This window comes from Prionailurus bengalensis, chromosome B3, assembly GCF_016509475.1.
Source record: "Prionailurus bengalensis isolate Pbe53 chromosome B3, Fcat_Pben_1.1_paternal_pri, whole genome shotgun sequence".
NCBI classification, from domain to species: domain Eukaryota; kingdom Metazoa; phylum Chordata; class Mammalia; order Carnivora; family Felidae; genus Prionailurus; species Prionailurus bengalensis.
Window position 1 is genome coordinate 65,354,499 of NC_057355.1, and position 144,179 is coordinate 65,498,677.

The window sequence follows — 144,179 nt, forward strand, 5'->3', positions numbered from 1 at the left end:
AGTTTGGTGACAGTGTGGAATACCATTAGTGAGATTTCTTTTGGTGACAGACAGATGTAAATGTATCCGTCTAATTCTCTACTCTCAGGTCTCTTTCTGCAGATGGATGTTAATAATTAGCAGTTGTGTCTCCTCCCTCTTTATCAAATTGGATTCTCCATAAATTCATCATTTCCTTTTTATTTTCTCAAAGTAGCAGCAGCTCTGACAGCCTGCCTTTGTTCTTGTGTTTATAAATAATTTATAACACAGAAATATCTCTTCTTAGTCTTAAAACATAAACTAATGGAATAACACAACACACTGGCCCAAACCACCGTCTCCGTGGGAAGAAAGAAAACCTCAGGGTGGGGTGAAGAGCTTCATTCTTAACAAAGGGAAAGTTAAGATCATATGGAAAAAAAACCATTTATCCAGCTGAATGTAGTTTTTTTGGTTTTAATATTTCCACCCCCTCCAGATTCTAGCCATGTATAGGAGTTCTAGACAGCAGAGGCAAATTCTTTTGTGATTTCCTTTCCAAAGAGTATATGTACCTTGTTCGAATTCCCAAACACACAATGCATTGTATTGAGCTATACGGAAAGGAGACAATTATTCATTTAAAACATCCACAGATGCTAAAAACATACCATGGTACATTTATTCCACAACTTTATGCTCATAAGCCATGCACAATCTTCAAACACCAAATTACAGGGATTTGGTCCAAATTAGCAATAAAATACAATGTGTTTGCCCTCTACTGGGTAGTAATGACTGTGTAGTTTTCCGTACATACCCAGTGGCCTTGTAGACAGCTTCATAACTGTTCCATGTAGTCACTAACACAGTGTTATAAACAAATATGGCTAGGATTTGTGCTAATTAAGGTAAATAGAATAATGTTGAATCCGTTTTTCTAAGCTGAGATCTCCAGCGGAGGTGGTTTAAAATTTTTCTTCTATTGCTCTAAGCTTGCACATCACATCATAGGAGATAGTTTATAAGTCATCATTTGATATCCTGGAAATATATTCAGCTTGTAGATAAATAACCCGCCTAACAATGCTAATGCAGAATGTCTGGCATGTAATTTAGATAGGAATCTGAACACCTCCTTACATCAGCTGTTAAGATTTTGCACTGAAGCAGAAATAACGTCTTATCTTCCATCTGGAAATGGGACATAGACTAGTGACACAAGTTATTTACAGAGTTACTGCAAAACAAGAGTGGTAACAGAGTAACTACAAAGCAACTCCCTGGGTTACTGCTGCAATATAATGCCAGATAAAGAATCATGCCAAGGTAAATAAATTGGGAGATACCCGATTTTATAGAGCATTAGTGTAACTTGCGTTCCTACTGGGGTGGAGCTTTTCCTCGCATGTTGATTTCTAAAGCTCCTTTCCAGGTCCCAGCTGACCCTGCAGAGCAGCAAAAATGTACCTAGAACTCTTACGCTATTTCTACCTCTCAGGAAAGTGGTGGAAGAAACCATGTCCAGGGCTAGGGTTGAGGCCTCAGTACAGTCCTGAAAGACAAACATACCTTTAGATTTAAATGGATTGAAGGAGGGGACTGGGTTTGACTGGAGAGGAATTTGGCTGGTATTTCAGGTCAGGCCTTCTCTCATGGTCCCAATTGTCTTGCTCTTGGCAAATGATTTATTTTTCTCTTAAAAATAGGGTGGGATTAATATCCTGACTTTGGAATGTTTTCTCCCCGGAAACAGCAGCCAGCATTATTGGTTGGAGTGATTCAGGAATGAAGCATTAAGGGTTTAAGGGTTGGGCTTTTATTTTTTGTCATTGAGGTACTGGGGGACAAAATAATTACTGGCTTGTACCACAGCCCAACAATTAAGAATAAATGAAATCCTCTCTTTGGCTTAAAAACATTTCTACATGAGTACTGGGGCTCCTCCCCCTCCCAGTGGCCCACCCACAGGATATTTTCTGGGCTCTGTCTTTATGTCTCGGGTCCTTCTGGGGCAGGGATATAGCAGTCTATCTCAGAGAAAAAAAAATTTTTTATTCAAAGCACACAATATGAAATGCCCTAGAGTTTCTCTCTCTCTCTCTCTCTCTCTCTCTCTCTCTCTCTCTCTCTCTCTCTCTTTGTCCCTTTGGAAATTGACAGAAGTAACTCGACAGTGTATGTGTGGGGGTGGGATTGGGGACGGATAGAGAAGGAGGATGAGAGCATTGCCCACTATGGGGTAGAGATTTCACAAGAGGAAAATGCAATTTTGACTTCAGAAGACGACAGTTTGCTGCAGTTGAGAGAACTGAAGGGAAGAAGGAGAAAATCCCACAGAACTCAGTTAATAGATGATAATCAATTTAATAAGGGTCTGATAGGATCAGAGCATCTTCCAAATTTCTGGAATTTTCCTGTCTACTGTGTCATAACACAAAAGGCAGGGCATTTGTTTTTCCATTCGGGTCCTTGTCATCTTGCTAATTCTGTACTTAGCTAAATGGCTGAAGATGTTTTGGTTTGTAAAGCAATTCTTGTTCCCAGCTGCATTAAACTGCTATTATTAATTACCTCCTTTGGCCTAACATTATGCCTTTATAACACATGTATTGTCAGGCTCCGTGCGATTATTGGAAGGCTATGCCATACACAAAGGCATTAAGCTTAAAACAATAGAGGCTGCTTATTTGATAGTAGAAGATGTCAGGTGGAGACAAGCACAGTTGGCTAGAACTGACTTGAAGCTCGTCATAAGGAAATGAGGGGCGAGGTGATCACAGCACAGCATTAACTGTGTGTGAGAGACACACAATTCTACATGGCAGCTTCCATCATGCATTTCCCATGGAAGAAGGGGGGAAATGGGCTCTGGGTAAATGATGGGTGAATACAGAATCAATTGTAGTATATGACAAGACACTTTCTCTCTTTGTTTAATATATAAATCAGGAGCACTTATGAACTGATATTAATTAAAATAATGTATTTGCTTTCTTTCAACAGTAATGTCAGCCTTGTTAAAAAACGGAACACTAAATCTTCATTAGACTTTCAATATTAAAAAACTTGCATGAAATATGAATTAACATTTAACTTGTTGCTAGTTAGATTAAAGGGGAGAGAATGCAGTAGGCATTTAGCATTTTGGACGAAAGCAGAATCGGCTTTCCCAAACCCAGGAATAAGTTGGTCTCCAGAGGCCACACTGATGAGGGAATCATCCATCATTACCTTCTAACAGGAGTGACTGCAGCCCAAATGGAATTACTGAATGCTCTCGCATCCATGGAATTAAGTTCATATTGAAAGGCTAATGCATGGCGAATCAACAAAATGTCTGAACATGAAAATTCAGCTTACGAAGGTCCCTAGAGTTCTGTTGATACATATTTGGGAACATGAGCAAAACAGCCTTCGTTGTAGAAGGAAGCATATATACATTCCACTTTTCTAGAATCTTTCCACACAAAATTATGAAAAGCTTAAAGTGGTATTTACTTAGCTATGTTAAATTTTGGAAATGTGTGACTATGGGGGGTGAGGGGGAACAGGTGGGTAAAAGCCTTTTTGTTTGTTCTATTCAGATAGATGGATATTTGATGACTTCTGATCTTCATTGCACTGGTGGCCTGAAATTAGAACAGATGTATTTGGAATGACCAGGCTGAGACCTCATATTGCATTCAAAAATACATTATGAAACTTCAGTGATCTTATTGGCAATGTGTTGTCTTAGGTGCAAGCTGCTCGTAAATGCACTTGCTTATAAAACAAACCATCGATCTTATAATTACGTTCCACCTGGATTTATATGTTTGGAAAATGTGATTGAATTTTAGACCGCTCTCTGGGGGTGGCATGTGCATGCATGGAGAAACCACAAGGTGGTGGTATGGTGTCACCATATTTTTTTAAGAACAACAAGAAAAGGGGGTTTGTTTAATGAGCTTGCACTCACAAGCCGGCTCATCTAGTGAACTGTGACTTTTCAAATACCAACCTATTAATGTCAAAGGCAATACTGAAGGGAACAGTTCTGTTTGATTTAAAAAATACAGACAATGTGAAGTCCACTATGGCCCAGTATCTATCACCTATGGGGCTCCATTCATGCCTAATGCTTTATTCAAGCTAAGACCTAGTTTTTATATATCAGATTAATACATATCTACAGCTTTGCACCTTTCTAGTTTGATTTTTTTATCATCAGGGCTCACCGGGGCCATTTTCATTCCCTTACTATAGCATCTGCAAGCAGGTGGATTAGAGATAACTCTCATTGTGCTTTGTTTTTCTCCCGACACTGTCATTAATCATTCCTTAAGCCACACTTCAACTTCTAGTAATCAGGACTGGCTGTTCCTGAGCTGCACAAGAATTGCCTCTCACAGTGTAATACGGAATTGGAAGCGAATGGCTGAGGCCAGACGCCTCTTCTGCATTCCCCATCTATCTCATCATTTAGGTATTTATCCATCTCGGGCTTGTACAGAGAGCACCTCTCTCCTTCCCATGAGGATGCAGATTGCAACAGAGGATCAGATTTGTTACCAGGCTTTGGGCTTTGATTGTCCTCTTATAAGTTCGGGATTAAAGTGAAATTTCCCACAGGGCTATGCAGGATTTGCTAGCATTTAACTGTTTAACCTGGCTGTTTGTGAATGAGAATCCTGTGGTCAACTATTCCGTAGAGAATATTATGGTAAGCCGAGCCTGAGTGGTACACATTCCGGTGTGTGCCTGTAAAGACGGGCGCAGTTGATTCCAATTAACTTCGTACCTGATATCAGTTGTTATCATGTACACAGAGAACAGTGATCCTAAGGCAAAAAACGAGCTGAAGCGTTCATTCCCTTTTATGAAATATAGATGTCAGTTTTAAATAAATGCAAACCTGATCACTCAAAATTATGATTTCCACTTGTGCTTTTTAGACTGATTAGAGAATTAATCAGTCTTGCATTGGGTTGTTTTCTATTTTGTGTAGATGTTTTATGTTCTCTAATTTGTTTACCAGTTCTAACCTAACAACAATTTGATTCCTTATTCAACATGCCTTTGAATGCGACCAAAACAGAAACAGAGTTGTGAATTTATTTATTTCACAGTGATAAATCTGTACTTAGAATGTCTTAGGTTAGATGTGGAACTTAAACAGAGCTTCCTAATTCTTTGTTATTCCTGAAGAGGAAAATTCTTCTCATCTGCTTTTCATTCCCCAAAGGCAAGCAATGTGGAACCGGGGGAAGGATTATTCAAGATCAAGTCCATATTATCTACTTTTGTTGTGTTTTTTAGATTTGTGTCTACTTAAGGGTAGGCTTTAAAAGAAGTCAAAATCATTGTGTTACCTAGTGTTAAGGGAGTTGTATGCCCACCCACTGCAGTCATTCTATTTAATGTGAATATGTTTTTTTAAGTGCTGAAAAGGATAGTGCTCGTTTTTTTGTGCCTCATCAAAAGAAACAGAACAAGGAGGCAACAGAAGTATGGAATTTAGCAAACCATTTAAAGCTTATAGTGAAACCCATCGTTTGCAAGAAAACCAATCAAATTTTTAAATCTTTATTCTTCCACAAATCCTTCATCCTATTTTTTTACCTTAATTTTGCTATGTTAAAGAAAAGTGAAATACACAGTTAAGCAGAAATAACTCAAAAACCCTACATTAAAAAAAATTCACAATAGATTGAAACATTTAAAACAAAAACAGTTTCAAGCATCTCACTGGAAATCCTTTTGTAATGGCTGGTGTAGGTGGCAAATTGATCATTTTGGGGGAGTAGTGGAATGGGAGCTACAGTCTGTAGACTAATTTATTTGTTCTGCTGCGTTTGAGTCAGACACCCTCTTAGTAGGGAACAGCTTTCAAAGCAGTTCTGATGGACACTGATCTTGAGCCTGGTAGGAGCTTTGCTTGGGGTTATAAAACAAGAACACTGCAGGGTTTGGTACTAAATATCCTTAACTCCATTTACTATATCCCATAGAATTAAGGAGGCACTGAGTCAGGAGTACATGGGGGGAAAGTTCTCTGTCTGTCTCTCTCGTAAATGCAAGGGAAATCTCCAGATTCACATGAGTAATTTTCAGCTGTGTATTATGCTCCTGAAGTAACCTCTTCATTCCCATTGTTTCAGTGTGAAATCATTTCCTCGGGAGATAATTAGAGTTGCTCCATTTATTACATTAAATGATTAGCATGCACTCGAAATGATCCAGTGTGTTTTCCTTTATTGCTGATGACTCTTAAATATGGGCCTCTATTCGTAATGGATAAATTAACGTTGTCTTGGCTCTTTGTAGCCGACTGTGTAGCCAAACAAGAGAGACTTTCTTTTTCAAACACAGGCCAGGTGTGCAGTGGCTGAAGTCTAGCTCTGAAGAGATTCTATTCATATGGATGTCCCACCTGGTTCAACAAAGAGCTCGGTAACACTGCTTAAAGGTTTCTCTCTCAACCCCCTTAGTAAAAATGCTTTTAATGACAGTACTTTATCTGGCATTACTCATCATATGTGTGTGGAGTAAGTAAGTTTAACATAAAGTGACCCAAGATCACATTTCAAAAAAGTACCTCACAGGAAAGGCACGTACATTATCTGAGTACGCAATATGCCCTATGCATGGAAAAAATGATATTTTAAGAATTGCCAAATATAGAGTTCCTTTGGACGCAAGCGCTGCTTGCTCACTTTGAACCAGCCTGGTTGTGTAGCTGACAGTCCTCTAAAAAATCCACTGGAAAGTTTGGAGTAAGTCGGCACTGCATGTTAAATAGGCATCATTGCCTAATTAGAGGAGTGGGAAAGAAATTGGTGCATCTTGTAGTTAATTCATATATTCAAAATTTCACCAAATGATAATAACTGGGAAAATTTAAGCATGATGTTAGAAAAATGTATACTAGTATTTAGCTAAAAGATGTAGACATGCACAGATGTAAGGACTAACCATGATGAGGATTTAACCAGTTTCATATTTATCCACTCTGTCTAAATATGTGTTGATGTTTAATAATTTTCATCATGACACAATTTTACATAAAAGGAAAAATAATTTCAAAGGAAATGATTTAAACAATCCCTTCAAATTTTAAATAGTTTTTATATATTTTGAGGATGAGATTATTTCTTCCTCCACCTAGACATGACTCAAAACTCTGTTGTTTTGTCTTTATGGATTTGTTCATGTATTTATTGTGTTCTAATAGCATTGTTATTTTCAAGAAAACACCATGTTACCGTGGGAGGTTTATAATGCTTGGCAACAGCTGGAGAATTAAAAAAAGAAAGAGGAAAAGAGGCGTGGGATGTGAGATCAGGACTAGGTACTTTTACATTTTGGCAACAGTGATCCCTTTGCCCCAAATGGAGTGAGGCCATTTGGATTTTCACACCCTGGTTTCTCAGATATAGTGAACAGAAGAATAAGTTACCAGAAATCAGGTATTCCCTTAGCAAGTGTGAAGGGGAATTTAATACTTCTCTCATATAATTCGTTTACTACTCCTCTCTTATAATTCATATCCCTGGAATGATCACATAAATTCTCTGTAAACAGTAGCTAGCATTTTACTATCACACAGCCAGATAAAAAGCACTTGTGGAAAAGTTCTTTGTACCTGAACTGTGATCTTCAGAGCGGAGGCCTCTCAGTACTCAGATAGTGGATCTTCACTGCTTACATTCCACATTGTTTACCTGAACCGTTCTCCTACTAACATTTACTCCAATGGGGCACATCATTGTAGGAGAGGAGAGAGTTTTCCAGATCATCTAGACATTTGTTTAATGTATAAAGTGACCAAGATTTCCAGACATGCAGGGATTTGTCTGGACACATGGAGTGGTAATGTTAGGTCTTCCATTAGCCCCTGACTCTGTGTTCAGTGCTCTTTCTACTTCCACAGCAAAACAGAATGCAACGGAAAAATCTCTGAAATGCATCCGCTAGGTTCTATTACTGGTGGGGAATGTTATGTACAAATAGGGAATTGGGAGCCAATTGCAGTATGATTAGGCATGATCCTTATTGATGAATGTTGCTGCTGAGTATGATTTTAATTCTTTGCAACACAGATTTCATTTAAATTATTTTAAATGGATAATGGCCAAATTGTATTAACCTTTAGCTCACCAGACCAAAGGATCTTTGGAAAATGGCAAATCTGATTACTATAAAAGTGTTGGCAGTCTATTTATAGTAAACCTATTTTTAATTTCTTTGAGAACTTTTGAGAGCCCTGTCAATGTTTGGCATTCTGAATTGGAGGAGACATATTATCTTAAAAGAATACTATAATGTTGTGTAGCTCTGACAGGAGAATTCTCAGGGTAAGGATGCTTGAAAGTCTTTATCAGTGTCCTTATAGGAGAAATGATCCACCTGCAAATGATGGAGATGGAGGGTAGGTTTAAATTGCACTTCTTTGTATAACTTTGTGAATTTCTTTTTAGGGTATGTCTCTTTCAAAAGATGAAGTTATAACAGTACTAATACTAGTGGTTTGGAAGGTTACAATGGCTGAACACCATCTCTCTCAAACATTTATTCCATTTAAACAAAAATACCTGATAGCATTTCCATTATTCACGAGAAATCACACAATATAATGGTTTCTAGCACTCCTTTTGTAATAGCTTATTTAAATACTTGGGACTGCAATTCAGATTTCCACTTTGTTCAGACTTCATAGAAATACTTTATTCAACTGATCACATTTTTATTCTTTATTGTACTCTAAATCGTCTTTGATTTCTTAGAACACCAGAAATAAAAATCAAGTCTGTAGTCATATAAAATAAAAAATTCTTCCCCATGCATTTACTTAAAGACAAAGTAAAAACAAAACCAAAACCAAACAAAAACAAAGTAGCAAATACAAAAAACAAAAACAAAAACAAAACCAAAAAAACACTTCCCTACCAATAATTTAACAACAATTAAAGTGTATTATGCAAAAGGACAGCTATGTTCTATGGATTGTTTTATATTTTAGAAATTTGGTATTTTATGAAAGTACACTTTTGTTAGGTGGAAATTTTATTTCTCTCAGCAGTCTTCGTAATCTTCGATTTTGTGAAGACAACCAGAAACCTCAGTTGATGCTTTTCGTGATTGATGGCATCAGATTGAAGCTAACCCCACCCCCCTAAAATAAATCTCATTAACATACATGAAATCACAAAAACTGGCTAAAGTCTTAACTTGTAATAAGCTGTGTTTTCGCAGTGTTTTAAATTTAAAGAAGAAGAATGAGTGTAGTCATTACAGTTGCCATATCAGGGTGGCATGACTTTTCCGTATAGAAACTTTATCCCAGAATGTATAGTCTAGAACAAGCTTTATAGCACTTCAGGGCACCTGTAGAGATAAAAGAGAAATCAAGCTAAAAAACTCGATGGCAACATACTGTATATTAAGTTTATTTCAAAAATGCTTTTAATTTTGCCTTTATGCAAATAAGAGAAAGTCTGTTAAAATGAATCCACGGAACAAGAGAGATTCATTTACCACAATGAAGGTGACATAAGCCGTCAAGGGAAAGGAATTCAGACTCCGGGGCTGGTGCATTTTGCTTTTTTTTATGTGAGTCCCTCCCAGGTGAAAATGAAGCACCCATGGTAGCATATGGGATATTTGACTTTATTATGATAATGCTGCAGGCCCTAAAGGAAAGATTCATGGAAACGTACCAGTGTGTGTCTTGATATAATAGAAGTAAAAGACTCCACTGCTACAATACGTAATTTAACTATGCAAATACGGACTTAGGTGTGCAATGATTTATCCATTTGCAATAGCTTGAAATTCTGTGAGAGGATTTTTAAAGACTTTATTGTCTGAAAATGAGTATTTATAACGCTTTAAAGACAGTGGTTGTTACTTAACAGCTAGCTGTAATGTTTGGAATCAATAAAGAATGAAATGAAAAAACATATTTAGAAAAACTTCCAAGTGGGTTTCGGATAGATTCTGTGAAGTCATGCATCAAATTACTTGAATTGATATAGCTCCTTTTAGAGTATGATACCCACATATATATTTCTCATATGTATGTATGTATATATACCTAAAACCTATATAGTTTGCGTTTTATTCAAATATCCCTAATAACAGTTAAGGTAGTCACCTATTTATTGTTCACTTTTCTTTACTCCCAGGAAATGAAAATATTTCTCTTAAGATCATGTGAAAATGTTTTTATATATTGAAACAGAAACATCAAAATTCATTAAGAACAAAGCTCTGGCATATTAATCTGTCTGCCAGTTCCCAGCCTAGTGTGAATTCATCTGCTTGTAAGTCTTGAAAGTAGATATCAAAATAGAAATGCTCAGTAATGATTTCAGTAGTATTAACCAGTTTGTCTTTTATTAAAGCACAATGCTTGATAATCCTGTGATATCTGTGATCTGAGTAAACTGATCAGTAAATTAGAAAAGCAGGTTTCCTTCGCAGATTTTATCCTAAATCTGTATGAAGAAGCATCCATTACTTGCAAAGTTTCAAATGTTATTTGATTTACACGCACTTGAAAGAAAGATTTCCCCTTGAAACGAGGACAAAATGTCCAAAGGCATGGTAAATATATAGTTTCTTAATTGCAAAGCCAAAATAGATTACACACAGCCTTGCAAAAATCTAAGACATCTGCTTTGTTTGAGGCAAGAAGAAAGACATCTGGGGGCTTGAATGTTTCTTTGTGACCTGCTGCAGTGTAAGTAACCTTGTAGTTAACTAGGCATTTAGTCAGGTCCCAGAAAGATCATTGCCTGGGCTCTGCCTCAGAGGCTGATGGGGACCCAGGCCAAAGCTGAAATGTCATGCCCAAAAGATCACTGAAGCCAGGCAGTCAGGGTGGACATGTCATAACTGGGGCAGTGTAATAGCAGCCATCAACCATTTATCTCTCTGGCAATCATAAACCTACACACATGAAATAATCGATGGGGCAGAAAAAAATTTAAAACCTCAAAATAAGAATGTCAGCACCTAATCTTTTAGAATCATTTTGTTTTCCGACTAATTTGTAATTCTATGATTATTTTCAAATCTCCTTAAATATCCGGGTCTTCTGTCATACAGGGAACCTCTGGTGATTTCACATGGCATTGATGGAATAAATTCACATTAAAAAATTTCAATTATGGGCTTCGGCAATTACGTTTGACTTCTCTAACTGCAAAGAAGCCACAATAAAGTAACTCTTCTGCTGCTTGGTTATATTCCTGGGTAATGTTATGTATGTTCAGTCTAGCACAAAGTGGTTTATTTGTTCAAAGCTGCTTCCTTGATGTTTGGGTTTGCTTGTTCATCAGCCAGAATGAGCACCCTTTTCCTGGTGTTCCCATCCCTGTGTGACTTGGTAACGGAGTCCAGATGCAGTATGAGTTTTTGTGCTGCTTGACAAAAAAAAAAAAAAAAAAAAAAAGAAAAAGAAAAGAAACCCCCAAAACTGCCTGAGAGTTGTTGATAAATCTTTCCATTGGAATTATACTTGTCTAAGTGGCAGAGATACAAGATTCACTTTTTATTCAGTATTTGAATGCACGGACGGCACATTTAATTGCTCCCCATAGGCAGGAATTTGGCAGAGAGAAAGCAGCGTGTTTTAATCGGTCTGTCTAGCTATATTTTAAAACACCCCTTACCACAGTGTCTGCATATTTGTGTTGGCATTAACAGAACAAAAATGTGTATTGGACTTGAAAGGTGTTTTGATGGTAGGTAAACACGTTTATTTTTCACCTGATTCTGTTTTCTGTACTTACCATGCCAAAAAGGCAGCCCGGAGGGTGGTGCTTGCGTTAGGGCAAATTAGGAACTGAGGTTTTTATTTCTCAAGTGCTGCCTTTAGAATGCAGATACAGGGTTAATTTAATTAAACTACAAAATGCCCAATGGTGGAGTTTAGAAAACAGACCCAAGAGTGGAAAGGAGAGGTTTTTGTACTTAAATAGCAAAGCAACTGCAAATGAACCAATGAATAATCAGATGCTTTCCTTTAAAAATATTCTCTTCCTTGATTAAAAGAGTGATTCTTTATATGTTCATCATTACTGTTTATGAAAAGTACTAATACAACATGTGGCTGATTCTCCAGTGTATGGAAACAGTATAAGTAGCTGGACTACACATTTTTGTAAGCACCACAGTATTGAAATTCAGTGTGGATTTATGCACAAAATCAAGAATAGTTAAATTGGAAAACTTTTTGTATTCCGTTGGTGTAGCACTTTTTCCTGATGTTTCTCTTACATCGTAGAAGGATCTCTTTCACTGTAACATGTCTGGGTATTCAAATATCTTACTTTTGACCTCTTTCACATTTTAAATTGTTTCTGCTTTTCTCAAAATAGCATCTCACACTTGTATACAGAACTTTATTGCAAAAGCTCCTTCTCATGCTTGTCTTGTTTTGAAATAACACGGATTGTAGAGGCAGGCAAACTGAGTTATGATAAAGTCCCCTTCTCCTTACTTGTTCTAGCTCTTAGACACGCTTAACTCCCCCCGTATCCAGCCTTTTCCCAATGACCTTATTTTGCCACTTGCCTCCCAGATTAAAAAACAATCCCAGATTATTTGGTTTATATTCAAGGCAATTGTTGTCTCCTTCCCCGAAATGACATAGCATTTGTTAGGTTGCATCAAGTTTTTAAAACATTAGTAGTATGTAATAGCAGAAACAAAGTTTTCTGCTTTGTCAGGAAATTATGTACCAAAATAAAAATAAGTACTAACAGCCTGCTGTGTGATGAGATGCTGGAAACAAGTAAAATTGAGGCTGCTGTCTTGACAGTTTGAGAGAGCAGATTCTTGAGGAAGGGGGGGAGAGAAAAGAATTTTTCTATAAATTTAAAGAATTTCTCCCAATTATGTCTCTGTAAAGAATACTTTTCTAATGTTTGAGAGCAGTATCCTCTATTACCACACTTATTATAGCGAAATGTAGAATGCATGAGTGGTGGGTGTTTTGTTGTGACATCTGAACTATTTGTAAATATTGTTCACAGCTTTCTTAGCATATTTTAGCGAGGCAACATTTCAGGAAAGTATAATTTATTGCACATGATATAGATGGTGAGTTTCCCAACCCATTTGCTGTAGATGTGTTTGCACAAAAGAAAACTGACACTAGGCATATTAGATTAAAGTAGCAAATTTCTGTCTGTTGGTTTGGAGTCCTGTGGTGGTCGCTCTGCTTTTATAAAAAACATCAGTGAGGCCAAGAGATCGGCTTTACTTGATGTGAGGTCCCAAATAATGTAGTGCTAATGTGGTTGGGGGAAGAGTACATTTTTCTCTATTATTTTACTATGTTTGCTCGTATGTACGTATGTATGCATGCATGCATTTTCGCCCAAGCAGTCTCCTGTGATTGTGGCATACAGTCTCAACTCCACTTTGCATGGTATTTTCTTCTTTCAGTTCCCAGTGTGAAAAAAAAATACATATACAGCCTTTGCCTCTGATACCTTGTTTGAAATGCTTTGTCTCATTATTTTAAATTTTCCTCAAAGAGAGAGAAAGGTTTTAGAGGAAGTGTTAAGATGGTTTCTTTTTCTCTCTCTTCCCTGCCCATTTTAAGTGACAATGGACACAAATTCTACTTTAGCTGGCTTGATTGTTTGTTTTTTAGGGTGTCATTTTTTTGGGGGGGGGAGGGGAGAAAAATAGGCTTGGGACTATTTTGAAAAACTGTTTTGTTTTCAGAAAAGAAGCGAATTATTTGGGAACTAAAGCTTGTTTGTTTTTTTTTTTTTTTAATTTTTTTTTTTCAACATTTATTTATTTTTGGGACAGAGAGAGACAGAGCATGAACGGGGGAGGGGCAGAGAGAGAGGGAGACACAGAATCGGAAACAGGCTCCAGGCTCTGAGCCATCAGCCCAGAGCCCGATGCGGGGCTCGAACTCACGGACCGCGAGATTGTGACCTGGCTGAAGTCGGACGCTTAACCGACTGCGCCACCCAGGCGCCCCAAGCTTGTTTGTTTTGAATAAAGGAAGCCTTGGCAAACTTGATCCCTGTCCTCTCCTTTTCTCTTCCTCCTTCTCTTTGTAGAGTGGAGAGTTACCAGCTCAAGTTCACATGAAAAGCCAAAATTATTGAGTGCCTACTATGTTCCGGACCTGTAACAGTAACCTCAAGGTAGCTCTGTGAGGTAGGGGGTGGGGAGAGTCCCCATTTTACAGGGGTGGAAACTGAGACTTAAAGAGTGAAAATAACTTGTCGAAGAGCACGCAGCTGGTGAGAGGCATGTCAGGACATGAATCTCAGGTCCAGCTTCACAACTGATGCCCTTTGCCCTCTACCGTAATGCCTTTAAAGTAAAGGTAAATGTGGCATTTATTTTTATGGTAGAGCAGTTATCAACCATGGCTGTGAATAAGAATCATCTCTGTGGAATGTTCAAGAAAATTCAAATGCTTGGTTTCCACTCCTGAAAATCTCATTCTGTCGTTCTGGGGTAGAGAAACTGGCCTCTGTGTTTTTGGAAACACCACAGGTTTCTGATGCTCACCATTAAGAGCCACTGGCATAGAGTGTCCCTCCCTTTCTTCCAGATAGTAACAAGACAGTTCTGAGAAGATAGAGAAGACACTGGTGTCAGGTTGGCACCAGATGCAGTATTTGTTGTTTTTTTTATGTAGCTGATGTGCTGTTCCATCTAAGTTTCCGTTCTTTTTCATTCCTTCTCTGGGATAGATAATCCAGAAGGGCCACTGATAAATTCTGGTAGAATGGCTGTTAGTGTTGTTTTTAGAGGCGTTTTGTCCGTTAAGGATAACAACCACCACAAGCAAAATGGTGACCTGTGGGTTGAGGGCATGTACCGGGTCCCCCATTACAGAAGTAACTCAGCTGAGATACCTGTTTAATTTGTATCATTCTTAGAGGTTCCAAGAGTCCATACCTGATTCTCAGAGGCATCAATATCAGTCTCAGGGCCCCAGGGTGTGAAAGCCTTGTTTGCTTATTAGTAAATTCAAATTTGCTATTCAGCTCACCAATTTCATATAATATTAAAACGAAGACCAACTAGAGCCCCTCTTCAAACTGACTAGAAGTCTGTGTTTGGCTTACGGTGTGTATGCCTTACTAAATCATACACAGTTTGAATAGCACTATTCATGCCCTGTTTACACCTGCTTCTGGCATTGAACCATCATAAATGCTATAGTGTACCTCTGCAATGAATTTTCTGCAAATAGGCTAAAATACTTCTTTTCTACAATCTTTCAGCTAATGGTTTGTGCCAATAAATTGACTACCGTGTAGAAACCAGCAGGATATGAAAATGTTCAGCTTATGGCTTACTAAAACTGGAAAAATGACACATATTGCTGATTTCATTTACCTGAGCACACCTCCCAAGTCTCACAAACCATTTGCAGGCGTTTTGCCATCAATGAATATAACTGATCTCACGAGGATTACCTGAATAGCAATGCAGAAAAACATCTTTAGGGAAATCTGATCTTAGCCCCAAAGTCTATTTACCAAGCAATATTGAAATTAAGTTAAAATGGAAGTATTTTTCAAAAGTCAATAGCCCAATGGTCCTATTCCTAGTCTGATATATGTGTTTTCTGGCTTATATAATAAAATCTGCTCTTTTATAAAAGATTCCTGGTATTTTCAAATGACATGCCTGTGCACATCCTAAACACATATCTTAGTTAAAAACACTGTTCATTGAGTTTGTACAATGAAAATGTTCCATCTTACTCTTTAGCTCTTTTTGCTGGTGACTCACCCCCTACCTGCCCAGAAACAAAGGTGCAAATGCTGAAGCAGCCGAGATATATCTATCTCTGTAACAGAGAAGCAGGTGATGGCTGATGGTACCAGCAGAATCTCTGCCTTGGCTGAACCCAGCAAAGACCCAGTGATTCATGGATGACTTACAAACATTCCCTCTTGCTTTCTAAGTGAAAACATACATCGAAAGAGACCCTTGGTTTATATATAAAGTATAAGCAGCAAAGGTGTGCTGTCTTAATTTTCAGTCTAACCCTCAAGACATCCTCCATGGCATCAGTATTAAAGCAGGAACCAGGACTACATTTTCCTACTCGATAATAAGCGATGGAAGTTGCATGGGGTCGAGTCTCTAGGAAATCCCCTCTTTCTTTGAAAAAATGTCATTGGTAAGATAGGAGATTGGCACCACAATGAGCAAAATATAGTGCGGGCTGATACGCATTGTCAGGTAGAATTTGGTTTGAGACACTGACTTTTGTCTGCGTGGTGTCTCCGTTCCAAAGATGGAAGATGCAGAATTGCAAGTTTCCAATCTCTGGTTAATGTGGTCTATACAACTGAATAATGTATAAGGAGATGTTCCTTTGATAATGTCACAATTATTCATTGTACAGCCATAAACTCAAATATTCACATTAACAGCTAGGTATTATTTTTCTTCTCTGAAATTAAGTGAGCGGCATCAGTGGTCATAAATGAGAGCATTCATCAAAGGCGGAGCCATGGCAGAGGATTAAGCGAATGCTGATGAAGTGTCCAGATTCCCATAACTTGGAATGGAGCTGCATTCAGCATTCCTTTATTATCCATCTGCCACATAACAAAAAGTCTCCTATATTTAATGCAGGTTTGCCCTAGGCCACGTAATAGGATTAGGAATAATTTCTACAAATTTACAAAAACAAATCACATGGGAAGGCTTAGAATTTGCTAATAATTTCTCCATAGCTGGGAGATCAAAGGGTTGTAAGAGTCCCTAGCCAGGCGGTAGTTTGACCCTGGCCAGGCTTTTTTAATGAAAGGGTTAATCTTCTCCGAGGTGACCATAGAGGAGCAGATAGTGTGACCAAAGGCAGATTCAGGCCCCCAAAAAACAAGGAAGAAAATGGTCTGAAGAGTACAACAGCAAGAAAACATTTACAGAATCACACTACATTTTCTGGTTTGAAAAAATGAAACTGCAGAATGTCATTGAAAGAGGCGAGACAAAGGAAGAGGGCTGGCTGAGAAGCAAACCCAGGAAAGATCAAAACCCCTCACCATTGCCTTGAAGAAAAAAAAAAAAGAAATCAGGCTGCTTGCTTCTCCTTTTAAAGGTCTGACTGCTTTGTGGTCAGGTGAGGGCTCCCATCTCTTGCCAGCTCCCACTGTTCCTGTTGGTCTGGGAGGAGCAGCAGACGCCCACCTGGCTGGTCCACCAGCACAGGAAGCCGTGGGCCTTGCAAGGTGGTGCCATGTCAGTTGCACCACTTTATAGGAGGCACATTGGGACAGAAAATCATGAATTCTTATAAGGACTCTCCCCATTCTTAAAGGGAAATGAAAGGGAACAAAGGCACATTAAAAATGATGAGGGCAGCTAGGAGGAATGGCATTGATTCAGTGTCTTCCAAGTTGTAATTCTGATGAGTGGCAACCTGTAGCCAAAATCTCCTATCCTGCCTTTTATTCATCATTGACTGTAACAATGTAGCTGGGGCTTGCAGGTGTCTAGAGCCCCATCTGCTCTGTAGCCTAGCAATGGTTAAGGGGGTCCCATTCCTAGCAGCATGACTTGTTTTCAAGACATCCTGCACGGACTGCTGTGCTACTTGCTGAATGGAGGGGTTAAATATAGAATCTGTCTGATGTTTAAGAGATGGTAACCAATTTCATAGTCTCTCTGAAGGGTGAGGTAGCCCTCTGATGGGGGTGAGAGGTTTCTGTTACTAAGCCTTGTAATCTGGGAGTTGATCCAGTGAGAGGAAGATCAAAGTTGTCTGCTCACCCACTTCTATTACCTGTTGGTCTGTGGAGACTGAGGTAAAATCCTTGTTAGAGAGCTCACTAAGAGATTGCCTTGAGAGAAAAGGAAGGGGGTTGATTGAGAAGATAGTCAAAATGATGGATTTCAAAATGAGGGAAATTTGGTTTTGGGTTATTCCTTTGTTTTCCCTCCAAGCTTCTGATAAGAAGCTGGCTAAAGATAGATCCAGCTCCTCCTGTCTGAAAAGAGGTTGGAACGCATCAACTTTTTTCCTCCAGGGCCCTATGTTTCTCTCACTCCTTTCCTTAGAGTTGAGAAAAACTGATTATGGATTCTGTCTGGGCTTCACTGTTGTTGGTAGGGGATAAATGTCAAGATGGACTTCCAAAAACTTAATATCCTGCCTGCCAGTTTCTTGCAGTGTCACGTTTCTTTGTATTGGCAGTATGGAAGAATGCTTGGTTCTTTTCGTAGAAATAGCTGGTCTGAGACTTAAAAAAAAAATAGACTATCTTGGCACTCCCAGATGTATTGACTTATGAGATGTAAGGAGTCCCAAGGTCATAGCTAGTCAACACTTAAATAACAAGCTGAGGAGTCGAATTTAGGTTCATTCTTGGTTTGTCTTTTACTTGATGAGTGCTTTGCATGTATTGGGTGCTGTCCTAAGTGCTCTACATGTATTGACTCTTTTAATCCCCCCCATCATCGTCTGATGGAAGAATATGTATTACTTGTACCTTTTAGATGAGGAAACTGATTCTTAGACAAGTTAGCTAGTTTACTTAAGAGATGCGAGGGATCTTGGAGGTAACTGAGTTTTGTTTTTATTTTATTTTTCAGATGATTAAATAAGAGTCTCTGAGGCAGTAATTGACTTAAATTAGGTCACACAGTTAATCGCACAGTTAATCTCTTGGGCAAGAGAACCTAGGTTCCCGACCACCTACCTGTGCAGAATCCTTTCCATGAGAATGTACTGTTTCCCTGCAGAACCCCAACTAGGAAGCTCTGCCCTTCTCTCTTAACAGGGATTTCCATCACTTTCTTTAAGCACAACAGACAAATTCATTCAGTCAGCAGTCGTTAAAAACCCACCGACGATACAAGCACTGTTAGATTTGGGGGATGTGAAGATGAACAGAATACAGTCTCTCTCTACCCTTGAAACACTGTCTACAGGGGGACAGATGTAAAGAGAGAGAGTGGTAAACTGGCAAGGAATGCTATCTGTGGAGGTCTGTATCCAGTGTGCTATGACAGCTGCAAGGAAGAAGACAGAACTCTTTTTGTTCTTCCAAGTTTTCATTTAAGTTCAAGTTATTTAACATATAGTGTGATGTTGGTTTCAGGAGTAGAATTTTGTGATTCATCACTTACATACAACACCCAGTGCTCATCCCAAAAAGTGCCCTCCTTAATGCCCGGCACCCGTTTAGCCCATCCCCTACCTACCTCCCCACAAACAGCCCTCAGTTTGTTCTCTATTGTTAGGAGTCTCTGATGGTTTGTTTCTCTCTCTGTTTTTATCCATTTTTTCCTTCTCTTTTCCTATGTTCATCTGTTTTGTTTCTTAAATTCCACGTACGAGTGAAAGCATATGATATTTGTCTTTCTATGAGTAACTTATTTCACTTAGCATAATACACTCTAGTTTCATCCACATTACTGCAAACGGCGAGATTTCATTCTTTTTTATGGCTGGGTAATGTTCCATTTGTGTGTGTGTGTATACATATATATGTGTGTATATATATGTGTATATATGTGTGTATACACACACACACACCAACTCTTCTTTATCCATTCATCAGTTGATGAACATTTGGGCTCTTTCTGTAATTTGACTATTGTTGTTGCTACTGCTATAAACATTGGGGTGAATGTGCCCCTTCAAATAAGTATTTTTGTATCCTTTGGGTAAATACCTAGTAGTGCAGTTGTGGGTCATAAAGTAGTTTTATTTTTAACTTTTTGAGGAACCTCCATACTGTTTTCCAGAGTGGCTGCACCAGTATGCATTTCCACCAACAGTGTAAGAGGTTCTCCTTTCTCTGCATCCTTGCCAACATGTTGTTTCCTGAGTTGTTAATTTTAGCCATTCTGACAGGTGTGAGGTGACATCTCACTGTAGTTTTGATTTGTATTTCCCTGATGATCAGTGATTTTGAGCATCTTTTCATGTGTCTATTAGTCATCTGTATGTCTTCTTTGGAAAAGTGTTTATTCATGTCTTCCCATTTCTTAACTGGGTTTTTTTGGGTGTTGAATTTGATAAGTTCTTTATAGATTTTGGATACTAACCCTTTATCAGGTATGTCATTTGTAAATGACATTCTGTAGGTTACCTTTTAGTTTTATTGATTGTTTCCTTTGCTGTGCAGAAGCTTTTTATCTTGATGAGGTCCCAATTGTTCATTTTTACTTTTGTTTCCCTTGCCTCTGGCAATGTCTGTAGTAAGAAGTTGGTATGGCTGAGGTAAAGAGGTTGCTGCCTGGGTTCTCCTTTAGGCTTTTAATGGTTTCTTATATCACATTTAGGTCTTTCATCCATTTTGAGTTTATTTTTGTGTATGGGGTAAGAAAGTGGTCCAATACATGTTGCTGTCCAGTTTTCTCAAAACCATTTGTTGAAGAGACTCTTTTTTCCCATTGATATTCTTTCCTGCTTTGTTGAAGATTAGTTGACCATATGTTTGTGGGTCCATTTCTGGGTTCTCTATTTTGTTCCATTGATCTATCTATGTATCTGTTTTTGTGCCAGTACCATACTGTCTTGATAATAACAGCTTTGTTAATATATCTTGAAGTCTGGAATTGTGGTACCTTTCACTTTGCCTTAGAAGACAGAACTCTTCATAGTATAAAATCAGGGATCACTTCATGGAGGTACTTACATTTGAAGTTTGATGTTGCTAAGAGTGAATAAGATTTTATCAGGTGAACCAGGAGAAAGAAGATATTTGAAGAACAGAATGGATGAAATCATGGAAGTGTTAGAATGAATGACCGACTGAAGAACTGAATTAAGATTCGAATAAATATAATAGACCATACTGTCAGTTAATGCTGTGAAAGTGTGAACTGGGGCCAGAGTGTCTGAACTGTGGCAGTGAGAAAGACAGCAAGAGAATAGATCTGAGAGATAAGAAATAAGATTGGCAGGAGCGGGTAACATGGGAGGCGAAGAAGAGGGACTCCCTGGTTTCTTTCTCTGGTGACAAGGAAAATGGTAGTATTTTTGACTAAAATAAGACATAGATCTAGCAGAGTTGTTAGAGAAGATAGGTCTACTTTGAAAAGTATAATTTAAGTGTCTCTTGGACACCCAAGGCACACTTGTCCACCTGACTGTTGGAAATATGGGTCTAGAACTCAAGGGAGACAGTTGAGTGGGAGATAAAGATGTGGGCATGTTCAGCATGTAGGTGGGAAATGAAGCCATGAAATAGATGAGATCTTTTCAAGGAGAGTATATGGGATGATAAGAGGGCAAAGTCCCAGTGCTTCAGGAGCAAGCAGAGTATGAGAAACTGGCACACAAAACAGTGAGGGAGCATTTGGCAGAGGAGCAGGGAAATAACCAGACAAAAAGGTTTATGGCATAGAAGGAAAGGAGGGGGAGGGTCAATATAGAGGGAATGGTCAGCGGTGTCAAGGAAATTAAAGACTAGAAAGTAGCCATTGGGTGTACCAAATATTAAGAATGGGGATTGGATAAGAACAATTTTAGAGACATGATTGTATGAGCTCTGTGAGTGAATAAATCATTGGGAGGAAAGATGGAGAGTGGAGTTTGATATGAAAGGAAGGCAAGAGAGAAGGCATTCTCAAGGTCTAGGTAAAGGACCAAGGGCATAATAAACCGGTATAAATATATGGTCATGGGAGGAGCCAGAAGAGAGGATTGGGTTGAAGACGTGGAACAAGTTCCCAGGGAAGGATTTGAGACTCAATGGAATCAAAAACACATGTAGTCAGGTGGCCTCAGTCATGACTCCACCTCAACAGGCATATGAATAGAGGTGACATCTTTCCTTTAAACTATCTCTCTGGAGCCAGTGATTTACCTGCGGGTTTGTGGAGCTTCCCGGCGGCTGTCTGGGAAGATTGGAATGACAGGGTTGCAGTATGGGATGGGGAGGGGATTGTTTAGAAGTCATATTAAAGGGGAAACATGTTCTGATGGTTGAGGGTAGGGATGGGAAGAGCGACTGAATAAAAATCACGTTTTAGCTATAAGGTAAGAGAAAAGAAAGAGACTTCTCTCCATAGTGACAGAAGGAGTCTGACATAAACCTAACCTAGCAACAGGGCCTCAGAGCTAAATGCAGTCTTGGTGGCGGTGTTACAGCTATCATGAAATTTTTGTAATCCATTGCCCCATCAGGTATGTGTAAACTGTTGGATGAAAGGGATGTGTGTGCTTGTTGAAAGAGCTCTTTCTCAAAATACCAGAATATTTTGAGACCAGCCATTTAGCCCCCTTCTGGAGCTATCAGTACACAGAAAAATTGTCCTCCCTCTCCCTTGTTTTTGCCAATACCAGAGGAACAATGGTGTGACTTCTCCTCTGTCTTTTGTTGGATACTGAGAGTACAGGATTCCATTCTGATGGATGGCAGGGCAGCAGTTGCAGGTTGCCTGGTGGCAGAAATGGCAAGGCCTGTCTGATAGAAAAAAAAAAAGCGCTGTTTCACAGAGATCTGGAACACTCTTGGAGATGAAGCTCCAAACCACCACCATGCAGAAGCAAAGAGGGTGTCCTCATTCCGTTTTATGAAAGTTACAACTGGCTGCTCAGCAGGAATCAGTATGCAGGCATTGGTGACTGTGGGTGGTGGCAGTGTTTGTGGTGGCTGTGGTGGCTTCATTGGAGGAGCTAACAATAGGGTGCCAGTTTTCATTATATCAGTCAGAACTCCAGGTTTGGTTTACCAGGGCCAATCCATGAAAACACCAAGAAGAAGCATTGTGCTTCTCAAGCTGTGCAGTGGAGTATTTAAAATCAACATAGTCCTGGGGCACCTGGGTGGCTCAGGCAGTTACGTGTCTTGACTCTAGATCTTGACTCAAGTCATGATCTCATAGTTTGTGAGTTTGAGTCCTGTGTCCACGCAGAGCCTGCTTGGAATTCTTTTTCCTCCTCTCTCCGCCCCTAGTCTTGCTCGTTCTCTCTCTCAGAATAAATAAATAAAACTAAAAAAAAATCACCATAGTCTTGAATTCCAGTTACAGCTCTCCCAAGTACTAGGGCAAGTTACTGAACTTCCCTAAACCCCAGTTTCTCATTTGAAACTACCTCTTCAGGCAGTTCAGACACTTACTTTAAATCTGTCAGATAATGTAGGTACTGTAAAAGCAGTTGCAATAAAGCCCTTCCTAACCAGTAGCTCACTGGAAGTTGTAGCATTTGACCTGAATGAATGGAGGTTGGTGATCTTGAGATCTGAATGTTAATGGCTACTTGATGTCATAGGTTGGAGGAACTTGGACACTGTAATTGAATTGTTTCCCATCTTTCCACTTAAGCATAGTAAGCAGGTTTATTCAAAGTTAAGAAGAAAGGAGATATGTTGATTACATTAGAAGGCTGCTGAGCTTTCAAAAACAAAGGGATTTCTGAATTTGTACTCTGAATCTGTAGCATAGCTTGTTCAGGTACATATTCTCCCCTCTCTTCCATGTTCTCTGATTTCATTAATTCTGTCTTCAAGCTATTCTTCAATATTATCAAGGAAGATACAGATATATCTATTTCCTACTGACTCTGTTACTTATTTTAACTCTATTGATCTATACAATTTCATAGAAGTAGAAAAGATAGCAATCTTGGTTGATTCATAGCTGTTATTGTGTTTCTTAAAGTGTGTTTTGTGGAGCTCCTCATGGGATGTTAATACGTCATGTGAAATAAGGGCCCTTATTTTATAGACTGGGAGAGCCAGGTTAAAGAGGTTTCATTTCTTTAGTACAAGTTTCCCCAAGACTTATTATGCTCACATGCATTTGGATCTCCCAAACTTACTTGATCCTCAAAATATTTTATTGCAGAACTACTGTAGAAGTTATGTTCCGTGGACCAAGCTTTGGGAAAAGTGTTTCTTGGAAAACATGGGGCAGCCAGGACTTTTGGGATCTGAGATGTTAAAGTGGAAATAGTCCTCTAGAATCTTAGAGCAAGGAGAACAGAAAAAGATAGAAGACTTTAGGGACTAGCTCTTGATATTCTATGCTTTCTCTTCAAGACAATCCCAATCTGTTTCCTTTTAGCACTTAATCAGAACCAGGAAATTTGGGCTGAGAGAATTCAGTGGTAACTCAGGCAAAATTCTTTGCTACTCTTCCATGAATGGTATGGCAGTGCAATACTGTGTAGGTTTTTTTTTTTTTTTTGCCTCTGTTTTTATTCAATGAATGGCATTGATTTCTGGCAACAGCATTGTTTTTTGTGGGGGGGCATTGAAACCACTACCTTTATTTTTTTACTTTTTATTTTTTCAAAACTTTTTTCTTTTTTTTAATTTTCTTTTTTAAATTTATACTCAGATTAGCATATAGTGCAACAATGATTTCAGGAGTAGATTACTTAATGCCCCTTATGCATTTAGCCTATCCCCCCTCCCACAACCCTTCCAGTAACCCTCTATTTGTTCTCCATATTTAAGAGTCTCTTATGTGTTGTCCTCCTCCCTGTTTTTATATTATTTTTGCTTCCCTTCCCTTATGTTCATCTGTTTTGTATCTTAGAGTCCTCATATGAATGAAGTCATATATTTGTCTTTCTCTAATTTTTCTTAGCATAATACCCTTTAGTTCCATCCACATAGTTGCAAATGGCAAGATTTCATTCTTTTTGATTGCCGAGTAATACTCCATTATATGTATATACCACATCTTCTTTATCCATTCATCCATCGATGGATGGACATTTGGGCTCTTTCCATATTTTGGCTGTTGTCGATATTGCTGCTATAAACATTGGGGTGCATGTGTCCCTTCGAAACAGCATACCTGTATCCCTTGGATACACGCCTAGTAGTGCAATTGCTGGGTCATAAGGTAGTTCTATTTTTAATTTTTTGAGGAACCTCCATACTGTTTTCCAGAGTGGTTGCATCAGTTTGCATTCCCACCAGCAGTGCAAAAGAGATCCTCTTTCTCCACATCGCCGCCAACATCTGTTGTTGCCTGAGTTGTTAATGTTAGTCATTCTGACAGGTATGAAGTGGTATCTCATTGTGGTTTTGATTTGTATTTCCCTGATGATGAGTGATGTTGAGCATTTTATTTAAACTCTAGTTAGTTAACATACAGTGCAATATTGGTTTCAGGAATAGAATTCAGTGATTGATCACTTACATACTATACCCAGTGTTCATCATAAAAAGTGCTCTCCTTAGTACCCGTCACCCATCTAGTCCATTTCCTATGTACCTCCCTCCATCAACCTTTAGTATGTTCTCTATCATCAAGAATCTCATGGTTTCTTTACCTTTCTCTTTTTACCCCCCTCCCATATGTTCATCTGTTTTGTTTCTTAAATTCCACATGTGAGTAAAATCATGTGGTATTTGTCTTTCTCTGACTGACTTATTTTGCTTAGCATAATATACTCTAGCTCCATTCATGTTGTTGCAAATGGCAAGATTTCATTCTTTTTGATGGCTGAATAATGGTCCATTGTATGCGTATATTACCACATCTTTATCCATTCATCAGTTTATGGACATTTGGGCTCTCTCCATAGCTTGGCTGTTGGCAACAGAAATTTTTAAAAAATGTTTATTTTAGAGAGAGAGGGAGAGAGAGAGAGAGAGAGAGAGAGAGAAGGAGGGAGGGAGGGAGGACAGGGGAGGGCCAGAGAGACAGGGAGAAGCAAGCTCCATGCTGACAGCAGAGAGCCTAATGAGGGACTCCAGCTCATGAATCATGAGATCATGACCTGAGCTCAACTCAGATGCTTAACTGACTTAACCCAGGTGCCCTGTCAAGAGCAATTTCTATAGCAAATATTCTGAACAGTGATCAAAGCCAGGGAATTGATGTTTTTTATAATAGTAATTAAAACACATCATAAAGTATTGTTATGGATATATTTTTAAAGACTTTTATATAGGATTTGGCTGTTTCATGTGTTATTATTATTATTTTTCTTAGAGAGAGAGGGAGAGAGAGACTGTGAGCAGGGGAGGGGCAGAGGAAGAAGGGAGAGAACCTTAAGCAGGCTCCACATCCATCACACAGCCTGATGTGGGGCTCCATCTCATGACCTTGAGATCATGCACTGAGCCGAAATCAAGAGTTGGATGCTTAACTGACTAAGCTACCCAGGTTTCCTTGTTTCGTGTATTCTTAATGATTATCTCTTAACTAAGGCACAGTGGGAGTTCTCTTTTTTGGGATACATAACCACTATTTTAATTACACTAGATAACCCATGTTATTAACCCTGGTTAATGCTTCTTAACTGGGGATTGGTAGGCATGAAAAATCCTGTATAGCTGTTTAAAAATATATGGATTAGGCCCACACCCATAGATCTCATGGGGCTCCCCAAGTCTGTGTTCTTTACAATGGTCTTGGGGTGATTATGATACATACCTTGAGTTGAGAACCATTGAGATGAATATAATTAACAGAAATGGATAATTTTTCATTTATAAAACAGCATGGTATGCTAGACTTTATACAGTGCTCATTGATGAAAGTACCTATAAGAATGTACATTTTAAAGTAAAAATGATTGGGGCCCCTTGGTGGCTCATGCAGTTAAGCGTCTGTCTCTTGGTTTTGGCTCAGGTCATGATCTCATGGTTGGTGAGTGTGAGCCCTGCATTGGGCTCTTTGCTGACAGCACAGAGCCTGTTTGAGACTCCCTCTTTCTCTACCCCTCTGTCACCATTCCCTGACTGTCTCTCTCTCTTAAATAAACTTAAAAAAAAAAGTAAAAAAAAACCAAAGTAAATATGATTAGCAAACAGCTTTATTTGTGTCTGTGACTCTTATCATCTAAGCTTTTCTTTGGAGGTAAATTTGGTTATGAGTGGTAAAGTGAGAGGAAAGGCAGGAGACTGGTTCATCTTGTAGATTGCTAGGTACTAGACTCTTTTGAGGAAACTTCCATAAGACTGTGGTTTATAGGTACTTTTGATGAAGGGAAATACATGACATTTCAGGGCAAGGAAAATAAAGAGCAGCTGAATCTCTGGGGGAGGCTATATCAAGAGAGATGATAATGAGAAGGATGTAATGGAGCTGAGCTTTCATTTCTTGGCTTGATGTTCACATCAGCTCATTCTACTCAGATCATTGGTATAACTACCAATGATGATATTTTGGATTCGCAAATAACAGAGAAACTTAAACCACGTGGCATTCCCATGAGGACGTTGCTTAAAAAATGACAATGAACGATTTTGCAGAAAATGGGATGTTTGTCAAATTAGAGGATCAAATTCTATTATCCTTCAGTGTGGGAAGGAGGAAATCCTGGTTAACAAATTATTACAACATCTGTAAATCTCCTAAGTAAGCTTTCTAGGATGAAATGATGAAATGATAGCTTATTGTGCAGAAGAGAAGATCCAATTATCCTCATATTAACAATTTTAGCTTTTTTGTTTTTTTTGACCTGCTAGCAAGCTAAGAAATGGTTTTTGAAAGAAAAGGTTGGGATTTCACTAACTGCTTGTGGAATGGATGAGAGGGTGATGTGTCTATGACATCTGTCACCCTCCTGATCTCCTGGGTTGATTCAGAACTGTCCTAGAATGGAATCTGAGGATAAATTGGACATTGTGTGGATTAGGGCATGAGTTTTCTTTGAGTAGCTTGGCTTAAAGTCTAAAATCCTCAATCACACAGCACCTTTGAGAACCTTGGATTCTCAAGAATCAACCACCTTAATCCCTACTTGTTAATCCTTCAGGGAAATTGTGCATGATATTATTACATATTGTGCATGATTTTGTTTTATATATATTCAAACCATAGGAGGATGCACGACCCTATCTAATACCTGTTTTATTTAAAATGGATTATTTGCCCAAACTTCTCTAATTAGAACCTGACTAGAATCTCACATCCCCATCCCTTCCCCACAAAAAACTCAACCCAAATATTACAGTATAATTGAAATTAGATTAAAAAATTAAATGACATTTTGTGAGCTGTTTAAAAGGGTCAGCAATGTGTTTGAGTGCTACGAGATTAACCTTTGCTCATTTGGGAAAATGCAGACTTCAATAGGGATTCTGCGGCTGGGGTTGCACTTGCTAAAAGTTTAAAACAGTAATTTTTTCCTAAGAAAGGTCATCTTGAGCTAAAATGTCAAATAAATTATTTAGATTACTGAATTAGAAAAGTGAGGATCTGACAGGCTGAATTTTTTATGCACATTAGCCACAGCCAGGGTCTCTCTATGCTCTTTTTATTAGGTAAAGTGCACCCCCTTGCCTCTTATTAAAAATCTCTCCATTTAGTCCAATACACTTCCTTTGATAGATGACTGCTGCTTTTGAACATCCAAATACACGAGGCTGCTGAATTCATATGGCCTGTATTCATCTTCTGTGCCTCTAGGCTGGATTCTAGCAAAGAGGCAAACCAGAGTGGGAAGGGGGTTGGCACTGAGAAAAGAACATACATACAAGCTCATATACCAACAATAATTGTGTGTATGTGTACAAAGACATAAGCATGTATATTAACATATATTAAATATACATATTTAAGCAAATAAGCTCAGACTTTAGTAAAACAGAAACCCTTTCCAGGGGTATATAATACGTAGTGTGTTTCTGATAGGGAACATGCAGTATCGTCAGATTGTTCCCACTTAAGAAATAATACCAAAAATTCAAATGGCTTTGTGACCATGTGACCTAATTCTAGAAGCAAGGACACTCTTTGAAGGAACCTCTAGGTGCCACTGCCACCTTGGGGATATGGCAATTTTCTGATTAATGCTTATTTCATAGAGTAGTCTGAGTCTTCCAAAAAAATTTCTTATTGCAGGTAGATGATGCCACCACTAGTTATAAACATGAGGAAATTGAGTTATAGAGCTGTCAAAGTTAGTGATAGGGCTTGGTTACTATCATGGACTTGCAGAGTTGAGTCCTAATGTTGTCTATTGGCTCCTTCTTCCCCAGGATATCTATGGCAAATCTTAAGCAGAGTTTCTTAGTTTTTTTTAAGCAGAGTTCTTTAGAATATTCACTTGAAGGTTTGGTGCCTATAGGTGGAAATGCACCTGGCATTTTCCATGTGTTTACATCTTTTATACATAAAATACAGTATTCTGAATTGTTGTGAGACTTCTAATTTCTACCTCTTATGTTTCATTTATCTGTCTGTACCTGTATCTGTATCTATATCATCTATCTAATTTTCCTTCAGAGTACTGTACTCTCTAGAATAGTTATTTTTCCAAGGGACTTTTCACATGTATTTCAAGAAATTCTTCTTAGGCAACTAAGGACCCTAAGGCTTGGAGAAACTAAATATTGTATAAGACTGGGGTAGAGTTGAGATTAGAACTCAGAATTTATAGGTTCTTGATTCTGAATCTGTGGTAAAATTTTATCCATTCCTTTTCTTCCTCTTCCTTCATCTAAGTTCATTCCCTGCCTCTGCCCCAACCGCCATTTTTTTTCTTTATCTCCTCTTCTTCCTTTTGTCTTTGGCTCTCTATCTACCACTCTCTTATTTGCATCACATTGGTACCCTGTATTTCCAGGTCTTCTTGCAGTTGAACAGAGCTTAATGACTAGTTCTGGCCAATGAAATGTGGGTAGAAATGATGTCTGTCACTTCTAGGTTGAAGAATTGAAAAGCTATCATGCACCCCCCTAGCTATGTCTATTCTTGGCAGTTGTGAAGGAGAACTTGAATCGTGATAAGATTAAAACTTTGAAGTCAAGCATTTGGAGATGCTCTGTAGAGACACCATTATCTGTAATGGACTTTCTATGAGGAAGACATTACCTTTTCTTGGGTTAAGACTTTGATGTTTCAAGGTTATTTATTACCACAGCATAACCTAGTTTATTCTGACTAAAACAGATTAAGGATGATCTTTGTTCAGAATTTTATTTTCAATAAAAATTCATTACAGTTTTTGTTCTTTTGTTCTTCTCTAGACCCTTTATCCTAATTGTTTTCCTTTTATACAGGATCTCTGAATATCAAAGTTCACGTAAGGTGAGCATTCTTTTCCTCTGCCCTTAATGATTTTTCTCTGTACATTCTTAGATAATGCCTATATTTTATCTCTCACCATAGGTAATAAGAAACCAGGAAGTGCTGACTAAAAACAATGTTATGTCCCAATATTTCTTACATGTATTTGAAGAGAAGAGTCCCTGGCAATTTTGGAACTTACAAATGTCCAGTTCTAGAGAAAAAGTTCAAAAAGAAGAAAATCAAAGGGTTTCAAAATGGCTATTTCTTTTCTATCACTGTAAAAATAAAGACATATTGTGTTACCCATGGCCCATTAGATCACTGAAATTTGGAATGCATGACTGTGGTTTTCAATTGATGTTTAATTTGAAAGCATCTGAGAAGTGGTCTAGGACTTGCTGGGCCCTAAATATAATTTTCCAAATATCATCTACATTTTTGGCATTGAAGTTACACTAACTTTAAGAGCTTAAAAAATCGGCTGACTCAATACAAAGAATAGCTCAAATTTTCTCAAGCTTCGATTCTTTGTAGGGGGTAATACCCTCTCAGGGATAATGTATTTCTAAGCAACTTTCTTAAGAAAAGACCTCTGGGACTAAGAATAGTTTTATTTGTGGCCCGAGATTTTGTATGTTCTATTGAGTGCATGTGTACCTAGGTATAATTCTGATTTACCCAGAATTCAGTAGAAGTTGAGGTAAGGGTATGTTATGTCATTTATTCATAGTTCCATCCCCAAACAACATTTACAGAGTATCCCTAGAACAGTAACTTTCAGTAACTCCTGAATTAAGTCCAAACTCCTTTGCCTCTATATTTCTTTATAATTTAATCTCTTTTTGTACAACTACTTTCATTAGTTGCAAGTTCATACACTTGCTCATTCTGAGGCTTTGTTCATCTGTCCCTAACTTGGGGTTCTCTTCCTTCCTTCTTCTCTCTTATTTTGATTCGCTTATTCTTTAAGAGCAAGCTTTTCAATTAAGCTTGCTTTTATTACTAAAGGCAAAAAAATTACTAGTTGCTACCCTTAGGACTGAATTATGCTTTATTTACCTTACCCAATAAATCATAAATCTCATGTGGGAGGCCTACAGAATGAGGATTAAAATGGAATAATTTTTTACAGAGTCCAGGAAATGGAGCCAAATTCTGAAAGCTGAGAGGTGCCACTCATCAAGCAGGATATGTAAGAAAATGAGATAGAATTGATAATGGATAAACCAAAACAAACCAAAACAAAAACAGAAGGTTATATGGGAGATACATAATAGCTTAGAGACCTGTCATATCAAAAACATGGGTCATATGCTAGGTTTTCTGGATATAAAGGACAGATATAATTTTATAGAAATCTAAGAATGCAGGCTCTAATGGATGTGGTCCTGGCTTCAAGAAGGCTACAAGGATCCCAGCAACATAATACTCCATATTTACTCTAGTTTTCCACCACCAGTGTGAATGAACCTGACTTGGGTCTGTGTCTTCCCCTTCCACTTTCAAAAACCTTGTCCTTTCCTTTCCTTCCTTTTCTTTCTTTCTTTCTTTCTTTCTTTCTTTCTTTCTTTCTTTCTTTCTTTCTTTCTTTCTTTCTTTCTTTCCTAATCTCTATATATTTTTTTCTCTTCTCTATAAATTCCGTCAAATTTCAACTGACAAGTGACCCATGAATGGGCCTGTTTCTTTCTCAACTTTTCCCATTACCTACCTGTTTGTTCTATAATTGAAGCTTTAGAGTTCTTGAGTGTTCTGGCTAACCTTTGAATCATGGGTTCCTGGACCAAAGAAGTCTCTGGCCTCATCACCTCTCACTAGAAGTAAATAAAGTAGAGCCACAGGACCCAATACCTTGTTACCTAATGGCTAGAAGTGGGTTGTGAATGGGAAGGTAATCTGATTCTCAGCCTATACACTATTGACACTTTTGTTGGCATTTTCCACATCTCCTAAGGGAAAAGGGAGATAGCCCAGGAATATAACTTTGGGTCACTCAGAAATAAAATAATTTGATGTTATACCAGGATAACATCTTGGAATTGTCTTTGGCCCATTTCTGTGAAAAACTTCTGGAGGCCAGGTCCTGTGAATGAATATATGGGTATAAAACCCAGGTCCTGGAACTATATTCCATTCTTGGCCCTCCTCTGCAAGAGGTTGTAAAGGCTTTGGTTCATTAGGTGCTGGATAAGCCAAAAGGCTAAATATACTTGGTTCAAGTATTGCTTGGCATTCTACTGATTCCACTTCTATGGAGTGCATGTTGTACCCTTGGAGACACAGGCTCTTTAAAGCCTCGACTCCTTGTTGCTGTTGTAAGCAGGTTGAGTATTTGAGGGAGTAGTTACCCCTCTAGCACTTCAGTACATTTAGGCCACATTCAGAAGGTCAAAAATGCTTCTTGTGCTGACTCATCTGGGAATTGAGCTGGTCATAAAATTGTCCAAATGAATTAGAAATCGAGATTTCTAATCTCAATTACAGCACATCCAGATTTTCTAAAAATGTTTCAGGTGTAGTTGCTGGGAGGATGGCCAGATGTGGCATTGTGCCTTGTTGGTAAGAGTGACTCATGTGTACATATATCAGTCAATCATACCAAAATGTGCCCAGGCATCCTGAAAGAGGGCACTTTTCACCCAGAGGAAGTCATCTTGAAAGGGGTCTTATTAATACAGAGAACTAGAGCATCTGGCCCACTCACATGCTTCCATACTGTTCTGTATGCAGGGATGTATTCCTAATGGAATACGATCTGGTTCCCAACCATAGAGTTGAGCCATAACTAGAATGGATGATAAAAGTGTTTGAGCTCAAACAAATGGGGGTGAATGAGGTGATTTACTGAGTTATGTATCCTAGAGAATACTCACCAGAGAGAGTAGAGCCAGAATCCAAAAATGGAGATACAGATAAACAGCAGGTAATGTAAATGAGGAGGAAGATCTGGGCAGCACAGGGCCTAGAGAATGAGCAGCAATCGGTAATGGACAGGCTGAGACCAGTGACTAAGAAGAGGAAGCTGAATATGTGGAAGTTAAATTATTTGCTGGTACATTTTACATTTCACCAGCAGTACTTCTGGGCCGGGGGCAGCTAATTAGAGGGATGTAACTGAGAGACACAGTAGCCCTTTCCCTGTCTCTGAAATCCTGCTCAACTTACAGTCAGCTACATAATTGAGCACTTATTTCATATGTTAGCTCTTTAAGCATTAGTTTTATACTTCACATCATATGCTGCAATCCACTAGGAACATTAGTGGGTTATACCAGGAATGTTTCTTGATTGATTGATGGATAGAGTCCTTTATTTAGAGATATTTTATGTAATCGAGCCACTGTCTATTCATTTTATGTTTGCAAATATTTTTCCAAGTGTGTATTCAACCTGGTTCCTCTATATATCCAAGTTCTGTATCTTATATGTTTTTTTTTTTTGCCTGATTTATCATCCAAATGAATCCACTCTCATCTGTTGCCCACAGTAGGACAATAGGTGATATTTTGGACACTGAATTGCCCATTGGTACACCTTCTAGATTTAGGAGATGGAGAGCAAAATATTAAGGTGACTGCTGGAGAGGAGTTATTTAACCTAGGGTTGTTGCCACAGCACAATGGGGCATTGGGAAACAGTAAAAAAAAAAAAAAGGGGGGCGGGACAGGCAGATGATAAATTTATTCATTATGTTGTATCTTTGAAAGACTGACTCAGACATTTCACTTTAGCCATTAGTGACATGCAGCCAGTACTCAAACCATTTATCAGTTGACAAAAAAGAGCTTCTAATGATTCAAGCCCTGAATAATGATGGGAGAACCTGAAGAGAGGTGGGGAAAGTTCATCTATAATTATGAAAGGGTGTATTTTCCACCCTTTTCCTCCTTCAGCAGTGAGTGAACACCAACATTCTTAGTGTTGGGGCCTCCCTCATTCTGTCCTTTGAAAGGCCCTAAGATGCTCTCCTTAGTTTGGTGTTAACAGTTACCTTAGGTAAAGCCTGATTTTCTATATACAGGCTTTGGAAAAAACGCTTTCCTCATCACAGCCAATGTTTATGATTTCTGGAAACTCATTTTTTTAAGGACTAAATTACCAGACCAGAGCTGAGTATTCCCAGAACTTTGATGGCTAACTGAGGAGGTGAAGTGGCTATTCCCATACTCCAGGAACTGGATTCCAGTAGTTCTAAGAGCAGGACAGGCGCCGATCTTTGGGGGAGATGTTTTCTTGATTCTGTGAGGGGCTTCTTTGGAGAACTCTCTTGTCTTAGCTATGAATCTCTAAGTCATGAACTTGTCATTGACTGTTTTGGACATTGGTTAAAAAAAATCTGAAGGCCAATACTGGGATGTTGACTTCTCAAACAATTTGAAAGAATCTCATGGAACTTGGCGAAGAATTTTTATAGTGAAGGAACTTGGGATTTCTTCTGGTGGACATGGGTACAAGTTATCTGGGACTCAGAGGAAGGGAATATATGGGAAAGGACCTGTTCTGTGTTAGGGAGCAGGGTTCTAAAATATACTGGCAGCTGAGGGACCAGGGAAGAGGATGATCAGTAGGGTATGTTTGTGACCTAATTGTAGATCAGCTCAAAAGGGAATTACATAATTTGAGAAAAAAATTCTCAAGACAAAGACAAGCCTGCAGCCTACTGTTTTGGTATATAATCCTCTTTGCTTATCAGAAGGTAACTATTACCTTTCTCTGTGCATTTCTTATGTGTCATTTCTAATCTTCCCAAGGCAGAGGGATATCCAAGCCTTATAGGGCAAAGGTCATGAAAACAAACTAAAAGGGAAATGTTTTAAATTTTAATATTTTTAATATTTTAAAATGCCCACCATTACACCTTCTTTCCATCAGGGAGAACCCACCATCTCATTTCTATTTCTTAACTCAAACCTCCTTGAAAATCTAATATAAAAATTCACAATTTTTAAAAAGTTTTTCTTGACTTACATCATTCTGATGATTTTTTGACTCCAGTTTCCATGTCAATAGTAATAGCCTCAACCATTTCTATACATCCGTGTTTACTGCAATTAGGCATTAGGCAATGTTCCGAGAGCTTTGCATATATTGACTGATTTAATCTTTAAGCAATTGTATAAAGTACGTAATATGGTTTTCAAATTTTATGCATGAGGAATCTGAGGTCAAGGTTCGTAGCTGAGAAGTGCCAAAGATTTAAACCCAAGCAATTTAGCTCCAAGATCTGTTTTTCGTGTCTTTATGTCTGGGTTCTATCTGTGATCCTTTGATTATGCTTGCATTTTGTTTTCTACTGATTTAGATATTTTCTCATATTTGAAAGTTTTCACAAATAAGCTATATATTGCCATTATAATCTTGAGATCAGGAACCTGTCTAAAGCTCATTTAAGATTCCTTAATCATTATAATTTCTAGCATAAAGTGGCAGCTCAATGTGTATTTTGTCTAACGAGATTACACTTGGTATTTGATTTCACTCAAGAACTTTAACTAAAATTTGAGTATTGCCTATTCTCTGTGATACTGAAGTACCTTGAATCTTACACGTAAAGTGAATAAAGAACATGTTACATAATAGGAGTATCTATTAATTCACGCAACAATTATTTTTTGAGTATCTACAGTGTTTTAGACTTTGAGCAAAGCTTTCATATTACTGAGCTGTCATGAACCTTACAGTCTAGATAAAGAGGTCCTCCTAATAATCTATGAAGGAAAAAGAATTGGGTATGATCAGAGAGTAGAATAAGGGAATTGGTATGGGCTGAGAGAGTCAGGAAAGACTTCCTGGAAGAGATGGTGTTTGAGTTGAGATCTGAAGGAAGAACAGAAGTTAGAATATCCCATGGAGCTCAGGATAAGCCTGAGAACCTCTCTCCATTCAAGTTACACCCCTCTCTCTCTTCTTCTTTTCATTCATCTTGCACCAGTCTTATTAAAGACCATCTTATTAAAGAACCAGGATTCTTCTTTCTCAGATTCTTTTATGTATTCTCTCTGCCTACGATTTTTTTTTAATATATGAAATTTATTGTCAAATTGGTTTCCATACAACACCCAGTGCTCATCCCAAAAGGTACCCTCCTCAATACCCATCACCCACCCTCTCCTCCCTCCCACCCCCCATCAACCCTCAGTTTGTTCTCAGTTTTTAACAGTCTCTTATGCTTTGGCTCTCTCCCACTCTAACCTTTTTTTTTTTTTTCCTTCCCCTCCCCCATGGGTTCCTGTTAAGTTTCTCAGGATCCACATAAGAGTGAAACCATATGGTATCTGTCTTTCTCTGTATGGCTTATTTCACTTAGCATCACACTCTCCAGTTCCATCCACGTTGCTACAAAATCTGCCTACAATTTTTAAAAAATGTTTATTTATTTTTGAGAGAGACAGAGTATGAGCAGGGGAGGGGAAGAGAGAGAGGGGGGTCAAGAGAGAGGGAGACAAAGAATCTGAAGCAGACTCCAGGCTCTGAGCTGTCAGCACAGAGCCTGACACGGGGCTCGAACTCATGAACCTGGCATAACCTGAGCCTAAATTGGACACTTAACAGACTGAGCTACCCAGGTGCTCCTCTCTCTGCCTACAATTAATTTTCCTATGCTTTAATTTCTGTTTCTCTCATTTCAACTCATGTACTTTGGGCATTGATGAACTTTAGGCATTGTTTCCATTGGGATCTCCTGAGAAACAGAACCAGTAGGAGGTAACTATCCCTACCTCTCTGTCTACCTCTACCCATATCTCCCCGTATCTCTGGGTCTGTTGGTATAGATTCCCATGCACATATGTACACACACAAATGCACACACACACACACACACAATTTTTTTTTCAGGAATTGGCTCATGCTGTTGTAAAGGCTGGCAAAACTGAAGCCTACAGGGTAGCCAGCAGGCTGAGAACTCAGCAGGAGTTGATGCTGCAGTCTTAAGACAGAATTTTTTCTCTAGGAAAGCTTACCTTGCTCTTACCACTTTCCAACTGGTTGGATGAGGCACAACCACATAATTGAGAGTAATCCCTTTTACTTACAAGCAACTGATTCTAGATGTTACCCATATCTACAAAATATCTTCACAGCGAAACCTAGATTCTCCTTTGATAAATATGTGGGTACCATAGCTGAGCTAAGTTGATAAATAAAACTAACCATTGCAGGCCTTAATATCTATGTTCAAATAGTTTGTGATAATTGTATGGCTTTCAATTATATTTCTGATCTACCTTCCTCTTAACAGGCTAGATTTTTCTACACTCTCTGCTCTTAGAGATCCGATTCCTCTATTTTGGAGTTCCTATTCATATATTTTAAGAATGTCAATTGAACAGTGTCCTCTATTTTATACTTAAAATCTTCCTTGCTGCTGGGAATATTACCCCAAATTCACTAATACATTAGGTCTGTTTCTTCGGAGAAGAGTCTATAATAACTCCTAGCTCTGACATTTTCCTGAGTTTGAACTGATAGCTTAGTCTGAACCCATTATTTATTCATTCATTTAATCCTACATTTATCAACAATGATTTTTAGTACCAACTTTGTATAAATGCTCTATCCTATATGTTCCAATGCATATATAAAGTTGAATAAGACATCTTTATATTCTTTTTATTCTCTGCATTACTATTTAGCTGACCACAGAAAAACACACTTAGCACCATTCAGCTCACTTTCAAAGCCTTTTCAGTCATCCTACAGTTTATCCCTATTGACTGGGTTTTCTACAACCTGAAAGATATTGTCTGCAAGCATGGGGATTTCATTAGATACTGCCTCATCTAGATTATTTATAAACATGTCTTGACTTTGATCCTTAGGAATTTTCAATGCTTAAATTTATCCGACTGAAGAAGAACTTATTTATCCCTCCCCTTTATAATTTAGGTTAGCTTCTTACTTAACCAAATGTCCCCTTGAGCCCACTATGACCAAGTTTTTACTAGTTTTACATACATACAGAGAATTATTAAGTGACAAGTTGTCACAGTGAACACACCCATGTAACCATCACCCAGTTCAAGAAAACGTTATCAGCACTCTTCAAAAGCCCCCTCATTCCCTATATCCTCATTACCTACTCCTGAAGGTAGAGAAGGTTTCTGATGTCATAATTAATTAGTTTTACTTGTTTTCAACTCTGTATAAACGGAATTATACAGTTTGTGCTATTGTCAGTTTGGTTTCTTTCTCTTAGAATTATTACCTGAGAGATGTAATGTTAGTATATCCATCTTGTTTGGAGTAACAATAGTTGGTTCTTTCACTTCTTTTTTAAAAGTTTATTTATTTTTTTTGAGAGAGCAAGAGAACGAGAGAGAGAGAGAGAGAGAGAGAGAGAGAGAGAGAGAGCGCGCGCACAAGCAGGAGGGGCAGAGAGAGAATCCCAAGCAGGCTCCACCCTGTCTGTGCAGAGCCCGATGCGGGGCTTGAACTCACAAACTACTAGATCATGACCTGAGTGGAAACCAATAGTCAGACATTCAACTGACTGAGCCACCCAGGCACCCTCATTCTTAGTGCCATATAATACTGCACTGTAGACACATACACAATTTATTTGTCCATTCTACTGTTGATAGACATTTGGGTAGATTCCAGTTTTGGCTATTTAGTGATACTGTGGACATTTGGAAATGTCTCTTGATGCATATTTGTATGCATTTCTATTGGGTATATGTCTAAGAGTGGAATTGTTGAGTCATAGGGTGTGTTTATGTTCAGTTTTAGAAGATACTGGCAAACAGTGTTCCAAAGTGATACCACCAATTTATGACCGTTCCTGTTGTTCCATACTCTCATTATCACTTAGTATAGTCAGCTTTAAAATTTTAGCCTTTTATTATTTTGTTTTGAATCTCCTCTCCCTAATAACTAAAGAAGTTGAACACTTTTTATAGATTTACTGGCCGTTTTGTTTCTTTGTAAAGTACCTGTTAAGTCTGTTGCCCATTTTTTTCTGTTGGTTTTTACTTTCCTATCAATTTGTTGGAATTATTCTTATATGTTACATACAAATTCTTTGTCTGATATATGTTGTAAATACTTCCACTCTATGACTTGCCTCTTCAAAATGATGTCTATTCATGAACAGAAATTCTTATTTTTTAATGTAGTCCAATTTATCAGTTTTTCTTTATGATTAGTGTTTTGTGTACTGTTAAAAAACATTTGTCATCCCCAAAATTTACTGTTTTCTTCCAAGAGATGTGTTGTTTTGCTTTCATATTTAAATCTCCCATCTTTTTGGAGTTGGTTTTCATCTATAATAAGAGATGCTTATCTATCTATCTATATTTCTATATGGACATTTAGTTGAGCCAATAACATTTAAAAGATTTATTGTCTTCAGTGTAATCTTTGTCATTAATCAAATGATCACACGGATTTATGTATATGGGTCTCTGTTATGTTCCATTGGTCTGTTTGTATTTCTTTAGGCCAACATTATAATTCTTTAAAAAAAATTTTTTTTTGTAACATTTATTTTTGAGTGACAAACAGAGCATGAGCTAGGGAGGGGCAGAGAGAGAGGGAGACACAAAATCTGAAGTGGGCTGCAGGCTCTGAGCTGTCAGGGCAGAGCTGGACACAGGGCTGGAACTCCCAAACCGCGAGATCATGACCTGAGTCAAAATCAGTGCTTCACCAACTGAGCCACTGAGCCACCTCCCAACATTACAATTCTTAAATTTTTTTTTTTTAATGACAGAGGCAGAGTGTGAGTGGGGGGGTGGGCAGAGAGAAAGGGAGACAATCTGGAGCAGCTTCCAGGCTCTGAGCAAGTTGTCAGCACAGAGTCTGATTGGGGCTTGAACTCACAAACTGTGAGATCATGACCTGAGCCAAAGTCGGTCACTTAACCGGTTGAGCCACCCAGGCGCCCCTACAATTCTTAATTACTGTACTTTTGCAATAATTTTTGATAAATCTTACTATGTCCTTCAGTTTTGATTTTATACTTCTAGATTATTTTATAATTCTTGGTCTTTTGTACATCTGTATACATTTTAGAATACGCATATCAAATTACATGCACACATACATGCACAGAAATCTGTTAGGAGTTCGAGATAATAAAACTCTATAGATAAATTTTAGAAGAATTGACACTCAATATTTAGTCTTTAATTTCCTCAATATGGCATATCTTGTCAATTATTTAGATTTTTGTAAAGTTTTCTTAATAATTCTTGTTCCTGGGGCGCCTGGGTGGCTTGGTCAGTTAAGCGTTCGACTTCGGCTCAGGTCATGATCTTGTTGTGATTTGTGAGTTCGAGCCCTGTGTCGGGCTTGGTGCTGACAACTTGAAGCCTGGAGACTGTTTCCAGATTCTGTGTCTCCCTCTCTTTCTGCCCCTCCCCTGCTCATGCTCTGTCTTTCTCTGTCTCTCAAAAATAAATAAATGTTTAAATAAATTAAAAAAAATAACTCTTATTCCGTTACTGCTATAAGGAAGTGGAATTAATTTTTGCATGTTGACATTGAATTAGAGAGATTACTAAATCCAATTGGGAATTCTAATTGTTTGTAGATTCTTCTGGAATTGTTTGTCATTTCTAAATAGTTATAGTTTTGTTCCTTCCTCTCCATTTATTATATCTTGTTTTGTCTTGCCATATTGACTTCTAGGATTTTTAGTGATTTTTTGGGGACAGAAGTAGTGACAGCACACATTTTCATTTTGTTCCCAATATTAGGAGAGAAACTTTTAATAGTTTGCCATCGTGCTTTTGCTATGTTTTTTGTAGATACTCTTTATAATATTAACAGTTCCTGGAGAGAGGTTCAAGATGACAGTGTTAGGAGATTGTAAATTCACTTCATCCCACAGACCAACAAATCTATACCTACATATGAAACAATCCCCTCTGAAAAGAACCTGAGAACTAGCTGAACAGCTAATCTACGATGAAGTATAAAAGGTCCACATCCAGACTGGTAGAGAGGCAGAAACATGGCATCACCAAAAACTTCATCCCTAGCGCAGGGACCCACAAACAGGGACATCTGACAAATACGGAATTTCCCCATGAGGAACAAGGGGTTTGTGTCCCACATCAGTTACCTCAGTCCTTGGGACATGCACTAGTGGGATGAAACCCCCAAATATCTGGCTTTGAAAACCAGTGGGTTTAGGTCCAAGGAAACCATAGGATCTTAGCAAATGGAGGATATTACTGTCTTAAAGGGCTTTCATCCAGATTTATTTGCCCCAGGACCCAATGCAAAAGCAGCAGTTTGAAAAGAACCTAGGGATTCATTGCTAATCTTAAAACATCTGCCATAGGACATGCTACTGAACTACCAAAGAGTCAACAAAAAAATAAAAAGAGAAATTAAAAAAAATACCTTTTTCTGAAAACTGTAAGACACTGATGAAAGAAACTGAAGACAACACAAATAAATGGAAAGATAAACCATGCTCATGGATTGGAAGAATTAATATTGTTAAAATGTCTATGCTATTAAAAGTAATTTACAGGGGCACCTGGGTGGCTCAGTCTGTTAAGCGTCTATCTGACTTCAGCTCAGGTCATGACATCATTGTTCCGGAGTTCCGCTCTGTGCTGACAGCTTAAAGCCTGGAGCCTGCATCATATTCTGTGTCTCCCTTTCTCTCTGTCCTTCTCCCACTCACCCTCTGTGTCTCTCTTTCTCTCAGAAAAAAAAACAAAACTTAAAAAAAATTAAAAAGTAATTTATAAATTCAATGCAATTCATTTCAAAATACCAATAATATTTTTCACAGGCTAGAACAAATAATCCTACCCCCAAGTAGCCAGAACAGTCTTGAGAAAGAACAAAGCTGGTGGTATCACAATTCCAGATTTCAAGATATACTACAAATCTGTAGTAATAAAAATAGTATGGTACTCGTACTATAGATAGACACAAAGATGGGTGGAACAGGATAGAGAGCCCAGAAATAAACTCATAATTATATGGTTAATTAATCTATGACAAAGGATGTAAGAATATACAACGAGGAAAAGAAAGCCTCTTCAATAAATGGCGCTGGGAAAACTGGGCAGCTATATGCAAAAGAATGAGATTGCACTACTTTCTTACATCATAAACAAAAATAAATTCAAAATGGATTAAAGACCCAAACCATTGATCTCTTAAACCCTTGAACTCCTAAAAGAAAACATAGGCAGTGATATCTAGGATATTGGACTTAGCAACATATTTATGGATATATCCTCCCAGGCAAGGGAAATAAAAGCAAACATAACTCATTGACATTGGCCTTCCTTGTGTTTAAAAATATACATTATAAGGCTTTAATTTTTCCTCTAAGTATTGCTTTGCTTCACACCAAGTTCATTCTGTTAGATAATTTTCTAATTTCTGTTGTGACTTTTATTTTGTCCCTGAATGGTAGAGAAGTAAGTATATTCTTTAATTTTATAAATAATGGAAGATTTAATAGTGACTCATTTCTGCTTTTGATTTCTAGCATTATACCATTCTTGCCTTTTTTTAAATGTTTATTTATTTTGATAGAGAGCGAGCGAGTGTGCACATGAATGCGGGAGGGGCAGAAAGAGAGAGGAAGAGAGAAATCCAAGCAGGCTCCATGCTATCAGCGCAGAGCCCCATGAGGACCTTGATCTCATGAACTGTGAGATTGTGACCTGAGCTGAAATTAAGGGTTGGATGCTTAACTGATTGAGCCACTCAGGCACCCCTCTTTTTCTCTTTCTTAGGTTCCAATTACATGTTTGCTCTATACCCACCCCTACTGCTACCCCTATATCCCATGTGTTTATGTCCTTTCAGTGTTTCCTATATTTGCCATACTTTTTGTTCTCCATGCTACTGGGTTATCTGCTAGTTCATTAGTTGACTCCTTAGCTTTTAAATCTACTTACTGAATTCTTATTTTCATTTATATTTTTCAGTTCTAGAATTTCCATTAGATTATTTTTATAGATTCCAGTTTTCTGGTGAAAATATCTATTTTTGTTACCTATTTTCTTGACTAAATCAGAATTATATATAAAAAAATCCTTGTTTCATAACATTTGGAATACCTATGGGTCTGTTTTTATTATCTGCCTTTTTCCCTCCCTTTATCCTGTTTCTTAGCAGGCTTGGTTATTTTTGATGGAGTGCTGGACATTTTGAATGTGAACTTTTTGACTCTGGATGTTTTCTTTCTCCAGAGTACATTTATCCTATACTCTGGCCGGAAGCAAATATGCAAGCCAGTCATGTGAATCCAATCAGGGACAGATGTACTTCAGGGATAATTTTCAGTCTTTCCAAGGCTTGATTTGACTTGAATGCACACTGACTTCTGGATGTAGTAACTGAGAACTCAGGGTCTTTACTGGGGTTCTATCTCATTGCTGGGTCTTAATATTCTATTTTTTCTCTTGTGCACTGTGAGATTTCCAAAAACTCCACTCTGCTTTTCACTTGTTTTTTTCAGTTTCTTTTTTTTTCAGTTTCTTGTCTATTTGATTAGCAACGCTGGGGGTAGGGAGGGGGTGGGAGAAAGCAAAACTGTGCAAAGTGCTGGGCATACTTCTTTGGGCCTCCCTTATCTCTGGGATTTAGCCCTTTGTAACCCCAATTGTTATCCCAGCCTCATGAAATCTTGTACCATGCAGCGGATCTTCTACCTAATTTCTTTTCCTCTCCCTGGGAAAAGTTTGGCAAGCTCCGTCAGGAGAAAAGAATCATACAGAATATGGGTTCATCTCAGTGAAGTTTTCTTCTCTCAAGGATTCTTGCCCCCTAAGCCCTGTTGCCTTATTAGCTCTCTGACCTTAGTTAGAAGTGAAAGGCTCATGGTCTTTTATTTTATGAACATAACCTTTGCTATTGGATGCTGAAAAACCTGTAGGAAGAGCATACACACTGTGATTATTTAATTCTAATGAAGTCATTCGTAAGTACATATGAAAAAGCACAGATATTGGGATTTGGTCACTGTAGCAATAACTCAAGTGCTTTCTGGATATTTCCTAATTCTCAGTTATAAATGGAAGGAAGGTAAAGAGTATAATTTTCCCTACCATTTACAAAGAAAAATAAGACATAATAAGGCTAATATAGTGATGATTTCATGGTTCTGTAAACAATTTGTTATGAAAAAATTTCTAGCTTTTATGTTTATTTGGAAAGAAGTTAGATAAATTCTAGAAACAGGGTAGGAGATTGCTATGTGAATAAATTAAAAATTAGCAGGGGAGTTTTCTGTCTTCGCATTGGGCTTTTTCATTGCTAAATAGCTTTTAAAAACTTTTTTGCAAGGCAGTGTTTCCTGTAGGGAAACTCTTAGGCATACACATGGAGCCTGACAACAGATGGCCACAGGAAGTACTTTCTGGTCGTGTCACTCTGAGGAAGACTGTACCCTCAGTTGTCATCATGTGACAGGATGGAGTATAAATTTATTATTTTTTTTTCAATATATGAAATCTATTGTCAGATTGGTTTCCATACAACACCCAGTGCTCATCCCAAAAGGTGCCCTCCTCAATACCCATCACCCACCCTCCCCTCCCTCCCACCCCCCCATCAACCCTCAGTTTGTTCTTAGTTTTTAAGAGTCTCTTATGCTTTGGCTCTCTCCCATTCTAACCTCTTTTTTTTTTTTCCTTCCCCTCCCCCATGGGTTTCTGTTAAGTTTCTCAGGATCCACATAAGAGTGAAAACATATGGTATCTGTCTTTCTCTGTATGGCTTATTTCACTTAGCATCTCACTCTCCAGTTCCATTCACGTTGCTACAAAAGGCCATATTTCATTCTTTCTCATTGCCACGTAGTATTCCGTTGTGTATATAAACCACAACTTCTTTATCCATTCATCAGTTGATGGACACTTAGGCTCTTTCCATAATTTGGCTATTGTTGAGAGTGCTGCTATAAACATTGGGGTACAAGTGGCCCTATGCATCAGTACTCCTGTATCCCTTGGGTAAATTCCTAACAGTGCTATTGCTGGGTCATAGGGTAGGTCTATTTTTAATTTTAGGATGGAGTATAAATTTAGAGGGTAAGTCCTGGTGTGCTGATCTCATTGGAGTTTTTGCGAACAATGAAAAAGATAGTGTTGCACACATAGTCTGGGGACAAGAAGCAACTATATAGTTTCATGACACAGCAGATTCTTTCACTCAGGTATTTAAAGTTTCAAGTAATTTCTGAGCTCTGGATCCTTATTTAGAATTTGTTTATGTGTCTATTTCATATAAAAACTTACGAGATCATTACTTCTTTAAACACACTGGGTAAACCAAAATCTCTTCTGCATCCAAATTTCACAATTAAAGCTAAGCTAAACAAAACTTTCTGCCTCCTTCCTGCTGTCCAATGGCTCTTGATGCCCCCTCATTGCAATGAACAGTCCCCATCTGTAATCCTTTTAACCCCTCTTTGGCTTTATTTTACATCCTTATGTGTCTCTGCTAGCCAAGTAGTTTATTTTCCTCCTCCTTTCTGGATTAAAGGGGTTAAGCTGCATGGACTTCTTTAGAACCTAGCTAAGACACTATTCGCAGCCCCAGCCAATAGTACTCAATTATATTTGCATGGGGAAGCCTTTCTCTGTTGCTCCCCCACAACTGAAAGAGCACAAACACAGCACAGGGAGCACCCCTTGGCATTACTATCACCTACTCTGTTTGCTTTTTCTTCTTGTCTAAGCATGACTTTGCTTATACAAGGCTGGCTTTTTCCGCCTGCTCCCTGGATGATTTTGGCCCGTTTTCAACTCTCATTCATTCTGTGGCATTGGGAGTAGTTAGTCATTTGTGCATCAGTGAGAGGAGGGATTTAGTGAATAGGAAGACCATAGACTTTCCTCTTTGGTCCTTCCTTTCTTGACAAAGTAAATCCCACTGAAAAACAGCATTAATAGAGCATGACGGTTTGAAGAATAGAGCCCTAACTGTTGACATTTCTGTTGTCAAGCTAGGTATTATGCTGTGATAAAGAAAAGACACATTTTTTAAAAAGACAGTCTCTGTGGCATTAGGTTTATTAGTGCAATATCATTGTCATTGTCCTCGACTCCCCAATACACTTAAAGGCCTATCAATATTTCCATTAAAAAATCCCATTTGCTGTCATTTAAAAGTAGCCTGGCTATGTCAGATCATTTAAACTGAAATTATAGATCAATTATTTTTAGGTTTATTATTGAATGTCAAGGGTGGTTAAATTCACTGAATTTGTAGGGGTTGAATAGTTGCTGTTCTGAAGGAAAATGGTCAGTATGAAGACAGGATATTATGCAGGACTTAGAAAGAATTTGAGACATTTAACTCACTTTAACATGAATCACTGTTAGCTATCCATGTGTATCAATGAAAGAATAGATTTACTTCTTCATGATTGGGATTAGAAATGACCTAAAATAACCTTAGTTCTTCATTCGAGAAATATGAGACCTAATTGCTAACAAGATACGATAAAAAAGGGGTCAGTCGCCTCTGGCCTCAGGAAAGATGTGGCATCTATTGAGCGCTCAGTATGCCATGTTGAGTTAGGTAATAAGCACGATAACCCAACAAGCTAGGGCTATAGTGTTTTAGAGATGAGGAAACTATGTTTTATAGAGATTTAAACACTTTCCAAGTTAAGCAGGTAATGAGTTGGTATGTTTGGGGCTCTAGGACCCCAAAACCCTGACACACACAGGGTGACTTTTTCAATGAAATCTATTCGGCACCTGGCCATAGTTTTTCTCTTCTGTTGGGAGAAATCTGTATATGTTGAAAGCTGCTTTCTGCTTCTTCATGAAACTGCAATCAGTGTGTAGTTTATGCCAAACATATCTTTTTAGAGTCATTTATTAGATCTAGGCTGGCAAAATTTGAAGTTGGCCTAGAGTTTTTTGTTTTGTTTTGTTTGTTTGTTTGTTTTTTTAGTCTCCTTTACTCATTCATTTGGCTGAAGCACTTTTTTAGTCTTACTAGCAATGCATGTGAGTTTCCCTCACTCACATTCAACCTAAAACAGGTGTTATTACTTTTTTGTATTTTTGCCAGCCTGAGTTATGTACAGTGATGTCTCTTGTTAAAACATTTCCCTCACCACTAGTGAAGTTCAGTGTCTTTTCAGCATATCTTGTAAGTCATTTGGTGGAATTTTAATTTAAAAATTGTTGAAAATTAGGTAGACTATTTGGATATATACTCAGTAAGCCCAGCTATGTCATACCATTATATAGCATTACAGATCTTTTTTGTTGTTGTTGTTTTTGCTTTTTAAAAAAAGTTTATTTATTTTGGGGGGTACAGAGAGAGAGAGAGCAAGCAGGGGAGGGGCAGGAAAAGAGAGGGAGAGAGAGAATCCCAAGCAGGCTCTGCACTGTCAGCACGGAGCCCAACATGGGGCTCGAACTCACGACCACAAGATCTTGACTTGAGAGAAAACAAGAGTCGAAGACTTAACTGACTGAAACACTCAGGCACCCTTAGGATCACAGATCTTGAGAAAAATTGTTCTAGAGAGGCTCCATGTCATGGAGACATGTCAAAAAGTAGGATTCTGTACATTGAGATAAGATTTTTCTCTCTCATCTTAAAAACTACAAGAGGGGATTGCTATGGCTTATCCTCCATTGGTTTTAAAACTTGCTTGTGGTATATGCACAGGGATGATAATTTAAGGATTGGCTATGATAAAACCAGGAAAATAGCTATTCAAGTCAATAATATTACTTTCACAATATTTTTCACTTCACAGTGATACAGTTTGAATGGAATTCAAATCAGTATTCTTTTTTCCATTGAAAAGTATCTTTCTTCATTGAAGGCTACTTTCTTGCTAAATTGAGTATTTTACCTTTGAGTTATTGAAATGTTTTATGTTTTATCTTATAAACAAAGAAAATTCTTTTAATATTCCAATAGAAATAAAATTTATTCTTTTTAAAATATAGGATCTTTAAGCTGATAGCAAATAGGGTTAATTTCAGAGACTATTATTGAAGATATATGGTTTTATCCATATGTGTATCATATAAGCTTTGCTACCATTATATTTTAAGGCTTTATATAAAAATATTTTGTGCTTTTAACACCAGATGTTAATACTGAGAGTCTAGTGGGGAGCGATTCTTTCTTTTTCTTCTTGTTTCAGGTTTAAATGTTTGAGAGAGTGATTTTCTTCATGTAGATTTCATAGTTTCTTAGAAAATAGGGGTTAGATTTGGGGCACCTGGGTGGCTCAGTAGGTTAAGCACCTGATTTCAGCTCAGGTCACAGTCTCACTGGATTTGCCCCCCAGCCCTGTGCTGACAACTCAGAGCCTGGAGCCTGCTTCAGATTCTATGTCTCCCTTTCTCTCTGCCCCTCCCCTGCTTGCACTCTGTCTGTCTCTCTCAAAAATAAACAAACAAACAAAAAAAAAATAGGAGTTAGATTTAAATATCTTTTCTTTTTTTTCTAAATTTAGGGACATTTAAGTTATTATTCCAAAGTATCTACTCTTGCCTTCTTCAGGGTGTTTATGGATTCCTTGAAGAAAAACAACTTACCCTTACTCTAGAAGAAAGTTTAAAAAGATACCTGATATACTGAATACCTGCTGGTTCCCAGGTACTAGTCTAACCATTTTACATAGATTGTCTTATTTAATCCTTACATAGGATACAGGTACTCTTTTTTCACTAATTTTATAGGGCACTCCAGCCTTAGGGAAGTTAAATAGCTTGCTCACTGTCAACAGGAAGTTCAGGGTTCTACCTTTTTAAATTCGTGAGCAACATACTTTTTTTAGGGCAAGTATCAATGTAAACAATTGTTAATTTAAATCTTCATCAAATTATATTCTTTATAACTTTGCTTACCTATTTAGGCTGATCATCATTGATTTTACCTTATACTGAGGCTGCAAAAAGGCACAGAATAGGAGAGGAAACATCAGCTCTGCCATTTTCTCATTGTTCTTTTGTGCCTATATTATTATTTTATTTTCTTCAATCCTTAATTTTTTTTTTTCAGGAGACATTTTAACTGCTTTCATGTTTTGAAGGATAATTTAGTTAGTTTCTTTGTGCTGGCTGCAATAGCAAAATACCATAGTTCTAAAGGCTGGGAAGTCCAAGATCAAGGTACTGGCAGACTTGCTGTCTGGTAAAGCCCTATTTCCTGGTTAGGAAAGCCATCATGGATGGCTGTCTTTTTCTGTGTATTCACATGACAGAGGAGTGAGAGAGCTCTGTGGGATCTCTTTGATAAGGGCAGTAATCTCATTCATGAGGGCTCCACTCTCATCATGTAATCACCTATCAAAGGTCCCACCTCCAAATACCATCACACTGGGGATTAAGTTTCAACAAGAATTTGGGGGGACACAAACATTTAATCTATATAGCTAGTAATGGATAATAATCATAAACATACAAATCCAGCCATAGTAACCTGCTTGGAATTTATTGTAATTGCTGAAAGCAGGCCCATCAGTAAAGACCCCATTCCTAGATCTGCAAGGGAAACAGTACCTTTCCTGCCTCCATATTCTTCTAGGACTCAATGTGATGTGTCCTTGCCTGGTCTCATAAAGACTAAAGGAGAGAATGGTGGAATTCAGTTTATTAAATATTATCTTTAATTTTATAAAATATACAGAAAAATGCATTAGATAGAAATGCAAAATTAATGAATAATTACAAAGCAAAAGCTGGGTAACAAACAGTATGGTCAAAAAATAGAATAATACCAACTTTCTTTCCAGAATCCTTTCAAGATCATATCCTCCCCTTTCCCCTAGAGATAATCATTATCCTGACTTTCACGATAATTGATTCCTTTCTTTTCTCTTTAGTTTTATCACCTCTTTATGCATCTTTAATCAATGTGGCCTAGTTCAGCTTCTTTTTGAACCTTATGTAATGGAATTACACACTATGAAGTCTTCCTTAAATGAAGCTTGCTATGTGTCTTAATTTCTCTAGCATTAAGTTTGTGTGTGTAGCTGAACTTTATTCATAATCAGTATAGTAATAATTTATTTATAATTAGTATAGTATTCCATTGCATATATATTCTATTTGTGCTGCATGGTGTTGTGCTAATTTGGATAAGCTATAAACTGCATTTTTCAGAATTTGTTTCCCTGTGGGGTTCTGAGGTAGAGTTGATAGAAGGAGAATGTGCATGATACTTGGAACACAGAAATAAAGCAACCATTATTTTCTGAAAGTTTGGGTAGTGTTAAAGATATGGTGACAGAGGTGCCCAGAAGATTATAGTTTGTCCACACTCTTCTCTTTGTCCATCTCTTCTTGACTATTGACCCTGTTCACCAACAGATGCCCCCTACCCTCTTGGTTATGGACCTAGAGAGGTGATAGCTACCCAGAGGCAGCAGCTGACTGGAGACATTTCCATGGACTTTCCCTTCGTTCCACTTCAGCCTGGTTTAAGATTACTTGGTTAGTAACTCCTTCTCTGATCCTCCAACTCCCCCTTCTGGGCCATTATTTCCCTAGCTTGTTCCATAGTTGTATAAGATATTTACTACAGTAAATGTCTTTACCCAGATAGAGTTCCCTGAGTGATATGCCATTCATCAGTTATTTCTAGTTTGGGGCTGTTCGGAACAGTGTTGCTTCTTGTAGTTGTATCCTGATCAATTTTATCTGGGTAAGGGTGGATCCAGGATTTTGGGTCTTAAACTCATACAGTTTGGGGGACTTATTTTATTTTTATTCTTAAAAAAATTTTTTAACGTTTATTCATTTTTGAGAGACAGAGAGTGAGCAGAGGAGGGGCAGAGAGAGAGGGAGGCACAGAATCCAAAGCAGCCTCCAGGTTCTGAAGTGTCAGCACAGAGCCGATGCAGGGCTTGATCTCACGAACTGTGAGATCATGACCTGAGCTGAAGTCAGATGCTTCAGTCAGAGCTGAAGTCGGGCACCTCTGGGGGCTCACTTTAACACACACACACTCACTCTCACTCTCTCTCTCTCTCTCTCTCTCTCTCTCTCTCTTTCTCTCTCTCTCTCACCAAAATTTGGTATAAGGACTTGGAGGGGATCCATGCCTTGAGGCTTAAATTTGATTCGCTTCATGGTAAATCTGCTATGTCCATAAGGTATATAACTAGAAGTTGAAGTGTTCAATTTTAAGATATGCAAATATTCACCATTAATAGATAATGCCAAATAGTATTTCAAAGTGGTTGCACCAAGTTGCACTTACACTAACAATGTGTGAGTTTCTATTTTTCCACATTCTTGTTAATGCTTGGTCCTATCAGAATTTTAATTTTTGTTAATCTGATGGCTGGGTTTAGTATCTCACTGTGGTAGTTCACTGATTGTAAGTGAGGTTAAGCCACTTTTCATATTGCCTTAACTTGAGTTCCCCAGAAAGCAGAGCCTAAGGAAAAGGCTTGTGTGCTATTGCTTTGATAGAGGATGTAATCCAAGAGAGCACTATTAAGGGGCCAGGGAGTGAGACAGGAGAAATGGCAAATTCAGGGATACATTTTAAAGTAGGTACTTCTCTTATCAAGTGCAAATGATCATCAGTCTTATTGAACTGTCTTCTGAGAGGCTGTGTAAAGGATTGTTTCTCACAACTATCTGCTTAGTAGAATGGGAGGGAGGAAGAACAGGAGGAAGGGCAAAGAATTCATTCATTGGCTGCTGTCTTCTAGTCAAAGATTGATTACATGGGACATTGAATCTCATACACGTCTGGACTCTACATATATGGGTGTCTGGTGGTCCTAATTATCAACCTTGAAGTTTCTGTGGAAGAGGTGAGAGGTGGATTTGAGGCCAGATGCTGTTGCCTAGTATCTTTATGAAGTTAGTCAGAGTCCCTTCATGGTTGGTAGCCTTGGCACTGGCTGGGGCTGGAACAAGTGTCCAGGGGCCATCGAGACAGGTTTAAGGCCAAGACGATCTGACGTGGTATATATCAGGCACACATATGTTTATTGGCCACCTTAGATTTTTTCTTTTGTGAAGTTTCTGTTTACTTTTTTTTGGCTATTTTTTTTTTTGTTGAATTGTCTTATTCATTTGTAGAAATTCTTTATATATTCTGGACACCAGTCCTTGAGATAGATGCTTTGAAAGTTAACTTCTCCTAATCTCAGCTTTGTCTTTAACATTTTATTGTGTTTCATAAAGAAAAAATCTGAATTTTAAGGTGATCAAATATGTCAATCTTTTCTTTCAGATTAGTACTTTTTGATGTCTTTTTTGAGAAATCCTTCCCAAACTGTGAGGATATAAAAATACTCATTTATATTACCTTTTAAAAGCTTTAGAGTTTTATTATTCACACTTAGAATTTTTTTTTTTGTGCTCACTCTGAGATAGGGATCTTCATAAATGTATGCCATGTTATTAGCATATTTTATTTAAAAAAAGAGGAGTGACTGAATGGCTCAGTTGGTTCAGTACCCAACTCTTGATTTTGGCTCAGGTCATTATTCCAGATTCATGGGGTAGGTTTCTGCGCTGAGCATGGTGCCCTGAGCATGCTTAAGTTTCTCTGTCTCTCTCTCTGCGCTGAGCATGGTGCCCTGAGCATGCTTAAGTTTCTCTCTCTCTCTCTCTCTCTCCCTCCCTCCCTCCCTCCCTCCCTCCCTCCCTCCTTTCCTCTCCCCCTCTCCCTCTCCCTCTCCTTCCCTTTCCCTCTCTCCCTCTCCCCCATCCCTCCCCCCTCCCTCCCTCTGTCCCTCTCTCCCACTTGTACTTTCTCTTTCTAAAAAAGAAAGAAAGAAAAAGAAAGAAAGAAAGAGCAAATTATTTCCTAATGCTCTGGATTAGAAAGAAAGAAAGAGCAAATTATTTCCTAATGCTCTAAAATCAAGTCCCCATACGTGTGTCAAACTGCATTTTGTTTTTACTTTATGCGATTTGTTTATCTCAGTTGTAACAATATGCTAATTACTATATTTAAAAATAACTTCATATCTGGTAGAGCATGTCTTCTCATCTTTTACATCTTCCACAGTATTTTGGTTATTTTATCTGTGAATTTCCATGTAAGTGTTAGAATCAGATTGTTAGTTTCAACAGGAAACCCATTAGGATTTTGATTGTGATTGCTTTGAATTTATTAGTTAATTTGGAGAATTGACAAATTTATAATATTGAGTCTTCTAATATTTAAATATTGAATATTTCTCCATTCATTTAAGTCTTCTTTAATGTTTTTCAATATACTTTATTGTTTTCCTCTTTCCTAAAGGGAAAGGGAAATTCTTGGAAATTTTTGTTACACTATTTCCTAGCTATCTCATATATTTGATATTATTTTAAATGGTATTTTAAATTTTATTTCATATTCTGTTTAAGATATGTGGAAGTATAATTGATTGTTTTTATATTGACCCTATATCCTGACAACTTGTTAAATTCTCTAATTAGTGCTAAGATTTATATGCGTAGGTTTTTGGGTTTACACAGTTATATCATCTGCAAATGAAGACTCCCCACCCCACAACTCCTGCTGCCCCTTGTTGTGCTAGATGGAACTTCTAGACCACTGCTGAAAAAAAAAATGTGGAATTTCATCAAATGCTTTTTCTGTATTTATTAAGATGGCCATATCATTTGTACCTTTAATCTATTAATGTGGTAAGTTACATTAATTGGTTTCTAATATGAAAGCAACCTTACCTTATTTAGATGAACTTCACTTCGTCATGATGTGTTACCCTTCTTATATATGACTATATTCAGTTTGCTTTTATTTTATTTTGGAATTTTGAATCTAGGTTTATGACTGAGGTTGTCTTTTAATTTTCCTTTCTTGTATACTCTTTGACAGGCTTGGTATCAATGTTATATTAGTTTTTCTTAATGAGTTAAAGAGTGGTTCTTCTTTATTCTATGGAATAATTTCTGTAAGTTTAGAATAATTTTTATCCTTGAATTTTTGGTATATCTCAATAGCAAAGTCATTTAGATTTGGAGATTTATTTGCAGGAAAGTTTTTTGATTCAGTCATTTCATGGGTATATGTCAGGATGATATTTTATATCATTGACATTAGATTAGGAATAGGCATAGGCCAACCAGAGTGGACACCTGATTATTCCATGGATGCCAGCTATAAATAAATGATGTTACTTAACTGATGTTCACAAGATGAATATCAGTCCTACCTTTAGATTGAGAGTGAGGGGATGGAGAACTATTTATCATGCGACTGGAAGCCAAAAGAAAGCTGGAGTAGCCATTCTTATATCAGACAAACTAGACTTTAAATTAAAGGCTGTAACAAGAGATGAAGAAGGACATTATATAATAGTTACAGGGTCTATCCATCAGGAAGAGCTAACAATTATAAATGTCTATGCGCCGAATACCGGAGCCCCCAAATATATAAAACAATTACTCATAAACATAAGCAACCTTATTGAGAAGAATGTGGTCATTGCAGGGGACTTTAACACCCCACTTACAGAAATGGATAGATCATCTAGACACACGGTCAATAAAGAAACAAGGGCCCTGAATGACACATTGGATCAGATGGACTTGACAGATGTATTTAGAACTCTGCATCCCAAAGCAACAGAATATACTTTCTTCTCGAGTGCACATGGAACATTCTCCAAGATAGATCATATACTGGGTCACAAAACAGCCCTTCATAAGTTTACAAGAATTGAAATTATACCATGCTTCCTTTCAGACCACAATGCTATGAAGCTTGAAATCAACCACAGAAAAAAGTCTGGAAAACCTCCAAAAGCATGGAGGTTAAAGAACACCCTACTAACGAATGAGTGGGTCAACCAGGCAATTAGAGAAGAAATTAAAAAATATATGGAAACAAACGAAAATGAAAATACAACAATCCAAACGCTTTGGGATGCAGCAAAGGCAGTCCTGAGAGGAAAATACATTGCCATCCAGGCCTATGTCAAGAAACAAGAAAAATCCCAAATACAAAATCTAACAGCACACCTAAAGGAACTAGAAGCAGAACAGCAAAGGCAGCCTAAACCCAGCAGAAGAAGAGAAATAATAAAGATCAGAGCAGAAATAAACAATATAGAATCTAAAAAAACTGTAGAGCAGATCAACGAAACCAAGAGTTGGTTTTTTGAAAAAATAAACAAAATTGACAAACCTCTAGCCAGGCTTCTCAAAAAGAAAAGGGAGATGACCCAAATAGATAAAATCATGAATGAAAATGGAATTATTACAACCAATCCCTCAGAGATACAAACAATTCTCAGGGAATACTATGAAAAATTATATGCCAACAAATTGGACAACCTGGAAGAAATGGACAAATTCCTGAACACCCACACTCTTCCAAAACTCAATCAGGAGGAAATAGAAAGCTTGAACAGACCCATAACCAGCGAAGAAATTGAATCGGTTATCAAAAATCTCCCAACAAATAAGAGTCCAGGACCAGATGGCTTCCCAGGGGAGTTCTACCAGACGTTTAAAGCAGAGATAATACCTATCCTTCTCAAGCTATTCCAAGAAATAGAAAGGGAAGGAAAACTCCCAGACTCATTCTATGAAGCCAGTATTACTTTGATTCCTAAACCAGACAGAGACCCAGTAAAAAAGAGAACTACAGGCCAATATCCCTGATGAATATGGATGCAAAAATTCTCAATAAGATACTAGCAAATCGAATTCAACGGCATATAAAAAGAATTATTCACCATGATCAAGTGGGATTCATTCCTGGGATGCAGGGCTGGTTCAACATTCGCAAATCAATCAACGTGATACATCACATTAACAAAAAAAAAGAGAAGAACCATATGATCCTGTCAATCGATGCAGAAAAGGCCTTCGACAAAATCCAGCACCCTTTCTTAATAAAAACCCTTGAGAAAGTCGGGATAGAAGGAACATACTTAAAGATCATAAAAGCCTTTTATGAAAAGCCCACAGCTAACATCATCCTCAACGGGGAAAAACTGAGAGCTTTTTCCCTGAGATCAGGAACACGACAAGGATGCCCACTCTCACCGCTGCTGTTTAACATAGTGCTGGAAGTTCTAGCATCAGCAATCAGACAACAAAAGGAAATCAAAGGCATCAAAATTGGCAAAGATGAAGTCAAGCTTTCGCTTTTTGCAGATGACATGATATTATACATGGAAAATCCGATAGACTCCACCAAAAGTCTGCTAGAACTGATACATGAATTCAGCAAAGTTGCAGGATACAAAATCAATGTACAGAAATCAGTTGCATTCTTATACACTAACAATGAAGCAACAGAAAGACAAATAAAGAAACTGATCCCATTCACAATTGCACCAAGAAGCATAAAATACCTAGGAATAAATCTAACCAAAGATGTAAAGGATCTGTATGCTGAAAACTATAGAAAGCTTATGAAGGAAATTGAAGAAGATTTAAAGAAATGGAAAGACATTCCCTGCTCATGGATTGGAAAAATAAATATTGTCAAAATGTCAATACTACCCAAAGCTATCTACACATTCAATGCAATCCCAATCAAAATTGCACCAGCATTCTTCTCGAAACTAGAACAAGCAATCCTAAAATTCATATGGAACCACAAAAGGCCCCGAATAGCCAAAGGAATTTTGAAGAAGAAGACCAAAGCAGGAGGCATCACAATCCCAGACTTTAGCCTCTACTACAAAGCTGTCATCATCAAGACAGCATGGTATTGGCACCAAAACAGACACACAGACCAATGGAATAGAATAGAAACCCCAGAACTAGACCCACAAACGTATGGCCAACTCATCTTTGACAAAGCAGGAAAGAACATCCAATGGAAAAAAGACAGTCTCTTTAACAAATGGTGCTGGGAGAACTGGACAGCAACATGCAGAAGGTTGAAACTAGACCACTTTCTCACACCATTCACAAAAATAAACTCAAAATGGATAAAGGACCTAAATGTGAGACAGGAAACCATCAAAACCTTAGAGGAGAAAGCAGGAAAAGACCTCTCTGACCTCAGCCGTAGCAATCTCTTACTCGATACATCCCCAAAGGCAAGGGAATTAAAAGCAAAAGTGAATTACTGGGACCTTATGAAGATAAAAAGCTTCTGCACAGCCAAGGAAACAACCAACAAAACTAAAAGGCAACCAACGGAATGGGAAAAGATATTCGCAAATGACATATCGGACAAAGGGCTAGTATCCAAAATCTATAAAGAGCTCACCAAACTCCACACCCGAAAAACAAATAACCCAGTGAAGAAATGGGCAGAAAACATGAATAGACACTTCTCTAAAGAAGACATCCGGATGGCCAACAGGCACATGAAAAGATGTTCAGCGTCGCTCCTTATCAGGGAAATACAAATCAAAACCACACTCAGGTATCACCTCACGCCAGTCAGAGTGGCCAAAATGAACAAATCAGGAGACTCTAGATGCTGGCGAGGATGTGGAGAAACGGGAACCCTCTTGCACTGTTGGTGGGAATGCAAATTGGTGCAGCCCCTCTGGAAAGCAGTGTGGAGGTTCCTCAGAAAATTAAAAATAGACCTACCCTATGACCCAGCAATAGCACTGCTAGGAATTTATCCAAGGGATACAGGAGCACTGATGCATAGGGCCACTTGTACCCCAATGTTCATAGCAGCACTCTCAACAATAGCCAAATTATGGAAAGAGCCTAAATGTCCATCAACTGATGAATGGATAAAGAAATTGTGGTTTATATACACAATGGAATATTACGTGGCAATGAGAAAGAATGAAATATGGCCTTTTGTAGCAACGTGGATGGAACTGGAGAGTGTGATGCTAAGTGAAATAAGCCATACAGAGAAAGACAGATACCATATGGTTTCACTCTTATGTGGATCCTGAGAAACTTAACAGGAACCCATGGGGGAGGGGAAGGAAAAAAAAAAAAAGAGGTTAGAATGGGAGAGAGCCAAAGCATAAGAGACTGTTAAAAACTGAGAACAAACTGAGGGTTGATGGGGGTGGGAGGGAGGAGAGGGTGGATGATGGGTATTGAGGAGGGCACCTTTTGGGATGAGCACTGGGTGTTGTATGGAAACCAATTTGTCAATAAATTTCATTAAAAAAATAATAAAAATAAAAAAAATAAAAAAAATAAAGTTAATAGGATTTTAAAATAAAAAAAAAAGATGAATATCAGTCCTGGTTATCAGACTATTCAGGATTTCTTTTTGTGTAAATTCTGGTAAATTATATTTTTCTAGTGGAACAGGGGAGGGGAGAGAGAGAGGGAGATGCAGAATCTGAAGCAGGCTCCAGGCTCTGAGCTGTCAGCACAGAGCCCCACAACGTGGGGCTTGAACTCACCAACTGAGATCATGACCTGAGCCAAAGCCAGTAGCTTAACTGACTGGGCCACCTAGGCACCCCATTATTTAAATTTTCAAGTTGATTGTCATAAAGTTATTGATAGTTAATTTCTTATTATTTAAATTATAGGACCAGGCACATATGAAACATATTTGAGGAGGTATATGTCGTCTTAATAATGCTAAAAAGTAAAATCCCTCTAGTGGAAAGCCATTACTTAAAGATCATGAAAATTTTCTGTTCCATGTGTGAAGCTGATATATTCCCTAGAATAGTTTTACTTTTTTTTTTCATATCTGTATTATCGAAACATAATTTTCTAAAATGTAGATGTGGTCAGTTTATGCCCTTTGTTAAAACGTAACTTTTAATTTCTAAACTACAGTAGTGTTAATGTTCTCAAAGTGTGGCCTGGACACCCCTAGAAGTCCTTGAGATTTTTAGAGGATCTGGAAGGTCTAACTCTTTATAATAATCTTACAGCATTGCTTATCCTTTTAAACTCCCGTTCTTTCATGAATGTATTGTGAAGTTTACCAGTGCTCTGTGATGTCATGATATATTATAACAGACTGAATGCAGAAATAGAATTGAGCTTTTAACTAAGCCACATATTAATGAGATTTGTGAAAATAGATAACTAAATTTTTCCCACTAACTTTTTTGGGGAAAATATATTTATTTTTGATAAAATATATATGTTCTTTGTTTTAATTTTATTTTTTTTAATTTACATCCAAATTATTAGTTAGCATATAGTGCAACAATGATTTCAGGAGTAGATTCCTTAATGCACCTTACCCATTTAGCCCTTCTCCCCTCCACACCCCCACCAGTAACCCTCTGTTTGTTCTCCATTAAAATATTTATGTTCTTATGCAATGGGTTAATTGTCATTTAAACTATATTAATAAATACATATTTTAAGCATTTCTCAGTTTTTTTAATGTTTACTTATTTACTTAGAGAGAGGGAGAACATGAGCAGGGAGGGACAGAGAGAGAGAGGGAGAGAGAATCCCAAGCAGACTCCATACTTAGCACGGAGTCCCACATTGAACTTGATCTCAGCGAACTGTGAGATAATGACCTGAGCCCAAACCAAGAGTTGGATGCTCAACTGAGCACTACCCAAACATTGCTAAACGTTTCTCAGTGTTAATTTTCAAATGGTGAATATTGATACATTTATCATCAGAAGTTTCTAGGGGCTTAAGTAATTTTTAGGAGTAGAAGGGATTCTGAGACTAAAATATTTGAGAACCAATGTCTTATAGGATAAAACTCATGTTCCTTAGTAAGATAGACAAGGCCCAGCTAGATCTGGTTCTTTTGCCCTCCAGCAGTATCCCCTCCATTAGAACCTCTACAGAAATACCTACAGCTCTCTGAGCATTTGCTCTTGCTGCTTCATTCAACCAGGATACTCCCTTCTCCTGGTCTTCTTGTAGACTCCTACCCATCTTTCCAAAAATTCACTTTGAGGAATCTTTCATGACTTGAGCCCTTCACCCTTTAGCCCCCCCTCCCTTTCCTTGTGTCACTTGTACTTTGTATGTATCTCTGTTGAGTACCACATCAATGGCAATTTCAGACATTTGTCATATGAGTTGGCTTTGAGTGAATATGGGATAGTAAGACCTTTCTATTTAGAGTTTTTGTTAATTTGCATGCGCTGCAGTTTGGAATAGAATGGCAGTAATGTCCATTATTCTTTTATCACCACATGACACTCATTTCCTAGAGCTTTGGATTCCCACTATGTTTGAGTTTACATTGCTGCAAGATTTTTGCATATCTTAGCTATGTGTGAGGTCAGGAAAGAACTGTTCTACTGGGGAGCAGAGTAGATAAGGTAGCAGGTGTTCAATAATTGTTTTTTTTTAAGTTTATGTATTTATTTTGAGAGAGAGAGAGAGAGCAAGAGGCGAAGGGGCAGAGAGAGAAGGAGAGACAGAATCCCAAGCAGGCCTTGAACTGTCAGCACAGAGCCAGATGTGGGGCTTGAACTCATGAACCATGAGATCAAGACCTGAGCTGAGATCAAGAGTCGGATTCTTTACTGACTGAGCCACCCAGGCGTCCCAGGTGTTCAATAATTCTTAAGTGAATGGGTGGGTGGAAGAATGAACAAATGAATGAAAGAATAAAATAATGAGAAGTTTAACCTTTCTTTATGGAAGCATTATCAGCTTTAGGCATTAATTTTTAAAATCTTGTTGCATATATCAGATATACAGTGACTAAAAAGGTAGTCACTTACCAGTCAGGGGGAATAGATTTTCAGCACAAAATATAGATTGCTTCCAAAGGGCTTTAGGGAATTTAGGAGCTCAAATTCCTGACTGAGGTCAGAGTTTCTTCACTGGTCTTTATTTATTTAGTAGAATGGGTGATTTATGAAAGTGAAATTCTTTTTTTTAAATTTTTTTTATTTGACAGAGAGAGAGAGAGAATGAATGGGGAAGAGGGGCAGAGGGAGGGAGAGAGAATCTCAAGCAGCCTCCATGCTCAGAACAGAGCCTGACACAGGGATAGATCTCACAACCATGAGATCATGACCTGAGCTGAAATCAAGAGTCAGATGCTCAACCAACTGAGCCACCCAGGTGCCCTGAAAGTGGAATCTTTTAAAAAAAAATATTTGAAAACATTTGTATTGTGTTCTAATCATCCTTTAATGTAAGGTTGATTTAAGAATTTTCCTTCACGAAGCCCAGATAGTTTTTATGAATCTTACTGAATAGGTATTAACCTCACAGATCCCAGTGCAACAAAGGTGGTCAGAAAGTACCTGTAACAATACTATTGTCATCTTCTGAAAGGTCATCTAGAATAATTAAGCATGTGGCTTGCTAGAGTTTTATAGGACAAAGATGTGCCTAATTCACCTACCCCCCACTGTGCCCCCACCATTTAGCCATTTCAAAATGGTGTATTTTTAGTGATGGTGGGATTTCCCTGGTTTCCTTTCTATTCTGCCCGATTGGAAGGCTTTGTTTATTCTAAACCTCATTAAATAAGTTCTTAATACAAAATTCTGCACTGCCTTACTAATTTAAAACCGGAACCCCCTGCGGTTACATAAACAAAATATATGGGGAAGTGATCATTTTTCTTGACACTGAGACATCCCAATCATCTGCCTTGGTGGTTATTGCCATGGAAGAAGGAGAGTGAAGGAAACCTGTTGGAAAATGTAGAGTGGTGTAAGATCCTCAGCGGCAGTATGTGTATGTATAGGAGAGCTTTCACAATGAATTGCAGAATCCCAAACACAGACCTCCCTCTATCCCAAAGTCCAGTTAACCACATAATCCTTTTTGAAAGTCTCCTTGACATATAAATTGAATGACATATTTGAATTCCACATAATTCTTTTTCTAAAACCTAATTAAAATCAATTCCTTGGCATTTTGCTGCTGTTAGAAAAGATGATGCTGTTAGATGTTTCAGTCATTAGCAATATGTTCATTGGATTAAAAACAAATTTCTGAATAATATTGTAATGATTAGTGAATCTATGATAATCTAAGCAATTATTAAGGAACAATGCCTGCCCTGACTTGGTATCTTGATTATTTGTTGATGACATCTGAAAATGGAGATGTCAGGAAGCAATATTGTATTGTTTAACTGTGTTAATTTATTTTATTTATGTAAATTTCATGCTTCTCAGTATTCCACAAACTTGAATACTGGTTAATTGTCTAACCAGGGAAGACAGGAAATTGGGTATAAAAAGTAAATGACAATCTAAACACACTAAAGACTTTAAACCCTCAGCTTTCAAGATTAGAAAGACTGTTATAATTTTAATGAGACTCATTTTGATTTCTAAAATGCGAACATTTGTTAAATGTACCTAAAATTTTGGCTAGATTTGGGGGTTATGATTGTTTATAATGAAAGAACCCTGCATCCTGATAAATGTGAATTATGCTATCAAAAAAGAAATTAAGTATCTGTGGGACTCATACTTTTCCCTGTAGAATACTGAAAATGTCTTGATATTCAAACCTACTTTCTCTTTACATATGAGGATGTATTCTTTAGGGTTTATTTCAGGTTATTTCTTTCATGTGCTTGCTGTTCACCTGATTGTTGTACAGATATTGCTAAATTATGGGGAAATCAACCTGCAAAATTTGACTATACGAGATTATACTTTAAAACCATAGATGGAAATGGAAGTAACTTTGCTTATGTCTTCATGCACCATCTATATATCACTAAGCTGCATATGGTATGGGAGTTTAGCAAGGGCTTGTACTGTGCAGTTAATAATTTAATAGATTTTAAAAAGCTGAATTTGAGTCCCACAATGAGGCAACACTCACCACCTGCTAGTTTACTGAGTTTTATGACATACTGGAATTAGCAAAATTGTCTCCCTGTTTTTAAAAAAAACACCCTCAGATACTTAGTGTTTTGAACACACCTTCAGTGGAAAGCAACTGCCTATAAGTGTTCTGCCTTGCACTAGCCTTACTGAGAACCCTGCCTCTGTACAGGAGGTGTCCAGAGTTGGGGTTGTAGGATAGGGAATGCTGAGCATGATCCTGGGTCTCTAGTCTGTGGCAGGGCTGTTCAGATGACATTGAGTAGCCAGCAGTTCCCTTGTCAGTGTGTGCGGTGGGGCAGGGAGCTGAAACACTAGCTCAGTCCTGGCTGGCTGATGCAGACAGGGCTGATGTAAAGTAATTGGTATAGTGTAACAGTAAGAGTCTACTGATAGAGAAGAGAAGGAGGAGAGAAGGGGCGGTCATCACTGCTATTCTGGGTGGTCCATGCAGGTCAGCCCAGGATCATGGTTGGTGTGTAGCTGGGGATTTTAGAGATATAGTCTGGCCTTTAGAGAGGGAGTTGAGGCAGGATGTCAAGGTTTCAGCTAAGTTAGCTGTGGTTCAGTGCTGTAATCCCAGTCAGGGGCTCAGAGTAGCCACGAGAGGTCTAGCCATGAGTGCTAGGGAAGCATGGTTGGGAAAGGAGAAGGTGGGCAGCTGGAGAGACTTACCCCAAATAGATTCACATCAGCTTTGGTGAATCTATTCATTCCAGATGAGGGTTCATTCCAGATACTGCCAGCCAGTGGGACTGGCATTGCAAAGGTTCCGAACACTTGAAGCTGACCTGGGCAGGGACTGAGAGACCATTACTTCTGCTGTAGGGACAGAGTTTCAGATTTCCTCTGGAAGTGTCAGAACTTGCAGCTTTACGTTTTTTTGGTATAGTCTGATATTTTAGAAGGCCTGATTTGTTTTTGGCCTCATGTTTTTCATTTATCCATTCACGTAGCAGATACTGATTGATGGTTAACAGAGTGCCTTTTTTTCCCCTTTAATTCTTATGGTATGGCTTGTAAGTACTTCTAACTTTATTAAGTGAACTTTATTAAGTTATTAGTTACCAGTCTTTATACATTTTTTTGGAAGTACATTTGAGGTCAAAATATATCAGATGTCCTCTACATTTTTGTTCATCTTTGAAGTATCTTTGACTTTATCCTTTTTTTCTTAATGAGAATAAATGTTTTGTTTTCATTTTTTCTTTTAAGTTTATTTATTTATTTTGAGAGAGAGACGCAGACAGACAGACACAGAGAGATAGAGAGAGCAGGGGAGTGGCAGAGAGATTACCAAGCAGGCTCTGCCCTTTCAGTGCAGAACTCGACCTGGGGCTCAAAGTCACAATTGGTGAGATCATGACCTGGGACAAAATCAAAAGTCAGACACCTAACTGACTGAGCCACCAGATGCCCCAAATTTCTCCTTTTTGTTATATAGATTGCCTTCAGAGAGTCTATACTACAGCTTAATGGAGAGAAAAAAAGAAGAGTGCTGTGTAATTAATTCTGAAACAGAGGCTTTCACAATGTACAGTACATCACACAGGAGAGTGTGCTCACCTCAGCCCCCAGGTATCTGGGCACTCGTCAAGAACTTCGTGGAGAAGTTCTTTACCTGCTCTTATCTGTTCTGTATGGGATGCTCTCCATCCTTGCTAAATTCCTACTTATCTCTTAATGTCGAGATCCAGGTTTCCTTCTTTGGTTACGTCTTCCCTGACTCCTGCAGGAGAACAGCATGGCACAGTCTTTGTAGGTGCTTGCAGGATGCTGTTGTCTCCACATGTGTCTGTCTCAACCACTGAACTGGGAGGTGGTGAGGACAGGGGCTGTGACCTGCTGATTTAGATGCTCCCAGGGCTGGGCACAGGGTCTGGGCAGAATAACAAAGGGAGATTGGAGCAAGTAATAAAAAGTGCATTTCCAGCCACTGTTTGTCTGAAAGAAAAAAAATCCAGCATGTCATAGACTGTCTCAGGTTCCTGTCCAGAATGGAGGTTCTTCTCATTATTGAAATTGGTCAGTTGAGGAATCACAATTTACTGGATCTCTGTATAGCTCGAAGTGTCATTACCATCGAATCTATAATGGTGTCTGCTTGTGAATAGGTGATTTAATCCTGGAATTAGCACTACCACGCTGATATGACAAATGGACTCATGAAACAGAAAATGTGTTGCATTTGGAAACTCTTCTTTATTTTTTTTTAAATCCTGGGAATTTGATGGAATGAACCTAGATGAAAGGAGAAGTAAAGTCACATTAGTACCAGTCTTCCTTTTCTGGATTATGTAAGAATAACTGGGAGACATATTCTGTCAAAAACTGTATCTGTGTAGCATTGCAGATAAGATGAACCTGAAAAAAAGTAAGGGTGTCACATAGCCAATTTCTTTGTTTTTTTTAGGGAAAGGGGAATGGGCACAAAGACTGAGTTGGCATCTACCAAGAGTCAGGCTTTATGTGTGTTGTCTTTCAGCTCACAAAAAAACTCCATGTTAAATACCAGTAAAACCCTGGATTGTGAGTAACTTGTTTTGTGATTGTTCCACAAAGACTAGCAAAGATTTCTAATAAATTTTAACTTGATAAAAGTGTGATGTCTTGCAAAACGAGTCGTATGCGACGCCAAATGTCACATGGTCACAACTGAGCCAATGGTTCTTGAAATCCACTTTGATATACAACTGCTTTAGATTACAAGCATGTTTCCAGAAAGAATTATGCTCATAAACTAAGGTTTTATTGTATTATAATTCCCTTTTATAGTGCTTTAGAGGTCACAGAGGTAATAGGTCCAGGGTGTTAGGATTCAAATCCAGGTCTGTCTAACACCCCAATCTCCTGTACCATGTTGCCTCTAGGGAAGACTTAAAAATAGTAACTACCCCTCCCAGTCTGCCTCCTATCCTTCCTCTACAGAATTACACTGATTGTGGATGGACTCAACATCTCCCGATAAGAGAAATAATAAAATCACAGTTACTTGTTATGATTTATTTTGACTGAAATATGTAAATACGTGGCTGTAAATGGAAAGTATGTGTGATGGTTAAGGTATATAAAGATTGAGTTATACTGCTCAATGGTTATGAATGCAGCACATATCCAGAGCTTTGTATGAGTAGTAGATTCTGTATATTAAAAGTTCTCATTTCTATTCTTGGTCACCTCATTTGATTGTCTCTGTGTCCAGGGTTTCGCAAAACAGTGTTCCATCGTAAGCCAGGTAGATGCTTTGCCCCTTGTTTTCCTTTTAACAGTAGTATCATTTTAACTAGGTTATAACTGTAAGATGGTCACATGCTTTGGAAAAATACCTGTGTAAAATAACTGTAACAGTCTAAGTATGATAGCATATGAATTCTGAGATTCTATGCTTTACTCTAGGGCACAGTTGGCAAATTACAGCTCAAGGACCAAATTCTGCCTGCTATTTTGTTTTTGTATGGCCTGTAAACCAAGAATGGTTTAAAACCATTTTAAGTAATGGCTGAAAATACAATATTTTGTGAAATATGAAAATTATCCAAAATTCCATTTTCAGTGTTCCTAGGTAAAGTTTTATTGAAACACAGCCACATTAATTTATTTATGTATAGTTTATGGCCACTTTCAAGCTAGGATGACAGAGTCAAATAGTTGTGACAGAGACTATGTGGAAACTCAAGGACTAAAATATTATCTGTCCCTTTCCAAAGAAGATTACTCATCTCTGGCCTCGGCAGTACAGAGGGATTTATTCAAAGGTATGTGGTAATGCCTATGAAATCTGTCCACTAGGTACATATTTGAGCCCAAGTGTTGGACATATGAGAGGAATTACTCTTCAGATGTATATTCAAAAGTTGGGGAAGGGAGACATTCCTGAAAAAATTAATGTAAGATTTAAAGTGGCACCCAATATCCAGACAGTCTGGAAACAGAAAAGGAGGAAAATTTGTTGGGCTGCCTGGGTGGCTCAGTGGGTTAAGAGCTAGGTGTGGAACCTGCTTAAGATTCTCTTTCTCCTTCAGCCCCTCCTCCGCTCATGCTAGCACACGTGCCCCCTTGTGCTCTCTCTGTCTTGCTCTCAAAAAAAAATTTGTTTTAGTGAATCTGGCTTACATATGGACTCCACAGTCTTAGTATAAACAATGCAAAACAAAGGTTAATTTTCATTGCTATTGTTTTGCCATCCTTGCTGTTGTGTGAGGGCAACTAATTACCTCTACATTTGCTTGGAAGGGCTTTTTCATTTCCCTCCCAATGTTTATTAGACTTACATGCCTGAGAAAATACCAGATCAACACCTCTTTCATTGTTACTTTCTTTGTAATAGCCTCTTTACTGGCTAAGCCTTCCAGTGTAGGGGAAAAACTTGAACCCTAGGTCCAGGGAGCTTTGCTTTTCTCTGCCTCTTTGAAGAAACAGCCTCATTGGGAAAGATGTTCTGGTCAAGAGCCTGCAATCCAGAGTATTGCCAGTTTCCTGAGCGGCACTTCCCACCCACCCATCATTATTGAAATACACTTGGCTGCTAATTTCCTGGAAGATTCAAATGCTCCTACTTCAAGGTCATCTCAAAGGAGAGTTTAAAGAGCATCCCTCTCCCCCTCCCTTCCCTTGTAAAATATGTATATTTACAAGAGCATGCATAAATGGCCACCAGGGAAGATAAGCTATCAGAGAGTTGGGAGATGTCTTTCCTCATACAGTTCACACATCACTGAAGCAGATAAAATTGGTTTTGTACCTAGCCTCTGAATACACTGTTAAGGACTCTGTCCTGAAAATTGATCTATACTACTACGATAAAATTCAGATCATCTCTTTCATAAATATCTAACTGTGGCATCAGCGGCCGCTGCTCCTGCCTGGCTCCCAGGGACTGTGATCGGGCAGGCAGAGCATGGCCTCCAGCTCATAGCCTCCATGTATGCCATGTCGTTGTCATTGGCCACATTGAAACTTAATTAAAGCATTAGGTTCAGTGCAGTACAATGAATGCCTCAGTTTACAGTTATAAAGTCAGTTGCATGACTGCCCATGGAATTTTGGATTAAATCTCTGAATAATAATAATAATAATAATAATAATAGTAATGATGATAATGGCATCCACGATCTGCACCTTGTCATTTTCCAAATGCCACTATATTCATTTCTGCTGCCTATGGCCTTGAAAGCTGCCTGTGTTACTGTCAGGCTTTGTAACTTACTAAAAGCTGATAGGAGTGCAGATTTCTTTGTTCTATTTTATAGTACTAATGCCATTTGAAAAGTCACTGCATCCTATTCTATATTTTACACAAAGACGTCACTTGGAAGCCATATGTGTACCATACAGGCATCTATGAGAAACAATGGGAATACACTAGATAAAAATGAAGTAAACATTAGGTCAGTTCTTCAACACTGTCTCTAACTGGCTATTAGAACTTGATTGGACAAATATGGAAAGATTGTATTCTAATGTAGGAAAAATTTGAAACAGTCTTTAAGTGGTAATAGATGACTCCAGAAGGTCAATGTGGGTATGAGACTGCTCTGTCATTCACAATCTCCGTTAGCTAAAACAAGGAACTCAATCTCAATTTCTGCCTCTCAACTGCAGAGGAAATAACCGCTTTCCAAGAATTCTGGATGGGTTGAATTGGATAATTAATATGAAAGTCCTTTTCAAACTTGTGTAAATATATGTGATGAATTGTTATTCTTTAATGAAATCACTACTCATGGATTAATGTTTAAACGAGTATAAGAGGGTCTAGGATGCTGTAAGACAAGATAAATTATTACCAATTAAAAATTGGATTAAAAAAAATTTTAACGTTCATTTATTTTTAAGAGACAGAGAGAGACAGAGAACCAGCAGGAGAGGAACAGAGAGAGAGGGAGACACAGACTCTGAAGCAGGCTCCAGGCTCTGAGCTGTCAGCACAGAGCCTGACGCGGGGCTCGAACCCACAAACCATGAGATCATGAGCTGAAGTCAGTCGCTCAACCGACTGAGCCACCCAGGCGCCCCAAAGATTGGATTTTTGAAAGAAAGACAGCATGTAAATGCAAACAAAACTGATACTTTAATGATAGATTAATTTTGGTGACATTAAAAAAATTGAGAATCATGAGATCTAAACCCTAGTACTGATTTTGCTATTACTCCTTTAATATGTGGTTTTTGGCAAGTCCCTTCTTTGCCTCATTTGATCAGGAGACTGGACTAAGTGATTCTGAAAAGTCTTCTCCAGTTCTGTGATGCACTGAGGCAGATCTCAATACACTCAAAAGCATAGCATGTTTTCTGTTCCTAAATCTATATGCATGTGTTCCTGTACACCTCAGAGTTTTATTTTGTTCCTGCATGAAATACTAAGTCTTCCCTTACAAGAGCCTCAGGAGTTATAGAGTGAGAGTCAGAAGAGAAGGGGCCTTGGAAAAGTACAAAACGGGTTATTTGATTTGGTGTTGCTCATCATTTTGTAGAATTGAATATTTTAAATGCAACTGAAGTCTCTAAGTGAGCACAGGGATTCTGAGATACTTTCCTGGACTTTCTTCCTTCCTTTCCTTTCTGTCTTTAGGGGGCTCTCATAGAAGGGTAGTGGCATCTGAGGCTAGAAGCTGCTGGCATGCCTGGATATTGCCAGTGACTCTCTCCAGGCTCTTTGTTCTGGTTGAGGTATGGATAGAAAGCTCTCTGGTGGTTACAGCTCATGGAGACTTTATTTACCTTTCAATGGCAGATGATTTGTGAAGAGCCAATAGAGGTAGCAATCCTGACCTGGGCATGTAGCAGTTACCGAAGCGTTTTCTGGGGGAAAATAACCCAAGACTCTGACGTCATGAGGAAGGGGTTGTGGTGACATCAGCAAACCTATCACTGTCATCCTTCTCATTGCTGTCTTAGAACTGTGCTTCGTTTCTTTCTTTTTTAATGTTTATTTTTTGGGGGGGGGCAGGGGCAGAGAGAGAGAGACAAAATCAGAAGCAGGCTTTAGGCTCTGAGCTGTCAGCACAGAGCCCGATGTGGGGCTCAAACTCACGAACCATGAGTTCATTGCCTGAGCTGAAGTCGTATGTCTTACCAACTGAGCCACCCAGGCACCCTACACTGAAGGATCTTTGTGTGTGATATGTCTGTAATGTGGCTTTAATTCATACATATCTTGGGCTGGGAGGGGTGGAGAGAGAGACACAGACAGACAGAATCCGCAGTGGGCTCTGTGTTGACAGCAGAGAGCCTGATGCAGAGCTTGAACTCATGAACCATGAGATTATGACCTGAGCTGAAGTTGAACACTTAACTGACTGAGCCACCCAGTCACCCCAGAATTGCGCTTCTAAAATTTTGACATCACCCAACCAAATTTGCATTTTGAAATTATTCTGTTGTTTCAGTTTCTTAAGTGATCTTCTTACTTGTCAGGAAGATAAACCTTGCATATATGGGAGAGAGTAAGGAAGTAATGGTTTGTTGCATAAATTTAGAAATAAATTTAGAAAAATGATAAACTCGTTTTTAAAATCATTGTATATCTAAAAACTCCCATGACAAGAGCTTTCCTTTTATTTACTACAGCCATCACTACTATTATTTACTTAAGATTTGGAGATCATGTTCATCCATCTGTATTTTATTTATTGGGCCTCTTTCTGCTTAGCAGTTTGAGTCGTTGGCTCTTTCTTGAGGGGGATTAACAGTGAAATAAACAGTTATGCTCCAAGAAGCACCTGGGTGGCTCAGTTAAGCATCTGACCTCAGCTCAGGTCATGATCTCACGGTTTGTGGGTTCAAGTTGCACATCGGGCTCTGTGGTGACAGCTCAGAACCTGGAGCCTGCTTCCAGTTCTGTGTCTTCCTCTCTCTCTGCCCCTCCCTTGCTCAGGCTGTGTCTCTCTCTGTCTCTGTAAAATGAATCAACATTAAAAAAAATTTTTTAAAAAAACAACAACAACAAACAATTATGCTCCAGGGAGGGAAAAAATAGAAACCCAAATAAGATGTAACTATCATACCTCATTTAGGGTTCCCTCTGAAGTCTCTTTCACTCAGACTTCACTTATGCTAACCCGAGGCCTCTGGTCTTATTTAATATCAGCTGGTAATAAAGAGCCCTTCAGCTAACTATGGCCACATTCTACTATTAACTGCAGCTCTTGAAGCAGTCATGGAGGGAAGGGGAGTCGGAACCCTTCAATGTCAAGACGTTTAGAGGCACTCTAGCATCAATCAAGATGCACGTCGCTAAGTGCCTGCTTTCATTTACATGAAATATTCATACAGCATTCCGTTTTGCTTTTCTCTCTCCTAATCATCACTTTTCGGAAGAAGCTACAATCATCTCAGTTAGGGGAGGGTGTTATGGGATGTGCTGTACCTTTCAAAGTCAGGCTTCCTGCAGATAGCTAGTTCTGTGATGAGGCAGCCGACTGCATAGACCACCAAAGGTCTCCCTCACAGAGGCTGGCCTTGTTATCATGTACTATTCATCTTCGAGTATACAACTTAGTGCAAATGAAAGTAATTAATTAACCATAACCAACCTGTCAAAAAGCTATTTAGGATTTTGACAGAAAAAAAAATTTAACATTTGCTTTAAGTGGAAAACAAAAATCATCTAGCTCAGAAAATTCAGCAGCAATTCTATTTATGCAAGCTTTCCTATTACTGCTCTCTCTTAATTACATGATAAGTAGCATTTAAATTAATTTCCAGTTCTTTGATTTGTATTAATTGTATGATGCTTTTATAGTGGATACAGATTAAAAGAAGAAGTAGAAGCCCTAGGTGGGAAATTTGCTTCTAAATACATAATTTCAGAAGGTAGATACAATATACTTTGGTCATTCAGGTAGTAATTAAGAGTACATGGTATTTGTGGTAACATGGATGGACCTTGGAGGAATTATGCTAAGTGAAGTAAGTCAGAGAAAGACAAATACTGTGTGATCTCACTTATATATAGAATCTAAAACAAAGCAAAGAAAAACATAGAAAAAGAGAACAGCATGTGGTTAACAGAGGCAGGGGTAGAAGGAGAGGGAACTGGAGGAAGGTCACATGGGACGAGCTTGAAGTTGTAAGATAAATAAGTTCTAGGGATATCATGTACAGCATGATGACTATGGCTAACACTGCTGTAGTATATACAGTGGAGCCATTGAGGGAATAAATCTTGGATTCTTATCACAAGGAGAAAAAATTTTCTTCTGTTGATCTTTTTATTGTTTCTAAATGAGAAACTGAACCTATAGTGATCATGTCACACAATATATGTAAATGCAGTCATCATGCTGTATGTGTTAAACGTACACAGTGATGTATGTCAAATATTTCTCAATAAGGCTGGGGGGAAAAAAAGAGTACATAGTAACTGTACTTCTTCTCTCCCTCCCTTCCTCCCTCTGTTCTTCTGTGCTTCCTTCCTTCCCTCTAAAATAGTATTTTACTTGTGTTTTGGGTTTTCCCCCTTTCAATATTAAGCCAGTTCCTAGAATGGCATTCTTCGTATAATTCTTTGAAATAACACACTAACTTGTTTCCTTATGAAAGTATTTCATCCGCCTTTGTTTCTGATAGATAAAAGGGATAGTGATCTTCTATGTAGGAACTCTGACCCATTATTCTAGGAATTAAAATTTATTTAAAAAGATTTTCCTGTATTTTATTCCTTCCTCCTTGTCTCTCCAGGTCTGATTGTGGCACAGGGAGATATAGGGGTTGGTCTTTGCTTGTGGAAATAGCTTTTGCAAATGAATTTTTACATTGAAAGAGAAATGTCACATGAATCGTTAAAGTCTATTGGCAATGAATAAACGTGCAATGTTTTACTCAGCACTGTATTTTTAACAAAAGGCATTTCATAATTGGTACATACCAGAAAAGTACTCATATTTGAAGTTAGAAATGTTAATGTCTTCTTCCATTTAACCCCTTATACCATATAGACTAAAATAGCAACCTGAGTGGGCAGTGATGAGATTGATTTTCATTTAGGTAGACCATTTTCTTCTTTAGAACACAATGTCAGAATTGTAGCTGATTGCCCAGAAATGGGATATAAATGACAAATTGGTAAAACCTTTGAAAAAATTCTCAAATGCAAGTTGAAACTTCATGCATTTTACCACACAATTTTAAGCATATTTATTTACTCTTTGACCCATTTTACATTGGAATCATCTTTGTAAAGTTATACTATATTTTTGTAAATAACACAAAATATACTAAAGATTATATTTTAAGATAAAATAAAATTCCAGTGATTTGTGCTCTGATGGATTAAAATGGGTAATATAAAGCAATTTGGAATAATTCAGGTCAATGATATTTAGTTACCTTAAATAAAGGAACAATCATACTTAGTCAGGTATAGAGTACAATTGTAAATTTTCAAAGTGAAAAAAAATGCCATATATAAGAATTTAGGAAAATTATATATACATTTTTTTCATTGTCAAGATGCGTAGGAACTTTGCCCCAAACTGGAGACAAAACCACAGTAATAATAACAACAACAATAATAAAGACTTTTAATATATCCTCAGGGTTACTCTTCACTATATGATCCATGTTTATCAATAAACAAGTAGAATAAAAAATTGGGGAGGTTATTAGGAGTTTCACAGTAAACTCCTGATATTTTTAAGTGTTATATTTTTTTTAATTTTTAAATGCTATTTTGTGGCTATAGTTTTTTAATTTACTCTGGATGGGAATTTTTTGCCTTCTCATTGCTAATTAAACTTGATAAGAACTTGAAGAAGTTTAATCTTTATTTTTCCTTTAAAAGTGCTTTTCTAGGGGAAAAAACCCTAAGAATGATAGAAATTGATATTTCAAACCACAACAAAAGTTGCCACAAGAATTGTAAACAGAACATGATTTGTGGGTAGTTTTGAAAGATGCTAGACCTTGGAATAAAAAGAAAATACCATGGGGTTTAAGATCCAATATATGCAAATACAAATAATGATTCTAGAACGAGCACCTTATTAACAAGTTGCTGAGCATGTTGACACCCATGGCTCCACCCATCTTGAATAAATTTAAAACCATTTAGGGAGTGCAGTTGCATTATTTTGTGAAACGGAGTCATAAGTGGCAAAATCCATTACCTACCCTCTCCTTTGTATGTGACTTTGTAAAGTTGATGTGCTTCTACTTTACGGCCTGACACTATTGTGCACATATTTCAACATTTCAAGTAACTAACATAAAACAGGTCATTTCCCTTTCCTCTTTCCACTATAACATATGGGTTGCCTCAAATTCCAAGTCCGCTGAATGCTCAAGTTTGAGGGGCTTGAATCATATGTAACCCATTATACCTGTGGGGCATTTTTAATTCCTGGAAGTATTGGGAACTTTTGTGTAATTGTTAGCTTTTGATTTTATGACATTGGTTTTGACTGTCACTTGCTCGGCAGATGTAAAAGAATTGGTTCTCCTGTTCTCTTTCTTATGGGGCTCTCAAAATAGGAAATACTGTGAACGCTGAAGTTAGCGCTGGGTTTTGTGGAGGTAACGTTTCATGGCTATAAGGAGAGGTGTATGGGTGCTAATGATTCCTGCTGGAGTTTTATGGTAAGATTGACAGGCTCTTGGTGAAAAATTGTCTGCTTTTCTTTCCAACTAAGTGTCTGTTACTTTATTTGAAAATTGTTCAGTTTCTTGCTTGGGTTGAGACCTTGTTTCAAGGCAGTAGTAACCATTAGTAAGCCATTTAAGGCAATAGTAACCATCCATATGGCAACACACAAGGGTTCTTGAAAAAGGTAATGATTGCTATTTCAAATTAATACCATTCCCATTAGCAATCACCTTAGGGAAGTATTAATAATGCTAGTTCTCAAAGGCCCTCTTTATAATTTTCCTTCCTATTCTGTTCTAAATTGTTCTTGCCTTTAAAAAAAAATCTCATTTATTTTCTCTCCTTTTAAAAAGGGCTTTATTGGGATATAATTTACATACCATAAAATTCAACCATTGTGTGTGTAGAATTCAGTGAAGGTTAGTAAATTTATAGAGTTGGGTAAGAAGCATCACAATCTAATTTTAAAATATTTCCGTTACCTCAGAAGGAAACCTCATACTCATTTGGAATCAATCTCTGTTCCCATCCCTCTCCCCAAGCACCTTCTAATTTGTTGTATGCTACTATAGATTTTCCTTTTCTTGACATTTCATATAAATACAATTATGTAATAATTTGTGTGTGTGTGTTTCTTGCTTTTTTCACTTAGTATAATGTTTTCAAGATTTATCAGTAGCTGATTCCTTTCTATTGTTGAGTGGTATTCCATTGTATGGATGGATAGACCAACTTTGGTTTATCTGTTCACCAGCTGATAGACATTTGGATAATGTCTACTTTTTGGCTATTATGAATAATGGTGCTATGTAAGTTCATTAAAGAATATTAGTGATAGTAAATCTTTAACAATTTAAGATAGCTTTGGATTTGGAGAACAGAACAAACTCATTTGAAGGCTAGTTGATAAGGCAGATAAAGAGTGAAAGTATTGATTATTATTAACAGTAAAGTATGATTGTAGAAAAGATTTATGTGATTTGCCAGTTGTTCTGAAGGTGTTTCCAAAGAACAGCTATCAACATGTTTTTAGTAATGTTGGTCTCCTTATCATTTAATTATTCTCCCCATAGATTAGATATAGTATATTCATTTTTAAAAATAAATCTACTATGCTGTTGTGTCCTGAGATATGTGTTCCAGTTTTTTTCCAAGTTGCATTTTAGAGAGCACTATTTGTCAATCTACACTTTTTCTTGAACCATGACTCTAATTGTTAACTCAAAGTACTAGTTAGTGTCCAAAATTTTTTTAAAAATCAGGAATTATAATCAGATTGTAAATACATTGATAATACTGTCAGTATTTTTTAAGTGCTTGCAGATTTTAAAAGACCAAGCACCCTGTATGTACTCTTTTTGCTGTGTATTTGTACATAGATATCTCATAACACACATCATTTCTATACAATGCACAATATGTATGTGGGTGTACCCTGGAATGTTTCATGAACGTGATCACACATACAGTTATAAACCTAGTGAAAATCATCCCACTTTATCTGTTCACTAATACTCAGTTTATTTGAAAATTCTAAGGTCTCCGATTAATAATTGTTAATTCATTTAATTGTGTGCTAGTGGCAGTTGTTTGGTGTCATTTAGCCATTTTAAGGTAAGGAACCTATGCTTAATTTAAAAATTGTACATTCGTATTTCTGGCTTCTACAGAGATGAAACATAAATCCATCAAGCCACCTTAGAACTTTTAAACTTCCCTTCTTTTACATCTGTAGTTCTCATTATCCAGAAGTTATTCTGTCCCCTCTGTTAAATTACTTTATGCTCCAGCTTACACGAACATGTCTTGCTTTCATCTAACATTTCAAATAGGGCAAAGACTGCTGTACAATTTCCAAACACAACTGTGCTAACAGAGATGAATTACTAGAGTTTATATAATTTATATTAGGAATTCATAGACCTAGCAAAAGGGATTAGTACATTTTATTTCAGGGCAGGAGATGATCCTGTCATTAATGGTCGATACTTTCATCATCTTTTAAACCTGAGGAATTTCTTGGGTGACAAGACCGTAAGGACATATCAGAGATTCACAGCTGTGAGCTTTATCTGGACATGCTCTGCTTTACTCACAGTATGTGGACTACGTCCCATCAAAACTGGATTAGGCTGTCAATCACATCTTCCGATGTATATTGTATTATGATTTTTTGAAAATGTCACTGAGATCAGAGTAATTTCTTGGCTAATTGCATCTTGTCTCTTCTTAATACTGTGCATTTAATGGTTTCATTACCTGATGTGACAATCACAGTTTCTGGTCCAGCATTAGGGGTAGTTTTATTTCTCTTCTTTTTTGCACACCCATGCCTACACACACACACACACACACACACACACACACACACACACACACGCACACACACACCATGCACACACACACCTAAGGTACTTCTTTAATAAAAAAGAAAAAAATATGTAAGGCACTTCGGTGTTTTATGAAATAAAATGTATGTGTAGGATTCCTGGTTTTCCCTGTGGTTTAACATATACATAATACTTGAAATTGTTTCTGTAATCCCCAAAGCATACCCAATGCTTAATACAGTATTTTCCCCTTTCTGTTATGGAAATAGATTAAAGAAGATATTAGCCTTTAAGAAACTGTCACTTATTACTCACATTGCCTGTGCCTTTCTCTAGAGAATCTGCTCCAAACACAAAAATATTTGTGTTACAGTATTACCTATTTAGCCATGAGAGATTCTTTTGGATGAACATTAGGTTTCATTAAATCCTAATGTGGCCGTGCACTACCTGTTACCAGTAGAAAAATGGGCAACAAGAGATATTAAAATCCCTATAATAAAGGGTTGCTCTGAAAAGGCAGTTATTAAGTCTTCCTGAGTGTACTCAGGTTTAGATTAAAAGAGGTACGAAAGATACATGGATGAATAATGTAATGTGCTAATCTCTTGCTCGTAAGGACAAATAACTTTATGATTTCTGAGTAGAAAGAAAAACAGAACTTAGGCTTTGGTTTTATTTTGTAGCTCTGAAAGAGCATCTACTATACCATTATCTGATATCATGATCCTTGGAGTTTAGCTGTAGGCCTATGGGGGCCAGTGTTTCAAGCAAAGGTTTATGAGATGTTATTATTGTTGAAATGTATACTACTGGGTTCTATTGATTCTGTATGACGAAGTAGAATGATGGTGGCAGTGGTTGGGAGAACAGGCACCAGGTCGAGAGGGGTGCAGAAGCATTTGAGGGGTGGGTTTCGTTCAGTGGGTGCTTCTGATGGCTCTTAAGTCCATCAGTGGTGGAGAGGGAGGTTGTACTTCTGGTGTCCTTTGATTTTCCTATGCCACTGAAAATACTAATTGTGAGCTACAGGGTAGGAGATACGGATGAAAGATGGGCAGATTTTGCCTGGCTTTCTTGGTAGGGGGCGGCAGCTGAAGGATGCACTCGTGTTTGGATCTGACAGCAGCTGTGGTATCCAATTCAAATTCACTGTGGCAGGAAGAAAGAGTGTGAATGCTAAAGTATCCAAGGTGTTTGTAAATACTCTGCTTTGCTAACCATTCAAATCTGGTTTGCATAGATTGCTGCAGTTGCCGGTATAAATGTAGAATGACATTTATAAAAAAAATAATGTGCAACCGGTGATGAGTTTTCCTTCTAAATGTTTTTTAAAACAGTACTGCACGATTCATTGGTATTCATATAAAATTGTGAAAGAGTGATGATTAAGAAGCAGCTTCTGACTAGTGTGTATTTCAGGGGAGAAAATTAATTGTGATTTCATCAAAAGCTTCCTGCACATGGGTTCAAGGATCACCTATTTTTTTTTTTTTTTTTTTTTAGCTTGAGGTGGATTTCACAGTTAACCAACTACCCACTTGTCTTGCAAAAGGGACTTGGTAAACTGGTTGAGTTATTATTATTATTATTTTTCATTCAATGGATAGTGGAATGTCTAAGAGCATTAGACATTGGGAAGTCAAATAACAGTCATCAGGTACCCACTCTTAAGTAGGTGACTTTATTAGTACACTGACCTCTGTGCATCTCTAAATGGACTTCTAAGTGTTTGATTCAGTTCACTTCTAAGTATCAGAATGTGGAAATTATTCATATTAGGCATCTTCCAAGGTGAAAAGCATCCTCTGTATATCCTGCCATATCTGTTTTCTCAGAGCCTTTTGGAGGTGTCATCATTGTAGGTAAAGTTAACAACAAAATGGGTCAGGATAAAGGTAACTCAGAACCCCATTATCTGTTTTGTTTCCTGGTAGCAAAGAATAGATTTGTCAGAAGTTGCTGAGAATTTTAAAAGGGGGAGAGAGGGACAAGCACAGACACATTTTAGCTTTCCCATGAAAAGGACAGTCACAGCTACGTTTTAGAACCATATTTACATTGGACTAGGTAATTTTTTAAAGCACATTCAGATGGATGTGGGCCGAGGTTTTAGTTGTCATATGGTACCTCTTTTATTTCACTTGGACTTCTGTGGCCCTGTGCAAAAAGGCTCGTGGCCTAGCCTGTGGCAATGCCAAACATCAGATCTTCGTGTTGAATAGCTTGGATTTTCAATTTTTAACCTGTCCACCTGGGATCACCCTGGTTGCTCTGGCTTATAAATGAGATAGCAACCCCATTTTGTCCTGAAGAGTCCAAGGTGATAGATGGTTAGGTGACCCTCAACTGTTTTTCATACTGTCTCCTGAATGGATAAATGTGTCAGAATTAAAAGATAGTTTATGCCTTGACATCAGAGGGGAAAAATGAAATAAAGCTGTGTTGTCACCTGCCTGGTAATGAATAAACACCAGAGATCGATATGTGTGCTCCTTTGGAAAAGATCACCAGTGACATTGGGGCTTTACTTAGGAGATGGAAAGAAATGCCTTGATTGAGAAGAATTACTTAGGCAATAATTTTGCTGTTATGCTTGGAATTACAGTTGACAACTCCAAGTGTGTCATCAATAGAGTCTTGGGCTGTGGATGTAACTAAGGGCAGCTTCCTTTAAGTTAAAGGTCCCTTAATGTGAGCTTCAGTAGGCTGAAAACCCTTGTGGAATGGTGTGCAAACTCTGTGCAAATGTGCATCTGCGTGTGTGTGTGTGTGTGCGCACGTATAGACTCTGAATCTGGGACTGAGAAATAGACTAAAAACAACTATGATTGTGAAATGTCAAAATCATTAATAGGGAGATACGCCATCAACATTGAATTTCTATCATACCTAGTGGTTGATACCAAAGTGATTGAATGAGGCAAAAATCACAAGTGAAAATTAACCATAAAATTTTCTTAAGAAAGCACGTTGATACACTTTATTTTGAAAAGGTCAAGCAGTTGGTTTTCCCTCTTTCAGTCTGAGCCGTAGATTTCTGGACCTATTTCACAGTCATCATTGGACACAGGAGATGAAAACACTAGTACAATTTAAATTATCCTGTCTCTAAGCTTTGAGTGCATTTAGTTGAATTCGAGCAGGATAAAAATGCATTTGTTATATGGCTTCTATATTTGATCATCCCAGTAATTTTTGAGGATGGCCAAGCAGGTTTATAGTTATTCCCATTTTATTGATCAGGAAATCAAGGCTCAGAAAGGGTGACTGAATATCTTAGTTTTTAGGTGGAAAATCTTATTTATGACCTTGACTCAGAGATGAATTGTATTATTTACTACAGTTCCATATAATAAATGGCAGAGTAAAGACTACAGTTTATTTCTCAACATCTAATTCAAGGATTTTTTTCACTGGAAAGTCAGTAATGCTAATTAGCAAAATTACTGTAATGGTAATATGATAATATTCAAGGTCCTTCCTTTAAAAAAAACCTTTTACCTTAAATTTGTTTTTTTCCCTGTCATCTAATGTTCTGTTTCCTCATTTTTCTGTGCATTACAAGTTTAAGTTGCTATGAAAACACTAAATACTAGCCATCATGTTAACCTTGCCATTGGAGTTTTTTTTTTTTGTGGGTGTCTTTGAGATGACATACATGAAGGTCTTTTGACAAATTTTTAAATATGAGCATGATTGTAAGGTCAAATGTTATGAACAACTTTATTGTTATGGTTATTACTACTATTACATATCAGCTCAGTTACGGTTTACAGTTGGGCTTCTCAACAGGAACAAGAGTTGAGGAGAACAGAACATATTTGAATTATCCAGGAAGATTTTTCAAAATACACATTATGCCCTTATTAATCCTAGCTCTTCTCCCACCTTCCTCCACTCTTCAAGATGTATGAGAATATCAGAGAGACTTGTGTGCATATTTTAAATAACCAAACAACAAAAACAAACACCCACACGGTTCTGGTTTATAGCTTTTGGTAGATAACCACTAACCAGTATTCTTGGGAGTCAATTTATTAATTTACTCACTTGGTTAGCCATCACATACTTTTGAGCATGTACCATGTGCTAGTCACTGAACTCGATGGACAATTCATGTGATAGCTTAAAAGACAGAGTTTCCATTTTGGTAGCTTTCCACATATATTTGCTAATAGAAGCTTATTGTGGAGACACCAAAACATCATTCTGGTAGAGACATTTAGTATTATTCAGGAATTGATAGACAAAGACACACATTTAAGTGCTACTATCCATATTAGAAACAGTGGACCTTGGCAGCTGCCACTTATGTCCAGTCGCCTACATCTAGCTCATTTGGGGATCTGGGAAGAGAAGAAATGTAGAAAGGAAGAGGTCAGAGAAATGTTAAGTGGGCCAAGGATATGATGGCTCTTTTTTATAGCCCTTGTTATGATATATGGTGACTATCAAAAGCAATCACATACTATTGCTATGTGTACTTTTTGTTGGGCTTACAGATAGATTTTTGTATTGAAAATCAACAGATGCAGAGTAAAGATTATAGGCACATGAACAGGTATTCAGTTGATAGCACATATAGCATGGGAATCTCCTTGGCTAAACTGTAATGCTAGGTAGACAAGCAATTGACTCAAAGATTGCTAAGAGGCACCTCAATTGTTAGTGGCCTTATCTTTACTGTATGTACGCTGATTTCTATTTTACTTAAAATCCCCTCTTCTCCTTTTTCCTATGGCCTATTTTCATGGCTCCTTCAATTTGATGCACCTATCCCTTCAACAAAGCATCAAATAACATGGGTGCTCCATACTTCACAGACCTAGCACTGAATCTCATGATTTATCCAGTTCTTCATTGATTGTCTCCTACTTCAGAACGACTTACATGCTGAAGTCTTTTTTTTAATCATAATTTAAAATCACTCTATACTTTTGTTCTGCTTGTTAAAAATTAGCTCCCCTCAATGTGGCTACAATACTTTGAACTACTTTGGGAAAGTAGCCCTTTTGTCTGGATTTGGCTCTGTTACCTCCAGTTCAAACACAATTCTAATACCTAATTTCCAATTGTCTTTCTTCTTTGTTCCAATTCTGTTTATATTTCGCCACCATATATTTCTATGATTCTCAAATCTGGCTCTATTCTAGAAGTAACCAAAGAGTTTCTAAAAATACAGATTTTAGGGCCAAATGGTAGACCTTATAATTGAATTTTCAAAGGTGTCACTTCCTGGGATGATGAAAATGATCTATGTTTGTACTGTCCCATATGGTAGCCACTAGCCACATGTGGACATTCAAATTTAAAGAAAATTTAAAATGCAGTCCCTTGGTTGTTCCAGCCACATTCAAGTGTTCAATAGTCACGTGTGTCTATTGTCATTATAGTTCCAGGTTGTGGGTCCCAAAAACCTAACAAAGTAGTCTTGCTTGTTTCCTCACAGGTTTGAGAACCATTAGATTAGGTGACCAATAATGTCCCATTGATTTTAAACTGGTTGATGTACTTAATTTTTTAAACAAGAATAACAGTTTTTTGTTTTTTGATTTAGAATGATCTTGTTCCTTCTAGGACAAGCAATTGTACAAATGTCTGCTGAGTCTGGTCCAGGGGTTAAGGAAGAGAAGCTTTTTTTAAAAAATTTTTTGATGTTTATTTACTTTTCACAGAGAGAGAGAGAGAGAGAGAGAGAGAGAGAGAGAACGCGAGGGAGAGAATGAGCAGGGGAGGACAGAGTGAGAGGGAGACAGAATCTGAAGCAGGTTCTAGGCTCTGAGCTGTCAGCACGGAACCTGACGTGGGGGTCGAATTCATGAATGGTGAGATCGACTTGAGTCGAAGTTGGATGCTTAACTGACTGAGTCACCCAGCTGTCCCAGAAGGGAAACTCTTAAAAGGTAAGGGGGTGTTAAGTTTCAGGGAGGTGACAGACCTAAGACAAGAACTTGAATAGTCTAGAAAAATGCTGGTATGAACCCAGTGAGCATGTGGTTGAATCTATGACTCAATATCTTGAAACATGGGGATAAAAAATGAACATAAGAATGTTTCAACACATAAGTGAGAGGGTACAGTTGGTAACCCTCAGATAAGTAACTAATTAATATGTCAGAAAATGCTGGCAGGATATTTTGCCCAACAGTGTACACACACAGACACACACTCATCTCTACGATGATGCTCCAAGATGCAGTGTGTAACAATGAAAAAAAGAATGCAGAATTTTGTGCATCTTGATGAGGAGGAACACAAACCATAGTAGGTCATAGGGAGGATACTGCAGTCAGGTTAGATGCTGTCACTGAGTAGAAGAATGACACATTGAAGGTGTTGAGGTCTGTAATACCTATTCTGATTTGCAACTGAAGGCAGTGGCCAGAACAGGTGAAACAGGAACACAACAGTGAAAGTTCAACTGGAAGGTCACTGTTCCCACGAACCTCCTAAGTGACTTTTATAGGATAGACTCAGAGTTAAATGTAATGACGTTGAAGTGTGTGAAATCTCTTTCTAAGGCATAAGATTTAGGGCTCACTTATTCATTCTTTGGAACTCAGACATACATTTACAAAATGGATTTCATACTTAACAAAATGTCTGATATGCTACACAGAGCCACTGCCCACACCACCTTCTTCCCAGCCAGCTAACCGTGACCCAGCCAATGTTTGGGATTGTCATGGGAAAAGATTTATACAAATAGGAAAAAAAAGGGCGGGTGAGATTTCTACTGGTAAAGAGGATCCCAGGAACCAATCAAGCTCCTGTGAGCAAATCTCCCAAGTAAAAAAAAATTCCCAATAAAAAATGGAACCCATTTGCCATATGGATTATTTCCATCTTAGGCCTGATATTTAGGTAATGTCTACTCTTTTTCACTTGGTTCTGATGAGATCAAGATAACTACTAGTTCTGCAAATTGTAAACCTCACTAGGGGATAAAATTATCCACATCACTTGTCAAGCAACATGGCAAGGAAACAGTTTTCAGATGTAAATGTTAACTTTCCTTTTCATCTGAGACATTTTCTCTCTATATCCTGCACCACATTGCATGGCAGTCTCTTAAGAACTACAGAAGATGTGCCTATTTGAAAAGTGTTCCTGGCCACCATTTTGTTTATAAAGATTAACTGAGTCACTAAACTTACTGAAGGTATTATATTGCTCAAATTCAGTAGCATACTCTAAGGCCTGTCACAGAACAAAAAGGCAGAATGACAAGTTTAAAAAAAAAGATGATATGTAGTTTGATAAAATTGTGGAATTGCAGTAAAAACTAAATACTATAAGCATCATTTGTTGTTAATTTAATCAGCAACTTTTAATAGGGGATCTTATTTCACCAACATTGTAATCATCTTCTGAAATACTTAAATCTGTTTTTGTTGCATCTAATCCTTACCCTCTGTAAAGTTACAGTTTAAGGTGATAGTAATTCTGGTGACAGGATTACAGGTGATACCAGTACTTAAAAGGATCAATCACTGTCACCAATATAGATTCAGATTAGCCAGTAGGCTAGGCAGAGGATAGAATTTGCAAAGGTAATGGTCCTATAAAGTTAGGTTTATCTCCATTATGTTCGGAAGCAGTTAAGTTATGGTTAAAGAATGTTCTTTGGAAACACATGCACCTGGATAGAATTCAAGCTCTGCATGTGAGTCTGGTCACATGATTTACTGTTTCACGTCTCAGTTGCTATATCTACAGAATGTACCCACTTTAGAGTTTTGGGAGGAATAAAGGAGATTATACATATAAAGCAGTTGGCATGGTGCCCGGTGCATATGTGCTTAATGAATATTGAAATACTGTTGTTTTTCAGATTATTTCAATTGATTTGGATTCTTAACTCCAGTTACACAAATATTATTTTTCCTGAGGATATATTTACCAATTTTAAGGATTTTGTGTTTTTTGTTTTAGGTGGATGTCAGTTGAAAAATATTTAAATAGTGTAGAAGTATAAATGGTGAAAAGGAAAAATAAAGGTGAAAAAGTCACGGACGGTTTTTTCAAAGTGTCTCTTTAGATGCATAGAGAATCATTTTATTTAGTTTTGTATTGTTTATATAGTTCCGCACTTTACTCTTGAAAGTTCCCTGGATTTACTTTGTTCTTTTAGCCACTGCATCGTGTACTCTGGTCGCCGTTAGTTCCATACTTTAATCATTCTCCTACTGAAAGGTAACCAGGATACCTTCAGTTTTTCAGGTTAGGCTTTTTATTTCCCAAACAGAATTTGTTTTTCAGAATTTGTGGGCCTTTGGGAGGTGCTTAGGTCGGGGAAGCCCTCATGAGTAGGATTAGTGTTCTTATAAAAGAGACCTTATAAAAGAGACCAGATTTCCCTTCACCCCTTCTACCATGTAAGGAGGATGCCCTATGAACCAGGAAAAGGGCCTTCATTAGAATGTTGCCATACTGGTGCCTTGATCTTAGACTTCTTAGCTTCCAGAACTATGGCAAATACATTTCTATTGTTTATAAGCAACCCAAACTGTGGTATTTTGTTATAGCATCCCAGACAGACTAAGACGACCTAGTTAGAAGTTTTCTGGAAACTTCTATGACCCTATGCTTCAGGACATAATTCATTAATAAGGAGTGTGTTTTGAAAAGATCTTTTTTCCTTCTGGATTTCTTTTCACCTTAAAAATATGCACTAATTTGTTGAGCACATTTGTTGAGCAACTACTATGCATTAAGTGCCTTTGGTTCCCATTTCTGACAGTTAAGAAATATGCTCAAGGTTAAAAATTTAAGCATTGGCAGAGCTCATGTTTGAAGTCTGGACTCAAAATCCTTCTGCTCTTTCAGTAGCTAACTAAAAGTGGTCAGGGGACAAGAAACCAATCAGATCAAATCACAAGGATTTATATAGCATGATTAGATGTGTTTTAAATCTGAATTCTATATCTTTGCAGTCCTGGAAGCAGAATCTAAATCTCTGTCTTCTAATTACATCATGCTACTACCCTGCTCAAAATTCTCCAGTGGCTCCCAGAACACTTGAAATAAAATGCAAGCTTTGCTTGATGCTGTCCACTGCCTGTTTGATTTGGCCAGTCATCAACTACCACGTACTCGGCCCACTTTTCCCTAGCCATTCTGGCCTTCTTGAAAGTTCGAGCCAACCTGAGAGGCATCCAAGCCTTTGCATTTGCTTCCTTGCATCTGAACACTTTCCAGAAGGTCTGTTGAGGGCTTGGTCCCTTACTTCATTCAGGTCACTCTTCAAATTTCACCTCCTCTTGAGAGGCCTTATGGCCTCATCTGATCATCCTAACCTACCACTTCATCCTGCTCCCTCACCCTGCCTTGCTTTTCTCCCCACCGCTTGTCTCTCCCATACGTCCCCATGTGGAGTTATATTTTTCATAGCTATCACTTAGTTGCTGGCCTCCCCCAGTGGAATGTAAGCTCCCAAAGGCAGGGACTTATTTCTCTGTACTCCTGGAGCCTAGAACAGAGCCAGGTGCAGAGTGTATATGCAGGGAGCTTTTGCTAAAAGAAGGAATATCTGGTTACCTCAGCCTAATGTTTGCTTGTTTATTCATTTTTTAAAGAATTAAGTGATCTCATACCTTACCTGTGGCCATGTTGTTGTTGTGGGTATTCCTTGGAAGCCTAGTATTTAACTTTATTTGAATTTTATTTATTTTGAGTATTTATTTCACTGGTTTGAATATTAAAATAGAGCTATTTATTATTTTTTATTACTTTTAACTTTTATTTTTAAGGTTTACTAAAGGATCATTAACTATTTTTATTGCATATTGAAGTTTTATGGAAACACTATATTTCAGAAAAACGCACAAAGTGTAAGGCTGATATTCACAAACTGTACATCTGTGTGCCCGCCACCTAGATTAATAAAAAAAGAACATTACCAACACCCAGAAAGCCCACTATTGTTCCCTTCCAGTCACTACTCACCCCTTTACCACAGGTACCATGATCTTGGTTTCTAATAGCATAGATTCATTTCATCTATTTTTTCACATGTCTTTATTTTAATATTCCTTTAAATTCTGTGTTTGCAATGTTTGTCCCTTGTTTGGTGCCCATTCTCCAAGGTCCTAGAATCCTTTTATCGAGAAAAAAAATCAATTAAGTCTTATAACATCTTTTATCCTTTTAACAGTTTTGTAGGAGCAAAACTGCAAAGCCTTGTAGTAATTCTCAATAGACCCAGGAAATTCAGGCAATGAGCTGAGAGTTTGAATGCATTTGATCTGTGAAATGATTGGGGCTCAAAATACATTGGGGAATAGCAACTTTTGTGTGTGTGTTATTTTAAAGATAAACAATGTTTAGTAGGATATTGAGCAAAATAATAAAATATATCAGGAATGGTAATATGTTTAGAAAAACATATACAGCCCAACAATGCGCTTGAAAGAGATGAAAATTATCTGAAGAACGTGATTTGTGGTTTTACCACCTTCCAGGAAAGGGGAGGGAAAAACATAGGAGAAAACCATAATGAATTAATGTATTTAAAATACAGTAGTAAATTTCAGGAGCATTTTCATGGAAATTACAGTGTTGTTCAGGAGCATCCATTATGGGATATTTACAAAAATGAACAAATGTGTGTTGCTGATTCATTTACGATGGCTATGGCACAGGTGGCATTAATATCGTTATATCCTTGAATACTTACCGTGAGCATCTTAATATATACGTACGTACACACATAACATACATATGTATATACATACATATACATGTATATACATATATACACATACATATATGTATACATGTACACATATACATATATGTATACATATATACATATGTATACATGTATACATATACACATATGTATATATGTGTATATGTATATAATTTTTTTTTGCCAAGATCAATTATTTTAAGCCCAACATATGTTTTTAGAACATATCGCTTACCATGTAAATTTATATTATTTGTATCTTTAGTGGTTGGGAGCTTCTGTGTTTGAATACACAGTTGTACTGTTTGGATATGATGCATGGTGTCACGGTGAGAGAAAAACCCCTGGCAGCAGGTGCGGATGGTCTTAATTTTGGTCATTTTCTTTTTTTAGGTTTACTCTTCAATGTAGCTCATTTGCACTCTTTACTCAAGCACATGTAATAATGAAAGCAGATATACCCTGTAGAATGGGCAGTGCAATGATTTGAATAAAGAGTCAAACAGGAGAAGTGTTTTTTTTTTTTCAGGTGGCTGCTAACAGGCCAGAGAAATCTTCTGTCTAGAACGAAGATGATAGTGTATTAAAACACTGATGGCTGGGCCCATCCTCCAGTTTCATTCAGTAGGACTGAGGTGGTGCTTGAGAGTTTGCATTTCTAGTTTTAGCAAGTTTCCAGGTGATGCTGATTGATGCTGGTGTGCCAGGGACCACATTCTGAGAACTGTTGAGCTTAAAGATAGATGAATGTGACTCAGAGAAAGGTGGTCTCACTTCAGATACTTAGATTCACTGTGGGGAATCCTACATGCAGCTACAAGAATTATTTAAAGAAAAAAATGCTTCCTTAACACTACTCAGCCAGTTAGGTCCTGATCCTTTGTTAGCTCAATTCCTTTTTTTTAAAAATTTTTTAATGTTTATTTTTGAGAGAGGGAGTGAGTGGGGGAGAAGCAGAGAGAGGGGAAGACAGAATCTGAAGCAGGCTCCAGGCTTTGACCTGTCAGCACACAGCCAGACACACAGGGCTTGAACTCACAAACCGTGAGATCATGACCGGAGGTGAAGTCGGATGCTCAACTGACTGAGCCACCCAGGCACCCCTAGCTCACTTCCTTTCAATCTCTCCAGTCACCTACCTGCAGTCTTGTCTTGTCTTGTCTTGTCTTGTCTTGTCTTGTCTTGTCTTGTCTTGTCTTGTCTTGTCTTGTCTTGTCTTGTCTTGTCTTGTCTTCCCTTCCCTTCCCTTCCCTTCCCTTCCCTTCCCTTCCCTTCCCTTCCCTTCCCTTCCCTTCCCTTCCCTTCCCTTCCCTTCCCTTCCCTTCCTTTTCTTTCTTTCTTTCTTTCTTTCTTTCTTTCTTTCTTTCTTCTTCTTCTTCTTCTTCTTCTTCTTCTTCTTCTTCTTCTTTTCATATTTATTTATTTTGAGAATGAGAGAGAGAGAGTGTATGGAAGAGAGGCAGAGATAGAGGGAGAGAGAGAGAATCCCAAGAAGGTTCAGCACTGTCAGTGTGGGGTTTGATCCCACATCTGTGTGATCATGACCTGAGCCAAAATCAAGAGTCAGATGCTTAACTGATGGAGCCACACAGGTTCCCCTCAAACACTTACCTGAAATGGATTTACTTGGCTTGGGGTGGGGGAGTGTGAGGGATTTGGTTTTTGGCAGGGAAGTTAGTTTGGGGACAATAAAAACTTACTAAGTCATTCTTACCTCTTTTTCTCTTTTAGAATTATTCAATGTACCTTATCTGTCATATTTCCTTAAGGGTTTCTGTCAGAGAACAGCTTAATAATGGAGGACATTTCTTTCTGTCAGCAACTCTTAAGCAAAAACTCAACTTTTTTTTCCCCTATGTAGGAAAAACCCAGTTTGTGCCTACTGTGTGTTTCTTTCATGTGAATCTCCTTTACTATTCACTTCTGATGCTTCTGATCACTAAATATATGGAGGTTTTTCCCTACATCAAGCAATTCTCTGGGATACAAACTGGGTATCCCACAATTCAGCCCAGTTCTGACACTATGTAACCAGAGATCTCATCCGGTACATAGAGATAGTGTTACAGGATTTTTTTTTTAATCTCAGTACCTGGGATTTATTGTCTCAGTGCTTGGAAGATTGAAGAGGTGCACACAAAATGAGCAGCAGGCAAAAGTTTATTAGAGTATAAGATTAGAAAGTAAGAATAGTAGGAAAATTCTCATTTTGTAAGGTTCTGGTAGCCATCCCTCCCACCTCCGCCCATTCCTTCTCCCTTATTCCTTCTCAGGTTCTACCCTTGCTGGATAGGTGCTGGGTTGTCCATTCCTGATTGGCTTGTTTCCATTGTATGAGGGGTGGTTGATGCCCATACTTTTCCTAGTGGGTCATAGGTTTTATGGTCTACTTATTTTTAGTCAGGTCTTTTGTCAAATTCCTGAGGGAATCTGAGGGGAAGTAGGTGGTGTCTGTTACATTCTTAAGAAGAACCTTGAGCCTGAGGGTTTGCTGTGGTCAAACAGTCCAGCATTGTTCCAAAATATGTCTTTCCCTACCCAGGGACCTCAGGTCCAAATCCTTTCCTTCTCTGCTTATTTTATCCTATTTCTTTTCCTATCATAATAACACTAGGTTCCACAGGTTAAGGATTCAGTCCTACCATACTGTCTCCCACCTCTTCACCCCCACCCTATTTCAGATGCCTGTTGAAAATCCAGGTTGTTGTCTGTGCTTCTGACTGACTCTAAATCAGAGGTTCTCATGACCCCTTCCTCAGGTTTGATTGATTTGCTAGCGCAGCTCACAGAACTCACAGAAACATTTTATTTACTAGATTACCAGTATAGTATGAGGGGATATAACTCAGCAACAGTCAGACAGAGGAGATGCATAGGGCATAGTGTGAGGAATGAGTGTGGAGCTGCCGTGCCCTCTCTGGGCTTGCCACTCTCCTCACACCTCCATGTGTTCACCAGTCTGGGCCCTCTCCAAACCCTGACCTCTTGGCTTTAATGGAGGCTTTATTACATAGGTATGATTGATTAACTCATTGGTCTTTGGTGATTGATTCAAACTCCGTATTTTCTTTCTTCCCAGTTGGTCATGGGGGGTAGGAAGGGAAGTCCCAACCCTCTAATCACATGGTTGGCTCCACTGGTGACCAGCCCCCATCCTTAGCCACTTTAGAAAAGTCACCTTATTGACATAACAAAAGACATCTTGATTGTACTCTTATCACTTAGGATTTCCAAGGGTTTTGGGAGCTCTGTGCCAGAAACTGGGATGAAGACTACATGTACAGTATAGCTAGCTCGCTAGCTGTCTCAACATCACAACAACCATTGACATCTTTAGACTGGGCCAGCTACTCAATCTTCCATTCCCTGAGCTCTCTTCTAATGACTGTTGAAGTAAACTCTCAGTTCCAGGAGACTTCATTGAGTCCATCGTGGGAGGGAGGTATGTGACCCAGTGGAGAGTCAGTGTTAGTGGGGGAAAAGATCCAGGCCTAAGGGTGCTATATTGCAACTGAGGGAATCTATGGTGCTGTTAAGAAATGCTTCCCCAAAGCAGACAAGGGGGATCTCTGAGTAGTCTCAAGGATGGGATTTTCATACTGGAAATTCCTGCCTATATAGGAGAACAATATCTTTGGAGAGTTCCTACCCACATCAAAGGCTTTCTCAGTACAAAGGAAAACGTCATGGGTCGGGTGTTGGTGCAGTTGGGCTGTGGAATTATTGTTTACACCTATGAATTAAGCGTAAAAATTATGGATTGTTTGATAATGCAAAGAAGACACTGGAGTTAGAGTACATGGTAAATAAATATAAGCTCACCTTTGTAAGTCACTAAGATGGCAATTGGGAGGGTTGTCAAAGTAAACATTGACTGTTAAGGTTTACCACTGTTTAGGTGGAGCCTTATAATGATCACTTGAGCCCTCTTGGTCTCATCAGAATTCCAGAGATCAAGTACAGTAGCCAGGCCTGGGTGCCTAGGTGGCTGGTCCTCAGAAAGTCCATCACTTTATCTCAAGAGAAGATACCAGTGACAGTAAACCAGAAATGAGAGCCCTGACAAATGAATTAATGACCTGAAATGGACCTGAGCGAATCCCTGATTTTCCAAAGCATAAGAAGGCCTGCTTCTGCCATCACTGGTCAGCTTGGCCACCCTGGTTCGGAAGCCTAGTAAGTTCTGAACATTCTTTGGAGGGATGAATGTCCCTACTCAAATCTTCAAAAGGCTGTATATACTGTACCCTACTATGTATTTTCCCTAGGGCTATAGGCTTCACCTGGCTGTGGAAAAGTAGGGGCTGGAAATTGTGGGGGGATGGCACTAAACACCTGATCATTACAGCTAGTCCTCTCCACTTGCAGGAACTCAAACCACAGTTAGGGCCAGAACAAGTGCTGAAGGCATACAAAATAAGGACCTAACTCTCTCCATCCCTAAAGTACTTTAAGTGCACAAGCTCAGATAAGAGATAGCATGATATTTTTTTCTAAGGAATTTGAATTTTCTCCTAGAGGCAATGGGGATCTATTGAAGGATTTTAAACAAGGGAATTTGCATAATAATATCTGCATTTGGAAAATTCACTCCACTGATGGTATTGAAGATGCATATGTAAGGGTTAGAAGCTAAGTACAGAATCTCTTTATACTAAATTTTGTTTCATAATGAATAGTTGGATGACAAGGATTCCAGTGAATCCATAAAATAAACTTTGATCTATTGAAAATATGAATTTAATTCTCATATTTAAAACTCCATATGTGAGTTAACTTCCATATTTAAAACTCTTCATGAGCTCCATATTGCCTAGAAAACAGTCTTCAATCTATTTGACCATGTTCTTATCAGTAAAGAAAAAAAACCCTCAAGAATTTCCCATACCACTATATCTATGTTTATTTAGTTATAAATACACATATGCAAAGTAATAATGTATTAAGTGCTTTAAAAAACAGATGCACAGAAATTTTAAAAGCACAAAATAAAACTAAATATAATCAGAAATTCTGTTTTCTTTCTAATCTCCCAAAGATCATTGCATACCCCTTTGGAGACCTGGTCCTACAGAATAGAGATATAGCTGTTCAGCATGACATAGAAGCTCTATAATGAAGTGATATATATGGTCATATCTCCAGGCTCTCTCTTTCCAGTGTTGACCACCAATGCCTCAGAAGCAGTTCCCCTATTTTGGTCTGGTGGTTTTTCCTCTCTGGGTCTTTGTTCATCCTATTTTTTTTTTTATATGGACTGTTATTCTCCTATAGCTTTCTTCCCTTTGTTTTTATATCTGACTCTCTCTTCCCATCCACTGTGGACATTACCTGCATGTGGATCACTTTTCTTCCCCTTACTATGAGCTTCTTGAGGGCAAGAATTATATCTGAGGCTTGTCTGTATTTCCAGTGGAACTGAGTAGACACATCTGACACATTCTCAGCTACAGTTTTGATAAGATGCAAACAGAAGATGTATTTTGAGACACAGAAAGGACCATATATAGTATGAGGGTAATTATGTGACTGTGTATTTTTTCCTCCTCAACCAAAAATTTCTGCTAACTGTGGACATTTTATAGTTTATAAAAAGTATTTCTAATAGTAATAATATTGTTGAACATTAGTTTAATTACTAGTTAATCCTATTTGGATATTCCTTTCAAGGAATAATAATAAGTCCTCATATTTATATTTTGCTTTATTATAAGTGATTGAAACCAGAATATTTACTTCCTTTAAGGACCTGACAGAGGGGGTAAAATTCTTTTCAATGAAACATGTTTCCAAAACATTAAGTATTTTATAAGAGAACAATTCTTTGGAAACACTGGTTTAAACAGTTAAAAATGCCTCCTATGTAGGATTGTGAAATACTTATCCTACAGGGATCTATATAGGCATGCTATATTTGTCCAAACATTTTTGATCATGGGGAACCCCATTGTTCAAGAAACATCTCATCGAGCTGCCTGGCTTCTGCAAAACTTTGCCAAACTCTGAATCAGATTGTTGAAGACCTCTCTGAGGAGGCAGAACTAGTTTGTTACTGACTACTACAAATCAGTAGCACCTGTTAATATGGTATCACTATTACAGCTTGGCCACTGGCTTTTTTGCAACTCCTAGAGTGTATTGTCTTTAGGAGAGAAACATGTTGGTTTGTAAATGCAATATCTTTGTATCTTCCAATAGACTTCCAATAAATATTTGTTGATTACAATTAATTTCAAGGAATAAGTAGGTTAGGAAGGATAAAGAAAGGCAACAGAGACTATGTGAATCGCAGTTAAGGGTACAAAATAGGGGCACTGGTGAGAGAAGGTAGGGATGGGATGCAAAGAGGGCAACAGAGGAGCTCAGAAGGTTTAAAGACACATGCTACCCTGTCAGTCTGGCTGTTGATGTAAGTCCTGGGTTTGCAAAGTAGTCATACTCCTGATACTGTCTAGAAAGTTTCTCCAAGAAACTCAAGTAGCTTTGTTAGATTATTCTCCTGGCCGCTATTTCTGATTTGCTTGCACTTATTCCATGAATAAGTAATGGAAGAGTAAAGAGACCTGTCTTTATGGGTAACCTTTTTTGTAACCATTTGTATATGACTTACCTCTCCAAATGGGCATATGAGTTCTTGGAGAGCATAGGTCTCGTCAAATGAATTTGGACATTTCTCTTATTGACCACTATGACTCCTTGCCACTTAGGTGGTATATAAATTCATTAATGAATGAACAAAGAAACTTTTATGATAAAGAATTTGACTGACATTTATCTCTGGTTCCTGGAAAGGAGACTATATCCTTGGAATTTCCTGGTGTCTGAAGTGAAGAAGTTTTATGGAGGACTGGACCCTTATCTTACGGGGTTTGTGCTAACTCCAGGTAGTTATTACTAGAATTGAATTGCAGTGTATCAGTTGGTGTCAGAAAATGAGCCAACAAAAGAACACTGGTGTTCTGACTCCAAGAGGAGTGCCCTAGCTTCTAGTATGTTCTATCCTTAAGAGCAGGTATCATTCCACCCTGGCATCTTGAACAATGCATTGCTTACTCATAGTGGTTTAATACATGTGTGTTGTATAGAGTTAGATTTGTTTAACTGTGATCTCATGATCAAGGACTTACACATTCAAGTGAGCCAAGAGAAAAAGGTGATATTGTTAACAGGTTTTACATACCTGGCTTTGGAAGTGATTGGAAATTAGTTATACTATACTTGCTGTGTCTTGATATTGATCCCATGAGCATCTCCACTTAGCAGTTTTGTTGCCATGGTGCATACTCTCCAAAAAGGTGCAGAATAAATATTAACGTTTTATTTACTTTTGAGAGACAGAGACATAGTGTGAGCAGGGGAGGGGCAGAGAGAGAGGGAGACACAGAATCCGAAACAGGCTCCAGGCTCTAAGCTGTCAGTGCAGAGTGTGACGTGGGGCTTGAAATTATGAACCATGAGATCATGATCTGAGCTGAAGTTGGAAGCTCAGCTGACTGAGCCAGCCAGGTGCCTCATTGTAGAAGAAATATTAAATATACCTGAGTAAGATTCAGGATTGAAATTCACTTCTAGGTTTTCTAGTCTGAGAAATGATGTATCAGAATTGTCAGGATTGGAGTTGTATGCTGAGTCCTGCACTTGATCTTTTAGCTAGTGAGAATATACTTGAACTGAGTGTATGTCCCCAGAAGTGAGGCCCATGGGAGTAGCTCCTAAGAAGCCATTAAGTCTGGCACCATGCTTCAAGTGTAAGATTCAAAGTGTCCTTCCCTTTTTAGCAACCTCCAGGGAGATTCCACAAGATACCCAACCAAATTCCTTTGATCTACCTGTTTTCCAGAGATGAATCATCCTTTTAAAGAACTCTTGTTTGGACCTTAATAATCTCCCTTTGGCTTTCTCCCGTTTTGTCACTTCTTATCATATGAACCTTTCCTTGCTTCCATTTTCCTTTTCATTTTGTCTTTTTTTTCACCTGGGTACTCAAGACCACTACACTTAGGTTTTCTTCACATGCAGATTCCTTTTTTGTTTAACATTAGGAAATACTCTCTTTAGGTTTTGGAACAACCGGTAGGACACTTTCTAGAATACTCATTTTTGTATTTGTGTCTTCACGGGTATGACGGAATATTCTTCAAGTTTAAAATTGGTATTTATTTCATTGTCAACGTAGTAGAACCTGACCAGGATCAGTACCATGCTCTTTATCTTATGACTTCCTTAAATGTATGGAAAACCTCAAACCATCTCCAGTTGAATTGCTTTGCTAGTTCTTTGCTAGGGGTGGAGAAATTTTCCTTCCACTCTTTAGGTTCTTTGGCTGATATAACAATTAAATTCTGACATAAGACAGATTAACAGGAAAAAAAATTAATTTTCTATGTATTGGAGCCAGAAAGATATGGCTCAAGGGAAAGTTGGACAGTGTGGCTTATATGCCATCCTGAGCTAAGGAATGGGAAGGCATAGGGCCCTGGGGTTTCAAAGGGGAGGAGGGTAATTCACTGGACATAGGAGGAGCAGATGTTTGGTAATTAGATGTTTGCCCTGCCATACAGATTAAGGCTTTCAAATAAAAGTTATGTGTGGTAATAGCTTTCTTTATGGGCCAGGCCCCTGTATCTAAATTCTTTTAGGTAGTTAAGGGAAAAGTGAAAGGTTTTTTGTTTGTTTATTTGTTTTTGAGTCTGCTGGGTCTTGATTGTCTTTGGCTCAAAATAACTCACATACCAAAGTAGCATATTTTGGGGTCATGTATTCTCCCCTTCACGAGGTAGATTATCCACATTAAATTTACATATAGTCCGGCAAAAATATACAGTAAAAAATCCTTAATAATCACAGCTTTAAAGCCAATTAGAACTTAATAAATTGTTCACAGAAGGATGGTGTGTTTTTTAAACCATGAATTCTGTCTCTGTAGGTATCATGAGAGGGAGTTTCACTGGGCCCATGGCATTTACAAATTCTGATTGGCATTTCCTTCTTTGTTGAAAAGAGAACCTAGCTCAGTTTGCAGCAAATATGACAGTAGTCTGTGCAAATGTATGTCTAAAATGCAGCTCTGTGGGGGTTAAACATTCAAGCTTATATGAGACAGCATCAGTTTCAGGTCAAAGTGCTGTTCTTAAATGATCAGTATAGAACAGAAAAAAGGCATTGAAGTGACCTTGCTGAGGGTCTAAAACTGCACCAAAGCCTTTTCTGCATGATTAAGTGAGCAGAATCTTAGATTAGCTAAAAGCAGTGCAGAAACATAATGAGTTCACTTATTTTGGAGCATTTAATAACAGTTATAGACAGTTATGTGATCAGGCGGAGTTATGACTTATTCATTCTTTCATTGCTATTAAAATTACTGCATTTGAGGTTTTTAAAGTCATTGAAATAAAAAAAAGTCTGATTTATGTTAGGAGAATTTAGCTTGCCCTTTGGTCTCTCAGTTTTTAAATGATATAATTAGACTTTTTAAAGACCATTCTAAAAGCATTATTAGCATTTTGTATAGCAGAAAGTAAATGCATGTTTTGTGGATAGTTTAATTTTAAAAGGGATAATAATACTTGATTCAGACAGTGATATTCATAGATTATTAAGGAAAGATTTTTTGTATGAAATTTCTCAAAAGGCAATTGTATAATTTTAGTAATAGACTATACAGAATACGTGTGGATTTTGCTGTGTGTACACACAGATACTCTTTCTAATGCACTCTCTAATTTCATTTTGAACGGACATTACAAAGACATGGAAATAATACAACACAGCTTTCCTCCCATTTGGGAAAGCAAAGATGGGAAGAGAAAGTACCAGAGGATGTATTAACTCATGACCTTTAGCATATTTCCTCCGAAATTACAGAGCCATCTATCAGCCTGGGGGAAAAAGCTCACTTTAATCATAACAAAGAGATTTGCAGGTGGTTTGAATTAGCAGTAAACAACAATCATTAATAAATCACTTTGGAGGAATATGGAAATGCCAGGGGTGCATCAACATTTTAATGTGATTCTCCTCTTAAACTTTTCTTACACATCTTATTGTATGCAAATACCATCCCCTGTCCAAATGGTGCCAAATTAGACACTGCTTCCACTTTCAAGTGGGTTATTTCACAATGCATAAAAGTGCAGAGAAAACATATCTCACCATAAAACTGTGAAATAAAGTGCTGATTTTAGTTGGACACTACAGTAGGATTTTTTGATACACATCTTTGCTCATAAAACCGAGCTGACTGCAATCTCTTTAAATAACGGCTATTTGTGCCACATGTGTGTTCTGTAAACAGTTTGGATACCTCTTTTGAAGGCTTAAAATGCAGTGTACTATGATATTGAAGGATGGAAACTGAAAAACACATTACTAAGGGATGAACACAAAGAAGCCCTTTAAATAGCCAGCGATGGAGGATTATCCATGTGGTTAAAAGGATGGTCCAAGTCGAATCTGTTGAAGCATGACTACACACACTTTCAGGAGTATACATGTTTGTGTATGAGTAGATACACATATGTATTTATGCCTTCCCCTTTTATTCACATGTATTTGAATTTAATTATTGAAGTTTGCCTTCTACATGGGTAGCCATCCTTTGGTAAGTGAGTCCTTACCTAGCTTGGAATAGCCAAGTGATCAGTTCTGTTTGTTCTAGTTTGTTAATTGACAGGCAAATGTGTCACTCACTTTATAGGAGGGGAAGGCCAGGTTATTTGGGTGGCAGTTGGAGGGGTCAGAATGGTGAAGCAGCAACCTGTAGTGCTATTTGAAGAAGAAGGCTGCTCTGGAAATAATTTTCTGACAGTGATGTTAGCATCTACTTGGACTGTTTCCAAAGGGACAGGATGGACCGGAAATACAAAGCACATATGTCCCACTGAGGGCAGTCAGTGGTGCGCAGGGCCAGGGTTGTTATGGCAGAGCCTCCAACTCATGCAGTGCAGATTTTTGTCCACTAGAGACTGATCTCTGCCTGGTAAACATGTGGCTTAAGTCTTCACAGTTTAGACTTGAACTATGGTCTCAGGGGTGAGAGGCTAGCATTTCATCCGCTAAGCCATTTAGCCTTTTCCTTTGAAGGAAGATTGATTTTAAAAAAGCTATTAACCTTCAGTGATTTATCTCATCAGATCATCTTCATTTTCTTCTGCTTATAATAAGACTATATTATATAGTTTTATTCTTCAGTTAATTCAATGGGACGATCTGAAAGGGAAATACATGAGAAACATAAAGAAGGCAGAGATAGTAGAAAATTATCAGCAACACTGAAATGAAAATGTTAACAGGAAAAACAAAAGAAACTGAGCAAATGTTATCACGTATCTTAGAGATACAATCACGCATGACATAATGGCTCTGTGTAACCCAGTTTTACGGAAAAACTTTCCATGTGTCACATTGATTCTAGGGCCATCCACCATGCTAATGACATAGGCACTCCTTTCTTTTTCCTAGTGAAAAGACAAAGGGGACACGTTTCATTTTTCGCAGTGACTAAAATAAAAGCGAAGGAACCAGTGGTAATTAATTCACATTGAGTATATTTTCAGAGGTGCACAAGAAACAGCAATTTTCAACGAAATTACATTAAAACACATTCTGTTCTGAGCCTGAAATTAGACATTTTATCTATTTTTAGTGAAAAATGTGAAAAATGTGTTAAACAGTAACCTGGTCTGCTGCCTTATCCCGAATCCCTTTACCGTGAACTAGAAATCGGTCGCTTCCTGTACTGAATCACGTTTGATTTATTGCATTATATTGATTGAGTTTCTACTTTGGAAAAAGTGTTACATTTTGTGAATAATGTGTTAGCATTAATGACTTTAATTCATTCTCCATAACTTTATGACAGACACTAATTTACATTTCTTCTGGAGTACCTGATACCAAAGGAAGTTCTGGCATTTTAATTTTTTTTATGTATACCACCAGGCTGAGCATGAATGGAGAATGTATTAGAAAAGTATCTGCTGTGAGGGGTGTGGGCTCCCCTGACCCCCACCCCGCTCTGTTCCACCCCTGACACTCAGGTATGTAGTTTGACAGTCAGACTGAAGGCTATGATAACATTTCAATATTTGAAGAAACTAAGCAACAATAGCCATAGGTCTCTGCCATTTCTTGTGCTTATTTAATACCCATGGTTGAAATTCCTTTTGTTTCAGGGCACTGTTCGTTTATTTAAGTTGGTGTTTGGGCAGGTGAGGCTAGTTCAATCCTGGCAAGTTCTGACAGCTTGATTCTAAAGAAATCGAAGAAGCTGAGCCTGTCAAGCTCTTGTTCTGTATTTGCTGAACTGGTCAGTAAGGATACCAAGTAAGAAGATTTGAAATTGCAGAAATAAAGGTTAGAAAAATATTTGCCGTAATGATGTCACTTTTGTCTGTGTATTTTGAGCAAATGACAGTGATGATGAGGTAATTCTTTGGGAGCTGGTTATAAATTCCCCTCCTAACTATTTCATAGTATGTAATGATTAGAGTTTATAATATCTTTTCTCCAATTTTTCAGTATAGTTCTAATTTCCTCACCCCACTTTAGTTAAATACAAAGACACCTCTTAATTGCTTTTTCTTATCTGGATTAACTCTGGGATTGATATTTGCAAAATGAATTTTGATGGGATTTTGAAAAGCAGGGCTGATATTAAAGGTGAAGGAAATAACAAGGAGATAAAAGCAGTGATTCATGAAACTTGTTTGGTTCGGCTTTGAGAAACTGAAAATGTTTGACTGTAAGAAAGGAAGAAGAATAAAGAGGTGACTGCTGCCCCTTACTGTCAGCTTTGGTTCAACTCACGTTTGAGGACAGAGGTCTGTGTTGCAATATGTTCTTCCTCTGTCTCTTTTCTTGATTCCTTGGTGTGCAGAATTCTGTCACTTCTGCCCCTTTCCTATCCCTACCCCAAGCCCACTGAAATATCCATTCCTACTGGACTTCCTCACTGTGAAACTTTACATAATGATATCAAAACCACACTTTTCTAGTGCCTCTTGGTTATTTCTTTTACCTCATCAACCAGGAAAAAGGGGGAGAAAAGATAATAAGCAAACAAGAAATGATCGTTTGCTCTGGATCTGTGAACTTTAGAAGACTCTGGAATAATGTTTGCCGTAATAGGGTCTTTTAGATTTGGCTATTTATTGAATTTTTTTTAACATTTATTTATTTTTGAGCGACAGAGTGAGACAGAGCATGAGTGGGGGAGGGTCAGAGAGAGTGAGGGGGGGACACAGAATCCTAAGCAGGCTCCAGGCTCCAGGCTGTCAGCACAGAGCCCAGTGTGGGGCTCGAACTCCCAGACTGTGAGGTCATGACCTGAGCCAAAGTCAGATGTTTAACTGACCGAACCACCCAGGTGCCCTAAGATTTGGCTATTTATGATGATAAAGTATGCTATTAAAAAAATCTGTAGCTTTCTCTTTCTACAAAATTCGTATTTTCTTGTATGTTCAAATTATTCCCTAATACAGAACAATTCAATGGTGAAAATAGTAATAGCAAATAAAATAATAATTAGCGGTGCTTTATTGGCATAGCCTAACATGATCTCCCATTCCAGGCATGAAGTGACATGTCATAATCAAAATATTCAAGTATATTAGAGATAGCGAAAAGATATAGGATGAAACCAAAAAGATAAGCAGATCTCCCTTTTTTGCCATATTTACCAAAGTCAAAGTTCTTACTCCTCTCTCTTTACATCCATCAAAATATTGCAGTAGATTTAAAAAAGAGAGTGAGCCTCAGTTGGTGAGAGATCCTACTCATTTTAACGTCTGAACATAACCAGCAATAAAGATAGAGAATTAAGTTCTGAGGGTTACCTTGTCATAAACCAAACATACTCCACACCCACCACAGTCATCTACTTGGTGAAGTGGTACAGGATTTTGATGGGTAATTTTGATGGGTAAAGACTGTAATAGCTTAGAGTCTTTGTGTTCTTCTAGCTGGTTTTTAGACCAGTCCATACATAAAAGGAAACTTCAGATCCTTATGGAGCTCTGAATTCTTGGCCTTAGATTTGATCCTTTCGCCTTACTCATTCCTCCCTCTGCACAGCCACCTGGTCTCCATTTCCACAGCTTCTGATAGCATTGCTTGTTTTCTGCCTTGGATCTCTTCCCAGTTGTCTTCATGGCTATGATCACTGTTCTTCATAGGTAGTGATTCATCATTCTTCAACCTCCATCATTCTTGCAAGACCTTAGACTACTTGGTTATATATTATTATATATTACTACTTCCGACCTTACCCAGGTTCAAATGTATTTTAGTCCCTGCTGCTCTGCAGGCTGTGTTCTAATATGATTTGCACCCAGTACTGCAAGGACAGTCCCTGTAGTAAACGGCTGTGACTCTGTCGTATCATTGGTTTGGAAGGGACTGACTCCACCAAAGAGTAGGTACTGAAAATATTTGTAAACTGAGTTTTAATAATTCTTTAATTAAGCTGTTAGGTTAGATGTTAAGAGGTGCTTACATTTGCCAAAAACTGTGGCAGGATTATTTTTGGAATTTTTGAGCACAATATGCTACAGTAGTGTTTCCATAGAATTCAGCTCCTTCCCCCTGCCCCCATCTGGTGCTGCATACATCTTAGAGGATCCTCTCCTATTTAACTGCCATGTGAAAATTCATGTAACTGTTCTTGGCAGAGTCATGATCCCACTGGTTAAACCCACTACGTATGCCAAACAGCATTGAACCAAACTCATTTGAGCAAAAAATGGAAGACAGAACCTGTTTCTAGTCATTTTTCATTTCTCTTCTAAAAACCAGAATGTGATTTAGAGAATGCAGAATGATTAATTTGGGACCACAGAGAATAGAAAGTAACATAGTTCCAGTTAATTGTTTTTTCTCCAAAAGGGGAATAATAAATATATCATGCTTACCATAAACTGGAAAGATGAAAACAATAAACCAAAAAACTCTCCATTTACTTGATTGCGTATCTTTTTCCTGTGATTGTGTGTTGGTCCATTCAGGCTATTATAACAAAATACAAGAAAGAACAGCTTATAAACAGCAGAAATTTACAGCTCACAGTTCTTGAGACTGGGACCCCAAGTTCAGGGTGCCGGGATGGCTGAATGAGGGCTCTCTTCCTGTGTCAAACCCCTCATTGCATCCTAACATGGCAGAAGGGGCAAGGGAGCTCTATGGGGTCTCTTTTGTTAGAGAACTTAATCTTACCTCATTTATGAGCGTCCCATCTTCATGACCTAGTCCCTTTCCAAAGGTCCCACCTGCTAATACTACCACCTTTGGGGGGTAGGATTTCAACATATGAATTTGGGGGACATATAAAAATTCATACCATAGCATATTGAAATTTAATATTGAGTTATTTTTAGTTAAATGTCTCTTGCATACTATTCCTCATCCTACTTCCTACTAATAATTAGTGCTAATTGGTATATTTCCCATGTTAAGCCATAATTTTTGATACTTGTTTAGATACTTGTTTGATACTTGTTTAGAATGGCAACATTTCTAATGCCTGAATCAGTGAAGTAGGCAGTCACTCAAAAAGTATGTATTGAACACTTACCGTGTTCCAAGCAGTACTCTGTCTAGGTAATACCCATTTTTTAAAAAGTTTACTTATTTATTTTGAGAGAGACAGCATAAGATGGGAAGGAGAGGGGCATGGGGAGTAGAGGATCCGAAGGAGGCTCCGTGCTGACAGCAGGGAGACAATGCAGGGCTCAAACTCACAAACTGACAGACCATGAGCTGAGCCCATGATCTGAGCCAAAGTCAGACGTTTAACAGACTGAGCTACCCAGGTGCCCTGGTGATACCCATTTTTAAAGTCCTAGACACATCCAAGCAATGTGTATATTACTGTCTCTAGACCCTATTAAACACAATTTTGGGTCATTTCTTTTTGCCTCTGCCAGATGGGAGTTTCTTCTAGACTCTTGCAGGAATTTCAGAACGAATATTTTCTTTCAAATTCCTTGACCATTTTGTACCTTGTTTGGAGTTGTAGCATTTCGGAAGCCAAGTAAGAGTTTTTCTCAGAAGGCAGTAGGGTAGTTTCTGCAGTTTTAATGCAGTTCTGCATTTAATAGACATTTATTGGGGGGTCCAGTTAACTGTAGATGAGCAATTGACAGCATGAATGAAACATAAGCACCGTGATAGAGCACAAAAGCTACTCCAGGTAGCTAAGGTGCATCCTTGTACATTTTCCCAGTAACAGTCCAGTTAGACCTGAGAGCTCTTCCCCCAGCAAGGTGACCCAAACTTACTCAATTTGCAGATGGGACCCCAGTTGGTCTGTGAAAGTTGAGTTTAGCTTAATCTTTAAGTTATGCTCCTATGCTCAATTCCCAGGTTCCAAAAAGGATGATTCTCAGCTCTCACACTTATAAATGCAAACTGGCCATGCTTGAAATGAAAGGTTATTGATGGAAATTAAGAATTGCTTACGGCAGCACAAAAACCCATGCTTAAAGACAGGTGCAAATAAATGATGATATAAGAGCTTGGTGAGTTTCACTGTTTACCAGAAACAGCTCTGCAAATATTGTCTGTGGGAGTTTTATTTTCACCTGGCCTTTATCTGTTCTTCTTTTAGGGGCATGGAAAGTGAACATTAGGTTAAGAGAAATCATAAAAAAAGAAAACAAAATTGTAAACTCAATTAATTAAAGCCTTGTCTTCAACTGTAAGTGACAGATGTGTTTGTACAGGGTAATTTTGTCCCAGTTACAAAGGAATCAGTTCAATATTCTGCCTGCACTTTCAGCGGTCTCTCAGGTAGAGTGAATTTGTAAGTGCTCAGCACACAAATGAGATGGGAAGTTTTCAATGTAGTTTCCAATCAAATGTTTAAACTTGATGTGTAAAAATAAGCTGGTCAGAGTAATTTTTTTCCCCTCACTTAACTATGAAATAATGGTTAGGTCACCATAATCAGAGAATTAAGCATCATTGTTTTGATTAGGGTCTAGCCTCTTTACAAATGGAGAAACAAATGCCTTAGAATATAATATATTATATTTCCCCCTTAACTGATTCTTGTCCACTTAGAAATCTAGAATTCTGGTGTTTTTTCTTCTTGCTTTTTTATTTTCCATTCTTTAAATCCCATTACGTTGTTTTTTCCCTTCCAGAATTTTCCACCTTCCACTTGCCTGGCTCAGCTAGGCTTTCTAATTGGTGGTCTTCCCTTCCTGTAATCACTTCTCACAGAACATGACCACCATCCATACACCAACATGCACCTCCCCATAGCACTCCCTTTGGCTGTTGTGGCTCTGACCATATTGAGCTTGGCTTCACTCGGTCCTTGTTCTCCCTTCTTCACTTTTGACACTTTTTCCGCTTTCTGTCCACAACACCTGCTTCTTCTCAGGCTGTGGCTCACTTATATTTATTTCCTTCATTGTCTTCTTTTTCTTCTTAGCTTCTCATTCACTTTCTAACCCACTATTTTCCGGTTCTACCCAGCCACTTTACAGAAACCTGTTTTTTTTTTTTAAAGTTACTGATGGCCCCATTGTCAAATCCAGTGACACCTACACAATTTCTGAAAATTTTGAACATTTATCCTTCTAATTCTTTCCTTTTTTTTTTTGACCTTCTAACTCCACAATACTTTCTCCTTGTTCTTTTCCTAATTCTAAAATGCTGATGGTGATTTGCAACCATCTCTAACAACCATCTCTCTGGAGGAAAATAGACACTAAAATGCTAATGTGTAATGTTTCCTGATGTCCATGGTGTAGACGCTCTGATCATGGTCCATTTCAGACTACCAATGTGACATCACTCAATGCCGAACTAAGAATTGGTGCGAACATTTGTTTGTCTTCAAATGGTCCAAGCCATCTCCAGCATACCACTGACTCTGGGTAGCTTGTCTCTCAAAAAGAGTTCTCCAGAGGAGTGGTTTCCAAATTGGAGTGAATGTATTCCATGGGTCCTACAATATAATCTATTGGGGTGTGGAAAGAATGTATTAGAAATTCTATTTATAGTTAAGTTTTAGCATATCTTCTTCAAATTTTTATTTTATGTGGGTTTTATTATATACATACTACATTAGTACAGTATATGTATGCTATTTATATATGTGTGTGAGTGTGTGTAAATAGCATTTATTGGAGTCTTACTAAGTAGTAGGCCTATGTTAGGTTATTTAAATCTTGCTATAGTCTTACAAGATAATTGCTGAAGTTCAGAAAAGTTAAGTAATTAGCTCAAGGTGAAGTATGATTTAAAAGTAAGTAAAGATATTGATGGTGTATCCTCATTTTTAAAAAAAAAACTGGTGAATTAAGCAATCAAACTCCTTGGAGGTTGTGATCTGAAGCTTGACTTACTTTTCATTCTATTTACTCCTACCAGATTACTTCACATACACTGATGGTTTCAACAATCATTCATAAGCATTTGATTTCAGTTTTTTTTTCTCCAGCCCTGTAGAGTTTCAGACCTAAATTTTTAAAGCCTTCTGGTAGCCCAATATGTTGAAGACATAATGAGAAGACTTCAGGGCTCATGTATTGAGTTTTTGCTAGTATAATTGATTCTAATTAAAAAGAAAGTTAAATTTCCAGAAAAGTGTCAAAAACATAACATTAAAAGATATCACTTGTTGTAATATATATTTATGAAAAACTATTTTGTAGGGATCTCAAATGTGAAATACATTTTGGACATCAGTTTCTTTACCTATAAAGCAAAAAAAAATGGAACTTGGGTGGCTTTCTTGAAACTGTTTTTGTCTTTGATTCCTAGTAATACCCTTTGCTATTAGTGTTTTCAGTGTACAGTGATGCTTCTACCTAACTTACCGATCAATAGCAATTTACTGGTTTGTGGACTTATGTACTTAATAAATGGAATTTTGATTTTTCTTAACATTAAACTAACTCCTTTAAAAACGGATACATGTGTCTGTTCCAGACGTGACCTCTGACTTTTGACTTGGAAATGACTCTTAATTTCAAGGTAATAGGTCTCAAATGAGAGATTATTTAAATATATCTCAGCAAATATCCAGATTGACAGATCTCCAAGACAATTTATAGTAAGCTATTTAGGAAAGAATGCAGTATGCCCTTTGCACTTAGCATAAGACTTAAGGGAACCTGGGTCTGTAAAGCATTTGGTGATTGCTGAGCTTTTGACACTTACCTGCAAGCGTTATTGTATGATTGGTGTGATTTTAAAATGACAAAAAAATTTTTAAAATGTAAATGGACAGGAGGAACATAATATTGAGTGCTTATTTTACAGTTTCTTTTAAGAGATCTATTTCTAATGTACTATGGTTTTTCTTATGATAGTATTTTTCTTTCCTCTTCTTTACTCTCAGTCTTCATAGTTGCAAAATAAATTAAGGATTCTTACTTAGAACAAGAACATTTATGTCTCCAGCAAAGATGATTTTGGAAATAGGTAGAAAGTAAGACTTTATTTATATCTTGATGGGTACTAATTTATAAGGTTTTGAAAAAAAACACGTTCCTTAATTTCTTAATTTTCACTTCATAATGTAAAAAAACAGGGTAAAAATGGCTACATTTCTAGATAATGCTTAATCCTAGCAGATTTTCTCACTTCAAAATGAATTGGACTTTTTCTTCATTGATATATCTGAACTTTATAAGACACTAATATGAATTACTTTCTCATTCCCTATAGGTGAAGCCTATTGTATTTTCTAGGTTATTTTTTAGTCAATGATTTAGGCAAATTCAGCTGGCTGTAAAATTGAGAGAATCCTTTTAGCTTTTGGTATGTACTGGTATACACAGAAGATAAAGAAAATGTTTGCTTTAAGAAATGATATTCTCATGATAAGATGCCTAATTATACTGGGTCATTTCTGACCATATGTTTGCAATTACCAACGCTTACTGTCCACCTCGTACAGAAGTTACTGTTTGTGCTCTTTCCCATCTTGCAAGATGGCGGGCGAAAAAGCTGAGAAGCCGGATGCTAAGGAGAAGAAACCTGAAGCCAAGAAGGCTGATGCTGGTGGCAAGGTTAAGAAGGCTAACCTCAAGGCTAAAACGCCAAAGAAGGGGAAGCCCCACTGCAGCCGAAACCCGGTCCTAGTCAGAGGAATTGGCAGATACTCCCGATCGGCTATGTATTCGAGAAAGGCCATGTACAAGAGGAAGTATTCAGCAGCTAAATCCAGGATTGAGAAGAAAAAGAAGGAGAAGGTTCTTGCTACTGTCACAAAACCAGTTGGTGGTGACAAGAATGGTGGTACCCGAGTGGTTAAACTTCGCAAAATGCCTAGGTATTATCCTACTGAAGATGTGCCTCGGAAGCTGTTGAGCCACGGCAAAAAACCTTTTAGTCAGCATGTGAGGAAACTGCGAGCTAGCATCACTCCTGGGACCATTTTGATCATCCTCACTGGGCGCCACAGAGGCAAGAGAGTGGTTTTCCTGAAGCAACTGAGCAGTGGCTTGCTACTTGTGACTGGACCTCTGTCCCTTAATCGAGTTCCTCTGCGTAGAACACACCAGAAATTTGTCATTGCCACCTCCACCAAAATTGATATCAGCAATGTGAAAATCCCCAAACACCTCACTGATGCTTACTTTAAGAAGAAGAAGCTGCGTAAGCCCAGACACCAGGAAGGTGAGATCTTCGACACGGAGAAAGAGAAATACGAGATTACAGAGCAGCGCAAGGTCGATCAGAAAGCTGTGGACTCGCAAATTCTGCCAAAAATCAAAGCCGTTCCTCAGCTTCAGGGCTACCTCCGCTCTGTGTTTGCCCTCACGAATGGCGTTTACCCTCACAAATTGGTGTTCTAAATTTCTTACAAAGAACCTAATTAAATAACAGATCCGTCAAAAAAAAAAAAAAAAAAAAAAAAAAAGAAGTTACTGTTTGTTCCGCATTCCCAGTTTATCCATTTATAAAAGAAGGAGAATGGGGGCTAGCAGAGAGATATAAAGGGATATCCAACGATGCTTAAGGAACATCTTAAAATACCGTTGCCTTTGTTTGCCACTAGAGCTGTGTGAAAGTTAATATTTTTAGTCCACAGAGATTTATGCAAATTATTTTTAAAGTCCTAGTCATGGAGGTCATATCCCTTGAGTGTCATCAGAAGTTCTGGTTTGTATTAGCTGGAATTCCCAGAGCTAAATAATAAAAAATGGCTGAAAGGTATCATGGAGATTTTGTGTTCAGAAGATCTCTTTCTTCGAGGCAGGAGGATTAATTTGATAGCTATCTTTTGTTTGTTTTTAACTTATAAAAGTGATATTTTTTCATTTGAAAATGTCAAACAAGATAGAAGTTTATAAAGTAAGAACCAGTAGTTCCATACATCAGCCACTAGAATTAACCAGTATTAATAGTTGTTTTTTTAAAAACAAAAATGGGATGAATCTACACTTGTTGCATAGCTTGCTTTTATTTACTTAAGAATGGATCACTGACGTCTTATCAGGTATATGCATAAAGATCATACCTAGTATATATTTATGTACTTCTCTATAGAAGGATATTTAGATTATTTCTAATTTGGGACCATTACTAACTATAATAAACATTCTTGTTCTTATACCTTAATGCTTTCATGCTGCTGTTTGTGAAGACTTGGGTACCAGAAATAGTGTTGTTTAACTCATTTAACAACTTACAGGTGCTGTTATGGAAGGACTTTATAAAACTTTCTGATAATGAGATTTGATCTGTGCAAATAGAAAAATCCTGGATTGGAGATTTGATCTTCAAAACAAGGAGTGTTCATGTTTTTGTTCATTGGGTTTAACTGTCTCACAATCAAGAGCCAACTTTGTGAACTAAGGCAGTTCATATCTGTGAAAATGAAAACCACTGAATCACTTATGCAAGTTTAATTTGGGTTTATGAATATTTTTTAACATCACTCAAAAGGAAACTATAAATAATCTTCCTTGAGTATAATCTTTCTCTTAAGGAAAATAATACACACCTCACAGATTGGGTATGTTATTGCCTGCTGCCATTCCTGATTTATATCAGTGCCGTTCTGCATTTTTATACTCTGTAGAATACTTTGTGAGTTCATAAATTTGCATTGGCACATCTTTACGTTTATCACAGGTAGTGGACATACTGCCCCAAGGCAAATGGGCACAAATAAACCATAGAGAAATTAGTGTAAGGTTTGAGGGGAAGTAATATCACTGAGAACAAAAGCTCTTCTGTTCTGGGCTGATTCTGTTGCCCCCACTCTATGCAGGAGGACAAAATTGCTTTTCAGATTTTCCTTCCTATGCTTTAGGCCAAAGTGACTATTTACTCTGTTGCTTCACCTGCTGGTTTAATATAAGAAGAGTTGAAGAATCTCAGGGACAAAAGAATTTGTTTAATGCCAATAGCAGCTGTGATTTTGCTACTTGGGTCCTGAAAGTTGGAAAGTTCTTGGCTAGAATCAATTGCTGATGACTTTTCATGCCCCGTTCTAGGGACTTGTTCCATTACACTGATGCTGTGATGTCCTTCTAAATTTTCAAGGATGCAAGCAACAGACACTCTTGTGGCCTGGGCACACCCAGAGAAATGTTTACACAAATTTTGTTAATGTCATTTACTTCTTCATTTTAGACTTTTCAAGAAGCTCGTTTTCATCACATGCAAAATTAGGACTTTGAGTTTCTGTGAGGAGAACTATGAGCAAATTGTTTCCAGCTACCTCTTACTATCATGAGACCAAATTAAACACTGGTCAGGTCCCAGCTGGGGCAGTCAAGTCCCCAAATTTCATTACTGTGTTAGAATGTAGAAACTGCACCAAATGGTCTAGAGTAGCTCTTTGCTGATATGGTATTTCTCATCTTGCCCTATGTTTTACTTTCAGAGGGAATTAGGGCATTTCATTAATAGTAACCACTTTATTCCCACCACACACCCAAGTGGAGGGAGCCAAATCTCTTGTCAAGAGTACTGTAATAGTTTCAAACCACTTTCTCTGCCTTTATCCCAGTCTCCATGGTTACTGAATGCTTTTTATATAGAACTAGTTGGTCATATCTCTTTCTTGCTTTTTTCCATGATTCCCTTTTGCCCAAAGGATAAAGTTCAAACCTCGTTGCAGCAGGTGAGGCCTGCCATGATCTTAATTCTCTCCCAGATTTTCCAATCAAAAATACCCCTTTGCCTCAGAAGCTTTAGTCATGAGAGATTGCTCTGTTTTTCCCAGAACTCTCTAGAATTGAAACTTCTATACACAGCCTTTCCTACACACTTCTCATCTGGATTACTTTTCTTAATTCTTACTAACATTCCACTTGGGAACTGGTCACTCAGTCTTTTGTGCCCACCCTCTGTCTATGAGTATTTTAATTATAACAACTGTAATATCTTATTAAGTATATTTATTTAGAAACCTGTTTTATATTTCTGGGCTGGAAGTGCTTCATCAATAGAAGAAAGTACTTCATTTGTATATCACTGTGTCTAGCATAGAGTAAGAAGGCAATGACTAATTGGCTAATTATTGAATAAATATCAGTACCTCCATTGCAACCAAAGGGAAATCAGACGTAGTTATCAGAGTCACAAATAGGATTCTATGTATGTGTGCTTGTCTTTGGCCTTTGTCTTATTCCAAAAAGGATTTAAGACAGTTAAAAACTTATACACATTCTAAGACGAAAATAAAATGTGGGCATTAGAACAAAATAAATTAAATGGAATTGTAGAATTATGTTTAGAACTTTCAATCCACTTTGGATTTAATTACAGGTAAATAAACCCATAGTTAAACGCTGTTAGGGAGAGCAAGAGGTAGATTAGAAATTCCTTAAGGAGCAATCTGGGATTTACTAAGGAAGCTGTGTGTTTGTTAAAAAAAAAAAGGATGGACACAGAAATTAGAATATTTTAGAATATTTTGAAGAGAAATGTCAATTGGTGAAATCAAGTATATTACACCCATGAAGTTTTATCTCTATCTGGTTATCTATCTATCTATTGGGTTAAATTTATCTGTTTCAGAGTCCATACATCTTAGAATAATGGCATCTTGTTATTGCTGGAGTCCTAAAAATATACACGCAGTATCATTGGATATTAAGCTATGGTTCATACTACGTAAGGGATTCTTAGGAATGTTTAGCTTAAAAATTTGAAACTTCTATTCTGGAGTCCTGCTGTCAAGTAGAGCATGAAAGACAAGCTAGACATCTTTTAATTCCAGGAAATAATATTTCTCTTTGTACAGGGGAAAAAACAATAAAAATTGGTTTTTCTTTGAAACAGTTTTAGCTAGTTATTCATACTGTTTCACTGCTGTGTTTGCAAGACATTTAGGACTGTAAAAATTGGAAAGTCTAGAGAAGCTTAGAGAAGGAGAAACTATATGGAGTTTGAAGGGACATTTAAGAATGAAGAAGCCAACAGGGGCGCTTGGTTGGCTTAGTCAGTTAAGCATTTGACTTCAGCTTAGGTCATGATCTCAGTTTGTGAGTTTGAGCCTCATGTCCCACCGTGTGCTGACAGCAGGGAGCCTGGAGACCATTCTGTTCTCCTTCTCTCCGCCCCTTCCCGCCTCTGCTCACTCTCTCCCTCCCTCCCTCCCTCTCTCTATCTCTCTCTGAAAAAAAATATTTAAAAAATTAAAAAAAATGAAAGCCAACAGATTATTATAAAAGACAGTTTATTGTATTTTACACACAAAAAAAAAGGTTTGGTGTAATGACAACTCTAAATGATCTGTATTTAATGTATAAAGCTTAGAAAAAGTGTGGAATATTTAATTTCTAGTTATAAACTTTAATCACATTCTACACACTTACCTAAGTTGCAGTAAGTTCAGGATTAGTTAAAATTTATCATGATCAGTGATTATCTGATTTGCATATACCCTTATTAAAATACTATTAATTTTATTGACTCTCAGGTAGAAGAAAGATACATACATTATGGAAGTATAATAGTTGCTTTCAGAAGAATTGATCAATTACATTTATCCAGTTCATGCATTTCAGAATTGAAGGGAGATACAACATTAAGTGACACTGCTAAAAAACAAAACAAAGCAAAAGAAAACAACAACAACCCTCCAATTAAATTTAAGGTAAATATCTAGTATTTTAAGAACTCATGTTTCTTTGGAAGTTTCACCTAAACCTGTTTCTTGTTGAGAGTTAAGGATGATGTATAAATATATATTCAATTTTCATCTAAAAAGTGAAAATGTCTGGTGAAATCTGTTCATCAGGCAATCATCAGAGTTTCCATCTTTTAAGAAAAATGTGTTTTGGGACACCTGGGTGGCTCAGGCTTTAAGCATCTGACTTAGGCTCAGGTCATGATCTCATGGTTCTGGAGTTCGAGTTCCACATCTGATGAACTCCTGTCCTCCTCTGAGTGAAAACGTGCCTGGCTTCTGGTAAACAGGAGCCCTTCTTCAAGTGAGCTTGAGCCCTGCTTCGGGTGAGCAGGAGTCCCACATTGGGTGAGCTTGAGCACTGCATTGGGTGAGCACGAGCGCTGCTTGGGGTGAACACAAGATGTGCTTTGGGTGAGCCCCGCTTGTCTCTCTCTCTCCCTCTCTCTTTCTCTCTCTCAAAAAAATGTGTTTTCTCCTTCAACATTTTGAATTATAGAGCTTTAATATTCACTCAGCTGTGGGAAAGGGAAATGAGAAACATATGACCAATTTATTTCCAATTTATTTTAACAGTGTGAGCAAAAGAAGGTTTTTAATTATGAGTCTTAAAGGAAACTCCACCCACAAAATTCTTCAGTGGGTTACAAAGCTGAGATTTCCTCCAGTGAACTCTCACAGGGCTGTCAGTTGCCAGGTGTAGATAATCACCTACTTTCTTTTTTCCAATATCTTCCTTGCTTGTCATCTCTTTATATATGTATTAGAGATGAGAAGAAGAGAGGAGTTTGTAGAGGTAAAGACCTGAAGATGGGAAGGAGGAAGTCAATTCCACACTGAATTTTAATGGAGGAAGTATGTATGTTGGATAAGATTTGTTCATGCATAAAGTATGGTGCTGGTTGCCATGAATTCAATCAATGTTAATGAATCAACAACACATATTAAATAAGGTATCTTTAAACATAAATATATAAAACTGGGTTATATATTGAGCGTTGGTAAAAATGTGAGTACAGGCTTGCAGGTTCAGTATTGAACTCCGGTTCAGTATGGAACCAATATAGTATCCAATACTATTGGTTCATTATTTGCTAATTCAGCATTTGCAGTGACTTTATAGAGCATCACTCCCATGAATAATGAAATAAACTATGCATGTATATATGTGTATACACAGTATATCCACATCCATTCTGAGAAATAAAACATCAACACCTTTGAAACTCCTTGTATGCTGCTTCTAGATGACACTGCCCTGAATCCTTTCTCTCCCTTAAGTTAATCACTGTCTTGAATTTTATGAGAAGCATTTATTATTTTTCTTTTTTCCTTCATGTTGTATGTAAATAATTGTAAGTAAGTATTGTATAGTCATGTTTTTGAACTCCGTATAAATGGTATCAAGCAGGGGAGCATGGGTGGCTCCATTGGGTGAGCATCTGACTCTTGGTTTCAGCTCAGGTCATGATCTCATGGTTCGTGAATTTGGGCCCCGTGTTGGGCTCTGTGGTGATAGTGCAGGGCCTGCTTTGGATTCTCTCTCTCCCTCTTCTCTTTGACCCTGTTTCTCTCTCCTTCCCTCCTTCCCCCCCCACCTCAAAATAAATAAAGTTAAAAAAGTGGTATCAAGCAGTATAAATCTTCTGCATCTTCCTTTCCCCCTCTGTCCAGCATTGTTGAGATTCTTGATAAATAACATTGTACAAATTTAGGGTGATGATTTGATACTGTGTGTGTGTGCGTATGTGCATGCGTGCGCATGTGTGGTGAGAACATTTAAGATTTACTCTCTTACTAACTTTCAAGTATACAATACATTATTATTAATTGTGGTCACCAGGCTGTACACTACATCCTTAGGATTTATTTGTCTTATAGCTGGAAGCTTGTACTCATTGACCAACATCTCCTCTTTTCTCCCATCCCCAGCCCTAGCAACCACCATTCTACTCTTTGTTTCTATGAGTTCACCTTGTTCAGATTCTACATATAAGTGAGATCATTCAGTATTTGTCTTTCTTAGATTGATTTCACTTAGCATAATGCCTTCAAGATCCATCTTTGTTGTTTCAAATGGCAGGATAATATTCCATTGTATGTATATACTACATTTCCTTTGTCCATTCATCATCCATTGATGGATACTTAGGTGGTTTTCCATGTCTTGGCTATTGTGAATACTGTGCATCTTCTTTTTTTTCCACTTGAAATTTTGTCTGTAAGATTTCATAGTGTATTGTATAACTAGAGTTTACCAATTTTCACTGCTGTAAAGGATTCCATTTGTATAAGGAAGGCACACCACTTATGCATTTTCCTATTGTGATGTTTAATTTTATATAAACTCACCTGGGCCACAGAGTATCCAGACATCTGGTCAAAATTTATGCTGGGCATGTTTTTGAAGGTGTTCCTAGATGATGTTAGCATTTGAATCAGATTGTTCTCACTGCTGTGGGTGGGCCTCCTCTAGTCATTTAAATACCTGAATAGAACAAAAAGTCTGAGTCAGAGGGAACTCCTTGTACCTGTCTACTGAACTGGGAAACCCATTTTTCCTGCCTTTGAATTTTGATTTCTAGTCTTTCAGCTTCAGACTGAGTTCCAATCTGAACATATAATATTCAAGGAGCTGAATATAAGCTCTCCTGGGTCTCCAGCTTGATGATTGTAGAGCTCGGGACTTCTCAGCCTCCATAATTACAGGAGCCAATTCCTTATAATATATCTGTCTTTAGCTCTACCTTTATATATAGATATAGCTATCTGTATAGGTTCTGTTTCTCTGTTAGCCCTAATTTACCTCTTGGTGAACATGAACATTTGGGTAAATTTTAGTGTTTTTTAATGGTACAAAACAGTGCCTATAAATATTTTTATAAAGGTCTCGAGTACATGTTCAAGAGTTTTTCTAAGGTAGATATACTGAAATGAATATACCCATGTTAAACTTTATAAGATAATGAAATATTGTTTCCTCCAGTATTTGAAAGAATTTCTGGTCCATTAGTGTGCATAAGAATTTTTATTCTTGCAAAAACTTGGTATTGTCTCAGTATTAATTTTTTTCAATACAGTAACCATGAAATTTTAGTTTTACTTTTTACTTACCTTATTTACAAAAAGCTGAGCAATTTTTTTTTAAGTTTATTTATTTATTTTGAGAGAGAGAGAAAGAGAGAGAGAGCGACCAGGGGAAGAGTAGACAGAGAGGAAGGGAGAATCCCAAGTAGGCTCTGCATTGCCAGTGTGGAGCCTGACGTGGGCTTGAACCCACGAACCATGAGGTCATGACCTGAGCCAAAATCAAGATTCTGACACCTAACAGACTGAGCCGTGCAGGCACCCTGCTGAGCAAGTTTTCATATACTTTCATACCATTTAATTTCTTCTTAGTGAATTTTGTTAACCTAATTTTGTTTGGACACTTTTTTTAAATGTATTTGTAGAAATTATTTTTACATTTTAAATATTGATAATTTGTTTTACATTTAAATACTGATAATTACATGATAAATACTGATAATACACAAGTTTTCAGCTTGGTTCAATTTGATTCTTCAATGTGGTTGAATTCATCTGTATTCTCCTTTATATTTGTCCTTTTCATGTCTTATTGAAGTAATTCTTATATACTTTGGAGTTATAAAGATAAACTCTTATGTTTTATTCTAAAGTTTCTCCTTTTTATTTCACATATGTCTATCCTCCGTAGAGATTGATTATTGTAAGTAGCATGATACAGTGATTCAATTTCACTTTCCTAGATGAAATACTAATTGTCTGGGATATTTTATTTCATAGCTCATCTTTTCTTCACGGATCTGCACTGCCTATCATATATTAATTTTCCACATTCAAGTGGATCTGTTTCTGGGCATTCTATTTTGTTTTATTGGCTCATTTGTCTTTCTCAGAGCTATATTAGTTATTATAGCTATACCAATCTGATTGGACTAGGTTATGTTAGGTGAGAAACAACCCAGAAAACTCAGTGATGTAGCAGAACAGAAACTATTTTGTTTTCTCCTGTGAAAAATCTGTTACAGATTTGGAAAACTGACCAGAATGATTGTCCTTCATGAAATGACTTAACATTGTATATAAACTCATGATTCCATGATCAATATGACAGAAGATAGCTTTGGAATATCTAAGATGGGAATTAAATACATCTGTCTAGAAATGTCACATGTTGCCTCTGGTAACTTTTCATTAGTCAAAACTGGATTTATAGCCACCTATAACAGTAAGACAGCATCGGGAATTCACATAATTAATTTTATAATGTTACAACAACCATTCATTACTTGAATAAATCTCTGTTGGTCATGATGTATTATTTTTCATATTTACCATTTTGCATTTTGTTTAGTTGCTTTTGCATCCTTGTTGTAATTGAATTGGCTTGCAATTTTCCTTTAATGCTTTTCATACTATGTTTATCTGGTTTTGATATCAAAGATATACTGGCAAAATGAAATAATTTGAGAATTGTGGCTGCTTTTTCTCTTTTATGAAAGTGTTGGTATCAGACTAAAATGGTCTGTTCCCTGAATATTTTGTGGAGCATTCCTGTTAAATAATCTAGGCCTATTTTTTTTTTTGGTAGAAGATGTTTTAATCTCTATAATTGTTTATGTGATTATTGAGTTTCTATTTCTTCTAGAGTCAGTTTCTTTGAATTACATTTCCATAGGCATGTTTATGTTTAAATTTTTATATTTAATGGCAGAAACTCATCTGTAATATTCTATTATTTATCTCATGTCTACTGAATCTCTAATTATGTTTCAGTTTCATTCATACTATTGATTATTTGTGCTTCTCTCCTTACAATCTGTCTTGTTAAAGAGTTGTGAATTTTGTTTGTCTTTGAAAAAGCCAGAGGTTGATTCTTTGACTTTCTCTGTTATGTTTTTACTTTCATTTTTTAAATTTCTGTTCTTAAAATGTTTTAGGTTATTAGGTATATAGTGTTTAGAACTTTAGTGTCTTCTTGGTAAAGGGACCCTTATTTTTCTATAGAGACTTTATACTTGCAAGGCTTTTTGCCTTAGATTCTATTTAATAATACAGCTATAAAATTGCCATTTGGCTAGTATTTGCTTGGAATATCTTTTCCATTATCTATCTTTTAATATCTCTGTATGTTTCAGTCATAACTCATATAAGTTTTGTGGCCATACCCTGACAATCTTATTCTTTTAATTGAAGACTATAGTTCACTTATATTTTCTGTGATTAATGATTTATAGAGATTATTTTTTACCATCTTATTTTGTGTTTTTCTCACAAAAAAGTTTTTTTTAACGTTTATTTTTACTTTTGAGAGAGAGAGAGAGCGAGTGAGAGAGCGAGAGCAAGCGTGAGCAGGAGAGGGGCAGAGGGAGAGGGAGAAACAGAATCCTAAGCAGGCTCTAGGCTCTGAGCTCTCAGCACCGAGCCTGATTTGGGGCTTGAACCCACAAACCATGAGATCATGACCTGAGCTGAAGTCAGATGTTTAACCAACTGAGCCAACCAGGTGCCCCTCACTTTTTTTTCCCTAATGTCTCTTTTCCTATATTATTTGGACTGATGTTTCTTCCTTCTTTTTACCTTTCTACAAGCTTGAATGTTATGTGGTCTCTGTATAGTCTTTTAGGTATTATTCTAAAAATTAAAACAGGAATATTTAGTACAGTATAAAGTTAACATCTTTGTCCTTCTCCCAAACAGTATGAGCAGCCTAGAAAAATTTATTCTGATCACCCTCCTGACTTATATACTATTTTGTTTTCATTTCAGTTTTCTCTTTGTTAAAAAAGTTCAACATTATTAGTATTTTAGTCAGTTCTTCTTTGTTAATCTCTATTGACATGTTTACATGTTTCTTTGCTATCATTACTTCTTAAATTCTGTGTCATTTTTTGTGTGTGTCCCTAGTGCTTATTATTGAAGAAGAACTTTTAGAAATGTCCTTATTGAGAACCTGTGTGTTCTTTAGTTTTTGTTTGAAAGGAGTATTTCCATTTTACTCTCATTTTTCAAAGGAAAATTCACTGAGTATAGAATTCTGTGTTGTTAGGTTTTTCTCTAAGCCCTTTAAAGATTTTTTCCATTATATTTTGCTCTTGTTCCCCTCTTAACTTAAGAAGTCAGCTGTCTGGGGTGCCTGGGTGGCTCAATTGGTTAAGTGTCTGACTTCTGCTTAGGTCATGATCTTGGCAGTTGCTGAGTTCAAGCCCCACATCAAGCTCTCTGCTGTTCGGCGGGGAGGGGGCTCTGCTTTGGATCCTCTATCTCACTCTCTCTCTGCCCCTCCCCATGCACTCTCTCTCCTTCTCTCTCTCAAAAATAAAAACAAAGAAATCAGCTATCCATCTTCTTCATTTATTTGTAAACTCTGTTTTCTCTCATTGCTTTGGGATTTTTATCTTTATCTTTGGTTTTTCAATTTTAAAACAATGAGTCTAGGTGTACATTCCTTTTAATATGTGCTAGTTGTCATTCACAGAACTGTTTAAAACTGATGATTCTTTGGGGATCATTCATCAGCTTTGGGGAATTTTTATGACATTCCCATTATATACTGTACTTTCCCCACTTAAAAAAATTCTTCCTTAACACAAATTAGATGTATGTTAGACCTTATTTTGTCTTATAGAACTTCTTTCTCATTTCCTTTTGCTTTCCCTTTCTTCTCTGTGCTATAGAATGGCTAGGTTTTTCATTTTTATATTCCAGTTCTCTTATTCTCTCTTCAGCTATATCAAAGCTGATTAGCGTATTTATTGAGCTTTTAAAATTTTTTGGTCAGTTTAGTTTTCAAGATTTCTATTTAGTTCTTTTTAAAATATAATTTCTTATAGTTTCTGGTTCATTATTCACACTGCATTCCATTTAGCAAAGATTAACTTATTCATGAATGCAGATAGGCAAATCAAAAGTAATCTACTCATGGTTTTATATCAACCTCTGATTCCACTTTTTATTTTATTTTTTTAATGTTTATTTATCTTTGAGACAGGGAGAGACAGAGCATGAACGGGGGAGGGTCAGAGAGAGAGGGAGACACAGAATCTGAAACAGGCTCCAGGCTCTGAGCTGTCAGCACAGAGCCCGACGTGGGGCTCAAACTCACGGACCGTGAGATCATGACCTGAGCCGAAGTCGGCCGCTTAACCGACTGAGCCACCCAGGCACCCCTGATTCCACTTTTTAAAGCATAAGTGAAATGCTTAACTGAGTGGGCACACAGAAAATGTCTCCATTTTGTTACTTATTTCTATTTTTGTTGTTCTGAATTCTTTCTCTGTATACAATTATATTTTTGCTTCTGCTCTTCTATAAAAATAATTGTTTCCTTGAATTAAAACTTTTAATAGTTGAGAAATTTCTTCATTTATAGTTGGAAATTTCTCAAAGTTCAGACTTTAGTAAATATGTAGTCTAAATTGACTGTATTTCTAAAGTTTTGTTTCCTTCCAATGCATTCTGCAAAATGTCTACCACCAATTTATTATTGCCCTGGGAATGGCTTCTGTTTGTTTAGGAGTTTCTTGAACCCTGTTTTGTATCTCTAATTTGATGCTTAGTGCTGTGTCTGGTGCTTTTTTCTGTTGACCTTTAGTACTCTGTTCTAACTTTTTTTTATTAGAAAATTAACCAATTGAATAATCTGAAAAGATATTTCCCTATCTGTATAGGCCCTCTGGGAGCACCTGGGTGGCTCAGTTGGTAAAGTGTCCCACTTCAGCTCAGGTCGTGATTTTGTGGTTCGTGCATTCAAGCCCCATGTCAGGCTCTGTACTGACAGCTCAGAGCCTGGAGCCCGCTTCAGATTCTGTGTCTCCCTCTCTCTTTGCCTCTCCCCTCCTTGCACTCTGTCTCTCTCTCAAAAGTAAACATTTAAAAAAGTTTAAACATATAGACCCTTAGATACTTACTGTTTAATTCTATTAAATATCTTCCATGGCTCAGGCACACGAAGTTATATAATTTCATTTCGAATCTTATTATGTAAGCTACATAAGATCTATGGTGTAGATGCCTTGCCAATTCTTTTATTAGGTCAGTGTTATTCTAGAAAGAAGCCCTTGAAATTCAAAATAACTTATTGATAAAAGTGGCCCCCAGTCTGTCATTTTTTTCTGTAATTGGTATGTGCATCAACTCAGATCATTCTAACTAACATGGTCACAGATATTTACTAGGGTGTAGTGCCAAATGCAAACATTTATAGACTTGCTATAAGTAAGCACTAATCTGACCCCCATTGTGGATGGTGAAAAACTGACTGTGGTGGTTAATTATGTGTGTTAACTTGACTGGATCACAGGGTACCCAGATTTTTGGCTAAATATTATTTCTGGGTGTGCCTGTGAGGGTTTCTGGATGAGATTAGCATTTGAATCAGTAGACTGAGTAAAGCAGATTGGTCTTCCCAATATAGGTGTGTACCATCCAATCCTTTGAGGGGTTGAATAGAATAAAAAGGCAGAGGAAGGGAGAATTTTTTTTCTCTTTCTGGTTGGTGGAGCTGGAGCAGGTCCCAACCTGTCCTCAGATTGGAACTTGCACCATTGGCCCTTCGTTTTTCAGAATTGCACCACTGGTTTTCCTGGGTTTCCAGCTTGCCGATGGTAGATTGTGGGACTTCTCAGCCTCCATAATTACATGGGCTAACTCCTTATCTTTTTGTATATATATTGTGTATTTATATGTAGATGACACACATACAGGTATAAAGAGATTATATCTGTATCTATATACTTTATACATAAATATCATCTATTATATATATGTGTGTATATATGTATATGATATATAGATACAGATATTTTATTATATTATTATAATATATTCTATTGATTCTGTTTCTCTGGAAAACCCTGACTACTATGCTGACATAATCAGATCTCCTGTCTTGGGTAGAATGGAAGCCAGAACATGTGGGCCACCAGAGCTGATAATTGTCAAGCAGTGTTCCCACTGTGTCAGGGTCACTTATCCTAGTTATGGACCACCAATTAAATGTTAGGAGGTTGACAAGAGCCTCAAGATCTAGAGAAAAAAAAGAACTACAAATGGATAGATTCCAAGGCCAATGCTATTTATTGCCTTGCTGTGGGTTTGAGGAGCAGAAATAATGTGAAGAAAAAATTAGTAGGACAACAACAGTGGGGCAAATGCTAGTTATAATCTTCAAACATACTGAAGTCTATATATTTTTTTAATTTGTAACATATTTTTGTTTTATAATGACTATGGGTTGTGAAAACAACATAACCTCCCTAATTCTCTTCATGTAGATGGGTGGATAGAGAATAGCAGTCTCTTTTTCTTACAGTTAATTGGTGGTCTGTAATCATTGGTTGATAGGCTACCCTATCACAATAGTGACATTATGGGCACTTGATCCTTTCAAACTCACCTCTTTCTCGTCCTTCCTATCTTTCCTCCACATCCACTTCCTTTTATAATATTCTACCTTTTGACCTTTCATTTTCTTCTTGATTTAGAATTTCTTTTGCCTCTGCTTTTGGCCTATTGGTGAAACACTTAGACACTCTAGAGACACTCCAGGCTAAGAGAGCATGACTTATAACTACAAAGCATTTTGACACAAATCATGAAAACATGAGGCATTATCATCAGCACAGAATTTTTTAAAATCTATTTTTAAATTATTTTTAGCACTGATACGAACAGCAAAAGACCAGACATAGCTAATTTTATCCTAATATGCTGGTGGTTGTTTTGAAGTGCATATTTTTGTTGACCTGCGTATTTGGAGGTCAGTCTAGGTGGAGAGAACATACAAAATATAGTTAAACATTCCATTACTTAGGACAAGAAAAAGTACCTGAGGACACTTGAATTGTTTTCCACAGAATTTCTCACATTTTTATCACTTCATGTTTATTTTAGGGCACAAATCTTCCCTTGGCACCAGTAGAAGATGTGGGTTGCTTGGGATGTGCTCCAGTCTGTCATATCACTTAGCTGTCACAGAAAGGCATTTTCTGCTAAGTCATAACAGACCCATAGGGCCATATTTTTAGTTCATATCTCTTTAAATGTACACATGTACTTGCTACTACTACCAACACTGTCTTAGCAGCTTAAGAAGAGGCATCTTTCAGTCAGGGTGGGAGTAGGGGTGTTACTCCCTATTGTCATATTTGAAAGTCCAAAAATGGTGTTTGCAGACATTCTTTGGAAAACTGGACATCTTTAGAGTCTGTGATGAAGATATAAAAGATGGTAATAATAAGTCATGTTGGTAAGGTGAGTCTGTGTATTCAGAATGCCCAGGATAACCAGAGTCATAATTCTGTGGCTGGCAAATATAATAGTAGCATTCAGTCATTAACAGCCCTGTAGGTAAACATTTTTCCCCATAGGAGAATGTGTTAAGAAAATGATCTGGTAGGTTGCACATTATGATAGTCTCTGGAAGACATGCTTGCATTTTTCGCAGAAACAGAGGCTAGCTCTCTGCTATTCTTGAAAGACTGTGTTGCCTGTTTGGAGTGATTATTTGTGAGAGTGGCTCATGTTCCGCGTTGTAAGTTTCTTTGTTGCCTCCCCTGGGAAAGTGGTTTTATCTTTTTAATCCTGTGCTCTGTGGATTTGAGAGTAGAGTGTAGTCAAGAAAAAGCATAGGCAGTCAGGGCCTTGAGACAGTTTTGGCAAGGGCAGTTCAGCAGTAAATGTTCTAGGGAAGGGGTGTGTTTATGTTTTTTTATGTTAGGAATAGTTTTCATTTGAACAAAAGGCTACAACAGCTAGGAAGTAAAAAAAAAAAAAACTTAAGGCATTTTTATACATTCCATGTTTTATTTTCCCTGGGCGAAAAATAACAATAGTAGTTAAACCCTCACCCCCAAAGTACTCCCTGCTTGTCCCCTACTTTCTTCCTAGGTGCCATTAATGTTGTGCAGGAATAATTAGATCAAATCTATAACACACTTTGAGCTTTGAGAGAAAGGCCCTCTGAAAATGCAAGATGTCATTGTGCTGGTCTCTTATAGATATATTCAACCACAGATGTTTCCATCTTAACTCAGGGCCCATCAATTTGTGATAGTTAAACTTTAGAAAACAGTTGGAGCTATCTGACAACTTCTAAAGAACTGCAAATCTATAGATCTTAGTGGGAGACAGAGCAGCAGGATAATATGCCCAGGAAACCAAATATGTATTCTTTATTGTTCTTATTCCCTCCTCCACCTTGTTTTCTCTGGTCACCCTCTCCCTTCTCAGCTCTACCTCCAGTCCTCTCCCCATATGGTCCCAAGATCTCAAAAAAAATTTTTTTAATGTATTAAAAGAGGTATCTTTATTAAAAGGGGTGGGTTTATTAAAAGGGTCCAAAGATAGATCATTGTCATCACTGCAGTCTTTCTCCCTCATTTAGAAGCTGGCATGAAAGGCTTGATGTACAGAACAATATCATCTGCTCTAATGATCTGTAGACTGGAACCAGAGCTCAAAGGCTCCAGCCTTTCTGGCTCACACTGTGAGAGGGAAACGGCTGGTGCTCATGTTTTATTGGAAGGATGGGAACAAAGGATGTTAAGAGGACTACACAGGGGCCATGTGAGTCATAACAAGCCTTGTGAAATTGTTTCAACTCTTTTTCTCAACCTTAGCTGTTGTGACAAATGTGTCAAAGCTTTAGACAGGGAATACTGGATGCTGATGGAGCCTGGGTCGATGTAGAACAGGATTGTGCCTCTAAGTTAAGATACGGAAGCAGGAAGGAGAGAAAAAAGGAGAATCTTTGTAGAAAGATAAGGTTACTGACATTTACTCTTAAACTAGCAAAGTATTGCTAGTTTAAGAAAAATTTCATTTCTGGTCTGGAAAGCCACTTTGTCACAAACATTCCAACGGCTTTGTATTTGTATTGGTGCCATTACAATTCATTGACCTGTGATTGAAATATAAAGAACAACTGAGTCATCAGAAAAATGTATTTATCTCAAAGGGTGCAAGTAGCTCACTCTCAGGGTGTTCTTGCCTTTCCTAGGCCAGCTGTCATCAATCTGGAGATTTCATTTAGATTGTCTGTGAACGAGTATGTTTGGGTAAGTTGTGACTTCTCTGCAAGGGAACAAGACGTGCATTAAAGCCCACATGGCTTCCCTCTGGGGCATATATCTAGGGTTTCGCTCAAAGCGATGATCGCAAAAGTGCCCTAAGTAAGTTGCCAATGTTTCTGCCGCCTACTATACAGAGATTTCAAGTTCGCAAGCCTGTGAATTCTCCATGACTCTCCAGGAACACAGAGAGAAGTAAATATTGAGTTCTGCAGATGGCACCTTATTTTCTGCTCATTTCCCTTCAGATCACCCGTTAGTCGATGAAAGAACACTAGTAGCCTTTGCCAGAGGGAGCAAAGGCCGCCACATGGCTGGGAACTGAACTTGAAGTTTCATTGGCTTAAGCCCCAATGTATTTCTAAATTATCATCCAGCTTTAAGTGAAAGTTAAAGCAGAAATATGCTTCTAATGCAAGTAGCTGGATTTTGGCTGGCTTCAAAGGGGATACAGGTCAGAGTTTTGTTTCTGGGTTTGAGAGGCTGCTTCATCACCAAGAAATGAGGTGGGGACTCAAAAGAAGTAGATTCTTTTTTTCTGTTATTGTACACAGCCTGATGGAAAATTGTACTTATTTTTTTTTTACTTTAAAACTTGCATCTGCAAAATGGGGAGAAGTGACCTTTGTTGACCTCTTAAGAACAGTGTAAGGCAGGTAGTTAATGTCTGTAAGTCCAAAGTAAATAGCTGTTCAATCAAGAGAGTTTTCTTTATTATTATTATAATACCAATCGCAGAGTGGGCTCACACAAAATAATTGTTTTCTTTCCTGTCTAATGATACATTCTTAAAGCTCTTAGGGAGCCACTTTCATCACTGAGTTAACTGGAGTCCTGTTGATTAGTCTTTGAAATTGAATGCAAAAAGATTGCTAATATCCAGTGGGGAAACAGGTACTCTTAGACACTGTTGGTGGGAGTATAAATTGGAACAGCCTTTTTGGAGGGCAATTTGGCAAATTCTATCACAATTTTAAGTGCTCAAACTCCTTTAACCAAACAGTTTCATTGATGGCTTTCTTTTGTAGAGAAAAACTTCCACATGGGCATGAAGTAGCATATACAGCAATGGCCATTTGAGCTTTCTTTTAGATAGGAAAACGTTAGAAACCCTTAAATTTCTGTCAGTGAACAACTGGGAGAACAGTGATGGTTCACCTCTACTGTGACACTCTATACACCAGTAGGATAGAATGAAGATCTTTTTTACTGATGAAGAACTCTTCAGATATATATTTGAATGGAGACAGAGAAAACAAGAGTGACATGTTCCTATTTATGTCGCAAAAGATTTATTTTTATACATAAATATATGTAAAGCTAGACAAAGTTTGGGAGGTTTATATACCAAACTGATGACACCTGAGAAGGAGAATGGAAAGAATACAAAAACAGGCAGGCGATTTTTACTTTTACTCTGTATTTCCATATCTTTTGAGTTTTTGTAGGCTATAGACAACATACTTAGCTGTTCTTATATAAAAATAATAAATAGATTTGAGAGACTTTTCCCTTTGGTCTGGAAAAAGTCTAATTAGCTTCCTCTGCTTCAGGTGTTTCATCTAAAAATTGACAAAATAGTTCTATAATATACCTCTGTTGTAGCTACCATCAGAAGTGATGAGTAGAAGCAGATCCAGAATTGTCAGGAGAAAGTCAAGTCTTGGATTATATTGTATTTCTTTAGAGAGTTCAGCCTCCTTGGTTACCCTTTTTTTCCATTTTGCCATAAAGAGTATAAGATCAAAGAGTATAAGAATAAGAAAAGTATGGAGTGGTATTTTTGAAAGTATATTCCACACAACACTTGTCTCAGCTTTGATTGGAAGTCTTACTCAAAGCACAATCTATAGGACTCCATTTACTCTTCCTCTTTCTCAAAAGGAGCATATTTCCCTGTTATGTGGTTTGGAATTGGCCATACTCTTAGCTTCAGCAATGGGGCCTGATTGATAATAGCCAATACATGTCACCTTCATCAATTGAGGAATAATCAAACTTAAAATAATCAGCACAACACATTTCATTGGCCATAGCAAAAATGACCCATGGTGGACCTGTGACTTAATAAGAAGCCAGTAATTTTATTTGATGGTTGAGGAAAAGAAGCTTTCTCTCCTATTTGTTGGTAAATAAAGACTACCTGGGAGTGACTACAATTAGGCAAGCCTGCTTAAGGATGAAACTGGCATAAGGAGGGGTACAGAAATGAATGAATTTCCGGGACCAGAATTATACTCTTGGTGCCTGAAGCTCATGCTGCTTTTTTAGTTAAATGAGAATATGAACTCCTTTTATTGATTATATTGGTTTTGGTTGGGGTTTCTGTGATTTGTAAGTGAAAACATTCTGACTGGACATGATATGCCTCACATTGTGAAGAGATAATGTAAAGTGCTTGTTCAGAATATGACTTTAGTGCCAGAGTGTAGGATTTGAATCCTGCTGTCACTTACTGGCTGTCTAATCCTGGGAAGTAAAACAGAATTAATAATGGTACCTATTACATAGTATTGTTTTTGTGATTTAATAAATTAATACATGTAAAATGCTTGACGCTGTGGCTGGCATGTAATAGTACCTAACAAATTATTAGTACATCAGTAGTCATTGGATGAAAAAAAGAGTTGCATTCAGATTGGTTTTGGGGAATCTGTGTCAATCAAAATAAAGGTAGTTTCTCCACTGCAGATCTTCTTAAAGCCTTTAATATGCTAATGTGCATTGTGAATTTCCAAGTCTGAGATGTTGCATGTACTATTATCCAGAGTCATTTGTCCATAGGAAACATTTTCTTTTTTCTGAGAAATAGCTGAGTGATCTTCTGCAGAATCTGTTTCCAGAAATACTGACTTTGAGAGAACATTAAATAAAATAGTACTCAGTGTGTCAGATGCCCAAGAGTCTATTGGTTTGACTCCATTACAACTATGTTCTGTTTCTGCAACTGGAGGTGTACACCTGAGGTATTTTGTCCTATGACCCCTGCACAAGAGGGACACTGTCTAATAGTCAGTCTTGCTTTAAAAATGTATTTTCATTTGCATCCAAAACGATGAGAATTTCAAGGCAGATTGCTTCTAATAATAATAGCCACCATTTACTGAATAGCTGTAATGCACTATGTACTTTGCTAAATTCTTCACTTTCATTATCTCATTAATCTTCTCAATAGTCATATGATGCAGGTATGATGATGCTCTCCCTTTTGCAGGTAAGATAACTGAAGCTCAGAGTGAGTCCGTAATTGCCAAGGTCAGCAGTTGGTTAGTGGTAGAGCCTGAATTTAGAACCAGGTCTGTCACCACCTCCTGTAGTAACCAACACATTAAGTAGGTATACAGAACCCTTCCATTAGAAATTGTCTTCGAGTGCACATATAGATATTTTTAATCTCAGACTGGTGACCCAGTAGAATCCTTAAAACCAATCTGTGCATGGACAGTTAAGTGTATACATAATACCACTAGCCTAATGAAAGTGTTTCTTTTTCTTTTTCATCTTATATGGATTTCAAAGCCATCCATATCAAAGCACCATCACCTGAGAAACTGAAAACCCAACAACATGGCTTCTTTATCAAGGAGCATCTGTTTCTTACAGTGATCACATTGCCTTTCAGCCTTTTTCTGCATAGTTGATAATTCAGAAGCATTCTCCTATACAGTAATTAAAGATGAGTTTTCCAGCCCTGTTGAAAAACTCCTCAATTTAGCTATGACAGGTTATATTTTATAATGAGGTGAAAGGATATCACTGCTGGAGAAAAAAAATCCACGGACTCTGCTACTCACAAAAGGCTGTCAAATATCATATGCTTCAGTGTAGAGGCTCATTGTGGAGGAATGCTTCTGTGGGGTTTTAGATTTTCCTAGGTCTATCTGTATTCTCAGAACAAACAGTGTAGAGAAATGGTAAAGCTCTGGAAGGAGTCAAACTCTCAGCAACTGGCTGGGATGTTTTTCCCTCGGAACAGAAGCAAATGTTCATAAATAGCCCTTTTCACCATCTCTCCACTGCCCACTCAGAAGAGCCCTAATTAAAGTCCAGACCTTCACATTAAAGGCAAGGACATAGCTAGAGGATGGAAAAATTCACTTTGGGTTTCACAGCCTTTCTGTGGGCCTGGGATGTTTATTATAAACAGTTTTTCTGTTTTGGTAGACTGTCTACCCCCTGTCACACCCTTCTGTTTCCTCATTTGAGTGTGTTTTTGCAAAATTATTGTGATTTTCACCTTTGCCCTGACTGAAAGGTAACAATGACCTAATTATATTTCCTATTTTGATTTAGACCAGGGTATTTGTGGAGTTCATATTACATTTATTGGCTCTCTGTATGTGTTTTTTTTTTTTTTAGATGTGCGCGCGTGCGCACACACACACATACACACACACACACACACACACACACACACACACACACACACACATTCATTCAAGGCTGAGGCTGTTGGGCCAAGGCCAGTTTTCAGCTTTGGTGTGCCATCTCAAATGAGATCCCTCAGTCCCCAAGGGCTTGCAGCTACTTGCGAGTGCCTGACAGATTGGAGGTAGGTTCATTTCCTTTAGTTCTTTTAAATACAGCCAGCTGTGTGAAGACGGAACTTACTATCTTCCATATTGTTCCAGTAGGTGTTTTAGAAACTTCCTGAATAGGACTCTGTTAATCCCCCCTCTTTCTTTTTCCTCACAAAATTAAGACTCTTTTGGAGATATACATATAAAATGTATATATAATTTTTTTAAGAGAAAAAGATTTTATGGGAAGTTCATAGCTATAAATGAGAGATAAAGAGTCAAAAAGGAAGTAGAGAGACATGGAACACCTACTTTTGTGTTCACTTCCATGACACCAGGGAGTCCAGAGTATAAACAAAACCAAAAGGGGAAATTAAATTTGTCAGCTAGAAAATTTTATTTAAAAAATAGTCACAGTTATAGGAAATATTACAGATTGTGTGACACCGGATAGCCTTTATTTATCTGCCTTTTCATTGCCGCAGAGCACATGTTAACCTTGAGAGCACCTGAAAAAAACTCAAGACATCTGAGTCCTTGATTTCCTATTTACTTTCAATAATAATTCAGGTTTTGTGTCAAAATACTAATAAATATTGCCAAAAAGAGAAATTATTTCTGGACTTTGTTTCTTCAGAGGATGATATCACATTAAAACTTGGCAGAAAATGTGTTTGTTAAATATTAACTTCAATAGCTTGAAAGGAAAAATATTGAGAACCAAAATATGTTGGACAAATAACATTATATCTTCGCGTATCTAGAGAGAATCTAGTCATAAAGCAGAATCTTTAGTGATGTATGTCCCAGTGGGACAATACTATCTCAGTGTATTTTGTTTGTTTGTTGCACTATTCTCTGCATCACTCTAATGTTTATTGCATTTTGGTATATATTTAATCTTTATTGCTTTCTCTTAAAATTGTTTTATTTATAAGTTTGGGGCCCCCGCAGTACTGTCCATCCCAGTTTGTGGCAGTGCCATCTAGTGGCAGAATGATAGCTCTTTCTTACTAGATTTCAGTGGGGTAATGGATGAAGAGCATGCTGGGAGCAGAAGCCATTTTGTGAAGTGCAGTGCTTGCCTAAAATGGGCTGAGAACTCAAATTCAGCTATGTAATCCTTTATTTACTTTTTGTGACTCTTTTATTTTTTCCTAAGAAGGAAGAAGATAATAAGCGAGGCCAATTTACCAATTCAGTACATACATATATACATATGTATATATGTATTGTTTTTGTTTTGTTTTGTTTTGTTTTGTTTTTGAGAGAGAGTAGTGAGAAAACACAAGTGTGGGAGGGGTACAGGAGGGGAGAGAGAATCTTAAAGAAGCTCCATCCCAAGTGCAGAGCCTGAGCCCCACTCAGGACTTGATCATATGACCGTGAGATCATGACCTGAGCTGAAATCAGGAGTACTGCACTTAACTGACTGAGCTGCCCAGGAGCCCCTATCAATTTAGTTTCTTTATGAAGACTTATGGTAGCATTTTATATTCAATGAAAGCTAGTAATTTTCCTGTGTCTCTGTTCAGTCTCTCCTTTGGCTGGTCATCAAATTGATGATTACTGTTTTATAGAATTTATACCTTAATTGCCTCCCCAGTTTGTTTTCTTTCCCCATGTAAGTTTTCTTATACCATTTCATATGAGAATCTGATTTTTAAAGATGTTTAAAAGAGGAGATATAAAGACCTTATTTATTTCCAGTGTTAAACAACTGAAGGAAAATATTCTTCATGCTAGGTATTTCCCAAATGTTGTTTGCTGTATTTAATTCCAGTTTCCCCCCTTCCCCACCCCCACCCTTCATTTTCATTGTAATTTACTTCTGGGGAATTAAAATTGGTTTTGTTGCCCTAAATTTGCAAGTCCTAGATATTTGTACCCAGGGAATTACATGATTTCCTCTGACTTTTCCATTCTTGCCATTGTGACTAGACCTCTGCTTTGTGAATCAGTTGGAACTGGAGTCCTGCCCTTGACACTCAGCCAGATTTCTTCTTCAGAAATACAGGTTCTGGAATCAAAGAAGTTGGTACCATTTCCTGGTTGTGTGATGGAGGGTAAAATAGTTAACTCTTAAAAATCTGTTTTATTAACTATAAAATACACATTTTAGAACATGGTTTTGAAGATTCAGTACCTCTTCACTTCTTGGCATATAGTAAGCACTTAATGCATTTCAGGTGTTATTATTATTACATATCTCTTCCTGCAAGAGGTTGGATTCTGTTCCCTCTAGCTACAGTCTCAGACTCAAATGGGATAGATAGGACTGCTGTGAGGAGACTTCTGTGCACTGGCCATGCCTTTCAGGGGACATCTCTGAGGCTGCCTCAGTTTTCCTAGCCATAGCCGGCTCCCTCCAATTTACCTTCTTTTCCCTGCCCGTCCTCCTTTAAAGCTTCAGTGTGACTCAGAGGCGATCTCACCTGGGTTGCAAATGATAAAGTGTCTCCCCCACCACTCTTTTTTGAAACCTTTTTTGAAACCATCATCTGATGGTTAATGGGGGTTAGAAACTGATGGGAAGGTGACATCTGCACATGGTTTACTTCATGAAATGATTTGTAGCTCCTGATGCTCAAAGCATGAAAATGAGACTCTCAGAACGAAAACACTTTTTAACATAGTTTTTACAACTAAAACAAGAGTGAGTGTGTGAGTCTCTATTCCAGAATATCTTATTATATATATGCTTTGGTATAGTAATAGTGTTGCCCCCTTTTTGGCATCTGAGGAAAACCTGCTTTATTCAGAATTCCTTGATAGCAGTCACCATGGCTTTTTCTTCTCTGTAGCCCATGGAGAGCTTAGTACAAAGTCTCTCCTGTGGTAGACACTTTTTAAATATGGGTTGAGAGAAGTGACGGCATCTCCCAAACAGCCCTCCTAGAAAGATCATTTCAGTAAGTAAAGGCACCTAAGTTTGATGGTTGATAGACGAGGCCCTGAATATTTTGAAGTTGACTCTTGTCATTAGTATCATTGAATAACTTCTTGCCAATTTTAATAAAAATTCAAACTACACATATCATTAGTTAATTTTGATTTTTTGACATTTGGGTATTATTATTTTGTTGATTTTTCTGGTGTAACGACCTAATTCAGAAATCTAGATATCTTTAAGAAAGACAACTATGGCTTTATAAATTACAGTTACCCCAAGTGTTTTATTATTATTATTCCATGTGCCAGTGAATAGAACATCTGTTTTATTCTTCACCCTCACAATATCAAACAAGTGAGGGTTTATCGCCTGGAAAACATCAAACTTTTCATGGATAAAATTTGGTTCCGCACTTTGCTCATCCATTCTCTTAAGAGGAAGAATTATTTAGAAGACTTTGCAAATAGAACTGTGTATAATTTCTCTTACCTGGTTTGGTTTTCTGCTTGAGCTTAAGATCAGTGTGTGTTCATTTATTCTTTTCCTTATTTATTCACTAGCTCATTTATGTAGCCAGCAGTTAGTGAGTGCCTTCTATGTGCTAGGGTATAGGGGAGTTCTTGCAAACCAGAAACATCAATTAAGTACTATCCTAACCATGATGAGCTCACAATCTTCTATATTGTAGAGTCAGGTAAACAAATATTTTGTCACAGCAATGTGACCTGTGGCCTGGTGAGATGTGAAGAGCTCTTTGGTAGTACTGAGGGAGGCACATTCTGTAAGAGCTGTAAAAGACCTCACACTGAGGTGGGAAGGGGTGAGCTTCACTGTGGGTCTTGAAGAGGAACTAGAGGTTTAGCAGGTGAAGAAATGGAAGAATTAATATGGACTTCAGAAAAGATTATTAACCTTTTGCCTTACTCTTTTAACACAAAACAGGGTCTTTACTCTAATTGTAATTAATTTTTAATTAGCCTTTTTTTTTTTAACCAAAATCCTTTAGTAAACGTGGAGCAGTGGGTTGAGCTTACCTAAAGATGATAGTTATGTAGCAAAGTAATTATTAGGGGAATTTTGCTCACCCATTATGCCGAATAATAAGAATAATTCACATTTAGTCCTTATTCTAATTAAGCACTTTGGGTGTGCTTTCCTTTGCAGGGACAGGAAAAGCAAGTAAAGTGACAAGTTTCCCAAGTTGCTAATAGCCAAGCTAAAAGTCATTAGGAGACTGAGATTTACCTTTTCCCAGTGGGAAGGTCTGTTTATACATGGTGATGGTGCTTGGCAAACTAGACTGTGATTTGTCTTTTCATATATAACCATGTATTTGTTTCATTCATTCATTCAGTCGGTCCACAGGTATTTACTGAGTACCCGCATCAGGCTGTGTGCTGACATCTCAGAGTCTGGAGCCTGCTTCGGATTCTGTGTCTCCCCCCACCCCCACACTCACCCCGCTCCTTCCAGCTGGCACTCCTTCTCTCTCTCTCTCTCTCAAAAATAGACATTAAAAAATTTTTTAAAAAGAAATAATATGAAAAATATGTATAATATGATAAGATATAAATGCCATACAAAATGTAATTGAATAATTTTGGTAGTGTTAAACGCCATGATGAAAAAATACATTAGGGAAGAGGAATAGAAAATATATTGTCTTGGGGCTTCCTAAGACCACTGTCAGGTTCATTGTTGATCTAGCAGGACTCACAGAACTTGGAAAGCTATTATATGCACTGTTACTTTTTGTCACAACAAAAAACACATCAGATTACAATATAAAGGAAAAAGATGCTTAGGGCAGAGTCCAGAAGAAACCAGGAATCAGATTCCAGTTGTCCTATCCCAATGGAGTCACATGGCTTGTACTGAGTTTTCCTAGCACTAAGTGTGTAAAACTTGGAAAGTCTTTCCAACCAGGGAAGCTCACCAAAGCCTTGGTGTGCAGGGTTAGTTATGTAGGCATGTAACACCATCCTGACTGAATTTAGCTATTCAGTCTCTAGGCTGCTAGAGGTCAAACTGCTACAGTGTGGCTCAAAGCCCAGGCACGCAAAAATAGGCATTCACCATAAATCCCATTGTTAGCCTAAACTATTATGGCCCTAAGCTTCAGATATACAAAGAGACTCTTGTCAGGATACTCCAAAGTCCCAGAGTTCTCCCAGGAGCTACATCAAGGAAGGGTAGGGTTTAAGCAGTGTAGGTATGCTAAGTTAACTGTTTACTTTCCAAAGGGAGGCAGAAGGATTTTCTAATAGGGATTTTCCTTTTAATCTCTTCTTTAAATGTAACTCATTTTACATTTCTTGGCTGCCAGTTCTCCATGTGCTAATCTACTTTGTTTCTTATTCCAAGACACTGCTAAGCACCAGTGGGTGTCAGTGCGTACGTGTGTGTGTGTGTGTGTGTGTGTGTGTGTATGTGTGTAGTATTCTAGTACAAGGTACCACTAAGTGTATAACTTATAATTTATTTTCATTGTATATGGTATCAGAGTCAACACTGAGAAACATAAAGCTTTTCTTTTCCTTATTTTTAACAATGAAATCAGTTGATGTATACCATGAAATCAAAAGAGTGCATGTGTGCGGGAGATGACAGGGACTGGAAAGAGGGAAGATACAGGATATACCTGTAGGTATAGTAGAGAAATTTACAATTGGTAGCTATTTGTACATTAGCTGCTTGAAAAAAATCTGCTTCTTCCAAAAGTGAAGTGCAAATTATATAATATGCAGTATGTGTATTTATAGAAAACAAATACATAGTCATTATAGCCTCTCCTTTAAGGTCATTATGCTTGATGAAATTTACATCTTTCTGAAAACACAGTCATGCTCATCTCCTAGAAAATGTACAGTGGAAGGCAAAGTCCTTTCCTTCTGCTTCTAATATCATGCATTTGTCCTTAGAGTGGAAACCCATAGTTGTGAAAATTAAAGAAAAAAATGGAGGGCCAGCTGTGTTTCAGTGGTAAGGAGGGCTTAAATTAATAAACCTATTCCCCTGCAGCTGGAGGACAAGTATCAAGTCTGTGAAGAGGAGGAAGACTTTTGCCTTCCACACCTGTCTTTGAGCAATAGGTTTCAGAGAATGTTACCTAAAGGCATCATCACTGCTCCCCACTGACCACACTGTTTGCTTGTGATACCTTTCTTGTGAACAGAGAGCCTTTCTAGTGAACAGGGAGTTTTATGTGGGAAGAAAATGTGGATCACATATTAGAGTCACTTAATATGTGTCACTTAATAGTAAAGTAAGGTGTGCCCTATTACATATATACTATACACACACATCTCATATATATGATATACACAGTGACAACCAATTTAGTAGGGAAAGTTCATATAAAACAGTTTCACCTCATTTATACCAAATTGTTAAGTAGTTTTCTAATTTTTTTTGACTTTCATGATGTTGCCACTTTCTGTGGAGCTGCCTATATTTATGACACAGAGGGTTTTTTTGGTTGGAATTTCTAATTTGCCACACTCTTAGCTACCCATTTCCCTTACAGCTTCTAACATAACTGCATGCACTATCACCTTGAGTAGGGCATATTAACTTTTCTATCTCCACGTTTGGCTTCTAGAGTCTTCTCCAATCTTCTCTTCACATTGTTTGTTCTACACATTGTTCCTTCTCTGTAAAATCTCTGATTGTGCCCCTTGTCCTCACTCTTGGCCGAGTACCAGCACTCCCACTCAGGAAATCCAGTTTGCTCCCATTGTGTGCTGGCTGCCCCCACCTTGAGTCATACATTCTTCTTCATTTCCCCACACATTCTTTGTGTGTTCCACTTCTCCTTTTCCGCCTAGCCCTTCCTCTCAGCTCAGCCTGCCCACACGCTCAGATCTCAGCCTCTCCAACCCACGGCCGCCCACTCTTGCTGCCACTGCTCTGGGTCCTCCCTCCCTGGTCTCACCTCACTCGGCACGACTGGGTGGCTGCCTGGCTCTTCTTCTGCCTCGGTTTTTTTCACCTTTCCAGTCTATTCATCACACTGCTGACTGATTAATCTTTTTAATATCCTCATGTCACTTTATTCTCAAAAACCTTTAATGGCTCCCCAGTGCTTATTAATAAAGTTCAAACTCCTTAGCTTTGCGCTTTGCCAAGCTTTCCCCATGACCTGGCTTGCTGCCAGCTTCCTCAGCCTTCTCTCCCTCTACTCACCTTTATTTTCTCTACCTTTGGTCCACACCACATTGTCAATTGTTGTTCCCTGTGTATGCCCTGTCCTTCCCAGTGTTCTTGTCTTGGCTCACATCATCCTTCAGCCTGGATTCCTCTCTTCCTTTCAAGTATGTCTCCTTCCGCTGCCCCCTGCTACTCAAATTTCACATCTAGCTCAAGTTTACCTCTTCCCAGAAGCTTCCCTAGCTAGAAATGCTCTCTTCATTCCCATGGCTTTCTGTAATAGGGGTAGTTCGTACCCCTCTTACAGTACTTATTCCATTTTGTACTGTTACTGTTATTTATGTATACAGCTTCATTTCTCCTAGAATGAAAGCTCTTTAGGATAGAGTGTATACTTCTTTGTTGTGTATTCTATAGTACCTTTTTAGCACAATATCTGAAAAACACTAATGATATGTTTACTGAATGAGTGAATAAATGAATGCATATCTCCAGAAGAAGGAACTGCTGATGGAAGTATACCTCATATCTTAACTCAGTATCTAGGTGTGAATAAATTAAAATAATTACCCTCAGCACATCAATTCTTCCGGATATTTTGTAATTGCTCTTATCATGTAAAGCATATCAAGGTAATTGGATACAATGTGTTTACGAGCTGTAAGATATATTACTGTCCCAGACTGAAATTTGTTTCCATCTAGATTAGTAATACTGCTTTCTAATGACCTCTGAATCTTACAGCACAAGTCATTAGGGTATTTATCGGAAATAGAAATCAGATGAAAAAGCCGTTGTATCTTTTCCCCTATCTCTACCCTCACCTAAATGCAGAAAATAGTATCTTCAAAACATTTACTGTTCTGTGGCTTTTAAGAAAGCCCCAAACTTAACATACAAACACATTGTGTGCCTCTCTTATATCCTGACCTATAAAATTGCACACTTTAAAGTTATTTTGAAACTCGGAAATAGAAATGGGAGCATCAAAATGCAACATTGTCAACACATTTAAAAATTTTGTAGGTTCGAGCTTTCTGAAAGGGACTTCTTATTTTTATTCCTCCTGCTGAAACTCCCATTTGTACTGTGTTGCCTTCCCCAAGGATCCCCAATAAGCTTCACCCATTTTCCCACCACTGAAAAGAGAGGTACCCCTAGGCTGGAGAGCAGCTCCCATTTAATAGTGCATAACAACAGAACCAGGGCTGTCAAACTCTGACAGCTTGAATGAGGGAAGATTTCAAACAATTATGAGTGGGATTTTAAATGCCTCACCTGAAATACATTGCAGAGTCCTTATCACAAAAGGGAGATACTTTGGAAACTGCCTGAAAATTCATCCAAGAGGAATTTAAGAGAAACTTGGCAGGTGCTCATGACACAACAGTTGAGAATAAGAAATGAAGCAGTGCACTGAAGGGATTTAGGGAGGTTGAACATAATCATTGATGTAAGAATGAGGCCAGGACCCAGGAGATGCAATCCCTGCCCTTTGTTACAAGACCTCAGGGACTGCAAGTGTCTAAACCCTTCCTTGTTTTGTGTTTCGTCTGACGCCAAGCAGTGTTATTCTTATTAGCTAAAAAATAGGAATTGTCTTGTTGAGCAAAACCTATTCAGGACTGGACAGAGAGGGACATCACTACTATTAATACACCATTCTTTAAACACATTCATTCATCCTTAACAACACTCTGCTAGAAAAATCCATGATCAATGCAAGTAGGTCTGTTTTGTGGATAAAGACTGGTTAAGTGAATAAGTAAATACGAATTCTGTTGTAGTCAGGTTCTAGGTGAGATTGTTTTTTACAAGCCATGCCCTCTATTTTTTGCAGACAGCCATATCAGTGTGCTCCAATAACTTGCCAGCTTGACTCCAATAACGTCTTGTAATTTTTTTTGGCATATTGCCCAACAATTTATTTAGACTGTTTTGACTTTCAGACCTCTTTAAGTATACTTTTATAAGCAACTTTATTCTTTCCCACCTTTATAAATAATCATTGAAATGAAGACTTCAACAGATGAACTAAGTGACTTTAGGTAAAGCCATTCTAACCATCTACTTAACTGTGATTTAAATATTTTAATTTCCTAAAAGGCCAAGGAAAGAAGAATGGTTTCTTTTTTTTTTTTTTAATTTTTTTTTCAACGTTTATTTATTTTTTGGGACAGAGAGAGACAGAGCATGAACGGGCGAGGGGCAGAGAGAGAGACACAGAATCGGAAACAGGCTCCAGGCTCTGAGCCATCAGCCCAGAGCCTGATGCGGGGCTCGAACTCACGGACCGTGAGATCGTGACCTGGCTGAAGTCGACGCTTAACCGACTACACCACCCAGGCGCCCCAGAAGAATGGTTTCTTAATGTCCACATGGGCCCACAGTCTTTGTATCTACACTCCTTGAGCCCAGATGTATTTTAGAATCACAGTTTTTGACTTTTAGAAACTGTATACAATGCGTATGTCTTATACATTTATTAACACTGTTAGTGGCATCTGGGCAGTGCCTGTAATCACTATATTAATATTTCTGTTGTGAAATGTGTACATATTCATATCAGTTTAGGTCTGTGTTGCTACCAAATGAGTTACAACCATCTTGGTTTTCTGAAAATTTTAAGTTTCAAATTGCAGATAAAGGACAGATATTTACTTAATTTTCTTCATTCTTTAAAACAGGTAATTATAAACAAAACCAACAACAACATTCTTTTTATTTATAAGGAACTTGAACCTCAGTGAAAGATGGGTCATCTCCTAGCTTAATGGTAAAATTGCCCAAGCAGTGGTACCCGGAGAAAGTTCTCTTAAAGATAAAATTTTATAAACTCTTTAGGCAACCTACTGATAACCACACTGGCAGGAGATTTTCCTTTAGATCTAACTTGACACCTTCTTGTTGCAGTTTAAATTGATTCTTGGGTTTAACAAATGCCATCCTTGTTCATGAAGGAGTATCCATTTTGCAGTAATAAAGCTGAAGTCTGGGAAACTTCATGATAATACACGTTAGATTAATTCTAGCTTGGTACAAAAACAAATTACATCAGTGGTCAAACTTCTAAATGCCACAATCATCTTAATTTTTTCCTGGTCACAAAGGCTGTGTGTGTATGTCTGTGTATATATGTATGTGTATATATATCTGTGTATACACACACACACACAAACACACACACACTATGCATATAACTTTACTTATGAGTACACTTAACCCTTTCCTCAAAGGGCAAAATTGACTTTACAATTTGAGGGCAACTTGACCGTTCAGCAGTGTAAAGGAAAATACCATCTCTCTGAAAATTCATGAGTCCTTGTGCTTAAATTCTTATCAGCATTGTAAAATAGACTAAATATATTGTTGCACCTATTTTTCTTAAAAAATACAACCCTGCTCTCACGGTCTTTGAATGCATAAAATGAATTATGGAAAAAAAACCACGTAGTCTGTATTTTAAAAAGTTAGACAATATTTTCAAAAGACAAATTATAAAGTGGCACAGCATTTTAATCAAAAAACCATGCTGAAGCCCTTTAAATCCAGACTGTTATCTCCTGGTAAAACTGCTTGGTAAGAAAAATTATTCAAAGAAAAAGATTTCCATCATTTCACAATGGATTTGGAAACTCTTTATATAAAAAGAGAATTGTTTTGTGCAGTTAACATCTTTAGACATATCAGAGAGTTGTAACACTGCCTTTTGTAAGGTCAGCGACGTCATCAATTCAATTCATCCTCTCAAATATTCTCTAAGTTGCTCAAAAGCTTGTTGATGTGATGGCATCAACAAGAAGGGAGAAGCAAGACTGGCATTCTGGTGGACTCTGTCATTATCCCTCTCTACACTATCAAAAGACTTGGAGTCGTATTTTTAATGTCTCCTCATTCTGTTTCAGTTATGTTTGCTTTTGTAAATATAGTCGAGAAAGAGCAAATGTACTGTTTGTCACTGTTTCTTTTGTACATCTGTTTGCCTAGTGGCATAACAAACTCTGAAAAAATAATATATGTATTTGACATATGTATAATATATTATTTACATATCAGATATTTCTATATTCAGATCAGTTTTGTGAATCGTGGGCATTAGCTTATTATAATCTTTCAGTGATTGGTGGTAGTATTGGAACAAAAATTACAGGGTCTCTTCTTTGTCCCCACACAACTTTGTTAGGAATTGTACCCTCCTCGTAGAATGCTTTGAATCACTCTCTAGGAAGATTTTCTTTCTGGTAACCTGTTAAACACTTTTACTTTATCAAGAATAAATGTAGTTTAAAAACATAGTAAATAAATGCCTCTGAATATATTTTAGGGCTTTTCTTTTATAATACATAAAGTACTAGTTTCATGTTTCCACCTGTTCTAATAGTGCTTTTTCATTTATAAGAAACCTTTACTGAAGTGCTTTATTTAAGTTTAGGGACGGGGAGAATTTGGAGAGCGTCCAGGTAAAGTAATAAAAATCAGTAAGCCTATATGCAAATACATTTTGGGAAAATGGCAATGCTTGCCAAGATTTTAGTCAGCCTGCCAAAAATTGCATTTTACAAAATGCAGTGGTGTTACTCATGTGTTTTTCCGCACTGTGAATGCTAATGAATAATTCCCAGTGGTTGTAGAGGGGACTGGTCCAAAGAAGTAGCTTCTGGGGCTTATGCACAAGTTGCAGGCTTAATGTAGATGTGGTTTAAGACTTTTAACATTGGGCTCCATAGGTATCTAATTCTTACTACTCTGTGTTATGGAAATGAACCTAAAGGGCAGAAAAAATGTAAGAAGAAATGTTCTCATTCCAAGGTCCTAGTTGTAGAAAATTTTTCATTAACTCATCTACTTTAGGTTTGCTAAAAGAACAGCTATAGGAAAAGTAAGTGTTTCTCCTAACGGTGTTGAGTTATAGTGCAAGACGTGTATCCTAATTTTACCGTCCTGGTTTCCCCAAGTCTAATCTTCTCTTGTAAGAGACAGAAGGAAATAAGATTCAGCCCACTATTCCGAGGCAGCCTTTCATGGTGGAAAGAGTATGGACTTTGCCATTCAGTTTGCTTGGCTACCAGTCATACCACTGCCCATATTTATTCTGTAACTTGTGCTAGCTTTGTAAATGAGGATAATAATCGGTATGTAGCTTTTTGGGTTCTTGCAATGATTACATAAAGCGAAGAAAATGGAAGTACATGGCTCATAAGAAGTGTTCTTTAAATGTAAGCCTTCTTCCCCAAAGCAATTCCCATTAATAGAATAGTCTGATTTAACTAGGAAATTGAAATCCAATCATACATTTAGAGGAAACGAATTTTCATACAAACGTATTTAAGTGATAAAGTGGAGAAGTTGAGAGAAGGAATCATTGGATATCCACAAAACAGACAGCTTTGCAATTTTTCACATTCCAGATGAACAAATAATAGGGAACTCTTCTCTTACTGCATTTGCTTGTCTGCACTCTTGGCTAATCACATGCAATTAAAAGATTTGAACCTATTCTTTAGGAATCCATTTCTAAAGCTAAAAGGTATGTACTGGTATCAGTGTGGGTAAATTGTGTAGGTATAATAGAAAACGATTGCCTAACTTATATAAGTAAATAGATCTGTTCATATAAAAGTTTTGTATTTTTTAAGGTGGACTTTTTAACTAAGTTCATAGAGTTGTCATAATTTATAAGATGTCCAGTTAAACTTGACTATCAGATAAACTGAATTCTTTTTAGTTATAAGTATGTTCTAAATATGGCATGGGACACACTTATTTGTTGTTTATCTGAAATTCAAACTTCACTGGGGCTGTCTTATATTTTCATTTACTAAATCTGGTGACCCTACTCTTATTTTAAACTCTTACTTATACATTTTAGGATTACACTATGAATTATAAAACCAACTTCTTTGCTTATAACTGATCTCAGGCCTTTTATACATATCATTTCTCAGTTATTTCTTGAGACATTTTTTTCTTCATATGGGGAAGGGATGGTGAAGTTAAAATTCTAGGAGAACCCTGAAGCTAAATTGTCTATGAGAAATAACTTGTACAAACTGCATAATGAATATCAAGCTGCATTTACATTGCTCTATTTTAATAACTGAGAGCAAAGATCTCTAAAAGCAGAAGATAGCTGATATCATCAAATTCTACTACATGGCATTACAAAAGAGGGAGAAGGAGTAATCAGTCCAGAAGTTCTGAAAGACTCTCCCTTCGTAGGTTGTGTGTACGGCTGGACAGGCTTCTCCGTATGCAGCAGTATAATGAAGCTGCAAGAGAGAGAGATTATTCTTTCAGTTTATTCATATTATGCACAAGACTTTTGAATTAGTTTTTTGGTGGGTAAGCACCTTAAATCACCCTTAAAACCTCAGCTTTATTGCTCAGCATTAAAGAACAGAAGAAATAGCAAAGAGTTTGAAGAATTAAATGAATACACAGGAAACTTGTTCATACACGTGCCTTATGTTTTAACAGTAAATGTCTAACTTTTTAGACCTGGAACTGCCTGCCAACGCTGAGTTCTGGGGGAAAAAGAGAGAGCGAAAGAGAAAATTTTGCCTGCATTGGAACAGAAAATAATGTTGAAGCAAATAGAACTCTATATACTTCTGACAGTTCAAATGATACATAAGTACACAGGCTGACAACGGCTGGTTTGTCCCTGCAGTTCACTTCGCTCAACTCTGCATGGTTCTGTAGGACAATGAAATTCAATGCACTTAGAATTTCCAAAAAAAAAAAAAAAAAAAAAAAAAGTGAGCTCAGATTCTTTTAAAAGCATTTCTATGAGAAAACGGATCATTTACATGCCAAAAGCACTTTTAATGTGACATATTTAGCACATGTATTATTTAGAACGAAAGCTGCTTGAACTTAGCGAATTTTAAAGTCTATAAAATGGCACCCCACTGAGCATAAAGGTAGCAGTTCTCTGTTATGTGATTATGTGGAATAATAGACTTGTACATAACTTTTTACGAAATTAAAGGTATGACATTTACTTTCGTTTAGCCCCATAAATTGCACTTTAGTACATAAAGAATGGGCTGATCTATGAATTTGTTGTTCCTTCAGGCAATTTAACTGATTTTTAAAGAACAGTTTTGTGTTTTCATCTATTGAGTAACACATCAAATAGTTATCTTAGTAGATTTAATGAGTCTTATGTATCACTTAACTCTTCCCAGAAATGTTCAGGGACCCTTAAAATGAGAAAGGCGGACATCCCAGGTTGGTTTTGTTTTCTGCTTGCACTGGAGTCTAAACCCAAGAGCACCAGCTCAGCTGCGGAGGTGGTTGTACTGGAGGGAGTGTGGTTTCCCATCAGCCACTGCACATACCTCATGGTGAGCTCTCGGTTGGCCTTACATTTCTTTGGAGAACCAAACTGGGATTGCAAATCATAAGATTTTGGACATACACTTCTGACAAGCATACACTTTGCCAAGAAAATCCTCTTGTCAGAGCACATTAACTTACTTAGAGGAAGCATTTAGAAGATATTTGTTTCTTTAGGTATAACTGTGGACAAAGCAGCTAAGTCTTAAAAAGTAAACAGAGATCTCTTGAAAAAGGACCAAGAGCTCTTGACCCTTCCTCATTTATGATAATTTTGCCTAAAATGAAGCGATAATGATAAACTAAGCTGAATACACACACACACACACACACACACACACACACACACACACACACACAAATATGCTGGGCTGAATTTCTATGATGCAGGCAGTCAGAAGGATCTCTGTGCCTGTCTGGAAGTGATTCTCAAAGTGGAATCCTAGGAAATGGTTTATCATACAGATGAAAGCTGGACTATCAATAACGATAGATAGATATAGATATAGATGATATAGATACAGATATGTTTCACAATCAGTGTCCAACATGCATCACACCTCTGAGTTTAAAGACGTGAGTGACTCACTAGCTTCCTATTAAGAGTGTTGCAGTGGTACACAAGGCTGTTTCACGATTTCCATTTTTAAAACTCTTTTCACTACCTCCTTCACCCCCTCCAGAGATTTCAATGGTAGTGTTTAAATTTGCTTCAGGCTTGAATTTTGGCATTCAGGAAATCAGCTCAGCGACTCTTGAGTGATTTATCTGGGTTTCCAGAAAGATTCTTTTGGTGCCCTTTAAAGATAGAGATGCTTGATTGAAAAACAAAGTGCTGTGGTAGGTCCACACACAGGGTGTGTTGTTTTTTTTAAAGGAAAGTTTGATTTGGCTAATCCACAACAAGGTACTTTTCTCTTCCTTTGATTTTACTGAATTAAAATAGACAAGATTTTGGTGTATTAGAAAATGAGCCCTAGTAAAGCA

At 37.6% G+C, this 144,179-nt stretch overlaps 1 protein-coding gene across 1 annotated transcript; it reads left to right on the top strand.

The window, feature by feature from the left end:
- The first annotated feature begins 106,999 nt into the window (after positions 1-106,999).
- LOC122468804 (60S ribosomal protein L6) lies at positions 107,000-107,968 on the top strand. The gene has a single exon (XM_043555697.1). It carries the CDS (start codon positions 107,036-107,038, stop codon positions 107,900-107,902), a length of 867 nt encoding a protein of 288 aa, XP_043411632.1. The 5' UTR covers positions 107,000-107,035; the 3' UTR covers positions 107,903-107,968.
- Positions 107,969-144,179: the final 36,211 nt, after the last annotated feature.

Coding starts and splice junctions, on each gene's coding strand:
- LOC122468804 (XM_043555697.1), top strand. CDS start 107,036: ATGGCGGGCGAAAAAGCTGAGAAGCCGGATGCTAAGGAGAAGAAACCT.